Genomic DNA, 125835 nt, shown 5'->3' with positions numbered 1-125835 from the left:
CTTCATAAGTTTGCCATTAGGTGAGTTCTTCTGAAATTTGATCAGGCCCCTAGGAGCAAATTAACAAGGAGAATGATATTTGAGGTGAATATAATACATTTAGGACTGTGGCTAGTATTTTAACAAAAGGTTGAGTTCTAATGAATTTATTCAGAATTTTGCAGATGGATAATATCTTCTAATCACTCTCAAATTATTCAGATTCCTATTTTTCTAGTTCAGAGAATCATAGTATTTTTTTTCACTTAGCTTATTGAGTATAATGTAGGGAGATAGGATTCATGGCTTTTTGTCTAGATGTGTGGTGGGTCTTTTTGGCCTTATTTTGTTAAGAATGTCATGTCCACCGTTGTTCACTAATTCCCTCAGTAGCATGAGTATACATTTAAGTGCTCCTTTTAATTGGGCATAATTCCTTATGATTTTAGTTTTTGAGCATTATATGGATGGGAGATTTATGTCAGCAATGTTAGTGGCTACTAAGTATTCCAAATGTGGCTTGTTGATTTAGGGGAACAATGTCTTAGTTTTATTAAATTCTAAATTGTAAAGCAACCTATGGCTATTGGATCTCCTTACAATGAAGAGAATAACATTTTTTTTTTAAAAAAAAGCATGTAGTCTCATCCAGTGATTTTCATCTTTACTTTTTCCCATAAACTTTTAAAGATACAATTTATTAGGCAATTACAAATACTAGTGCAATTTTGTGGACAGAATTTTTTGATTTTTTTAAACTGGTTTTGGAAAAAGAAATAAATTGCTTTATAATTAAATAATAGCTTGAGATATCTGTTGTCCTTAAGTGTTAGGCCACTGTTGGTTATAAGTAATATTTGATTTTTAGCATTATCACATGAAGGTTTTAGGGTGAATGTGCCGTACTTAAAACCTTCCTGCCGTATTCTGAGAGAATAGGCATCTTGAGCAACGGTAGAGCCACAGGTAGCAGACACCATGAAAATAAGCAGTGGGCTCCCATGTTTTGGACTTGTGTCGGGACCCTCTTCAGTTGAGAGGCTTCTGAAGACCGGCCTGTATTCGCAGACCTAGAAGTGGTGTAAGAGTTTTATTCTGTTCCAGTATACACGCCATATACTGCCAGAGCAAATGTAGGTTGCAGGTTTGGGGGAAACAGAAAACAAAGAGCACAATGAGTGTTATTCGCACAGCCCATTTAAAATGATGAGGTGTTAACCACATTTGTATAAATAACAGTTTCTCTAACCCCTGACTCATTATCCTGCATTTTTAATGCAATCGCTTCATAAACATCAAAGTGAGAACACCAAATGTGTATGGGGTCAGGACCAACTGGGCTGGGAGTCGAGAGACAACTAAGAGCTGTGTCCGAGGACGTGGGTGGCCACACAGCTGGTGATCACCCTCTGCTCCTAGACAGTTGCCTTCTGTGCCTGCAGAGCCAGACTTCAGTTTAAGGTAAAAATGAATCTCCCTGATCCATGGATAGGATGTAAACAATGGGGTGACACCAGGTCTAAAAACAAAAGGAATCTGACAGTTACCCTGAAATTCAAAGTAGAAAGAAGCATAATAACATCAGAGCCAGTTGCCTTTGTACAGTAACACTGAGTTCTCTTAAATCTACTATAAATATAAAAGCTCATAGTGCAAAAGCTTCAGTCTGATCCTAGCCTTCACTACCAATGGTGATAATGCTAGGAATAACTAGATGGCATGAAGCATGGCATCCGTATCATGCCCCTTAGCAGGACATTTGTTCAACCACTAATGTTACGTATACATTGGATATTTTAAGAGAACTCAGCATTCCTTATTAGATGACAGCATAATTTCGGAATCAGAACTGAACTAAGACAGTTTAGACTCTTTCCATTATAAAATACCTTTTTTGTCAGTCACAGGGCTTGATCTCTGGGCCTGGACACTGTCCCTGAACTCTTCAGCTCAAGGCTACCACTCTACCACTTGAGCCAGAGTGCCACTTCCAGTTTTCTGGTGGTTAATTGGGGATAAGAGTCTCACAGACTTTCTTGCTCAGGCTGGGCCTGAACCTCCATCCTCAGATCTCACCCTCCTGAGGAGCTACCGGTGCTCAGCTATAAAATACCTTAAACTTTGTGAAACTATTGGGAATCACAATCTCTGGTTTTCATTGTATGAATTAGAATGTGCACATGTCTTGACCTGCAGCCGGGTCTCAAAATGTTCTCTGTTCAGCATTTAGAGGATTCTGTGCTGGGCCTATAGATTTGCCATTCACTTTAGATCACAATTGAACATGCTTCTCTTTTAATTAGTGTTTCCTACACAAAATTACAGTTTTATGACAGATAGTAGTCACTTACTGAGGTCAACTATTTCTATGTCTGGAAGCCCTCTGTAACACAAGGTTTTGACTACAGATCATATACCTTGAGCCTAATTATGACATTTTTATTACTTAGAAATTCTAAGCAGGCTACACATTCAGTGATCTGAGGAGGATCCCTATATCATCCATGAAACTTAGGTTTTTCTACTGCTTTTTAGGGTGGTCTCTAACAACGGATGCAAACTCACATGTTCACTGAAATGTGGGGAATAAGAACAACTATTTGAAATACCAGAATACATTAGATAAAATATCATATAATTTTTGATAGTGTAGAAACTCAAGTGTCACACTGAGAAGTAATCCTGACATTTAGTGAGATACCAGGAGAGGTTAAGTATATACTAGGTGCTATGTTCTAGACCCCATATTAAATCTTTAGTAGAACTCTTTAGGGCTTCAGAGAGAGATCAGCTGGGTAACTGAACAGAGTCCTGCATACTAGACCCCTACTTTGTCCTTTAAATTTTATGAAATACTATGAGCATTAAGAAGTTTCACTCTTCCCCTTTCATGTATCTGTTTTCACATGCTTCTTGATCAATAAAAGTGACAGTCTCCTTTCTTATTATCTTATTCATCCTGATCTGTCTGCAGTGTTTGTCTTCTGCAGTTTCAGTTACCCATGGTCAACCATGGTCTGAAAATATTAAATGGAAATTTTCAGAAGTAAGTCATGCTTTTAAGTTGTTGCATGCTGTTTCAAGTAGTGTCCTTGGGGCATGAGTCATTCTTTTGTCCACTGTATTTGCCCATACATATGCACACACACACACACACACACACACACACACACGCACGCACGCACTACACACACTACCCCTTAGTAGCCCTCTTGGCTATCACACGAGCTGTGTGGTATTGCAGTGCATATATTCAAATAACCCAACTTTTATTTAATATATGCTTCCAAGTACAAGAAGATTAATGCTGGCTATTTCTGCAAGAGAAACCATAAAGTGCTTCTTTAAAAAGATGAAAATTTTTGACTTAATAAGAAAAGGAAGAAAATCCCCACTGAGGTTGCTATGATCTATAATTATAAAATAATTTTAGATTATATTCAGGCAACAGTGTGTTCAGGTTTATTCAAAGTTGCTGATTCCATGCTGTATCTATTTTGCAAATTAAATGTTAATTGTAGGTATGCATGTATAAATATGGGCAAAATAACACAAAGTTTGGTACTCCACTTTCAGACATCCCCTATGGAGTGTTAAAACACCCCTTGTAGATTAGGGCACTGCTGTGTTTTAAATACTGTTTTCCTCCCATCTTCCATAATGTGACTCACTCAAGTTAAAGAACAGAACAAGTAAAAGCAGCAACCATTCATATATGTATCAAATCATTTATCAGATGTCAGACAGTGAAGGGTTTGATAATGCTCTTAACTTGTAGCCTTCTCTATAGCCGAGTAGCTAGGCAGACAGACAGTGTAATAGCTTGCCTGAGGTCACACAACTAGTGTGGACGCATCTAGGCTGGAGTTACAGTGCTGATGATACACAGCACTGATTCCCTTACTTCGAGCAGCCCAAATGTCTTGCAGCAAACCAGCCCTTAAACATTGAACTCTTGTCCTAGAAAAATGAAGTGCTTATTCAGTTTTTGGTCTCAGTTATATAAGGCAGTGGAAGGGAAAGGATACTAAGTAACAAAGTGAAGGTGTTCCAGGTGGTGCAAGTTTAGAATTCCATCACCTAAGAGTTTTGATTGGATGCTAGGTTTTGATTGGAGCTTTGGTGGATACCGTCACTTTATTATGCAGTGTGTTGCTGGGGAATTTATTATAGCTCTCGTCTGAAATTTTAAGCTACATTTTAATCATCTGGATGCTGTAATAATGGAACTACAGGTGTACTAAATATCCGATAGTTTGGTTGATTGGAATTTTATTTTTCTGTGGATCCTTTTAGTACTGTGGAAATGTATTGTGTTTTGTTAATGACATGAGATAACTCAAAGGTGTGAGTGACTTTTTAAAATTAAATGAACTGTGACGAAAATACCCAATAATAGTGTATAATTTGGGGTTCCCAAAATATAGTTGTAATTCATACCACTCCTCTCCTCTAGATGGCATAATTTAGGCTGTCATTGAATAAACTGATACAGTTACTATTTTACCACAAATGAGTGACTAGTTTCTAAATAATCATTGAGATAGCATTGATCAAGTTTAATTGTTATGACTGGGTTCTAATGAACCTATTAACTTAAAATCGTAAGACAAAGACCTCTTAATGAAGTACCAATAACATGTTATCTGTAACTCCCCAGGAGTAAAAATCATTTTTGTGTATTACTGAGTTGTAAGGGTCACAGTAACATACCCATCTTTTGATCTGTTCCTTTAGTTTTTGGTCAGTTGTTACTGTTTCCATAGAACTGTGAAAATGCAGATGTGTTCACCAGGACATATGTAGAGATCCCTTAAATCTAGAGAAATAAAACATTGTAGGGATTGTGATCCCCCAAACAGTTTTAGTAGAAAGAGTTCTTTCAGTGTGTGGCTTTTCAGGTGCTATGTTTTTTGAAGTAGTTGCTTTTTCGGGATGATTAGAAATGAGCCATTAGCCCTGTCTTCTCTTCTGTACTGGCACAAAAATGGGGAAGGGGCAGAACTTTTCCTCACTTTCAAGATTCTGCATTTTTTTTGTTTATTTTCCAAAATCTAAAAAGGTAATTTTCCAAATTTTGTACACAGTACATTAAATGCTTGTTAATTCTTAATGATTATTATATTCAGTATTCTTTCTGCATGAGAGATTGGCTTTTGTATCACCAGAGTCATAACAGGAATATTTCTTCCAGTGCTTCATTTTTGAGGTTGAGGCAGGTTTCTTTCAATGCTAAGATTGTGGAAGGATTTTTAAAATGTATCTGTGGTAGGACTTTTAGAACATAAAGGAAAAAGCCTGGAAATCATAAAATACAAAATCATTCAAACTAAAAAAGAAATGGAAAGCTGATATATTGTAACAGATTAATGAATATAAAACAGCTTCATTTAAATAGTGGACTGTCTGAGAGAATCTTGTTTTGTCTTAATATTTTTATGAGTTGCTTTCTCTCTTCTTCCAGAAGTGCTTGAGTCTGTGTATCATATGATGTATTACATGGTCACCCTCGTTATAAGAACTAAACTTGTGAATTTTTGAAGTTTGTTTTCTAAGACTTGAAATAATTGTCATTGTGGTCAAGAGTCTCAAGTTTTATGAATCAAAACCATCTCTAATGCTGTGCTTTCAAAAATACTTAACATATACTTTGCTTAACGTATTTACAAGTTTTTCCATCAGTCATAAAAACCACATGCATTTTTTTAATGCGGTTAGTATTGCCCCCCCCCCTTTTTTTGTTTAGCTTCTTTCTTAATTGCAGACTAATTGTTGCAGCAGAAAAGCAAGTTGCTTAAAATAAGAGCTGGTAACTTTGCTGTCATCATCCAAGATGGTGACATATAAATAAATTCATCTAAAGATCATGCATCTTAAAAATACTTCCATTTCATTGAACTTATTTATGAGAACATAATCACCTTTTCTCTATCATTTGCTTCCTCTTTTCATTTTTTTATATTTTTATTTTTACTTAGCCAAAATATTCCACTTTCAACCCCTCCTCCTTTGCAACCCCAATCTTGCTTTACATAGTATCTGAACTACAGGGTGGGCAGGTGCAGCTGAAGGAGACTGTGGGGGAAGAATCAAACACTGCCCAGAGAGGAAGGAAACTTGTTAGCATCAGCATTTAAGTATACACTCGTGTCATTGTGTCTATAGCAACTGTCCCCATATGCTTGTTTATTTATATCAACTATTAAGTGCTATTTTAGTGCATTTCACCAGGGGCAAGAAACCAGAAGCTGTCACTAATTTTGGAAAATCCTGGGGGTGACAAAGCCCAGCCCTTTGAAAATCTGCCTTCCAAAGAAAGATACCTTATTGGTCTTAAAGAGTGAGACCTAAAAATATAAATATGAATGGCCCAAAAGCCACTAGGAAGAATCGGCCAGTGAGTCTTAATTCCAAAGGGTAGAATACTATGTCCACTATGTCCACTAAAGGTTATGAGTATGAGAGGGATTTATCTCTGTCTTCCCCCAAACCTGATACAACCTGAGTCTTCTAGCCTTTATCACTTGAGTTTATCACTATATCTTTTACTGCCTCTTTTCAAGTTCTTCTTTCTTTTTTCCTCTGTGTGTTTGGTTCTTTCCTATTTCTTTCTCACTTCTTAACCAATAGATGCAAAATGGAAATAGTAATTGATTGCTTTTCATGAGGAAATCACTAAACTTTCCATTTCATTACAAGGCAAATTTCTGTGTTATGAATTTTGTAGTTATTGCATGTCATTGCATACTTGTTTATAGGACTGTATATAAGGTTTGAGATCAAGGCCAGACACTGGTGGCTCATACCTGTAATCCTACCTATTCAGGATCCTAAGATCTGAGGATTGAGGTTCAAGGCCAACTTGAGCAGGAAGATCCCTAAGATTCTTATTTCTAATAAACTATCAAAAAATCTGGAAGAAGAGCTGGCTAGGGCCTTGTTCATGTTAGGCAAGTTTGTATTGAAGAGCTACAGGTCCTAAATATTAGTTTGGAATTATGAAATCAAAATATAGTTATCAATAAAATATAAATGGCTTAGTGTATGTGTGTATATGTATTGTAGCATAATATTTTGCTGTAGAATCATGTATTTCTCTTTCTCAGTCTTTGGTTTTTAATATTGGAAGCCATTATGAAAATCTCAAAGTTATTGATCTAGATGAGAGGAAGGAAATATTAGATGCTGTTGCTGTTACACAAAGGGTAAAACTCCAGGTTAGGGTTAGTAGTTTGATTTAGCCTCTTAGGAATTCCTACATGACTGGAGTGAATAGACTCGCCCCTTAATGGAGATGAGCTACTGGCTGGAGGCACTGCACCTTCAACCTCCCTGACCTGGAAACCTACCAGTTCCATTTTAGGGTGGTAAATAATAGACTTTAATGTTGGAGTCTTCACTCTATTTAAATAGTCATTTAGTATTCTTTCCCCAAAAGTATGTTTTCTTGTCCAGTTCAGTCACCGATTATTGAGGGCAAAATGCTAAAATGTTTAAAATAAGGAATACTTGTCTACAGAAATTGTTAGGTGACATAACTGTGAAATATAGTTTCTTTTCCTTTATTTATTTTTTGGCTTGCTTTTTTTTTTTTTTTCGTTTGTCAGATAGGGTTCCTGAACTGGTAATCTTTTTGACTTTTGGGATGTGCCAAAACGTTCATATAATGAACCACGGGGGTTTTCCCTGGCTTTATATTCTATTTCTGTGTAGTCGAGTCAACTATGGTTTGTTTCAGATTTGTGTGATTTAATCCTGACTGTGATCTTAGGTGGTTGGTCATGGATAAATGTTCCTGTTGTACAGATGAAGAAACTAACAGTGTCTGATCACAAAGGCAGGAAGTGGCAGGCATATGAGCCTGCCTTCTAACTACTGTACATTTTTTTTTTTTTTTGGTGGATCATGGGGCTTGAACTCAGCCTGGACGTTGGCCCTGAGCTCTTCAGCTCAAGGCTACCACACTACCCTCGAGCCAAGCCCCACTTCTAGTTTTCTAGAGGTTAGTTGGAGATGAGCCTCAGGTCCTTCTGTGCCTGGGCTGGCTTTGAACTTGATCCTCAAATATCAGCCTTCTGAGTAGCTAGGATTATAGGCATGAGCCACTGCTCCCGGCTAACTACTGTACTCTTATGAAGTGGTCAGTCCAGTGTATATTGCTCATTTTCCCTTCTCCATATACTCTGTGTAACAGAGTCCCTAACAGTTACGATTTCAATAAGTGACAGTTTTGCATCTTCAATATGGCCATTATAAGGCCTTATGAAAGATAGTCAATGGAAGACCACATTCACTCATGTCAGCCACTTGGACTGTTCTTGTATTCTCACCTGTTCTAGTCTGAAAGAACTCACCCACCAGCTAGAAGGCCTTTCCTCTCCTGCTGAACTCAGGTCACTTTGTGCCCTTATCAGATTTCACCAATCCCTTTCTCTCTTCTCCCTCCTTTTTGGCCCTAGGGAAAGTAAAGTTATCTCTGATGATGGTCAAGGGCTTTAAGTCTAAAGTGTGTTGTATAGACAGTAAGTGTTCAACAAGCTATTGTGAACAAAAGTGTGGTTGGGGGTTGAGGAGATTCACTGTCAGCTTTTAGAGCTTAAGATACGATCCTAGATATGATAGGGGTGGACTTTCATTGCTAATGGGAACCCTTGTAAGAAGCCTAAGGTGCATGCGTGTCTTTATCATCACTATTGTCTATACTGCTCAATGTGAGATGCTTACTTTTTTGAGGGGAAGCTTTTCATGGAATGGTCAGCCGAATATTCTGGCAGCTCACTCAAGAAAACCAGCCATGTTCTAAAGCAACATCAGCACTCAGTAGCTCTCATTTGTAGTTTTTGTTCTGTCCTGTAATTGCCTTAGACTTAGGGATATAACATCTTTTCTCTCTCTGTAGTGCTAGATTAGAAGTGTGTAGAACTCACAGGGATGACTTGATACAATGACTAGCCAGACAGTAGCTTTTGATAGATTATGTTTTTCTGAGGCTCTTGGGATGGTTGTCTTCACTGAATTGCTTCAGTGTGAAGATGACTTCCAGAAAGAAGGGTTCTGATTTGCACATCATTTTTAGCATCATTTAGAAGCAAGTTAGATTAGTTTATCCCAAAGATTTACCATGGGAGTTTACTGGGGTGTAAAAGCCTGTGCTTAAGAAAGTTCAGAAAATATAGAAGAGTTAAAAGCTTCCTTCAGGGTTTGCAGAGCCGCGAAAGTGGTTATGGGAATTGTGGTCTGTAAGTCAGTAGAGTCCCCTAGCATCTCCCTGTTTATCTGTGTTGGAGACCAATTTTTCTTACAAGTACTTGGGGACACAGGCAGTGCGTGCTGAGTACACAGTACAGGTCTCCTGCCTCCTGCAGTCTGAACAACACTGCCAGCTCTGCCTCAGTGCCCTTGTCTGTGAATTAATAATATAGCTCAAGTGTTTTATATATTAATTTTTATTCAGCCCTATTTATGAATATGGTATATAGGCTTCCTGTACATTGAGAGTGTCAATTCCAAAAGTCTTGACTTTTCACAAAGAATTTGTAGAACTAGGAGAATATCAGAAGTAGGGAATAATATAGAGGTCTAGAATTGGGGGAAAAACTCAAACACATTTTCCAGTTTAAATCATCTGTCTAGTCAGTATGGCCACAGAGTCATGCTAAAATTAAAATGTTGACTTTGACTAAAGGTAAAGTCAAAGAAAGGGGGAAAACTGAACAGTGGCAAGAGTTATTCTTGTATTCCTCTAATTTGGACTAGATTGAAGTAGAAAATGTCAAGTTATGAGTGGTGTATAACAGACATCAAGCACTGAGAATTCCAGTTTCCTGGATGTATGCTGTGGAAAGAATGAAGTTGGTTGATAATGTCTGGTCTAGGAAGGTGGTGAAGAGAAAGCCAAACAAAAAAGTGGTGTAGGCAGCAAATTCAAACCAAAACAGTACAACAGACATAACTTACTCTTTAGGTTAAAAAAAAAAATTAAGGATGTTTATACCCCAGCTACAAGCCAATTGGAGGGCTAGTAAAAATAGATTTCAAGGTGGTAGTAGCCTGGCGTGGAATCCCAGAAAATTGGGGGTGGGGGGGTAGATTAGGAATCTTAAATTGAGGATCTCAAGGCTGGCCTCTCCCTGAGTCCCCTGGTGCTCCCTCCAATAGGGATGTGAGTGTGTGTGTGTGTGTGTGTGTGTGTGTGTGTGTGTGTCCGCATTCCAGAGCCAGCAATTCCATGTGCAAGGCTGTGAATGAGCCACACTAAGCAAAAACAAAAAAACAAAAACAAAAAAAACGGTAGGCCTGACAGCTTGTCTTTCAGCAGCCGGGTCGAAAATAAATGCCTATAGACAGTAAATCCAGTGGTTCCCCCTCTCCCCCCCGCCGCCCGCCCTCCCCTGGCTTCCCTCCCTTCCCCTCCCCTGCTGCCCGGGTGAGCTCGTGGAGTCCGTAACCAGAGGACTTCTGACTGTAATCCTAGCACGTCACTTTGTTGAAGGCAAACACGTGGTTCCCCGAGAACTTATAAATCTCTCCTCCCGGCAGCAGCATCGTGATGTTATCTGCTGGCAGCAGAAGGTTCGCCCTGAGCGGAGCTCCCGACCAGAGAGAAAGCCAGCGAGAGAGCCCGAGAGCCAGGGCCGAGCTGGGGGCGCCGGGGCTGGCTGCGGAGGGCTGGGGAACCTCGCATAACGGTCTAGGGGGCCACTGTGGAACAAATGGAGGGGCTGCAGTGAGGAGGAGGAGGAGAAAGAGGAAGAGAGGGTCTGTTCCAGGGTAGCAAGTGCCTACCTCCCCTAAGCGAGAAAAGTCCAAGTGGCTGGACGCCAGGCGAGGGTGGGGGTCCGAGGGAGCCCGACGCAGCCCCGAACCGCCACTGCGCGCAGCCTGGTCGCCCTTTCGGAGCTAAAGGAGGAGGGCGCAGAAGGAGGGAGCTGGCGGCGGGACAGCATCGCCGGCGGTGACGGCGGTGGTGGAGTAGCCGAGCTGATCTGGGCGCGCGCGCGCGCGCGCTGGCCCGGGTGTTGGTGGCAACTCCCGGGCTCCTCGGGAGCAGGATTCTCGCCGACCCTAAGGCTCCGACAGCACGGGGACCCGGTCCCCGGAGCCCGGCCCAGCCAAGCGCACCCGCCTCCCCAGGGCTCGCCGGCCTCACTCCCCAGGCGCGCGCACACGCGAGCGAGCGAGCGAGCGAGTGCGCGCGCGCGCTCTCTCCTCCACACACGTGTGCGCTCCTGGGCTCCTGCTCTCGGCGCCGCCAGTGGAAGGCAGGGCCGAATCGCTCCACTCCTTCAAATATATAAATTGCAGCCTGGGTCTACATCAGCGTCCCCTCCTGTCATTTCGCCAGCTGCCAGCCCCGGAGACCTTTTCATCTCTTTTGCTTTTGGCTGGAGGAGCCGAGTTCAGATCCGCCACTCCGCATCGGAGCCTGACACGCTGAACTCCAGTTCTTCCTCTGAAATTTATTTCTGCCTAATAGTCGCTACTCGCCTGGGTTTTTTTTTTCTCCTTTTTTTTTGTTCTTTTCCTCCCGCATCTCATTGCTCCCGGGCGGGGAGGGGGGCAATTCCTCACCCCCTACAGTCAGGCTGTCCCCCTTGCCCATCCCACATCTTAACATTTTTCACTTTTGGAACGACCTGCGTGTTTGGTGTTTTGCTTTTTTTTTTTTTAAGGAATTCAAAGATACGTTTTTTTCCCCTATTGACTCTTGATTGTTTCAAACGTTTCATATTAAAAAAAACCCAACTCTACCTGATCAGTCGTTCTCTCTCCTAAAACATGCATTACGGTGGTGTGCTGAGCGCGTTTCTGCTGCTGCATCTGGTCACGGCGGCGCTCAGCCTGTCTACCTGCAGCACGCTCGATATGGACCAATTCATGCGCAAGAGGATCGAGGCGATCCGCGGGCAGATCCTGAGCAAGCTGAAGCTCACCAGCCCCCCGGAAGACTACCCTGAGCCCGAGGAAGTCCCCCCGGAGGTGATTTCCATCTACAACAGCACCAGGGACTTGCTCCAGGAGAAGGCCAGCCGCAGGGCGGCCGCCTGCGAGCGGGAGAGGAGCGACGAGGAGTACTACGCCAAGGAGGTTTACAAGATAGACATGCCATCACCTTACTTCCCCTCGGAAAGTAAGTACTGTTTATCACTACCATCCCTGGGGTGGGGGTGGGGGGCTAGCCTGTGCCTGGGAACTCTCAGAACCGCAGCAGCTCGCGCGCAGGGGGCGGGGGTGATCCCCTTCGCTTTCCGGATCTGGTTCACCCCTTTCCCGAGTTTGTCCTCCCCATCCACCTCTTTTCCAGTCATGTAGTGGAGACCCCCCCCCCAGTCTTTCAAAGGCTGGCTTTCGGCTTTATCCCCCCCCCCCCCCCCGCCAAATTCTCTTTCCCCAACCCCCAATCTTTTGAAAGATATCTTTTTTTCCTTCTTTATTTACTCTTCCCTGAGGTTCTTTTGCAACTTGGAGTCAGCCCTCCTCTATGAAAACCCAAGACACTTTCCCAGGGTAGGAAATTTTACATCCCTGGGATTTTTGTTGTTGTTGGTTTTTTTTTTTTTTTTTTTTGCCTCTTTCTCCTGGGTTGCATTGAACTGGTACATAAAGAGTTAAAAAAGTAACTCCAAGCCAGTCTCTCCAAAAGGCCCCCTTTTTTCTTGCAGACCTATCAGCTGCATTCTCCCAAACCTTCCCTACTGTCTCTCACTCTCCTAAAAGCATCAGCCTTGCAGCCCTGTTAGCCTGGTTACAGTCCCCTGAAGGCAAGCTCCTATAACCACTCTAACCGCGTTCCTCTAGAGCTACAGCCTCCATTCTGACCAAGTTTAAGACTTCACTTCAAATTACATTTTTCAGAATCCACCTAAAGCTGCCTTCTTAAAATTGATTTTCCCCCCTCCTTTCCGGTATATTGTTCATCTTTTTCAATGCCGAGTTTTGCACTTCTGTTCCTTCATTAACTTTCTATAAGGTCCTCAGTACCTTCTTAAATGTGGAAGAGGAAAGGCAGCTAATTTTTAAATTATGATTATTGTCGTCCTTGTTGTTTCTGGCTCCTGAGCAAGGTGTCCTCAAAAACCAGCTGGCCTTACAGTAGCCATGGGAGTGAAATGATTTATTGGTGGAGTTCTTTTAGAGAAGGGGGGGGGGTGGTCAGGAGAAGAGAAAGGGACAGTATAGAATTATTTCAGAGTTCTTAAGGAAAAAAAGAATCTGCAGCAGCATCCAGTGATACCTGAGAGGGTTAAATACCAGGAAGAACTAAAAGAAAAAATAAAATCCACTTCAACAGTTGTGTATTCCAAGTCCTAAGTCTTAAACTTTTCATTGGCTGGCTGTTTCTCTCCTCCCCTTCCCATGCCCTATATACTTGCTGGCTGCTTTTGTGAAGTCTCTGTGACTTGCCTAAATAGATAATACAGCCATCTTGGTAATTTTAGCCTAGAAGTTTTAATTGCAGGGTGGTGCTTTTCTTTTTTAATATTTATTTTTAGTTTGACAAGTCGTAGCTATGTGACTTGCCATGTCTTGTGCTTGATGGCCGAGGAATGTGGGCCTGTGTGCCTAACCCCAGTCTTTCTGGCCACCTTTCTTTTGTTGTATTGTCTCTTTCTTTTTGTTTAGTGGCACCATGGATGTACAAAATCCTGGCCAGAAGGATGATTTTTATCACTGTAATTATGGTACTATTCAGAATAGTCCTTGGTAAATGCACTACAGCTTAGTTATTCCCCCACCACACTTCTAGAAGTTAAGCTTTCTATGTGGAACAGAGCCAAGGAAATATTAGGAAAGACAGTTCATTGTAATTAGGCCAAAACCATTGAGGCTGAGCAAGAAAAGTTGAATCACTTGGCGTTCTCTAGCATATGCATGGGTTCTGTTGATATTTGGACAGACAGGCAGGTATGTTATATAGGACCTGAATAGCATCCTTTAAATGCTTGCGTGCAGAAGATCAAATAGGTTTCCAGGGTGTTTGTCTGATCTCATTATTGTATAGGTGTGGAAGGAGAAAGTCACTCTCAAGGCCATTCCTTCTTCCTGCTCTCCAGCACAACTCATTTTAAAAGAGGAAGATGAGCTGAGACCCAGCATCAGGATTATGAACAAATTGAAAACCATCAGCATATTATTAGTACGATTCCAAAGATAATGGCATCTGAAATCAGATGTGAATTCTCCTTTCCTTTCTGCTCCCAGCCTCCAAGTAAAGTAAAACCTCTGATAAGCCTAGGGGGGAAATATATATATATACATATATATATATATACTCTCAGCTTTTCATACAAAGAATATGCACTCTAAGAAGCATGTGTTTAATATGGAAGCTTGGGAAAAAAGCTTTATTAATAGTAGATTTGATACAACAATGTAAAGACTGTACAGAATTTTATAGAAACTAGGCTAGCTGATTTTCTGCCATTTTCTAAGTGTACTAGAATTTAGTGAACTCTTCCAAAAGAAGGGGAGTGGGGGGGAGGGAAATCACCCCACCATATTTTTGAAAGCAAATTGAAAACGCAACATTGATTTCTTTTGCAGTTAACCTCTATGGGGGACTTTTCTGCCTAACTTTGAACTCAGCACTTACTGATTGGGTATAGGGAAGGAACATGTATGCCTGTCATTTCTTACAATGAATCAGGGTCATAAGCTCCAGAGATGAAGGCATGGGAAAGATCAGTGGTTCATTTTTTTTAAACCACCAACTTATTAGTGTTCAGGGAGTGGCTTCAGCTCAAGTATTACAAATATGCTCTAATTATACTCAGCGAGCTATATATCATTACCAATTGCTGATAGCCTTTTGTGGGGACATTTTATAAAGTTCAGACTAAATACTTTTAGCAATGTAGAGATTCAAAAGTAAAAATATAAGAGATATTGTATATGCCCTCAGGCATATTTTATCTTAAATATTATCCTTGGCCAAGTGTGCTATATAAATATTGTAAATATGAATAGAACTGGCCAGGCTCCAAGCTCCTAGTATGAATTTTAGTAAAGAATGTATTTACGGGATATAAATAATACTGTGTCAACATTTTAAGACGAGATCTGATTAGTTCTGAATTTATTCATATTGATCTTTTCATATGCTGTTAGTTTAAGGCTCAAAGTGGAGTTCTGAGGACATTTCCCAATAGTTTACCCAGTGGGGAACTAGTGGACTTTGAATAGTTGAAATTCAAGACACATTGACTTAAACTTCACAAGGTCTTAGAAATTCAGAGAGAGCAAATTTATAGGAAGTATCCAATTGACATTTAAAACCCACAAAGCTGAGGACAGTTAAAAAGAAAAAATCAAGAAAAAGAACCAAGGAGAAGATGTGTTTTCCTTCTCCTTTTCAGTGCTGGGGGTTGAACCCAGACACTGGCCTATTCAAGGCGAGCAATGCTAACACTGGTTCTTAATCTTGATCTTGATTTTTTTTTTTTTAAGACAGGATCTTTTTCATTGTGTTTAGACTGGCCTCGAACTGTTGATTCATTTGCCTCCATTTCCTGAGAACTGTGATTACAGGTGTATTCTACCACACCTGTGTTCCTTGCCTCTTTTCTCTACAACATCATTGGCTTGTAGTGTAGTTCTAGTTGCAGTGATTCTGTACCATACTTTTCTCCATTTTACTCCACCCCATCAGATCCACTGGGACAGCTGGCATGGTCTGGAAACAGACTATGACTAGAAGGGGAGTGATTCTACTGTCCGTCTCTGAGCAGAAGCCAGGAATGTTTCTATCTATTCTATGTGTGTTTAGAACAGCCCTTCTCCTTCCCGCGTACCAATTTTACCAAAGAATTATCCAACCCCAAATGTCAGGAATGCCCCTTGTGAGAAGGGCTGGTATCCTGGTGTTTATCTTGGGTAGCTGAGATCTGTTAGCGTAGCATTTTTAAGAGCAATAACAAAAATGGTCAAACTACATTAAAATGAAGATGTTTGGAGAATAATCAGAGAATTGTTCTTTAAATGTAGTATGGATGATTTAGTGTGGTCTATATAGACTATTCTCAGTTAAAGAGATCTGAATTTCTCACTCATTTAGCTTCAGTTAATGATGTTGGGCCATCCATTAGTGGCTTCAGTCAGCAGCAGTGATATTATTCAGCATATAGAAAAAGGAAATGAAGAATTATCCTGGCTTTTCTTTCCAAGTAAAATAAAATAAGCAATGTACATTGCTTACATTAATGAAGCGTATAATCTTTAATCTAGGCAAGCAAAGATAGTGAATAGTCATGTTGGCTTATTCTATCATATCGAATGACACAGATTAAAATATAGTCTGGAAAAATAACCATGAAGTTTTCCTTATAACTTTCACATGGATGCGAACATTTAATACAATGCAGTGATAATACCACTGCAATCTCCTTTTCTGTTTCCTCTATGATTTTCCAAGTGAAACTGTAGGATTTCAAACGAATAGCAGTGGCACTATGGTTTGGGAAATGTGACTTAGCATTCTATTCATGAATATATCTTTCTCTATACAAATTGCTGATCTATTGGACCAATTCCCAACAAAAAGAAATATTAGTAGGACATAAGTGTTGTGCTTTATGTACAATTTTTAGTTTGTGGCTTACAAAAGTAGATCATCTATATGTCTTTGTGAGCAATAGAGAGGGGATAGACAGAAACAGAAAAGGTGGAAAAGAGATATCAAAGACAGATCTGGTTGACTGGTAGAATGATTGAGTTATATATAACAGGCCATTCTCTGTCCTAACTCCAGTGCCTAATTGTGGTCACATTTACTGAGCCCACATTCTCCCCCTTCAGGATCTGCCTTTTTATTTTTTTATTTTTCGTATTAGAAAAGAACCTTCCACAGAAATATCTATCTTTAAACTGACGCGGTTAGTGTTTGCTCCCAAGTGAAGTCCATCAGCGTCCTCTCTCTCCCAAGGAGACCCACCTGAAAGAAACTGCAGCCCTGTGTCTCCACAATGACCCAGTGCTGCACGCAAGTGCCATGCTTCCCGAATGGTGACTTCTTGCTGGTGCAGCCCTGCTGATGTCACCTCCTGCATCATCTTCCATATAAAGATATGAAAGGATGACAGATCCCTTTTCCTAGAGGAAACAAAGATGAGAATAAAGAATTCATGACTCACTGTTGAACCCACATCAAATCTGGGTTAGAATCAAGGAGGTCACAGACTCCTAGGCCCTTACCCAGAGATTACAACACACTTTGGGCTGCAGCATTAGAAGGCTCTGGAAAGTAGAATGATGGAGCCTAGCCCTGGGAGAGAAGTATCATGACCCTGGCTAGGGTTGAACTCCTTCCCCACTTGCCACTGCTAAGGGTAGAGATGAATAGCAAAGCATGCCACTCTGAAAGTAGCCCTTTCAGCTGTTTTGTAGCATTTCCGGTCCTGGAGGGATCCTGGAGAGAGAATTTCAATATACCAGATGTGCCTGCTCTGCTTAGGCAGTTCTTCTGCTTAAGGGTGTATTCTACTTTGCAGATTCCCAGCAGCCTGATGAAATGTGGCTCTGCCTGAGATAAACAAATGTTTCCATTGTCATTTTCGAAACATATGGTACACTTAAGAAAAAAGATTGTTTTAAACAAAGATCGTTTTTTTTAACTTTGGAATTCAGTGTTCTGCAGGTATTTTATTTTAATAACATGTTAAGGATTCTTTGATGGGTTTGTTTAGACTGAAAGGTTTGCTTCTGCCATTTGTTTAGAAGAGATTTGCATCCTGCTATAATCATAAGCTGCTTTGGGTGGGTGGTTGTTTGGTTTCTTTTTTAGCCTCTCATAGCCAGAAGTGAGTGTTTGACTCCACAGCCCCTTGCCTCTACGTTGCTATTTGCATTGGCTGGATGGCCTTGACCTTGTATGAAAACACCTTTAGTCTTCCTCACAATCCATGGTTGTCTTCTGGCCTTTCACCTTGGCCCAATGGCCACCTTTTCTTAGGGAAAATACTTAAGCATGTCCCTGTTGGTTACACTGTTACATTTCTGTGAGATGGCAGGCTGTTAGTATAGAGGGCTACAGTTTCTTTCCTGGGCCACCTGCTTCCTTGGATTTTAAAGGATCCATGCCAGTACAAAGAATCACTGGGTGCAGCTTCTTTGGTACCTAGTGGACCTTTGCATGGCAAACACCATTTACTTTAAGATGCACTGTTATTTTATGGACCACTAAAGAAGCACTATCACTCCAGTTGACTCCCACGTCCCACTGGTTATAAGAGAGGATCTAGGGTTTATAGTCATTGAAACATTATCGGAAGTGATGCCCTGGGGGCCATTCCCAGGAGCCCAGGATGTCTTGGGATCTCATTCTTTACTTTGCACATTCTACTCAATGAGTTTGCTTCCCTTGCTTCAGATTTTCTAGGTGGCTTTTTGCCCTGCATGGGCAGGGCACGGAGAATGACAAAGCTGGAAACTTTCCATGTAAGAATGCCTTGAGAATTTAGTAGTCTGAGGTTGAGATTTCTGAGATAACATCAGAAACTTTTCAAAGTCTGAGTCTTCTCTCTTATTAAATTCCTACCTGAAAGCCATATTCTTGCCACTTTGTCTTGGCCTTCAGCCAATGGGACAGAGGCTAAGCCTCTGTTTCTTCAGTTTCTTTCAATAGGTGATAATCTTTTGACATCCTTTACCATTTTTCTAGACTTAGAATGAAACCACCTCCTTGAGAGACCCCATCTTCCCTTCCTGCTTGCTTGCTTGCTTCCTTCCTTCCTTTTTTCCTTCTTTCCTTTCTTTTTTTTTTTTGTCAGTTGTGGGGCTTGAACTCAGGGTCTGGGTGCTGTGCTTGAGCCTCTTTGTGTTTAAGGCTAGTGCTCTATCACTTGAGCCACAGTGCCAAGCCAGACTTTTAGTGAAGACCTCAATTTTCCTAGTCACATTTAATTGAATTTTCCTCTCAATTCTTAGTATCTTGATGTGTATCTTGACCTCTTTCTTTTGCTGTTGTATTCTGGGCTGCCTTCTTTGATGTAGGACAAGAATCAGTCTGACTTCTCTGTAGTTCTACAAAACCTCACATGTTGTCTTTGCTCTGTCCATGTTTGGCAAGTAAATGAGCATTCTCTACAGAATAGGAATGAATCACCCAAAGGCTTTGCGAGTTCTAATGTCTGCAGAGGAGACCCAGGGTTGCTTTGCTCCTTGTAACGTCAGGGGAAGTGCACCTGATAAGTACTATGGAGGTTCTGCCCAAAGCTTGAGTTTTCTTTCTTGACCCCATCTATCTGTGCTTGATATAAAAATTGAGATTTATCCAGACTCCAGTTATGGTTTTTGTTTGCAATAGCAAATATAAGACTCAGGATTTTGTTCATGCTGGGTAAACAGTCTAACACTTGAGCTATACCCATAGTCCTTTGGTTTGTGTTTTTGTTTTTGAGATAGTCTTATTAACTTTGTGTGGGCTAGCCTTGAACCCTAGTCGTTTTTACCTCCACCTCCTGAGTAGCTGGGATTACAAGAGTGGACCAGCATCTGTGTTTTGGTTTTGGTATTTTCCTTCCCTCTAGTTTTTTTTGTTTGTTTCATTTTGGCTTTTTTTTTCTCTTTCCTTCTTCACAAACGTTCATGAAAAGCATTTCTCTTATCCTTTTCAGAGTTATTTGGGAAGGCAGAATGGTGTTGTGTAATGAACAAGGACTTGGGAAATCATACAAAGCCCAACAAGAAAGGCAATGACACCTCAAATATCGCAGGCTGGAAAGGAAATGATAGAATGGATGACAGGAAGTCCTTCTGCTGGCCGTTGGTATCAGTTAAGAAGTAATTAGGTTTGGTTAGCAGCGTGGCTCTCCATGCAAGTTACCAGAACTGTCCTACTGATACCAGATCCTGGCTTTGCTGTTATTGACTTTGGCATCAGGGTGGAGGCCCCTTCACATGTCAGTTTCTTCATTTGTAAAGCAAACTAAGAAGCATTCTAGCTGATGCTCCAGACATTTGTGGGCCTGTTCCCAGCCTTCTTCCTGGCTCTCCTCTCTCCCTCTCCTTCCAGGGGAGTCTCTGTTTTGGTTTGTTTGTTTTTGTCATTTTTTTTTTCCTTTGGTGGGGTTTGACCTCAGGGCCTGAGCACTATCCCTGAAGTCTTTTTTGTTCAAGGCTAGCCCTCCATCATTTTGAGCCACAGCTCTACTTCTGAGTTTTGAGCAGTCAATTGGAAATAGGAATCTCCCAGGGACTTTTCTGCCCAGGCTGGCTTCCAGCTGATCCTCAGCTCCCTGCCTCTTGACTAGCTAGGATTAAACACATGAGCCACCAGTGTCCAACTTAGAGTCTCTGTTTTAAAGGAATTAGGATATTTGAATCCAAGGACGAGCCCTGCCTGGAAGCTATGTTAGACTCTGGTTAACTTCATTTCTAGTGCAGTGAGCTGTTAGGCTTTACTTGTTAAATATTAGGGAGAAGTCTCAAAGAAGAAGTTCTAGGAGAGGAAGAGCCAGACTGTTTGAGAAACACAGTAAAGGATTTGAGGAGGGGAAAAGAAAACCTAAGTGGTGATAGCAGAGAGAAGCAGCCAACCTTAAGGTCATGGGTCACCATTAGCAGTGGAAGGTATTCTCTCAGTGAGTTATTAGCACCTGGGCTTTCTTGATACAACCTAGGGATATTTCACAGCTTTATTCTAAGAGATATTTGCCCTTTAGAGGAAGGGAAAGTTTTGTGGTACTGAGAAAGCCATCCTGTGTGAACTGGGACCATCCTTCCATTCTCTAAAATGAGCACTTGCATTTGTTATGCCTGATAAGTTGGAAATGTTTGGCTGAGATGTTCCTTTAACCACAGTGACTGGAGAAACTGAAGGCAGATGGAAAATGCTTTCTGGATGTTGTGAAGCCCAAACCTTCTGAAAATAGTTTGAATGCATTGCCAACCCTCCACAGGCAGCTGTTTTCTCTCACACTAGCCTGTTCCACACATCTCGGTTCCCAGGGCGAGTGTTCCTGTTGCCCCAGGCCTTCCTGGCCCTTTCTGGGTTGGTAACTAAGAGGCAGGTTATTCCTGGAGAAGAGACATGGCATTTTTTTGAAAGAAAAGTCATAGAGCAGCTATTTGAGAATAGGAGTACCCTTGTGGAGTTGTTTGTTTCAGAAAATTCTGTAGCATCTTTCCAGGCTCATGAAAGGAAAAGGAAAGTGTTGTGATTTAGATCTTGGCTCTGTTCTTCTGGCTTCCTCTCTAACCCACAGCACACTGACAAATACCACATCTCTCCTGACAAGCTAGTTTACAGATAACCATTCATTCATAACTTTAGGCTGTTGTAAGAATCCTTATTTGTTACTTCATCTTCTGAACAAGAACGCAGTTTAGTTCTCAGAAAGATACAAGTCAAGTACTCTGAAAATCTTTTTACCTGAAAAAAAATTAGCGTGGAATTTTAAGAATAATATAATATTTATTATTGTCAAAACAAAATGGAAGGAATGTTCTGGGAAATATCATTTAATGTTTAAGTTTGATATTTATTCCAGTATATTTGGTACTCATGCATTTATGCTTCATAGATCAAGATTATAACATATTCTTCTGTCTAGATTCCTTCAGTGTGGTAGGGTGAGGGCTCTTTTGTTTATATGACCATTCATTTCTTTGTCCATTGACTTGACTTTTTTCCACTTCTCTGCATTGGAGCAACACTACTAGAATAATTTCTCTTCTTTTATAATGAATTCTTGTTGTTAAGCTGCTGGCTCAGAAAGACAAAAAATGACTAATTATTCTGATTTCTGCTTTAGAAGAGAAATGAACTCATCACAGACAGAGGATGTTTCTCTGCTCTTAGGATTTTCTGACTCTTCACCACTAGACCACCAGGGAGCTAGACAAAAGGCTTTCAGTTGGACAGTCATTCAGGCACATCTCAGCATTCAGACTCTGCAGTTTAAAGATGGGGACAGAGAAAGGAAAGAGCTTGTGTGATACTCTTACCTGGAAGTAGGCTATACAGAGCCAAACTTGAATTATAGCCACTGCCTGAGGTGCTATATGGTCTCACCTTTAGAGATGTCTTTTAAATTGCACAGTACTAGTTTGCTGCCATTTGTTTCTACCTGAGACATCTTGAATCATTTTTTAAAAGTTGCACTGATTTGATTAGTCCTTCAGTCACTCATTTGTAGCTCTTTGTAGTATTAAGTCATCATACAGTGTTCAATGACTTAAGTCATTGGTTAGATCCATGAATTGCCACTCTTTCTCAAAAAATTTTATTAACACTGATTTTTACATCATATTTCAAATGTCATGTTTAACACGTATTCAAGAAGGGGAATCTCTATATGCAATCACTGGCACATAGATTTTAGAACATAAATAAAATTAAACTGAGGGTTTGTATGTCATAGATACATATCAATCTATATAACACTATGTCTGTAGAGTATATATCCCATCATAGATTTTTATGTCTATGTGGTTATGTTTATATCTCTAAGACCATGTCTATAACCGAATATTGAGTCATCACTCTTGTACTGTTTGGATCTAATATCCACATATAAAGGAGACCATGTGCCTTTTGTTCCTTGAATCTTGACATATCTCACTCAATATGATTCATTCTAGATTCATCTACTTCTTGCAAATGCCATTATTTTATCTTGTCTGTTGGCTATGTAGAATTCCATTGTATAGATATATCACATTTTTTGTATCCATTCATCTACAGTAGGGCATCTGGATTGTTTCTATCATTTGGCTATTGTAAATAGTGCAGAGATGAACATGGCTGAGCAGGTGTCCTTATCATATCCTGGGTTATGATTCTCAGGATAGATGCCTAGAAGTGGTATGGCTGGATCATAGGGAAGGTCTATTTTCAGTTTTATAAGAAACCTCCAAACTGCCTTCCAGAATGGCTGTACTAGTTTACATTCCCACCAGCAGTGCAATAGGGTTCCTCATTCTCCCCAACCCTGCCAGCATTTGTCATTGTCTGAGTCCAGAATATTGGCCAATCTAATTGGGGTAAGGTGGTATCTTAACGTTTTTATTTGCATTTCCTTTATGACCATGGATAATGAACATTTTCTCATATGTGGGTTTTTTTTTTTGTTGCCATTTTAACCTCTTCTTTTGATAAGTCTCTTTTTAGTTCACTAGTGATTGGTTTGTTGGGTTTGGTGAGGGGAAGGAGAATTGCCACTTTTTATTCCTATGAAACTTGTACTTTTCTTCTCTGTGGATTGAGGTGATATATGATTCAAAAGAATTTCAATGTCAGAAAAGTATCACCATCAGTAATGAATAGTATGCATAAAATGATGTCTAGTTTCATGAATTCTTTGTCCAAGTACTCAGATTCTAGAAAGAAGACCTTAACAATGCTGGGAGTTTGGCCTAGTGGTAGAGTACTTGCCTAGCATGCATGAAGACCCAGGTTTCATTCCTTGGTACCACATTTTTGAAAAGCCAGAACTGGCACTGTGGCTCAAGTGGTTGAGCACTAACCTTGAGGAAAGCCCGAGGACAGTACTGAGTTCAGTCCCCAAGACTGACAAAAAAAAAAAAAAACCTTAAGGCAAGCCCACTCTAGATTATTATATATTTGGACCTGTTTTTCTTCTCAGCAACAGTTATGGCAATTGTCTAAAAAGAGTAGAAATTCATTATAATTTCCCATCAGGAGGAAATGACAGTATCCACTTATAGAACTATAGTCACAGAGCACTAAATTACATGTTTGTGTAAAGAAGTAGGGAAGATTGGGTTAGGAGCTAATTTGACCCAAACCTTGTTGAGAATTTTTAATGACAGTAAACATCATTCATTTTTTCTAGAGTGTGCTTCTAAACCACCTGTGTGAGGATCATATGACATTCTTGGTTAGATGCAAGGTTTCTAGAGCCCATCTTAAAAGACTAATCTATATAGTGGAGGAAACAAAGGCTTGGATATCTGTATTTATAATAGCTTGCACAAAAATGCTTTTGTATAATAAAGGTTGAGAACCATTAATACAGGTGTTTGTGACTTATAGTTTATATAAACTTTCTTTTTTTCTGTCTTTTTTTTTTTTTCAGTGATGGTTCTAGGACTTGAGCTTTTATTCTTAATCGTACTACTCTACTACTTGAGCCACAGTCCCTTTTCCGGCATTGTGGTGGTTAGTTGGAAATAAGAGTCTCATGGACCTTCCTATTTGGACTTTCCTGCCCAGACTGGCTTCAAACCACAATCATTAGATCTCAGCCTCCTGGATAGCTAAAATTACAGGTGTGAACTGCAGGTGCTTGGATCATAAACCATTTTATACAAAATCTCATTTGACCTAAAGCAATTCATCAAGAAGAATAACCTCATTGGTTGTAATTGATTTATTTTATAGCTTAGTCATTATAGGTTAAAAAAAATAAAACATAGTACTTTAAAGGTTCATATTATAATTGCTTAATTATATTAGAAGTCACTTCATTGTTCAAAATGAAATGTACCTGACATATAACTGTAACTATTCTGTATATCATGTTTATAATAATTTTGAAAAACTGAAAAAAGAAGAACAAGAAAAAAGAACTGATTTATGCATAATTCCAAAGCTTTATTGATCTGAAAAAAGGATATCCATACCACAGTGCAAATTTGATCAGATGGATAATTGAAACTGATTATTTAAAATTAGAGGCTGCTTTCTGTAGTCTGAGTGGTTATTATTTATATCCTTATATCTCCACTCAACTTATTATATTCACCTGTAAGGTTTGGTTCTGCTTAAAAATAAAAAATAAATCAAAATAAATGAAAGAAAGAAAAAGAAAAAAGCAGGAAGGGAGGAAACAGAAGGAAAGGCAGGGCAATGTAAGGCAAGGTTTTAACACTGAAATTTTTATAGCAGAGTCAGAGCAAACCAATGTTGCCTATTTAAGGACTGAATACTGGAAATTAAAAATGATAACAGTTCCCTCACCTTGTTCCCACACAGACTATAATGACCTAGGTCACAATGGGCAATCTCAGGGACCTGAATTCCATGGACAGAAAATGTCTCCCTTCTGTCTTTTCTACATTTTAAAATTATCTTTAAGTAGTTGCACAGAGCACTTTCCATTTAACAAAGCAGTTTAAGAATACAGTGCATTTTGATCACCCCTTTCAAAATTCTTATGCATCCTCTTCTACCCATCCCTTCCATCGCTCTTAATTTTGTAGGAATTCTTGACTGTATTTTCCCTTTTCATTTATCCTTCCCTTTCCCTTTGACCCATCCCATTCTTTTCAAGTACCCACTTCTGGGTATTTATTTTCTTGAACCTAGACTTTGCCTTTCTAAAGGATTACAGTGATTTTTCCCTTGAATCTACCATATTTTTGCTAACACATTTGTGTATACTTCATTCTACCCAATGGAAATTTATAATCTAAATCTAGCTTTCACACATAGGGGAAAACATGGATCCTTTGTCTCTCTGAGTATGATTTGCTTCATTTAACATAATTTTTCTCAAGGCTTTCTATTTACAAATAGTACAATATTTTTCTAATGGATGAGTAAAATGCTATTGTGTATAAATCGTACATCTTCTTGATACATTCATCCACTGAGGGGTATCTGGGATGATTCCATACCTTGGCTATGGTGAATAGTGCTTCAATGAACATGGTTGTGCTGGTGGCTTTACTATAAACAGGTTTGTAATCTTTTGAATAAATACTAGCAGTGACATTGCTGGAGCATAGGATAGTATACTACAACATACACTGGCCTGAAGAAGGTTCTTAAATCCACTGTCTCCTCACCCCATACTTTCACCCCCATCAGGTTATAGTTGAGAGAAACAGCATTGTAAACCAAGCAACTCATTCTGTATTCTCTGTTTCTTCAGGATAAATTTCAGCATCTCTTTTTAAAGGTCAGATATTACTGAAAAGACTGTTTGACTTACGAATCTTGTGATAAACAGCTTACACCCAGTGTAGCTTTCTGTCTTTTAAGAGATGGAGTTTTCTCTTGATCATACTGTAGTGAAGCTCTAAAAATAAACAGTATGTATGCTTATTGGTGGCAACATATGGGAGCTGGAATCAACATATGGAGACAAGCTGACAGTCGTCCTGCTGATGTGAACCCTGGTACTGGGCCTCTGGCTTCCATGCCACATTGGCTGTACAGTGCCATCTCAACTTTTAAAAAAGTTCCAGCCAGTGACAGTGGTCAGATCTATAGTCCAATCTACTCAAGATGCTGATATCTGAGGGTCTCAATTCAAAGCCAGCCTGTGCAGGAAAGTCACTGAAATTCATCTCCAATTAACTGCCAAAGGCCAGATATAAAACTATAAAAGCTAAGGGAAAGCACCCAGGCTCTGATTCAAGCTCCAGTACTGGCAGGAAAATTCTGTCTAGAAAGTATACTGTGTTCTTCTTTCTAGAAGGTGTAATCCACACATATGCAGGACTATATTATTGAGATCTTGTTAGTGGGATGAATGTTGGAGGCGGTAAGTTACAGGAAATGGGGAAAGTTGTCATTATCCATTTTAAAATTGGTGGTAAGAGGCAAAAGCCTGGCAAAAAAAATAATAATTGAGAGTGGGATCTACGAGACTTTTGTCTTCTGTCAAAAGAAGGCTCAGGGTTCATTCAAGTCTGAATGGTAGCAGTGTTACTCCTGGGTAAATAGAAGTTGTACATAGATTTGAAATGTATTCAAGGAGTTAAGACAAAATTTTATCATGCCAGGCTAGGGTTGAGTCCCCGAGCTCATTTGATCACCACTGTCAGATAACAAATACTTCTTAGCCACCTTTTAAATATCGTAGTTTCATTACAGATAAACTGTATTTCATCTTGTAGATACAGAGGTTTGTGTAAATTTAGATTCCAAAATTCAAGAAAGATCAATGATTGAATGTCCACATCTATGAAAATCCTTCCGAAGACAGGAAGGCCTTTAAGTACTCAGAAAGCCCTTAGACTCTTTTCCTTCTGAGGTTAATTTATTTGTTTGTTTTATTTGTGCTGTTAGTGGGGCTTGAACTCACCCCTCAAGTTTTCATTTGGCGTTTCTTTTTGATCAGCCTGGTGTTTTACCACTTGAGTCATTTCTCTGTTTCTGGCTTTTTGCTGGTTAAATAGAGATGAGTCTCATGGATTTTTTTTTCTCAGTTTTCAGATCTCAGCATCAGTGTCCTGAGTAACTGAATGCCTGGCCCAGGTTATATTTTTTAGTATGTTTTCTTCTCTTAAGAGTAAGCTAGGCAATGCCAAAATGTAGTTGCTGTTACTTTAAAGAAAGTGAAATCCAAGATTTCTGGATGGCCTTACTCTTGGGCAGAAGAAATATTTAATGAGTGGATTTCAGAGAACTGAAGCTTTTGAAACTGTAGCGAAGCAGTTCCAAACCAATAGAGTTTGTGTTTTTGATTCCTTCAAGAGAGAGCTTTCATAATGCAGTTTACAAATGCTGACAGGTAATTTCAAGAACTGAAATCTGGGCCAGCCAAGTGAGAACTCAATATTTTTTTTTCCTTAACCAATAGCCTATCTTGTCAAAGGATGGAGGAGGTGGAGGCCTTTCTGATTCATCTTTAATACATTCTGGGATATTTATTTCCCCATTTCAGTATGTCAGTTGTACACTATCACTTTAGTGACCAAGCATGTTGAAGGAGAGGCAATTTAGGAGAGTGATGGTCAGCAGATGTGGGGTCATACTCTGCATGGATCCTGAGTGTTGAGCCACTGACAAGGGGAGTAGGGATTTTATGTTCCTGGGGGAGGGGGCGGGTTGTAAGGACACTCATGAGTCTCTCTTCAACTTTGAATCTTGTATAGTTCTGTGCCAGGCCTCTCTTCAGTCAAATAGCTAATGACTGTGCTTTTTAAAACTCCTAGCTATCTGCCCAGTTGTTACAACACCCTCTGGCTCTGTGGGCAGCTTGTGCACCAGACAGTCCCAGGTGCTCTGTGGGTACCTTGGTGAGTACACTCATCCACTTTATTCCTCCTTTGACATGGTGCTATTGAGTCCTTCTTTATTATCTGTCTCCAGGGGAGAGAATTTCATCAGAGGCAAGATAGGATTAGGAAGTGCAGCCTGATGGCTCAGTTATCATGAATGTTCTAGAAATTTTCAGATCAGATTTTGATGAGGGAAAAACATTTTTTTTCTGAGTGCTTTGGAGGTAATGTCATGACTTGAAAGCAAAATGACTAGTGGGTATAACACAGGTGTTCCATTGTCACAGAGGTTTTGTTTGTTTATTTGTTTGTTTTGGTCAGTCATGGGGCTTGAACTCTGGGCCTAAGCGCTGTCCCTGAGCTCTTCAGCTCAAGGTTAGTGCTCTACCACTTGAACCACAGTGCCACTTCCATTTTTTCTGGTGGTTAGAGATAAGACTTTTGTACCTGAGTTGGCTTTGAACTGTGATCTTCAGATCTCAGCCTCCTGAGAAGCGAGGATTACAGGCGTGAGCCACAGTGCCCAGCCCAGTCACAGAGATTTTTTAAGCACTGAACTTCTGACCACCATGGCAGGTAATATTGTGGAATGTCCAAGAGTATTGCTTAAATGTGAAAGGAAGGTCTGTTTTCATATCTTCTTTGTATCTGTGTGACTATTCCTGGTACATAGTTGTTACATAATGTTTTATCCTTGTATGTATATTTAATTTATTTTTTAACATCTTTAAGTAGTTATACAAAGGGGTTTCAAATTCCACATGTCAGTTTACAAGATCAATATCATTTCTTTTGTCATTCTTCCCCATTTCCTTCAACTCCACTTAGCACCTCAACTTTCCTAGTTCCATTGAATTAATGTTTCTTGTACTGAACTAGTTTTAAAAAAAAATGATTTTCTCCTTTGAGTTCCAGAGGGAGGTCTGTGAGCAAGTCATGCTGAAGCCAGTATTTGTGAACTTCACATTAGCATGTCTGTATTACATGATAAAATGGATTGTCATAGGTTAAGCCTTCAGCTAACTAGGCCCGGGAGCTTACCACTTGCTCAAACCACCTTCCTTTGAACCCCCAAATTCAGTAGATGCTCCTCAAAGACAAGGCTATGTGTTAGACTAAGCAATGCTGAAGACAGAGTTTTCTTCTTCTTTTTGCATTGGACCATGAATCAATTCCACCTGCATATACTGAGTGCCGACTGAGTGCAGGGCAGTGGGCCCACAGCACAAAAGAGGCCTTGAGTGATCTTAGCAGCTAAGTTGTCCCTAAGTCATGCCTGGAAAGAAAAGGAACACATGTAGTCTTAGAATTGGCATGGATTTTGAGGTCCTTGATGAGTGAGGCTTAGCTTACGTACTGGATAGGGACAAGGGAAATGTTTTACTGTCCCAGGAGAAGCCTGCTTCTCTGGATATGCTTATTCTGTAAACCCTCCATGCCCAAGCTCCCTTCTTAGGAATCAGTAGAGTTTTTTGACAGTGGCCAACACTGGAGTCTTTCCCACAGAAGATTTTTTTAAATCAACCAACCAGTATCAATGTATTAATTTTAGTATAGAAGCCCTCCAAGTGGCTAGAAACTGAGGCATAAATGAATGAAAGATTCAATCCAAGCTTTTAGAGCTCTGCTTATGTTTTCAAGCTCTGAATTTTTATCTTATTTCACGCCTTTTCCCAAGGGTTAAATGTCTGTTTTCTCATGGACTGACTTTTTGGAAAGGAAGAGGGGAGGGGAAGACAGCAGGGAAATGTTTGTTGAACCCTAGCCAAGTCCCTGGCACCTACGACTCATATCCTGCTCCTGCACCTACTGGTTGCTCAAGAAAAGACCATCCCTAAGCACTAGTGCTTCCCTCCTGTAGTCACAGACACACAGGAGGCTGAGATCTGAGAATCAAGGTTTAAAGCTTGAAGCCACCCAGCCAGGACAACAACAACAACAACAACAAAATGTCTGTGAGACACCTACCTTCAGTTAATCACCCAAACACACATAGATACATAGATAAATAAATACTATAATGTCACTCTCCTTTTAGTGTTCCCCATCCTATCATGGAGACCCCAAACTTGCTTGCCCTTGCTTTACTTTCCAGCCCCTTTCCCTTTGAACTTCCATGCCTATAATTTGGCTCATAATTTTTATGCTTTCTTTCCTCCCATAGTATGGTTAAGAGGCCTTTCCTCCTTTTTTTTCTCAGACACTCCCTTTTGCCTTAGGGTTGTTTTCCATCCCTTAGTTCCTGCAAACTTCTCTTTTCCTTTGGCAGATTGGGAACCCAGAAACCCATCCCACTCCATCATGTGTCTGAGAAAATCAGGAGCATCTCGGAGAGTATGGGATAGAGCTCAGGCGCATGCTCCATGTGGGTTCCCTTGCACCTGGGGGCTTTTCCATCCCTACTTCAGCTGATAGGACTGTGGGAAATGTCTGCAGACCCCTCTCTGACCTTCCATGCAAGACAAGATGACTGAGCAATGGGGCTCCGTGGCCTTTTTTTTTTTTTTTTGTCTCTGTTCTTAGAATCGTAATTGAATAAAAATGTAAGTGAGCAAATGCCAGGGGGCAAGCGTCCAGGTCAGGGTGAATTTCTCCATGCTGATTGTGAATACTCGTTATAACAGTGGAGTCAGTCAGGCCAGGCAGCTCTCGGGGGGCCATCCATGTCACCTCGTGTTGAACCATTTTCCATTCCAAGGAGGTGCAGGCAGTGGTTGGAGGCAGGTAGGGGCCTCATGCACCTCTCATTCTCTAACCTGAGTGTTGATGACAATAGTGTGTGTTCTGACACAGATTGAGGGACTGGACACTCAGATACTCCAATAGCTTTAAATAAAATACCCTGGGAAACCCAAGTCCACATTCCTTATAGACATGTGGCTACAACATCTTTTCTTTTTTAAACATTAATTATCTCATAAAATTACCATAGCATCAACAGTAATAATGGTAAATGAGGTTAACCTGCCTGATACATGATTCAAAATTCCAGAGGGGTGTGCTTCAAGTGGTAGAGCAACTGCCTAGCAAGTGCAGGGCCCTGAGTTCTATCCCCAGTACTGCCAAGAAAAATAAAAAGTGTAGGAAGGAAGGGAGGGAGAGAAGAAAGAATTCAAAGCAATAGAGACAACTTGTATGAATGAGTAGAAGAACAGTCCCAAGGACAAATCCAGTGTTTAAAGCCCTTACTGAGCAGGAGGCTTTTAAGTAGGCCAACTGCAATTTAACGATAGCATTTCAAGCATGGCCAACATATTTGCATTCCCTGGACATGTACATCTTTTTTTGGGGGGTTGGGGCTTGAACTCTGGGTCTGGGTGCTATCCCTGAGCTCTTCAGCTCAAGGCTACTGCCCTACCCCTTGAGCCACAGCACCACTTCCAGTTTTCTGGTGATCAATTGGAGAAAAGATTCTAATGGACTTTCTTTCCTGGGCTGGTTTTGAACCATGATCCTCAGATCGCAGCCTTCTGAGTAGCTGGGATTAAAGGCGTGAGCCATGGCATCCAGCTGACATCTACATCTTTAAGGAGATTTCCAGGCCCTGTCTTCAGCCTGCTGAGTGGGCACAGCTGGGTATGAGGAGCTGGGGAGTTGGCACTATCTCAATAGACCATGCTGATGTTCCTAACCTCACCCAGGTGTGCAGCTGTTAGAGGAAGCAGCTGCTTTGATTACCCAGATCTGTTGATTCCCAGATGGTCCATTTGTACAGATTGAAGAGAGTCAGATCCAGTGGGGCCTCTTTTTGATCAGCTGATGCTTCAAGCGTAGGATCCTGAATCCACAGCCTTGGTTGAGTCTTTGCCCTGCGTGTCCTACTTTTCTGTATATGTGAGCATGGTGTGGACCTGTTCCAGTGTCACACAAATCCCCTTACTCACTTTCCACCACGGAGGAGGGGCATGAGTGTTCAAGGAATTAAATTACTTATAAGGACCATGTGTTAAGTGCCCATCTTGGAATCATGTACACGTATGAGTTCCTTCACTCACGTGCCTTCACAAAGCAACTATGGTGTATGACAGGGGATGGTTTGTTGTTGATACTATGGATTGTATGAATGTATATATGGATGGATGGATTTTTTTCTTTTTTATGCTAATAACTAGAATTTGAACCAAGAACTTCAAGTTACTTGACTTGGTTTCTTGCTCTACCATCTGGGCCACAACTCCAACACAGGTTTTTGCTGTTCTTTTAGAAATGGAGTCTCCTGACTTTTCTTCCCAGACTTGCTTCAAATATTTCTTTTCCAAGTTCCAGCCTTCTGAGTAGCTAGGATTATAGGAGTGAGGCACTGGCATTTGGCTCTTGGCCTGGTTTTGAGAAAATGTCTGGCCTGAAACCCTTGATTCTCCTTCCTCTGCATCCTAAGTACTTAGGGATACAGCCAGGCACTACCACACAGAGAAGGGGAGTTTTAAAGCTGTTGTTCAATGCATATGTGACACTTATTATTTAATGTATAAGTTAGTATATATTTCCTCCAAAGTAGTATTTAGTCAAAAGCACCGCCATCTTCTTTATGGCCTGAATCCTGTTCTGATATATTCCATGGGTTTAAGACCTAGCCAACAATGGAATGTAAACTCTACCATCTCAGCCAAACTCAGCTTTCCTTTTTTCCAAATGATGTTTTGCACAAGCAATTATTAGCAGGTGGGACTCTAAATTACTGAATTACTTGATATTTAATTTGTGCCACTCTATAACTTCTGGTAATCTGATGTGATTTCCGATCCACCAGCACTTTGAATCCAACCAAATGGTAATGAATGTTCTGTTACTACTTTAGTTTTTTGGGGAGACAACCAACCTAGTATATCCTACTATATCCCATTCCCCTGTCTGTTAACATCACTAACTAACATAGCTAATTGAAGTATGAGAAGAACAATCAAGTTCACTTCCCATCAAAGCTTCAAACATCTCTACATCATGTAATTCTAAAATAAATGCTGAATGTGTATAAAACTCAAGAAAAGAGCAAACATTCATTTATTCAACAGTGTTTATTGAATGTCTGGTTTCATCAGGCACTGATCTAGTCACAGTTGTTACCCCCCAATGAATATAAAAGCAAAGATCTCTGTTTTGGAGGGGTTTACTTCCTGTTGGAGGAAGATAGACAACGAAAAACAAAAATCAATAACGGTTATAGGAATGAGCTGAGGTGATGGGATGGGTAAGTCAAGATCTTAAAAATGCAGCATGTGTGATGGGTTTCTTTAAGGAGATGAGATCAGAATGGGTGATTGGAAAGGACATTTCTGGCAATAGAAATTGCTAGGCTGTTCTTGACATGTTCTAGGATTATTAAAAGTGTCCTTGGAAATGAGATTAGAAAGATAATAGTAGTATAGGCCTGTAATCCTTCTACCCTGGAGGCAGAGGCAAAAAAGTCACATGTTTGAGGCCAACTTGGGGAGCAATAGCAAAACCCTGGACCAGCTACCTCAGTTCCCCTTGCCCCATAAATATAATGAGGGCTGGTTCCTGTGGGTATTGTGGGTCATCTAAGATCTGTGGCTTTTCCTGTGAATACAATTGGAAGACTAGTGATTTTTCACCAAATGTCTACTGTGGTTGAGAATGAAACATAGAATATCCAAAGGAGGAGTGAAGAGATCTTTGTAATGCCTGGGAATGGAATCTTACAACTGGCATTTCTGTGTAATGCTGCCGTATAAAAAAAGATCTCAAGCAATCTTGCCATAGGTGGATTTCTTTTCAAGAAGTAGTGTGATAGGTTCTTTATATCATTTTATTGTTGCTGTTTGTTTGGCTACTTTTATATAGTTATTGGCAACTCACCTTCTTCCACTGTAGAAGGGAGTTAGCTCTGTAGTCTTCTCTGCTTGAAAATAACCCTCTAGATCGCTCATCTTGTGCTGATAAATGTGCAGTGACAGCTAGTGACATTTGCCTTTGCTGTACTGACTAGTAATCATCCTCCTGACCTCTGCGACCAGGAACACAGAGCATTAGAATCATAGGTGACCACACACTTGGGTCTACAGGAATGATAGACTACCTTTCTCCGTGGGAAGCAGAAAGTCTGAGTTTAATTTGGATCTGTCCAGCTGGGCCTTGTGCATGAAATGGAAGTGCTTTTCTTGCAATGAAGTCATAGGCCAAGGAATTTGTGAAACTATGTCTCTTATCAGTCAAAGAAATTTCTATTGGACCAGAGTTTGCTTTCTAATTCTTGAAGTTTTGAACAATAAGACTTCATACCAGAATGTTGATTTTGCTCTTTCATCCAACTGTATAAGAAGTTTCAACTGACTGTACTGGGTGTCAGGTGATAGATGCAGGATTTTAGCCGGGACCTCCGTGTGGGAGGGAGGCCACCCTTGGATGAGGAAGTCAGGCAGACTAAAACCAATCAAACAAAAACAAAATGTCAACACTGTGTGCTTGATTATAAGTAAAGACATCTAAGAAGCCAAAAGAATTGCTTAACTTGGCCCGTAGAGGTGAAGGAAGTCCTCTTAGGAGAGATGATATTTTCTTCTTCAAAGATGACCTTTGAGATTTTAGTTTCTTCACCAAGCAGCAATAGGAAGCTAGCTATTTTATGTTTTCTGGAAGGAGATTTGTCCTTTCATGTTGTGATCTCCTATGACTGCCATCTTTATGAATCATGGAACAGCAAGGGGGGAAGATGTGTTTATATAAAAGAAATACATTTTTAAAATACATGTGTGTCAGTATTAGGCCTTGAACTCAGGTCCTGGATGGAGTCTCTTAGTTGGCACTCTACCACTTGAGCCATGGCTCTACTTCCATCTTTCTGGTGGTTTAATTAGAGTTAAAAATCTCATGGACTTCCATTTTCCAGGCTGGTATCAAATCACAGTCAATAGATCTCAGCCTCTTGAATAGCTAGGATTACAGGTACAAACAACTGCAACCCAGCCAAGAGAGCTCTTTTCAAAGACTCAGAATGGAGAGAAGGACCTGTGATGTGCTGTGGCATATCAGAAGTTTGAAATATAGCATTCATCTTGGTAGACCTTGTGCGTTGACTGTGCTCTGTGAGATTTCCTTTCTGGAATCCAGGCCAAGGAAACATCCTCTAATTTGGTCATGGTGATCCATGGTAGAACAAGCAAGTCATATGGCCAAACCTGATTTTAACATAGTCAGAAGGCAGCACAGAGGAAAGGTTGTGTGGGGATTGGTCCAGGAATGAAGGCTAGTCAATTTTGAGAAAATAGTTCAGTGTACTACAAACTAGGTAGAAGAGTTAGGAAAAAGGGTAGAATTTCACTCATGTTTAGAACGCTGGTTGATCACTGATGGTTCATACCTTTTATCCTGACTACTCAGGGAGCTGAGATCTGAGAATTTCAGATCTCAAAGCTACCCCAGGCAGGAAAGTCTGTGAGACACATATCTCCAATTTTAACCATTAAAAATCTAAAAGTAGAGCTATGGCTTAAGTGGTAAAACACCATCCTGAGCAAAAACAGTTATGAGACAGTAACCAGACATTGAGTTCAAGGCTGAGTACTAGCACCACCACATAAACAAAAATCCTTTTGATGTTTTGGTTGTGACATGCTTAGATTCACACTGTTGGTGTATCTGTAGAATTATAGGACACTTTATAATGGAAATTTGCTAAAGACTTGGGGAGTTGGTTTGCTAGTATAGCCACACAAATTATATCTCTCCAGATGAGGAAATGACATGCCCTCCTAATCCAGACCAATTCATCTGATATCAAAGGCCCAATTGGAAGTACCAGGCTTCTGAATCAAGACTTCATGTATTATATGATATTTGCGTCTGACATTGTTATGTGATGTATGTATGTCAGAGAAAGACTGAAATGTAGGCTTACTCTCAAAACATGCATCGACATTTCTTAGTCTCTAGGCCCTAGACTTCCATCTCGGCTCTAACAGGCCCAGCAGTATTTGGTAGATGTCCACAGTAAGGATTCAGGCTAAGTTTCTGTGAGAGTGTCCCTTGGTGCTATTTCCTAGAGTATGGTTTTGTTGCTCTTTCTCATTTGAGTTCTATGCCAACTTCAGCGTTATGTACTATGTCATTTCCTTGCATTTGCTCTAACCTGAACCTTGGTTCTGATAGCAACTCATCAAGGAGACCATTTAGTTACCCTCTTACCTGTTGGATCCAGTGGGCAAAGTAGAAAGAACCTTTGCCTGACACAGATGTATCTGCTGTCTGACCCTCAACTCAGCAACAGCTGTCTGCTCTGACAGCCCCTAAGCCTGCAAGGTAGCACTCTGCTTGCAAGTTCATAAATAATCATCTCCATAGCCTATTCTTAGTAGCAACAGATGCTAAGCTTCTTCAGCCTGCTCTTGGGGTCAGTAGTGGGAAAGAGAAGACAAAAATGAAAGCATTGTTTTGCACATGGCTGGACATCTGTATTTCTGAATTGCCCTGTTGTGTGCATGATGCAATTGCTGGAACTGTTTTGCTGAATGTGAACTTTGTCCACCAACTGGAGTCTAAATTGGTTTTGGATCCTTCTGAAATCTAAATGGTCAGACCATATTTTTCTAATATTCAGTTGGATTGTATCATTGCTCCAAAGGGGAACTGACTGAGTGTGCGTTCACATCAGCAGCAGAAGTTGTTTCTCTGTTTTCCTAGTCTATGTTGCTGTTTTCCCAAGTTCGTTACGTACTTCTTGCCTTGTCCATGTTTGGCATGAGGACACCAGGAAAGTAGCTCCCTGAAGACGGACAACCACTATGCCTTCAAAGATTGTTAACCCCAGTGTGATTTTCAGGGAGAGAACAGGTTGTCAGAAACCAAGCAGGTGAATCACTAACAGCAGTTAACCTACCAAATGTTTGCTGGTTCCATGGCCTATTTGGACTTAAGCTTCAGAGGTCAAAGCACTTGGGTCCTGAGCTGGGAGCCTTGCCCACTCCCAAGGCTGTGGTTTCTGTTTGATAGCTCTAATATGCAGAGAATTATGCTGGAAGGCTTCAATGCATTGCTTATGCTACAGATGTTAGTCTACCTGCAGGAATTTTGGTCTGGAGATTTGGTATCTTTAGTTTTCTAAAGCTGACTTCATGATTTTAATGTATAACCAGGTGTGGGATTCTTGGTTTGAGGGTTAGTCATAACTTTTGATAAAATTACGGTACTGTCTTAACTGTGTTATATTTTGAGTGAGTTTCTGAATATAGAAAATGTATCCACTTGGACTGAGTTTTGACAGATATCTTTAATAATAACAAGGAAGACTGCTGAACAGCAGTTACTAATGGTTCCATGTGGTCCTGAGCTAACCTCCACATGAGCATAAGCACTACAAGTATTCTCAGCTTTATAGATAAGGATACTGAGTCTTACAGATACCACATGTAATTTCCAGAGGCTCGTAGAGTGGAGAAGGATTAGAGCCAGACTTGAACTTGGTCTGTAAGACGCCAAAGGTCATCCTACTAATAGCTCTGTAAGAGGAAAAACTTAAATTTAAATGAAAATAGATTTAAAAGAATGAGGTGTTCAAAAAAGAAAATGTATTAAGGGAAAACCTTAGTTATTTGCATATATTAGCAAAGGAAAAAGATAAGTTTGAATGTTTCTTTTTTCTTTTAAATATAGCATTCTCCTCCTGAAAAACCTATGTAAAGTGAGGACATATAGAAAAGCCCATGAGTAGGAATGCTGGTATTAGAACTAAATCAAGGGCGAAAGCATGTTATTTTGTATTCCCATTGAGAAAATGGAAATTGTTTTTTCAAGTACATCTTTATATACAGGTTGAATGCATCCATGCGTTTATTGTCTTTCCTGGGCTGGATAGTAAATATAGTATGTAATATGAAAGCCTGATGCTTTTCATTCTGTTCTATAATCTGAATACTGTTTTTGGTTTGATTTGGTTTGCAGGCTGGTAAACTACTAGCTCAAATGACATACTTGATTTCCATTTCCTTTTCCTTTTCTCCCCCTCTTGTTGTTATTTGTTATTTTTGATTTTTGAGATAAGGTCCCATTCTATAGTTTAGGCTGGTTCTTGAACTCACTATATAGGCCAGGCTGGGCTCAAACTCATGATCCTTCTGCCTCCACTTTTTGGAAGGGCTGTAATTACAGACAGGCATCACTTCACACAGCTAACTGCATGCAGTAAGAGTAGTACCAGTGCCTATCAATGGCCCAGGACCCTAGAAATTCCTTAGGTGGTTCCTGTGGGCTGCCAATCCTTATACATAGGAAGGAATGTTACGTATTTAGGCAGCCAACATATTTAAAATGAGGGAAGGAATAAAGTTTATACAGGTGAGCCATCATTGAAATACCACCCTGTATGTGCAAAGGCACAACCTTGATGCAAGAATACAAACTTTTTCTTGCCATTAAGTAGTATTTTTCATCTTATATGTTAGAAAAAGTTCAGCATCTCCAGGGCATTTAAGGAGTAGGAGAGAGATCACTTGCCAGCTCCTGTGACAAATGGGAAGGCCAACCTCAAGGCTTTATTATCCCCTGCCACAGGGACACCTGGATGAGACCCTGCTCCCTCTGTGAGTTCAAACTGCTGTCACTGGAGCCATAAAGGGACATTTAGGCCAGTGCTTTTGGATCTGTAGCCAGACAGCACAAATATTTTTAGAGTTCTTCTTGTCTCAAGTTGATTTGTACTTGAAGTTTTAATACATGAAGGCTGCATGGAAACAACTTTTAAACTACTCTCTGGGTAGTGTGCATGTGAGTCTGTGGGGGGGGATGGGTTAGTACAGCAGCCTTTAAACGGGTTTTTCCCCCCCTTTCTTTTTTATTGCTAAATATCCAACAGACTGAATGGAGGAAATTCAAGTCTAACCCTGGAGGGACCCCTGTTTAGTCATCTGTCTAGACAGAGGAGTTCATATAATAGGGCTCTCTGTTTCTTTGGCTTTTGTGTAACAGACGGTGGTCCCTTTCTTTCAACTTCGTGAAGATGTCAACCTTTGGTTTCTCGATCCCAACTTACTGTTGATAAGCCAAAAAAAGTGACTCACCCCTGAGCCAGCAAGACTCTTGCAGTCACAATTAGATTGTGATCTACTAGAAAGAAAATACAGGTCTCCCATACAAAAGACAGGGCAAAATCCTGATGGCATAATATTGAGATCAGATACCTTTTTCTATTTTTTTCTTTTTTTATTTCCCCCTTGTATCTCATTTTTGGCCTTTCCTTTCTTCCCTCCTTTCCTTCCCTCTCTCCTTTCCTTCCCTCCCTCCCTTCATTCCTTCCTCCCCACCTTCTTTCTTCTTTTGCAAACATTAGGGTTTGAACTTAGGGCCTTAAATTTGTTCACCTGGCTCTCTACCATTTGAGCTATGCCTCCAGACTTGTGTTTTAGTTTAGAGAGATAATTTTGTAGACTTTTCTTCTTGAAGTTGGCTTCAAACCACGACCTTCTAGATCTCATCTTCCTGAGAAGCTAAGGTTATAGTCCTGAACCACTCACATCCCTTACCTTTTGAACTTCATTTCTCTTTTCTCTAAGTGTGGATTAGTTACAAAGACAGCATTTCTTTCTTTAAAACAGCATGTCTTTAAACAAAGAAATGATCTAACTTATAAAGGTATCTTACATATGTTAGCTGGTGAATAGATCGTCATTAACTCATTCATACATTTATTTCTAGTTCATTACTAAATTCCTTGCTTTTTCTGTTCTGAGAATCTATTGAGAAGCTAGAAATTCCAGCTTAAATAAAAACAAAAACTCAATTTGGCATACCTTGAGAATATCAAGTGAAATTGTTTTCAAAGTCTAGAAAAAAATGAAAAAGTAAGATCAGAATTGTTTCCGGTTTTGATCTGTGGCTGCTACCCTCCAGTGTAGCTACCTTCACAGCCAGCTGAGCCAGGCTGGGAGTCAGCCAGAAGAGTCCATTTGTCACCCATGTCCCTGAAGCATGACCTTCCACCACCCCCAGAGAACAGCTGGTTTCAGGGCTACCTTGCAATGTAAAAGTAGACTGGAGAAATGTGAACTACTTTCTTTAAACGTATGAGGACTTTCCCTCCCTCACCTTCCTTCCTTCCTTCCTTCCTTCTTTCCTTCCCTCCTTTCCTCCTTCCTTCCTTCCCTTTGTTCCTAATATTCCATATACAGTGTCACTGATTATTCTTCAAGTTTGCCACTTAGGAAGAGTCTTACTTAAGTGTTTGGAGGGGAACATGAGACCTGTTGAAAATGGTCTCTGCTTTTAATTTGTACTTTCCTAAAAACTTCAGTGTATCCTGGTTTCTGAATCTGGAAAGGCCAAAGTTGAAATTGAATGGATGCTCTGTAATCATATTTTACACTTGCCTCCACATGCTTTTAGATGTACAGTCAGTGGGGTCTAGAAATATCCAATTAAATTTTACTCCTTTTGCTTACAGGATCTCTTTGGTTATGTACAGCTCTCCTGCTCCTTTTATCCACATTTGGTATACAGCCAATCACAGCAACAATAATAACGACCATATTTATGTAGTATTTTGGGAGCTCAACGTACTTACTTATGCAATTCATAGACTTTGACATATTTGATCCTGACAGTAATGGGACTATTATTTTCTCCATTACACATAGGAGCCAAACAAGATGATGAGAGATTAAAAGATTTGCTCATGCTAGGTGTAGTGGCTCATGCCTATAATCCCAGCTGTTCAGGAGGTAAAGATCTGGAGGATCATCTTGTGAAACCAAAGCAAGAGAAAAGCTTCAACTCAATTAGTCCATTTGTGGTGGCCCAGGCTGTGGTTCCAGCAGGCATAGATAGGAGGATTAGTGTCCTGGCAAGCCCTGGACAAAAATTTAAAACCCTTTCTAAAAAATAACTAAAGCAAAAAGGCTTAGGGATGTGACTCAAGTAGTTGTGAGGCCTGAGTCTAAACCGCACTGCTGTGCCTATAATGGTTAAAATCATGATTGTTCCATCGAATTGGGAAATTCATAGGAGGTAAGCAAAGCACACACATGTGTGAGTCTGTGAGGAATTTGCAGAGATGACTAGATTACAAGGGCATTGTTCTAATAATCCTAAAGGATTAATGCTTTAATCCCCTGATGAATTCAGCATTTCAAAAGACCCCTTGGTAGGTTGTAAACTGAACAAACCGGGACCTTGTTATAGAAAGTAGGTTACTGGGAGTGTTGCCTTAAGGACTATATCTTGCTCTGGCCACTTCCTGTTAACTGCTCCACTCTACTTCCTGTCTGGCACTTCCTGCTACTGCTCTAAGCTGCTGCATCCTGTCTGATTGGGGGGGAGTCACTCTTCCACACACTCCCTACCACGATGGACTTCAGCCCCTGAAACCTTGAGCAAAATAAACCTTTCCTTCTTTGCTCAGGTCAGGCATTCTGTCATGGTAGGTCCAAGTCACCCACCCACCAATGCTACCATTATCACCATTAGATGGGAATTCAGCTCCTTTTCCAACCTTATGAACCAGAGTAACTATATGTGGTAAATAGTGTAGGGCACAAACTCGGAAATGAAAATGGCCTAGGCCTTGACAATTGAGGAAACATTTTCCACCTGGTCTAAAATATCAAAATGACTGTACTCTTGTGTCGTTAGAAACCTGTGTGTTGTACACACAGGCTAAGTTCCTTAGATTCTGAAGTTAGGAAGAGTAATCAGCATGCCAAGTTCTTTTTAGATCATTTTTTTAAATAAAAAGCTAACCCTTCTGATTAGCAAACAGTACAAATGTTTGTAAAGTTGGAAGATATTTTTTTAATATCTTTATTTGAATTGCACAAAGCAGCCAAATGTAGTTTGGCCCTAGGCTGCAGAGTCTATGTGTCTTGGTGCCAAGAAGCAACTGCACTCCGCCTGACATGCCAGGCGTTCCAGACCTGTTACCTTGTAAGTGTAATATTTACCAGATTTGTACTTCATCTGGAAAGGAAGAGCAGAGCTGAATAGGGTGGGGTGAGTAGGGCCTCTGGGAAGTGCGCTCAGTGTTAAGAGGCCCTTGAAGGAGTAGGTAGCTTGGGAAGGTGACCATAGTCCCTTTGCTGCCAACTTGGCATCTATGAAGAAAGAATAGCATGGGGTCCCTGCTATGTGCCAGGCTAAGAGATAGATGTTTCCTTTCGCAATTCTATTTTATTTTCAAAATGGTATGAGATAGACTCCATTGGTATCCCCATTTATACACAGGGCAATTGTCCCTAATAGAGTGAAGCAGACTACTCAAGTTGAGGCCTGTGCTGTTCTAAGGTCACTCTGGAATTTGACTTTAGTCAAGCTGATAGAGTAAGGAATGATAATGCATCCAGCAGGGCCCACAGGAGTCAAGGCGCCCACCCCTCTCTCCTCTTGGTTTTTATTCTCTACCCTTCCCAACAGCCCTATAAGCTGAATGCTATTAACATTTCCACGCATGGAATCTGACGCTCAAAGATTAAAGATATTTGACAAGGGTCACATGTTAGAGCCAGGATCAGGGTGTGGGCCAACCCCATATCTCATTCTTCAATTGCTTTATGTTAATTCACCATTCCAGCACCACCTTCTTTTGGCACCAGTGAGAAACTGACAAACTAGATGGGACCTTAGAACTCTGGACTGACTTAGCAATCTGGATGTTTCTAAAGGAGAATTGGCTTGAGGCAGAACTCCAGACAGCCTGTTCTGAACTCTGAGTGTCAATAAATAGAGCTAGTAAATGAGATCTTGTTGATTGTATGTGAGTGTGTGTGTGTGTGTGTGTGTGTGTGTGTGTGTGTGTGTGTGGTGTACACTCATGCTTGTGTGCTCATTTGTGGGCTAGAATTGTTTTGATGTGGAAGGAACTACTTACCAGTCTCTACTTTACTTTTATCACTTCATCTAATGGGTAAAGATTGAAGATATCTCTGCAGATCAGCAAAACAAAACAAAACAAAACAAAAAACAAACAAAAACAAGACCCCAAAACCCCAAGGCCCCAAAATGCTTCCTGCTCTTCCCTGTCTTTGTTAAATGAGGGCTTCTCTCAGTGTCTTGAATCCATGAAAATTTTTTTCTCTTTCGAAGTGTTTGTATAAAAATTAAGCCCAAGTGTTGGAAGTGAGCCTCCCACTCCTTCCTCCACCCCCTGGGGTGTGCAAGGCTGTCTTCCAAGGAGGATGGAAAGACAAACAGTGGGGCCTCCTTACCCCAAGCCCCTTGCAAAGACCCTCATTCAGCTACTGGTTCCCCAAATTGCAGTATTTTTAGTTGAAAGTGGAAAATTATACAAGCAAATGTGGAAAGTGTTGTCTGGGGAAGAGCAGTCGCCTCCTCCACCCCTCCAGACCCCCCTGAGAAAGGTATACTGAAAGACACACATTTGGAATGACCCGGACTACTAGTCCCTGGGGCTCACCTGTAGATGAAATGGCTGAGTTTCAGTGATAGGTTATGTTCCTTAGCAAAGTATGGCATCACGGTTTTTCCTGTGTTGAAAAATCAGATTTTTTTTTCTACTGACTTCTCAACACCAATGTGTCTCATTGGACATCAGGGCACAGGAACTGAGCCTCAAGGATGAGTTCCTAAAGATTGATTTTTCCATCATTTGAAATCTGAAGTAGAAGAGAGATGGAGGAACTTGTATGAACCAGTTACTCTTTGGGTAGAGGGGTCAGGTTTGGGGAAGTGTGTTGAGTATGCTAAGATCATCTTCAGAAATCACCTCTGTTTGCCTTAGGTGCTCTAATCTTCCCTGAGCTTACCTTTTCAATCACTCCAAATGTGTACATGTATGAGAGTACAGAATGTTCTTGGCATATTCTTGAACATTTTCTCAAACATAATTCATTTTTTTAAATATATGTGCCAGTCCTGGAGGTTTGAACTCAAGACCTGGGCACTTTCCCTGAGCTTTTTCTCTCAAGGCTAGTGTTGTACTTATTGAGCCACAGCTCCACTTCTAGTCTTTCCATCTTTCCACATCACATTTCTAAAAATTCTGTGGCTCTTATAAACACTCTGTAAAAAAAATGACATAGAAGAAGTATAAAATTCATTTAAATAACAAAAATAATACAGAAGTTCATACTATAGCATTTGTATCTTTTAATACCCCATGCTCAGTATTGTTTTTTCATTTTCTGTTGCTTCAGAAAAGGTCTAGCAAAAGGATTGTGATGATATTTTAGGACTGTAGAATTAGATAAGCTCCTGTATGTTATCTTTGAATGACCTCTGCTGGGATGGGGTTGTACATTCAATTCAATAATGATACCGTCCATATGCTCAACGCTTGGTGTTTTACAAGCATCCTTTCACATGCACAGCCATGTGTGGATCTGGCTGGAGCATTGTGAAGCATCCCAGTTCACATGCACTGGAACATATACATCATCTCCAATTGAGAATTCTTAATTAGAAGTGGTAGTCTTTGCTAGAAACTTTTTATCTCCATGCCCATGGGGTTTGGGAATTTGAGAGATGTCTACTGAAGGGTTTGATATGACCAAATAAACTATTATTTCTTTCCTGAGCTGCAACAGTCAGCCTTGAGTCAGGATCCAAAAAAAAGTCATACACCGTGTGTGATCTTGGCTGGTAGAGGAAGGTGAAGCAGCATCCTCAAAATCACCATTGGCGTTGCATAAACCCAGCTTCCTGGCTTTTCCTTTTTTTTTTTTGCCAGTCCTGGGCCTTGAACTCAGGCCTGGGCACTGTCCTTGGGCTTTTTCATGTCTAGAGCTCACTTGAGCATCATTTCTGGTTTTTTTCTATGTATGCTGTACCGAGGAATCGAACCCGGGTCTTTGTGCATGCTAGGCACAAAGTGGTAGCATTCTACCACTAGACTAAACTCATGGCCTGCTCTTGCTTTTCTTTTGTTGTGGAAAAAAATTGAAGATTCAAACAATTATGACTCAACACAGAGTCACAGATTATCCAGACCTTGAATCTTGTCATATACGGCCCAGGGTTGACTCTAGCTCCTTCTGTGTGTAGCTCTATTAGAAGGCGCTTTCTGATCCTTGAAATACTATAGAACAAACATTTATCAGGAAAAGGGACGTGACGCAGTGGAAGGGACACGAAGTGTGGCCTTCCGATCAGATAGATTTTATTTTCAACTTCCAGCTACTTTTCCCTTTCAGCTCCATGCTGTTGTGGTGACTTTCTGCTGGGACTAGGTCTTTCCCTACAGTGGAAGATTATCTAGTACTGTTAATAGATGACATTTATATGGGACAGATGTCATTAAAATGATGCTTGGGGCCTGGAACGTAGTAGCCTAGTGGTAGAGTGCTCGCCTAGCATGCATGAAGCCCTAGGTTCAATTCCTCAGTACCACATATTCAGAAACAGCCAGAAGTGGTGCCATAGCTCAAGTGGCAGAGCACTAGCCTTGAGCAAAAGTGCCCAAGGACAGTGCCCAGGCCCTGAGTTCAAGCCCAGGACTGGCAAAAAAAATGATGCCCGAGAAGTACTTTATACAATGTTCTCAAATTTGTGGATACTTCTGTGGCAGTGTCACTGTGTGACACATGTGATTTATCAATGGATCCCATGACTCAAAAAGTCTTCTGATTCCCAGAGTAGTTTTCTGAGATATATCCTACTGAATCATGCGCATGTCTGCCCACAAGCTCCTGTGGCTAACATTACAAGATGAGGAGCAGAGCAGACCTGATGGCCATGTGAGACAATGAAAGAGATGACTCTCATCCATGTGGTTTCTGCTATTGCTACTGTCTTGAGATTGGTAACTTCCGCTACGTTCCTTTTCGGGACAGTCTTGATGACAGTCTCTGCAAGTAAGTACAACCCTTTTCACTTTGCTCCTTCCATTTTGTTAATAGTATACACGCTTACATTGAGTACTTAGCACATGCATAGTCATCACTCATTAAATCCTTACTAGATTGTCTGTGTCTTTTCTTCTCTCTTTTGTTTACTGTCTCCATTCCTCCCTCCCTCCTTTCTTTTCCTTCTCTTTTCTTTCCTTTCCTTCCCTTCCCTTCTTTTTCCTTCCTGTCCTGTCCCTTTCCTTTCCATTTCTTTTCCTTCCCTTCTCATTCCTTCCCTTTCCTTTCTTCTTTTATTTTATCTTGAGAAGGGCCCCATTTTATAGATCAGGTTGGCCTCAAACTCTTGATCCTCCTGCCTCCTAAATATGGGGATTATAAGCATGTACCCTTCCATCTAGCCCTTGCAGTAATTGCCAATTGATCACTGTTTAAAGCTACAGAAATGGGTATGAATCTCTGTTTCTTAGCTTCTCATACCTATCAACATAGGAACTATAATAGACAATATGATAGATATCGTCAAGACACCAAGGAGGGAGAAACTGAATCTGCTGTGGAACAACAACTGGAGATACTTTCCAGTGAAGCTGTCTATAGGGCAGACTCATGGAAGAGGGTTTGTTGGTGAAGGATCAGAGGGCTGGGGGACAGATCAGCAGTGCCTGGCAAGTCTGCAGATTGAAAGTGTTTCCATGTACTCAGGTATGGAGCGGAGCAGTTGGGGGTTGGGGGAGAGGGGGATAGGATATATCAGAGCGTTCGTGCATGTGATCTGTTACTATGAAGCCACATGAGTACTGTGACAGACATGTCCTGTAGTTATTTGACTAGAGTACTAAAAATTTGTCAAGATTTTTTATGTGCTGGTGGTTAAGAGAGAGGAAGGGTTGAGGCTACAAGTCAAGAACAGAAGTGGGCATGGTAAGGGCCCTGATGTCTCTACCACCAGAAAAGGTACAGTAGGCTACAGGACTGTGCCTCCTAGCTTTGAATCCCAGTAACTTCAGAGGCAGACAGTGGCATTGCAACCAGCTGTGGGTGGAAGAATCTTATTCAAACCCAACATGATTTTAGACATGAGGGAACTAAGGTGTGGGGGGGGGGGAGTGGGGGTGTGGGTGTGGGTGTGGAAAAGGGACTATCTTGATGCCCATGATGGAGTCTGTAGGGAAGGCAGACCACCAATCTTTCCTCTAAACCTTCCCCTCTGAAAAGTCTCCTGTACTGTGAACTTCATATCCCTTCTCAGCCCAGTCCACATCATACAAGACCCATTTTCACTGGCCCTTTGCCTTTCCCTTTACTCACACCGGCCTTACAAGCAAGGGTAGTCTTACAAAATACCTGTAGGGTTCCAGGATCAATCCTTCTCTGAGATATTTTAAATGCCCAACATACACAACTCACTGTGGCATTCTGGGAAGTTCTTTTCACTTTCACTATGACATACTGATAAAACATTGGTCTTATTGCAAGGATTTTTCTCTAAAAAGGACTAAATAAATGTTTGAACACATAGGAGAGCCATTGGCTTGGAATTCAATAAAGGCAATTGTGCTGTTTCTACCAACTGCCTGAGAGAGCTTTAGAAACCCACTGAGTTTTCACCCTTGTCACAAAGCTTTCTTCAAGGCCTTCTTCAAAGTTCCTAAAGAAAACAGAAAGCAGAGAGCTGTAGTATAGATGTTAAACTTTCCCCTGAAGAAAACACTTATTCTTTCTTAAGAGTTCTCCTTCCATTCTTGGAATCATAGTTTGTTCCAACTCTTCTGAGGCCTCAAATAAATTGGAACTGATTGGATTTAGTTTTTGGATGCTCTGGCTGTTATTTTCAGTCACTCTTCTCTCCCAGTGTCCCTCCAGCTCCTTCAGAGCAGATTAAAATATGGACAATTTATAGGCTCTCCAGACAAAAATAATGAGATGGAAACTCAACTGTAGAGCTCACTTTCAGCTAGTTCAATTAAATGAAAATATCACATACTTAAACATTTTATAAGGCGTCACCATGGTTTAGTTCTGCAGTGGAGATTCCTAAAGCCTGTTCTACCTCCTCTCACCAATGGTGGACCAGACTTGAAGGACAGAAAAGTGCTTAGTGGCCAAATGAACATGATTTCTTCACACAAGTATAACACCCCTGGCTTGATTCCAGAACTCATTCATGCCACAGTACATCTGGATTCCTATGATTCCTGTATGTTCCCATATCTTAATTGCCCATAGCTGCATTGCTAGTACAAACAGGATGAGGGTGAGTGCACACCCTTAATGAATACAGCCGGCGACCCTCAGAAAGCTCCGTATTTTGAACCTCCAATGTTCTACAGGAACTAACAGGCTTCCGATGGAAATACTAATATAGGCATCCGGTAACTAAAAATTTATTCTAAGCATGTCTTGCTCTTTGCCATCCTTCTGTTGCAGATAGAGAGAGAGAGAGAGCTGTCATTTGTTAGACTCACTTAGACTCTCCTTTCAGCCTTTGATGGATGCATCTTGAGAAGCAAATATTCTGATTAGTAGAGCATGGACATTCTGTGGTGAGGTGTACTCTAGAATTTTTCACTGGCTATTTTCACACTGGCTATGTTCAGGACGATTCAGCTTTCCTGCTAATGCATCTTAAAGATGTGCCACTGAGCAAACCAAAGTCCTTATCATGGTGACAATGTGTGACTACATCAAGAATCCCTTTCTTGCAGGCATGGCTGCCTCTCCTAGAGATGAGAAGCACACTGTGCAGGTCCTGGAGAAGTGAACGCACACACACTGGAGGATCTCTGGTGTGGATTTAGTTTATATCCACTTGTGTCAATACTGGGCCTTGAATGCATGATGACATCATGCTCATTTTTTACTTTTTTTACTCAAGACAGGTGCTCTACCACTTGAGCCATGCCTGTATTTTCTGCTGGTTTATTGGCAATAAGAGTCTCATGGAATTTCTTTGCCTGAGTTAACTTTGAACCAGAGTTCTCAGATCTCAGCCTCCTGGATGGTTGTGAGCCTCTGGTTGGTGCCCATCTTAAGTGAGCTCTAGACACTTTGTCCCTTACCTGTGAATTCAGGGAAGGAGAAGAGAGGGTTAATGTACTAGACAACAGTCCCTTCTGATTTTATGTACCTGTCTCCTGAAAAATATTTAATAAGTTCACAGGTCTACCATATTATACTTTAAATTCTTCTCAGCATTTGTTCAGTAAGGAATCAAATCCAGTAAATTGAATTATACATCAAGTAGCAGTATATTGTGAATTTTGCGCAACAATAGCCCTACAGCCAAAGTGTAAGATGGCAGTGTCCTAAAATGGTTTGTGTAGGGAAAATACCCCAAACTTATTAAAAATAACAAGTAAAGAAAGAGATGCATTAATAAACTTTAAGTTCTACAACATGACAGATGATATAGTTCTACTCTATCCTATTTGATAATTATGTTCTAAGATGTAAGGGTCTAATTTAAGATTGCGGGAGAGAATAACCATAAAAGATGAAAAGCTTTCATGAAAACATGGAAAGGAAACAGAGGCTGTTTGTTCAGAAAAGACTAGTCAGAGAAGAGCCAGGAACTGCTGGTTCCCTAGAACTGTCCTCCAAGATACTCAGGGGGCTGAGATCTGAGGATTTCAGGTCAAACCAGCCTGGGCAGAAAAGTCTATGAGACTTGCATCTCTAGTTAATCAGCAGAAATTCAAAATGAAGATGTGGCTTAAGTAGTAAAATGCCAGCTTTGAGAAAACAAAATGTGAGAGTGCATTCTGTCTCTGAGTTCAATCTCTAGGACCAGCACAGACAGACATGGAAAGAGAAAGAAAATAAAAAGGAAGGAAGGAAGGAAAAGAAAGTAAGAGATGAAGACATTACACTGGCTGCAAAATGTCCAGGGAAAGGATCACCTTGTGTCGTAGAATGCCTATAAATAAGCAACGTTCAGTCCATGAGAGGGAAGAAATTATATGCAGCTGCACCTACCAAAGGCTGGAGTGGGTCACCTATGTGAGTTCTGAGTTTATATGACTGACAGTTTTCTGAGTGAAAATTGTCTTGTTTCATTATAGATAAAACTGCAATAAAAGTAGTTAACCTTGAGAGCACATCTAATTGGCAGCAGGCACTCCCTTTCTGTGTCTTCATTTCTGCTACCCCGAAGTGCTGCAGAGAAAGTGAATGTCACTTCTTTGCTTTCCTTTTCTGTCCAACTGGATAATCCAGACCATCTATTCCTCTTCGTGTTTGCTCACTTCCAAACCATGAATTTAATACTCTAGTTATAACAGTTCATTTCTCTTGGTTAAGTTGGTAAACAGTTTGCAACTCTAGCAGGGTGTACCCTGCCTCTTATTAACTTAAGCAGAGCAACAAATCAGACAGTGCTCCTAAGCAGTTGCCGTAACCTCCCTCCCCCACACAAAGAAATTAGGCCACAAGGGAGAAGCTTACAAAAGACACATAGGAAAACTCACAGTAGACACAGGGATTGGCCATCAGTTCACCATTGCTACAATTTTATAAAATATCAGGGAAGGATTTTCAGACTAACAAGAAGCCACTACACACACGAAGCATGTCAAAAGTCCACACGAATCATTGCAGTGCTGCAGGGAAAGTAAATTCCTTTCTGGAAAAGGGAATGCCAGAGTTTATTTGTTTGGGTTATTTGTAGGGCTGAGGAAGATGGTCCAACATTGAGTAAGAATGTCAATTTAATTGACATTGTAGTTTAATCTGTTCTTTGCCAATGTTTGATGTAATCCTGGAAAGATTTTACTCCTCCATTTCTCAATCTATAAAAACATGGAAGGAAAATAAAGTGTGGTTCTTATTAAGGGGTTAAGCATGATATCTTCTCTTTTTTCCCTCCCTCCTAAGTTACAGTCACTGAAGGAATCAACATATGTTGCTTTCCTGCTATTGTGCTGTGTGGAGCCATTAGTTGGAAATTCTGCAATAGTTGTAATGACTGTGGGGTCATGGAATATTTTAATGTCATTGGTGGACCAAAAAAGTGACTGTTTTGTCCCCTGGATATCTGTAAATGAAGGCACAGATTGAAGGAAGGTAAGAAAGAGAGGAAAAAGAGAGAAAATGGAACAAAGAAAGGAGAGAGTAAGAAGGAAGAGAGATAAAGGCAAAAAAGAGAATTTATACTCTCTAAAAGATAAAATCATAGCATAGAAAAGCTGTTGCAATAGTCTATTCTGTCTCTGGATATTGTGACACTCATTTGTAACCAACCACAGCACGAAGGACTTAGTGACATAAGATGATTGGGAGTTCGAGGCCTGTCTGCTGTATATACCAAATTTGAGCCTGGGCCAGGCCATAACAAAGAGACCCTGTCTCAAAAAGAAAATAAAACAATCCCTAAGACAGACAAACACATCAATCATGGCCAAATTCCTTGGGAAGGATTTGTCATACTCACTGTCCACCTGCAAAGATATGTGGGCTCAGTTATGTTTGCTTCATGCTTCTTTGTCTCTGAATCTCCCCTAGCTTACTCACTAGGCTGTCATCAGCCTCAGTCAGCAGCCTTTCAGCACCCACAGCTTTTATTCAAAAGCCCCAATGGACCCTACAAAAACCCTGAGCTTGATGGGAAATCTGGAGCAACTGTAGGTGCCATAGCTATCTCCAAGTAGGTGGGAATTTATGGGGAAGATGGAAACCCCGTGTCTGCAGCAGTTCAAGAAAACCAAACACTATGCCCAGCACCACTGTTATTTTACTTTGTTTGCACTGTGTAGGAAGGGGCTTAAACACTCTTGCTGACAGAATGCCTGGTCTCCAATATCAGCACGATGAAGGCCAAGTCACATAAGCTGATGCTGACACAATTAGGGTCCCCACAGCCAGCAGCATGTCAAGGCTGACACCATCTCCCCTCCCTGCTCCGAGACTCCCACTTTAAATTGCAGATGCTTTTGGTACTGGGTTACATTTAATAGGTGGGATGGCCGGAGAGAAAAATCAGAAACCACGGTCGATGTGCTGTTTATTTCTCAGTCATTTTGTGTTAAATTGCTGTGACTTGAATGTTAGCAGTGTTGGGGATGTGGCGGTGAAATAAAATCCATATCCAGTGTGCCAAGACAAATTTCAGAAAAACCCCAAAACACAATTGTCTTGGTTTCTTGCTGGCCGTGTCTGTGTACATACAAATAGTAGCAAATTTATTGCCCTCCAACTATTTGGTGGGTTACTTATCTTGCTGCACTCTGAGGGCTATGTAATGCCCCCCTCAAACTACTTCCCTCAAAGCTGGGGGTGTCAGCAGTGAGGGGTCACTACACTTCTCAAGCATGTCACGAGTCTACGTCCATCACTGCTGAAGGGACTCTAGGGCAGTTACCACTGCCGAGGAGATGTGGAAGGTCATTCTGTTCATTCCAGGCACACTTGACTTTAGCTAAAGGTTATTTTACTTGCCTTATACTTAATTAAATCCTATTCTGAAGATGAAGAAAATTAAGCCTTATATTTTATTTTCTTCATCTTCAGAATAGGATTTAAAAGATCTTCTTTACAGAGATGAGGGCTAGAACTATCACAGAATGGAAAGGGCCTCTTGGAGTAGGATTCCTTTTATGCTGGAGATGGTCAAATAAACATTTTTTTTTTCCCTATCCCTAGTTACTTCATGATAGGGAGAAGCTGCAAGGGAAGACTGGCCAACACTTGTTTTTCAAACCAGTAAACAGTAAACTTCTGAGCAGAAGTTATTTGAAAACAAAAACAACAACAAAACTACCTGATCGTGCTAGGTGTGGTGGCATACACATGGAATTCTAGTTACTTGGGAAGCAGAGGTTAGGAGGATCACTAAGGTTCTGGGGAAAACAAACCAGAAATGAAACAATTGGAAACCTGATTCAAGTGGCAGAGTGTTTGCTTAGCTAGTATGAAGCCCTGAATTCAACATCAGTACTGAGCATGAGGAAGGAATCCCCTGATATTCACTGGGTAGTTCTGATATTAATAAGCAACTAGGTGTTTATGATGCAAATGAAAATTACCCAACAGTGGGACTCAAAGAAGAAAAATATGACTTTTGGAGAACATCAGATGAATATGATTTAATGGCAGAGCTAGGAGCGAGCTGCAAGGCCCCTAGTTCACATTACCATCAAATCTAGGAAATCCTTCTGCCTTCTTGCTAGTGCCTGAACTCTTCCACTGAGGAAGGAGCTTACCACCTTGGAAGAGAGATGAGGTCATTGATTTATTTTTTTAAAAAACTTACTCTAAGTTACTAGAAATGTCCTTCTGTATTGAGCTCCAATAGGCCTCTGAACTGTTACAGATGGTAACAGCTTTCCAAATGCAAGCTGATAAAGTTTTGAATCTCCCAGGGATTTGATGTGTCTAAGTCCTCTCTTATCCAAGCTCAGCATTACCTGTGCCTTTCGCTGAAGGGAGTAGAAACACCAGAGGAACATTACAATAGTCCATTATAGTCCAGCGAGCCATGCTATGAAACATTCTTCCGTCTGGCTTTTTGTTTTGTTTTGAATGGATTACACCTGATCCAAAACCTTAGCTTCACTTTTGTCTTGCTGGGGTTTTGGTGGCTTTCTTTTCTCTTTTATTCTGTATTCTATTCAACAGTTCTCTTCATCTTGAATACCTAGACTTTCCCCAGAAGTTGGCTGAATACTCAACAAGTCCCTGTCATTGTTCTTTAAGACCACTCATATAAGGGCCCACATGTTGCTCAAGCCTCTCTCACAAGAAGACTAACTTGGATCTGAAATTCAAGTTGATGGTGGCTATCTCAGCCAGGATGCAGTCTTTTCTCAGGCTCCTGAAAACCCTTGAACACCCATGCCTGCGTTTCACTTTGGCCTGTTGACCTTTCTGTGTTTTTGTCAACAGCCACAAGAATACTGAGACCAGTAACAGGTTGCCTTTGATGGAATCTGGTCAGTGCTGATTCCAAGAAAACGACTGTCACACACTAAAATTCCTTTCTTCTTATCCCTTGTCTCTGCCAGTCTGTTTGTTATCATTAACTCACACTGGTTCACCAGCGAGGTGTCAGCAAGCATCTTGTATCTCAGTGGTTCTCAGGGCAGATGTATGTCACACTACCTGTGTGATTCACTTCTCACAGGTCCCCAGCTGAGGCCAATGCCGGGATTCCAAAACTTTAAGAACCACTGCTTTAACCAACGCACCAGATACCAGTAGATCATAGATCCAAACACTGCAAAGTGAGCACACGTTCTTCCTTTCTTTCCCTGCCAATTTTACAGTGCAGACAACCCAATAGAGCATGCAATCGATACATGACTGACACCTAGTCCTGCCTAGGGGCTGGGGGCTGGGAATCCTGGGGATATTGTTTCCATGGGTGGCACATGTCAAGGTTGTTAAATGACCTTCCTTCCATTTAGGGTTTTGGTTTTGAACATTTTTTATTTAAAAGATGTGTTACCATGAGTGCTGCAGGGGGAGGTGGAATGGCTTCATGGGTGGGGGGTAGGATTGGTAATTATTTGGGAAGATAGAATTGTCTTGCCTTTCTGATGGTCAGCATTTTCTGATGTTCAGTGGGAGGTGAAGGCCAAGCCTGCAAGGGCTTAGGGTGACTAATGCTTTTCCATGCAGCAGGGAGGAACTGGAGTATACAGCTTTTCATTCACCGCCCCAGGACACTCAGCTGCTTCTGTTCATTCTCTGCTCCTCTAATTAAGTGTGTCAGGCAGCAGGAGCACTTTCTCTCCCTGGGGCCCTCAATGAAGGCCCAGTGGCCACTTGGCAGCTTTTCTTCACCATGGGAATGGCGACAGAGAGGAACTCAAGTGGAAATTTGTGCTTGGTCCAGGGCTCTGGCTTTTCCCTCTGCTTCTTCATGCAGTCCTCACAGCATACTTGACTGTGTGTTTACCTCATGGTATAGATGAAGAAAAAACAATCCTTGGGAGGCACAGAACGTCCTTGCTGTCACTTGACTATGCTGTGGCTGATTTCTGTTTAGAACAGAGATGGTTTTAAAGGTCTTTTGTTGCATGCACTGAGATCTGTGTGACATTGTCATGTGACAAGGTTCCATATAGGATTCATAGCCATTTTTCTTCCAAGTGAAAATGATAGAAAAGACTCTTGTTCGAAACTCAATAAAATAGAGCTGTTGAAGAGTCTGGAATATATATATATATATATATATATATATATATATATATATATATATATACATAAAACTTTTTGCTTGTTTGCATGTCTTTCTTCTGTCTCTCCTCCCCCCTCCATATCTGGTGCGTGCAATTATAGTGTGTATGCATGCATGAGTAAAACGATGGGCTATTCATGATGGTTTTCCTTTGGGTACAAGGATACTCCCAGACTGAAAGAGACCCTGAGAGACATCTAAGGCCCCTGTTACAACTTAGAACGTATAGCCCACCAGCTGCTGGGGTCCCCTGGACACCAGCCAGTAGAGCGACACCTTCTGGAGCCAGGCATTTCTCTTCTTGTGGAGCTACTTCTCCAACCCAAATAAGTGTAAACTCTGCAATAAGATGCACTTGATACTTAGATTATTAGAAGTCCCTATTGAGTTATCCCCACTGAGTACACTGGGTCATTGCCTGCTTTGGGGTGAAACAGCTAGCTGCCAACATGTCCTGCCGTGAAATGTCACAAATTGTTTGTGTACCCCTACTTCTTGAGGATGGCGGTGGTCACAGGGTGCAGGCACCAGGAAAGGCTGGATAAGGTGAGGAACACTCAAGGATAAGAGATAGGATGCAAAGACTTATGGGGAGCTGGGTTAGTACAGAGTTGAGTTTTCAACCCCCTCCCCCAATCTGGTAGACCTTTACTTAGGAAGCATGAATTCAAAGAGAAAATTACTAAGAATTTCAAGATGGTGATCACAGACTATTATAAAATTTAAATATGAGGCTTTGATGAATGTGGGGACTCTTCTTTGCACCTGCTCTACTCATATGACCATTGAGCCAGCCTTGTACTACAAGAGACCTAAAGAACAGCCAGTAAAGTTCTCTGAGATAAAGGGGCCTACAAGCGGAACAGAAAATATATGTGATTCAATTATTTGGAACAGATTCGAATCCACATACAATGTTAAAAAAAGTTATTTATGATTAAGTACTATATTTAGGTTCTCTGTACACCGTTACTTTGGAAATTAGTAAGTAGTTAGTTTTCCCTTCTCCTCATTTCTCCAAATTGGAATCAGTAGGGGTATGGGGCCAGAAATTGAGATGTGGAGGACGCCACTCACTTGCTGACACATGGAATCTCTATGTGTAAGATTTTCCCTGAGAGGAAGGTGCATGGGAAAGCACAGGGCCAGAGCAGAGCTGGCCAGCTGGTTGAGAAAGGTGAAAGGAAAATCGATTTGATTGAACTAAAAAAAGTGGGTTAGAAATCGAGAGGAAGGAGAGGGCCAGCATGCGACTGTGGGTAACTTGGCAAAGGGCAGGCACAAGTACCTGACCACCTGGCAATGGAATAGGAACTGAGATTGGAATTACAGAAAACTTCAGAGAAAACTCCCATTCCAGATGGGAGGGGGGTGGAATGAGTTCTTGGAGGAAGCAGAGGAAAAAGCTCAATCCTTCCAAGACTAAGTGGGTGGATCAGAGCTGTGCAAGCCATCAAACACCTACTCTGCTCCTCTGGTGCCCAGAGCTGAGGGAGTGAGCCTATAGCCCGTCCTGACTGCTTGCGGATGGATCTTCTCAGCTCCTTGCACCATGCCTCCCAAAGCACTTACGGGCGACAGACAGGGCCAGAGCAGTTCACATTTTTCCCCTCCCAATTGAGAAGACATTTGGCAAGTTGTTCAAGTCCATCATTCAGGTGGGGTGGCAGGAGGGGGGTGGGACTTGTGACCCACAGCAGATGACAGCTGGGACTGGTCCTTGAAAATAATAGTTGTTCAGTCAGCAGTTTCTGTTGGGCTTTGTATGTGGTGCTTTCTCCAGGCTTGGTCACTTCATGGAGGTTATGCACCAACTGAGTCAGCAGTCAGGCTGCTGGGCTATGCTGTCACCTTGCATGCTATACTGCTTCTATTTATAAAGAACCTAAGACATCCAAACAGATTTGTTTTTATCAGACAGTTGAAATAATAACCTCCTAAACAGTACTGTAGAGACATAGTACTGTTTGGCCATGTAGAGGAATCGAGCAGAACAATGACTTAACTATCAAGTCACTCTTGTAAATATTTGCACATGCCCCTTCAGAGCTCAAAAGCCTGTGACAGGATCATTGGACCATTTGCTTAGAAGAAGAAGAAACAAAATTGACCCAGTGCCCTAAGGCAGCTGTAAAAAGGAAGAGTGTATGGGCAGAAAAACAAGAGAGGCAAAAGAAAATTGTTCATGGTTTAATAAACACCACAGAGAATAAAAATAAATCTCAAGAGCATTTATTTACAAACTTGATGGAAGGATACAACTGAGGCAGGTGAGTGTGAAAGAGGGGTGTTTGTGGAAGCAGCACATACGATGGGAATTCCATTTGAGGAAAAGGGCATGTGTGAATGAGTTGTGTGCTGTTATTAACGACAGGAAACACACTAAAGCAGCCCTGCTTTTCCTGGGAACCCCCCCCCCGCCACCAAAGGATATTTGAAGCTTCTACTGCCTAATGAGGAAGATAAGTAAAGATGAATGTAGCCACTTGGCCTGTGGAAAGTGCTAGCTAAAAAAGGACCACAAGCCAGAGAACCTGGATCTAGCTCTGCCCAGCCCACTGTGTCTGGGCACCTGGCCTGATTTTAGCTACACAAGGTTAGGGTGGGACCAGCTCTCCTAATCATATAGTCAAAAAGAATAAAAGATGCATCCTCTCAAACTGCTGTGCTAAGGGACTTCGTAAACCTTCCTGCTGGTACCAATGTTTTAAGGCCTGGCAGCTTCTCGCCGACGTTTCCCAGAGTTCAGAGGTATTGGGCATCATGGGGTTATCACTGGATGGGCATGAATGCATGAATGCTTTTCTTTTTCTCCAGTGGGTTGAGGAGGGGGCTTGTTGTTTATTGGTTGGTTTCTGAGACTTAATCACCATCTACAAAGCCATCCACTAGCATAGTTGTTTTATGAAATGAGCCTTGGGCAGAGCATGAGTTGGAATTCACAGCTTTTTATGAGCCTGGATTTGGAGTCTCAAGTCTATGAGAAAGGGATGGAAGAAGTCTACACAAAGGGAAAAAAAATGCAGAGCTCTTCAGATGAAGAAATGTCCATAAGATCCTGGCTGCCTCCTCCCCCTCTTCCTACTCCTCATTTTTTTTTTCCTTAGTGTAATTGTCAGGCCATGAGTTTCCTAAGAAATCATGAAAGATATTTATGTTTAGTTTAAGAACAATGAGAAAGCTTGTTTATTTAATAAGTTGGCATTGCCCATAGTCAGATACCTGAATCTTTCAAGACTCCCATTGATGACCAACTATGCAAACAGTATATATTTGGCAAACTCCTTGTGTGTAGAGTCCAGTCCTAAATATGTGTGTGTGTGTGTGTGTGTGTGTGTGTGTGTGTGTGTGTGTGTGTGTGTGTGTGTGTGTGTTGATGGCTGGGTGGGGGATCAGGGAGAATTAGAAAGTAGTCTCAAGATGCTTAAAATTTCACAGGAGAGAACACAATAAAGAAACAGAGCATGGGAACAATGAAAACATTTGTAGAGAAACAAACAACTGTGAAAGATTATGTGTAATGAAGCTACATAATGGGACAAAAGGTAGAAAGCGATGGAGCCACCAGATTAGATGGAACTCTGTGGAATGGGGAAGGTAAATTTGCAAGAGATGTGGAAAAAGATTGTACAAGCATATTTGTAACAGAAGGTCTGTCCAGGATTGGCTCACAATAAGTGGATATTAGATATAAAAGCAGGGGTATAGGACTAATCTGTTTTTTGTCTTGGGTTGGACTTTGGATATCCCTCACTTGAATATTCAAAGGTAATTGTGGATTGCTAGAAAATAATTGCAAAAATCTAAGCAGCCGATGAACTCAAAGTTGTCTTCAACTCTGTCTTAGACATCATTAGGAACTGAAGGAATTTGTATTGACTCTTTATTGGTTAGAATCCCCTCCCCCACTGGTAGACATTACCTCGAATAACACATGTGTAGCCAAGTGCCCTGGCTTTGCCTATAATCCTAGCTACTCAAGATGTTGAGATATATGGATCAAGGTTCAAAGCCAACCTGGGAAGGAAAATCCATGATTCTTATTTTCTATTAACCAGCAAAAAGCTGGATATGGAGTTGTGGCTCAAGTGGTAGAGCTTAAGCCTTGAGCAAAAGGTAAGGGGTGGTGCCCAAGTCTTGATTACAAGTTCCAGTACTTGCATGAAGGGGGAAGAGAGAGAGTTAGAGAGAAAGAGAGAGAGAGAGAGAGAGAGAGAGAGAGAGAGAGAGAGAGAGAGAGAGAGAGAGAGAGAGACCGAAGGGTTTAACACTGCATCTAATGTAGCCAGTTTATTCAAAATTTCCTAATTCTAATTTGGTCATATGTATTGTATTGTGTATGAAAAACCCAATTTACTGAAGCCAAAAAAGATACAAAAAGTGCCCAAATAAAAGTAGAATATTTAGATACTGAACTTTCGGGGGTTGGGGGGAATACATGGCTAACTGCTTGTCATTAGTTGCTATTTTCTTGGCACATTTGATTAAAGTGTATGCAAGCATGACAGCTTTCTCCAGGCATCAACTGTCATGAACTTGTTCCAATTTCTAACCATCTAGGATTTTCTACCCACTCTGTCAACCTTCAAAAGACAGGGCTGTTTGCCCTCAAATGTAGTTACAAGTGGTGTGTTAATCTCTGTTAATCTGCTATTTCTGTAACCAGATGCACATGTTTGTGCATTTTTTTTCCTCTGGTTAAATTGTTAATAGTATTAAATTGACCACTGGAAAGGAAATTATTCTGTAGATATTTCTCTTCTGGGTTTTCAGGACGATCTCCTACTGACTTTTTATTTTATTTGATAGAGTATGTTGTGGATTTTTATCCTTTTCAACCATTTCCCTGACCTTTTTCAGATGCCATTCCGCCTACTTTCTACAGACCCTACTTCAGAATTGTCCGTTTTGATGTCTCAACAATGGAGAAAAACGCTTCCAATTTGGTGAAGGCGGAGTTCAGAGTTTTTCGTTTGCAGAATCCCAAAGCCAGAGTGCCTGAGCAACGCATCGAACTGTATCAGGTAACTTCGGCTGGGGTTATTCTGAAAGGTCATTGATTTGAGGTCTTCAGGTAGACAACCTTATGGTGTCATAGATGTTCTTAGCTGATATAAATGGTCGCATACATCCGTGGTGATATCTCAGGAAGGGAGAACTCAGCAAAATATTGAAGCTGTTTGTAGAATATACAGTGCTTCCCTAGCATGCATGAAGACCCAGGTTCGATTCCTCAGTACCACATACATAGAAAAAAGCCAGAAATGGTGCTGTGGCTCAAGTGGTAGAGCTCTAGCCTTGACAAAGCCCAAGGACAGTGCCCAGGCCCTGAGTTCAAGGCCCAGGACTGGTAAAATAAATAAATAAATAAAATGGTCAAAAGATCAAAGGCGATGACATCTCATATGCAGATGAGATAAGTTGCAAAAATACAAAATAGTGGCTAAATGCTAAGTCATTTATAGTCATGCATTCATTTATTTATTTAATTTATGTAAAACTTTATATTATTCTGTCTTCTGAGTTGAGGGTAAAAGAGTGAATTTTTGTTTCTGGAGCCAAATAAGTAAACAATAATTTTGAAAAATGGATCAACCACTCCTTTATAGGCATTCTGTGTGTCACATCTGGGAAAGACTCTGAAATGGATATCCTAAGTCATTTTGGTGCAGGTTTAATGTCAGTGGCCTAGCCCTGCTTTCTCAGAGATCCAAGTATCTTAAGACTAAAAGGTGAGGGCCTTATCATTGCAGGAAACAAGACATTGGTGGAATTAATAAAAAGTGACTCCTCGGGCCGGGAGTTTGGCCTAGTGGTTAAAGTGCTTGCCTAGCATGCATGAAGACCCCGGTTCAATTCCTCGGTACCACATACATAGAAAAAAGCCGGAAGTGGTGCTGAGGCTCAAGTGGTAGAGCTCTGGCCTTGAGAAAGCCCAAGGACAGTGCTCAGGCCCTGAGCTCAAGCCCAGGACTGGCAAAAAAAAAAAAAAAGTGACTCCTCTTTCACCCCCCCTCTCTACTTCTCTCTCTCCCACTCCCTCCCTCCCTCCTTCTTTTCCTCCCTCCCTTCCCTCTTCACCCTCCCCCCCATATTACACACAGTTCAGCTTTCATTTCTTCTATTGCCCAAGGGGATGTAAAATAAAAAGAGGTCAGCCAAAAATGCTGTCTGTTAAATTAGACTTGCAAAAAGTGTGCTACTGGATTAAAAAAATGAAGAAGTTATACTGTGCTCTGATTGAAAATAATTTTGCAACATACGGTCCCTTTCATACTGACCCCAGCCTGGTGTATTGGTAGAGTCATACCTATCACAGCAACCAGTAATCGTGTCACAAAAACATCTATGAGCTATGAGAAACACTTGGTTTGCAAAGGATGTTGATATCTGTGGGTTTTTTCCCCCCAAATGATCAAGTAGCACACTTGCCTCCTAAGGAAATTGGGTTGTTTTCCTTCACATTAAATTGTGATATTACCCAGAGTCTATTAATGTGAGCAGAGGAGCCTTCAAAAATAGTATAAAGTTGCTATAGTTAAAGAAAGAGTAATGATCATGTAATCATAATTAATGCTAGCTGATAACTGCTGCTGAAAAATACAGTGCCTACTGTGTACCAGGAACTGTGGTCAGTGCTGTCTTTACCTATATGAATTGTTGCTTAATCTTTACTATGCAGTGGCTGCTACTTTTACCTTATTTTACAAATGAGTACACTGGGGCCTTGTAAAATTCAATAACTTACCAAGACCACGCAGCTAGGGAAGAGCAGAGCCAATACTCCAAGCCAGGCAGTAAGCTCCTCCACCTTCCCTACGCTCTACCCCAGGAGTGTTCTTGGCTACTTTGCCACTGAGTTGGATCTATGTAGGTTCAAATTTTTGCTTTAGCCCCTTCTCAGAGTCTGAGGGCCTCCACGTAACTGAAGTGATTTGCACATCAGTAGAATGCAGATAGAAGCACCTTCTTAGCACAGATATTATAAGGCATAAAGTAGTGCCTGCACACTCCTTGCCCAGAATCTGCCCCCTCAGTGGTTACCTTGTTATCCTTTCACTTTCCGAGGCATTGAACTTGAACTCTTGTAAGAATGAGGCTATTCAATTTACAAGTTGGCTCAAAATCTATGATCATAAAAGCTCTCCCTTGGCCCTACTGTCCCAGGGTCTGGGGTCTTGGTTACTCTTCCAGGAGTTTATTATGGGGCCTCCTGAAGGCATTTCCACCCTCTGTGTGGAGATCTCAGTTTCTGGCCAGCATCTCAAAGGAGAAACTTTGCAGACACTCAGCCCTCAGTTTGCTTTCTGTCTTTTACTTCCTAGCTTTCCACCCTAAAACTCATGGCTTGGCTGAACCCAAATTTTGTCCTGTAAAGTGGAGATGACAGTTTTGCTCAGTTAGTTTTCCTCCATAAAACACATATGTAAAGTTCCTCTAAGAATACACATAATTCAAATGTGGCATGTTGGTTGCAGAAGGAGTGTGGGTGGCTGGCAGGATTTTTCTTGTCATCAGGAATGAGCTTTGTACTTCCCCTCAAGTGATTCCATGGCTGCACGTAGAGGTGTCCATTATGTCTTGTTAGAAGAGGCCTGATCCCTTTCCTGTTGGCAGGGGAGCAGAGTCCAGTTGTGGGCCACAGCCATCATCTCATTGCTCTATTTGCTTTTCCCAGTCTTCCATGAAGAAGGGTGGCAGGTTAGGCCCCTCCCACCATAGTGCCTTCTCTTTTGGAAGAATCAGTGCAGTGATTTACCCCAATAGGAATATCTGTACTTCCCCTGACCCATCACCATTCTGCCATATTCTACCACAGATGTGATGGTTTATATCCTGGAAGGGTTTTTAGTAAAATCTCATTCTCGTGTTGCCAGTTTTCCATATGGGCTTCTTCCATAACCTTCACGAGGGTAAAATCTGTTCCCTGGTTTCTGGGGGAGAGTGCATGTTTTTTTGGAGGGGTGGGAAGGAGAATATGTGTTGTTTTTATATAACTGATACTCAGACACTGTTCTAAAACTGAGTTCAGAGGAGAGTTCTTAGGTGACAAAACCTGAATCTTCAAAACGTGGTATTGATTTGTTTTGGAAAATTGCCAAAGTGCTAATCAAGTATTCAGATAAATCAAGCTGATATTCTCAGTTTCATTAGCTATAGATCTGAAATGGGCCACTTCCTACCTCTTTGCTCTTCTTCCCATGCTCAGGCAGTTCTTATTCCTTCCCTAGGCTATGGTGTGGCCACCTATGGGTCTCTCTGTTTCCTTCAGATGCTTATATCACAGAAGACAGAGCAGCCCCTTGTAAAATATTGATCAGATCAAAATGCCCTGCTCATCTACTATGCAAATAGAGCACCAGAACTGGTTCCTGCCCTCTAGGTTTAACTTTGTATCATTCACCAGCTTCTCTTCTTCTCTTCCCTTCTCCCTTCTTCAGCCTCTACCCTCCATTCTCATGAAATCAATGGCTTTATATATTTTTAAGTAGCTGGAAGACAAGACTTTCAATATTCTTATCACAAACAATTGATAAATGAATATACCCTTTGGATTACTACACAATGAACACAACATGAAAACATCACATTGTAGCTAATCGATAGACATTCTTTAAAATAACATAAGACTTTAAAAAGTCTGTCTTCGGGCCGGTAGTTTGGCCTAGTGGTTGAGTACTTGCCTAGCATGCACGAAGACCCGGGTTCGATTCCTCGGTACCACATACATAGAAAAAAGCCAGAAGTGATGCTGAGGCTCAAGTGGTAGAGTTCTAGCCTTGAGAAAGTCCAAGGACAGGGCTCAGGCCCTGAGCTCAAGGCCAGGACTGGCAAAAAAAAAAAGTCCGTCTTCGAAGCTCTACAGTAACCTCTTATCTCAAAGGCTCAGAGGCCATCCTTACTGTGAGTGATGAACTTATCTCTAACCTGCATCTTGAGCTCAGGGCTCACATTCTACCACATGAGCCACAGCACTTCTTCCAGCCTTTTCTGAAGTTTATTGGAGATACGAGTTTCACAGACTTTCCTTGTCAGGATGGCTTTAAACCATGATCCTTAGATCTCAGCCTTCTGAGTAGCTAGTATTACAGGCACGCACTACCTGTGCCCAGCTGAACCCCTCTTCTTACTCAGAGGAGTCCTTCATCCCTTAGACCTGCAGGAATGATGAAGTTACTTGTTCATGCACATATGCAGTCAGCACAAAGGCTCATCTGTAAAGAACGAAGCAGAGATGGAGTAACAATAGAGAATTATAAGGTATCAGAGAGGAAAGCCTTGGGGCTGTGTGTGTGTGTGTGTGTGTGTGTGTGTGTGTGTGTGTGTGTGTTGAAGGAATATCTGCTGTCATTTCCATAAAGGTCATAAAAGTTCTCTGCATTCCCTACTCTGTCTTTACTCATGAATGTGTGTTATACAGGGGCTTATCCATGTGAATGTCTTTGGACTGTAAGGAGAAAGAGTTAACACAGGAGCACAGTAATGTAGCTAGCTGAGACTGCATTTTCCCTTGCTGCTTTCTTCTGAAGCTCATGTGTGTTCCATGGGAGCTGACTGCACAGGCTTTTAGAAGTACCTACTACTTAGGACCTCTCAGAAACAAGCAATTACATGATCTGCCATGGCAATTACAGGACACAATGATGGCAGATGATAGATAAATATGGGGATCTGCTGAGCCACCTTGGGATAACCAAGCAGTGTGTTAATGTGTTAGGCACCCCCCAAAGTGATCCATTGTGATCAAGGAAGTGAGAGCTGAGCAAGAAAGAGAGAAAGCTACCTACAGCTGTGCCTTTGCAGGGAAAAAAGGTTACCTTACCTAGTTCTGAGTTTCTAGAAAGACCCACTTTTTACTGACAGTTCTCTTGCTTTTTCTCCCTGGTTTACATTCTCATGATAAAATGAATAGGAAGGGTAGCATGCAGTATAAAAAAATGCCGTCACTGAAGATTTGGAAGGCTGGTGCTGATGGCTCATGCCTGTAATAGTAATTTGGGAGGCTGAGAACAGAAGGATTGCAACTGGATACCCATCCAGACAAAAAAAAAGTTTGTAAGATCTTTTAGGGTGCACTCCTGTCATCCTGAGCTCCGCTGGAGGCTGAAATTGTGAGGATTGCACTTTCAAGTGAGCTTGGGCAGAAGTCTGTGAGATTCCATTTCCACAGAATAAAGTACGAATGGCAACAGAAGAAGCTAGGATGGTGGCACACACTGGCGATTCTAGCTACAAATGGGGAGCCTAAAATAGGCAGATTATGGTCCAAACACATGCCCAGGCAGGAAACAAGAGCCTTACTTAAAAATAACCAGCAAAAAGCATAGCTGGAGTATGATTCAGCAGTAGAGTACCTGCCTAGTGAGAGGCAGTGCTAGGATGCCAGTAACCCTAGCAAGCAATTGCTCTATGTGTTCAGATCTACAGTTTAGATAGGGCAAGAGGACATGGAAGAGAAAAGGGACCTGTGTACTTGCTCTTCTTTCTGATGAGTCAGCACCTCCCTGCCGGCACAGCTCTATCACTTATGCTGTGCTGAGTGTCCTCTATCATCAGTTTCCTCACATATTAATGGTTATCCTCTCACCCTCTGGGTTCTCTGTGGAACTTTATCCTCACTGGACTAGCGTAAATGCCCTGTCCCTGCCTCCTCATTTGTGCCTTCTAATCTTTGTTGAGACATTGCTATCTCCTGACTGTACAAGGAACTCATGGAAAAACAGGAACCATCTCACTAGGTCCACAGGTGGTACTTCCTATCTGTTGGACTAAACTGGAGGGGATGCAGTATAAAATGCATGGAAATATACATAAAACAAGACTCAGAAGCACGCTGGAGTATTAGCAGTTACATGGTGAAGGTATGAAATAATCTCTACTTCTAGTTAGCAGAAATTTGTTTTGGCATGGAGAGCAAAAGGCTTGTCTATAGTCCATGAAAGCTTTCTGAAGGGCGAATGTTGGAGTGGTGTGTCGAGGAAGGAGTTGTTGTTCTCAAGGAGAACCACAGAATACTTCAGGAGCAGTTATGTGTGTGTGTGTGTGTGTGTGTTTGTATGTGTGTGTGTGTATGTGTGTGTGTGTGCTCATTCGAGTGACTGAAAAGAGGAGTGATGGCAGCATTTCAACCCAGAGAGACAAATTCCTCTGAGATTAAATCAATGAATATGAATATGTATTCCTGATGCCTGTGTATCTGCTAGCTCCAATAAAGCTAGACTACAAGGGTTTGTGATGAGTTTAAGGTTTTTTGTCCCTCTGTCTTTTGGGAGGAAATGGACAGTTACCCCATTCCATAGTCATCCTTAAAGCCCTTGTGTACATGGGGCCAGGTTCCTAGCATAACCAAGAACCATACAAGGCATGCAGAAAAAGCAATCTAACTTTACAGGGAAAGTGAGCATTTCATTGAAAAGCTATACTTCCAGGTTTAAACGTGAAGAACAGAGAAGGTCCCTTGTCCTTTAATTTCAGGACTGTTTTGTTTTTAGTGTAGAAACAGGAAAGGGGGCTGGGAGTTTGGCCTAGTGATAGAGTGCTTGCTTTGCATACATGAAGACCCAGGTTTGATTCCTCAGTACCACATACATAGAAAGAGCCAGAAGTTCAAGTGGTAGAGCTGTAGCCTTGACAAAAGCCCAAGCATAGTGCTTAGGCCCTGAGCTCAAGACCTAGGAATGGCAAAACAACAACAACAACAACAAAAACAAAAACAACAACAATAAAAGGGAGAATGGGGTGGAAAAACCTGGGAGAGAGTGAGGGAAGGGGTCTCATGGTCCAAAGTGAATGCACATTTTACCTTCTTTATATAACTGTAATCCCTCTGTACATGGCCTTCATGATAACAAGTTTTACAAGGCCAAAAGAGAGGGAGAGAAGGAAGAAAGGCCTTTTGATGTGTTTATTAAAGTCAAAAGTTTAGAGTCAGATGATGGTAGATGCCAAACTTCTCAGGAGGCTGAGATCCAGAAGGTGAAGATTTGAAGCCAGCCCAAGCAGAAATATCCATGAGATTCCATTTCCAAATAATCAGTAAATACTCAGACTGGAGATGTGCTAGAGTGCTAGAGTGAGTGAGTGAGCAAACTGGATGAGCACAAGACCCTGAGTTTGAACCCTAGTACCAGCAAAGGAAGACTAGGATTTGGAGTAGTTAGGGAATTTGTTGTAGAGATACTATCTAGCTTAGGTTTCCCAAGATAGAAGGTGAATCTAGGATGACAGGTTATGTGTTATATCCTAAACCAAGGAATTCCCAATCTACTACAAATCTCTAGAAAATGGTTTTTTTGGCCAAGTAAGAAGTGTAATTATAACATTAGTTCACCATGGTTGAATAGCAAACACTGATTGCAGCTGGGCTTCCTTATGACATTCAATGCATCCAACCAATGTGCAAGGTAGTCTTGAAAATGGTGGTTCCAGTAAGGAGCCTCTAACTGTATTCTAGGATACTTAGCACAGTCCCATGGATACTTAGATTACCCTGGAGACCACTGAGGAAGGGGAAATGGTTGGCAGTGGGCCTAGGTGAATAGGACTCCTGACTTCTCAGCTGAATGAATCCATCACACTTGCCACAATACCAGTAGGAGAAACAGCCAACCAGGAAGGAAGCCATTGAAGATCTAGAGCCTGGTTTAGGATGGGTGATGTTTAATATGGTCACTGACTAGAGGAAGCCGATGGATGTTCAGTTTCTGGTACCATGTGGTAGAAAGACTAACTTATATATGCGTATTTGGTTATTTGAAATTGGATAGGGAAGGGGGAAAACAAGATGAGGGGTGGGGGTGGAGGGAGGGAAATGGGGACCAAGACATGAGAAAGGGTATTAATGTAAGTGAAGTAATTCACCTTCTATCTGGTGAATACAATGTAACCCTTCTATTAATTACAATAAAATTATATGAAAAAAAAGACTTATATGTTGAAGAATAAGATTCAGAGGCGGCAATTTGTATGTGTGGGGGAGGACCTGGATCAAAAAATAGAATTCAAAATTAACGAAGACATGTAAATCATTTGCATTTGTGTTCACAGAGTGGTTTTTATCAGCGTATACTATATTCATAGTGTCAAAAGTGTTTCTTTAGCTAGCAGTTTCTGTATCATGTGAGAAGATGTCAGAAATGCAAATTCTGGGGTTGTTCCAACTTCTCACAGTGAACCAGAAACTCTGGAGGCTGGGCCCAGCAAGCTGTGTTAGGAACCTTCAAAATGTCTCTGAAGCAAGCTGAACTTAGAGAACAAGCTTTCCTCCCTCCTCACCTTTCTTTATTTCTTCCTATTCATTCCGCATCATTCCAGAAAAGAATGGCAATGGAAAATCAGAATTAAAGACACTGTGCAAAAAAACCAAAGATTTTATTTTACAAAAAAGAAAAATATTGCTACAACTCAATGGTGTGATGTAACGCCGGGGACAAATACATGAGAAGGAGTATCAATGTGTGCGAAATAATGCACCTCTACCTGGCGAATATAACTGTAACCCCTTTATACATTAAAAAAAAGTAGTGAGCAGCCGAGTGTGGTGGTACACACATGCCATCCCAGTTATGGGAGAGGCTGAGGGCAGGAGACCATGTCCAAGCCAGCCTGGGCCCAAAGAGCTCATGAAACCTCATCTCAGTAAAAGAAGTTGGGTGTAGTGGCATACTCCTGTCATCCTACCCATAATACAAAGGAGGATTATGGTCCAGGCAGGGGATTGGGCAAAGATGGGCTGGAGGCAGGATTCAGTACTAGAGCCTGCCTAGCAAAGGTGTAGCCCTCTGTTCAAACCCCAAGTCTGTAAAGAAAAACATGTAGTGACCAGAACAAAGGAGGCAAAGCTCTTCCTAGCATGCTCATTCTCCCTATTCTGGTAAACCTGATGTGGAATTTTTAGAGGAAGTAATTTTGAGAAGGGAGAGGCTTGACAAGGATACTGGAGTACTGTGGAGGTTTCCTGAAGGGAGATGCTTAAAGTAAACCGCATCTTGTGGTGGGGACTGCCAGGGATAGGAAAGGATTTCACCAGTGACACAACACGATGTTGGAAAACCTCCCTCCCTGAGTCCTGCCTCTTCTAGCAGGGCTTTGGTGGTGAGAAATCGCACGTCAGCCTTGTCTTTTTGCTCTAGAAGGTAGAACATGAGGCCATGATGTCTACCTCACAGAGAAAACAAAAATGTTTATTTGAAAAGCTAAAAAGATTATACAAACGTGTGACAAAGATAACTATTATTAGCAGGGATGGCTTGATGGAAATTTTAAGTGTAAGATAAAGAAGAATCTGAACAAAATGGATTGGCCAAAAGTGACCTAAGTGAACTTTTTTTGTAACGTCATGAGTTCATTTGTCACAAGCAGTCTTTGAACAAAGAGATAGAAGAGAATGAGTTGGCTGGACTGGAGCAGATAGCCTTGGAAATGGCTTCTCACTGCCAATGCTTTGAGATACTAAAAGGAATAACTTGGGGTTATGTTCAGAAATGAGCTAGCAGAGGGGCGTTCACATCACCACTTGCTCATGGTGCTGTTTAAGTCACTACAAACATGAAAAACATTGGAAGACATTTAAACATTAAATACACCAAGTACAAGTTAGACATCAGTATCCTAGATAGTCTTGTAATTCTAGCTAATTCAAGAAGATGAGATCCAGTCGATCATAGTTCCAGGCCATCCTGGGCAGTAAAGTTCAAGAGAGCACATCTTTAAAAAACAGAACTGGCGGGATGGCTCAAGTGGTAGAGCACCTCATGAGGAAGTAAGCCAAGAGAGTGAGAGACCCTAAATTTAAACCCCAGTACTACTAAAAACAAACAAACAAAAAACAAAAAATGGAAGGGAAAAACCCACAAATATAAAAACAACAAAAGAATACTATGAAGTGTATTTCAAATCAAGATAGACCAACACTTGTTAGCCTGGATTTTTTTCCCCATCTACCTCCTTATTATAAAATTCTCTTTTCATTAGAAGTCTTATTAAATTGGTCCCTTGATTCTCTGACATTGCCATTCCTATCTGAAGGTGGAAAGTGACATGGAACTCCCGTGCTTTCTTCCACTGCTGCTCTGTCTTATAGGAGTATAAAACATGTTTCCCCCCACCCCCTTGGGGTTAAGCCAAATCCTGAGTTGATTTACAGCATTATTGCTTTTAAACCTAAGATTTTTCTCTGGCTATAGCTTTCTGCAGGTAGACTGTACTTCTTTTTTCATAATCCCCAAAGTCCTGGGTAAAATGAATCAGCTTTACTTCTATCTTCTCCCTGGCTGGCTGTGTTCCAGTGAGGGAAATGAATGAATCCTCTTTTGCAGGGGTTTTGTAGGTCAGCAAGAAGCTTAATGCTTTGCTGGGGCATGATGTGTTACATTATAACGCATCTATTGGTGCCAGGTAATGAAGGAAGAGGGCATTGCGTATCTCTTTGGGGTGGATCAGCCACAGATAGTTTATTGTCACTTTTTGTTTTTTCAGGCCCCAATCTTGGGACTAGAACTGTGGACCTGGATGCTGTCCCTGAGTTTCGGTATACAAGGCTAGCCACAGAGCCACTTCCAGCTTTTGGGGGGATTAATAGGAGATAAGAGTCTCACAGGGTTTTTTTCTGCCCTGACTGGCTTCGAACTATGATCCTCAGATCTCAGCTTCCTGTAGCTAGGATTACAGGCCTGAGTTACCTGATCCCAGTGACTATTGCTTTTAGAGCATTAGAAATCCTGTTTTGTAATTCAGCCAGGAGCTATCGTTCCTCAACTAAAGAAAGAAAAAAATAAGTTAAAGTAGAGGTTCTTAAAAACATGAGAAATGAATCTATGGGAACACAGGTACACAAATGGAGATTTATGTATGTGTATAGGTGGCACTATACACATACTCAAAGTCCTTAGGCTTTCTAGGCAGGCTCTGTACCTTCTGATTTGTTACTTCGCTTTTATTTTATTTGGAAGGTATGTTCTCACTTTTGGTTAGGACTGGCATCAAACTGCAGTCTTCCTTACCTGAGCCTCATTCATACCTGAGACTACTATGAATGTGAACCACTCTATGCCTGGCTTATTTGTTGAGGTTATGCTAACTAACGTAATGTCTGGACTGACCTCAAACTGTGACCTTAGGGAATGTCACTGCGATTGCAGACATGAGCTGTTAGTCCCAGCAAGTTTTCTGTTTATTTGCTAGATTTGCTTTATTTATTTATTTATTTATTTATTGAATGGTTAGGTGCTCAAAACCTGGTTTCTGCTTAGGTAAGCATTCACCACTTGTGCCATGACTCCAGCTGAGATAGTTAATGAGAGGCCAAGCCTTTTCTTTGACACAATTGTGCCAATTGCCTATTTATGTAGTGTGTTTTCCATAATCCACATCCACTGTGTACTGTATATGACCTTCCATTTGCCTTTAAAAATGTTTTTGATGTGAAGAAATTTAAGAATTTCTAATCAATCTGAAATCAGCTCTCTTCTAGACCTTTAGCATCTTCTTATTTTTTTTTTTGTTATTTATTTGATAGTGGCCTCTCCTACATGTAACTTTGTGAAAAAATGAATTGTGGCAAAAATACATGCAGAACCAAAATTACCTTGATTTTCTTCTTTATGTAACCCAGTGGCAGCCCATGTGTTCATTGTTACACAGCCACCCAGTGTCTATTTCCAGTGTTTTACAGAAACCTTGTAGCCTTTCACTGACTATGCCACATTACCGTCTTCTCCTGGCACCTGGTAAGCTTCATTCTGCTGTCAGCCTGTGAATTCATCTGTTCCGGGCGCAGATACAAATGCATTTGTCCTCTAGTGTCCTCTTGTGTCTGTCTCTTTTTTAAACTTAACATAATGTCTTCAAATACATCCATTTCCTTTTTATAGCTGAGTAATATTCCACTTTGTGTAGTACTACTCTTTGCTTATCCATACCTTTGTTGAAGCCTGCTTCCTTTCCTCATCTTCTGGTTTTTGTGACACTACTGGGATTTGCTGTGCAAACGTGGAGGCCCAGCTTTGAGTTCCTTGGAGAGTAGAATTGTTGGATCATACAAGTAATTTGATTTACTTTTTTTGTGGAACTGCCAAACTATCCCCCTCCTCCACAAAACATTTTTCCCTCAAAACGACTAATCTTTGCAAAGATTTTCCAAGACATTTAGCTGTTCACAAAAAGTAACAGCTCTCTTTACTTTTGCTCCTGTAATTTCATCAGTTGCTATTTAAGTTTACTTGCGCAATTGCAATAAGAAGTCTCCAGTGCCGTGAGCAGCATACAAACATCTACAGCTGGCGTCTGCTAAGCCTCCCACTCCATGGCAAGACCAGAGAGAGTCTTGGAATCTCTCTTCCCAGCCAGGGGCTCCAGTATGCTGTGGACTCACTGAGCACTGAGACCAGGACACCAAGCTAGAGAACAAGGCTGGTTGGTCAAGGAGAGGCCAGAAAAGAGTTTCTATCAATTGACCAAATTATCTTTGTTTTGTTAAGTTGTAGATAGACATGCAGAATCAAAGGGGAAAAACTTGTTATTGTTCAATACTATTTGGAGAAAGGTAGACCGCAAAGGCTATAAGACACAATGGGAAGCCACTTGGTCTAATGGTATTTTTCTCACTCCCTCTTGTCCACTCTCTCCTTCCTTCCTTCCTTCCTTCCTTCCTTCCTTCCTTCCTTCCTTCCTTCCTTCCTTCCTTCCTTCCCACTCCTTCTTCCTCTTCCTCTCTCTCCCTCTCTCTCTCCCTCTCTCCTCTCTCTCTCCCTCTCTCTCTCTGTCTCTGTCTCTCTGTCTCTGTCTCTCTGTCTCTCTCTCCCTCTCCCTCTCCCTCTCCTCTCCCTCTCCCTCTCCCTCTTTCCTTTTCTTACTTTTTTCTATGCTGGTATTGTAGCTTGAACACAGGGCTTAGGCACTGTTCTCTAGGTTTTGTGCTTAGCCTTTTCCCTCAAGGCGAACATTCTACCATTTGAACCTTAGTTCCACTTTTAGCTTTTTGATAGTTACTTAGAAATAAGAATCTCATGGATTTTCCTGCCAGGGTTGGTTTACTGATCTCAGCCTCCTTGAATGGCAAGGATTACAGGCGTGAGGCACTGGTGCTCAGCTGATATCTTTATTCTACAACCTGTTGAATGTAAGAAAGGAGCAGGGATCTGTGGCAACAGGCCTGTATTCCTCCATGTCTTCCCATTTCATGTGGCCAGGGTGGTGCACTGGAGATAAACCTGTGTACAGGATGCAGGAGATTGCATCTGCTCTCAGGGGGAGGGAAGCTCTCATGTTAATATTCTCGGTTGAGAGGTGATGAGAGTATTTTTATTCACTTTTTACATCACATTTATTTTAAGGATGTTTCAGGCCAACATGTCAGTTTATGAGTACAGTGCACACAGTGTGTTTCGTCTACAGCACCCCTTTCATTGTTCTTCCAGCCCTCCCATCTCTTTGATTTCCCAGCTTCATGGGCTGTGCATTGAATAGTATGACTCCTATAATGGGAAGGTTTACTAGGCAGTTCTAAAGTGAAGTCACATAGCTGAAGGAGGAATACTTTTATCTCCCAGCAGCTTTCCTTGTGGTTAAACGTTTGGGGAAGTGGTCCTGGGAATAAGGTCCAAAGGTATGGGGTTTGTTTGAAAATGCAAGCATGGTGAACAGGACTTATTAATAGTCTCTAAGATTGTGAGGGACACTCTTTGAGTGAGGGAAAGCAGCTGTCTCCTCTCTCCCCAAAAAGCTGGACAAGAAGAACAGAGTTCAATTGCAATAAGTGGGTTTAAGAACTCTGTCCATAAAGTTCAAGACAATAAACCCACAAGACAAAAGTCACTTCTCTGTGTCACAATTGTGTAGCTTACTATCATTTTTCTAGTTGTTTATGCATGGGCTATCCTGAATCTTGAACAAGTTTGTTGTTGTTGTTGTTGTTGTTTTTAAGAAACTGTCACCATCTGAAAGTATAAGGTGTCCTTCCTGTTAGCCTTCTAATGCTCCATATGGGAGAATGCCTTGCTCTTAAGTCTTTCCTAATATTGAACTGGAAAACTTGGGGTCTCCTTGTTCATTTCTGCTTTCTTTTTCTCTAAGAGGTAAAGCATTCTTATAGTGTTGATAATATATATCTTTCTGTCTATTTGGTCAATGTAGTCATGAGTGTGTGTGAGTGTGTGTGTGTGTGTGTGTGTGTGTGTGTGTGTTGGTCCTGGGGCTTGAACTCAGGGCCTAAGTGCTGCCTTTAGCTTTTTTGCTCAAGGCTGGTTTTTCATTATTTGAAATGAGCTTTGTTTCAAGTTTTTTTTATGGTTAATTGGAGATAAGAATCTCAGGGAAACTGCAGCCTATGTGTCTTTGGGTATTGCGTTCTTAGTATAATCGTTTTTCCAAGTCTTTCCATTTCCTTACTAATGGGGAAATGTCATTCTTTCATGGTTTCCCTCATTTGTAATAATTAGAATGTGCCTATAAAGCCACAAGTAAACCCAACGGATTAAACCTGGACATGATTAATTAAATAACAGTCTAAACATTCTGAACTCAAAGAAATGGAAACAAGAGGTTTGTGTGTGGTGTGTGTGTGTGTGTGTGTGTGTGTGTGTGTGCGTGTGTGTGTGTGTGTGTGTGTGTGTTTTAATTGTTCTGTTTCCAGGTATTTCTATTTTTCTTTTCTGCCAGTCCTGGGCTTGCGCTCAGGGCCTGAGCACTGTCCTTGGACTTTCTCAAGGCTAGAGCTCTACCACTTGAGCCTCAGCATCACTTCCGGCGGCTTTTTTTTTTCTATGTATGTGGTACCGAGGAATCGAACCCGGGTCTTCATGCATGCTAGGCAAGCACTTTAACCACTAAGCCAAGCTCCCGGCCCCCAGGCATTTCTTTTTTCTTTCTTTTTCTCCTTTGGTTTATTCCCTGTTGTCACAGTTTTGGGTTTCTGTACCCTTTATCTTGTATAGAAATTTATCTGATTTGGGGAAAGAAAGGGGAGTCAGACAAGTGGTGGGCCAAACAGTGAACCAATTCAACAATAATACTCATTCCACGCTATGTTGGAAGTGACAGCTGGGAAGAGAGGGGAAAGTGGGAAAAAATGAAGGAGAAGGTAGCAATGTTCAAGGAGAAATGTATTCGTTACCATGCTCAAGTAATACATCACTTTTACAATAAAAAATTACACTCTAAAAAAAGAACAATAATAACACAAACCTTGAACACACACTTAACAACTCTGCAGCTTGTTCCACATTTGTCATGGTATCCTTACACAAGATTGAATCTCCTTGACTCCAACAAAAAGATTAAAATATTCTGATTAAAAAGAAAAGATTCTCAGGAACTGTCTTGATGGGTTGACTTCAAACCACAATCCTTACATCTCAGCCTCCTGAGTAGCTAGGATTACAGAACTGAACTATTGGCACCTGCTGTGGTCATAATTTCTTTTTTTAGATCTGCCTTCAGTGAGGCTGGATACTATGTAGGATGCATATTGTAGTCACTGATATAGCATGCATATTTAATTTGAATACATTATGAAATTGTATATAAGTCAACACAGAAAATGTTTTAAAATAATAGTATGTTAATTATAAAGAAGAATACAATAAATGCTATATGAATTAGGAGCATATCCAATCTGCAATGCTTTACGTAATAATGCCTTATGATTGGGGGGGTCAGGTAGTAGAAAAATTTAAAAATGAGAAAAAAAGGAGTTGTGGGTACCTTATTAACTTGTAGCCTGTCAGGCAGATGGAAAGGTCCATAAATTTCTTCTCTACCATTGTTCTTGTCATTTCTACTCCCTATTAGGTTAATTACACCCATTTATTTTGAATCAGTAAGTGGTGTCTTATTTGCCCAACTGGGGATTATTTTCAGGGCAAGCTTTGGTTCTCAGAGGTTTGACTGACATTAAACTGAGTCTTTTTTTTAAGCTAAGACTATAAATTGCAGCTCTGTCAGTGCTAACTGAATGCATTCTGCTGTGTTCATTTTCATCTTGTACTGATGAAGATTGTTGCTATGTGGCCGAGTGCTTTCTTGATGTCTGTCAGGGGGTCGGGGTGAATCATGATTCAGCTCTGACTCTCATAATGTTTTTAGTCTTCAAAAATCCAGCACTGGAGTGGGAAAATGACTTGGGGTGGCTTCAAATCCTCTCTGCATTTCCATTTCCTTTATCTACCTTATAGGAATGTTAAAAGGATTAAATGAAGCAAAATAAGGTACATCAAGTCCAGAGTCCATTGCACCTAGCCCTTGAGTCATGCAACTCAGCTTTAGCTCACAGAGGAAACTCTTGCTTATCAGATAATATGATTAGCTTCTCGTCACTTAGTGGAATTCATTCAGGTTACAGGCAGAGGGGCTTGTATAAAGTTAAGAAGGACACCAAGGATCCAATTCTATGGCTACTTTTTCTATAGTTAAAAGAAAATGTTTGGCTGGGGGACAGTGGCTCACAGAGTCTAAGATCTGAAGACCCAGATTTGAAGCTAGTTGGGCAGAAAAATCCTTAAGACTCATATCTCCAATCAACCGGAAAAAAGCAGAAGTAGAAGTGTTGCTTAATGGAAGAGTACTAGCCTTGGGGCGAGAGAGCCAAGCATGCGTGCAGTACATTGAATTCAAGCCCTAGTATTAGCATCAGACTAAGAAGTATTGGAAGCAAGGTTCAAGGGGAAGAACAGCAGCTATGAACTAGCAAGTGAATGTGATACCTTGAATTCAAATCTCAATGTCAGAAAATCAAAGGGTCAAGAAGGGCAATGTAAAATGCCAGGGCTTGAGCTCCTGGATATTGAAGAAAAAGCAGGCCTTGGGGTTTGGAAATGGATTTACTGTGGATCCAGAAGCTTTAGGATCACAATCTGTCTCAGAAAATGCTATTGTTAGTGGCCCTGTGGCTCAAGGGATAGAGCCTTGAACTGAAGAGCTCAGTATCAGAAAATGCTGTTGGGCAGGGAGCATGGCGTAGTGGTAGAGTGCTTGCCCAGCATGAATGAAGCCCTGGATTTGATTCCTCAGTACCACATACACAGAAAAGGCCAGAAATGGTGCTGTGGCTTTAGTGGTAGAATGCTAGCCTTAAGAAAGCCCAAGGACAGTGCTAGGCCCTGATTTCAAGCCCCAAGACTGACAAAAACAAAGAAAGAAAAAGAAAATTAAAAAGAAAAAAGAAAAGAAAAAGCAAACACTATCGTTCCAAGATAGAATTATTATAATCTACTTCATATATTCCCTCCTTAAAAACATTCTACAGTTTTCTTTATTTGCCTGAGCTAGAGGTATCTTTCCAAAGTCTCAGTGTCAGTGCTCAGGCTGATTTGCTTTTACTCTGATCTGCACGCTGTGCCAGACTTCTCCTTCCCAAAGTCATGCTTAGGCTACAGGATGTGGAATATCTTTATAAATCACAGCAAGTCATTTTGAGAGTAAAACTCCCACTTAGAGGTTTACCTCAAAAGCAGAGGTAGGGCACATATTTTAATGCTAGGAGATTTAGGAAACACAATTGGGACCTTTTACTCTCTTTATTAGAGGGAGATTTACAATTCAAACACTTTAAGAGAGTGAGCATGGATCCTCTCCCTTTGCCTGCCCCCTGTACTCCAGTCCCCCAAATTAAAGAAATAGAAAATCAGGGCAAGGCCATTAACTTAATAGCCAAGAATTTATGGCTGTTATCCTACAAGGCTTATGTGAGCAAAGTCAAATAATTACTGTCTCTTTCTTTATGGTTCCTGTCACCTTTCTCATAACACTCAGTTGATTTAGTGGCTCGTTGTTACATGTCCAATGACCTAGGTTCATGATATAATGTATGTGACCACACATAATACTATGTAGATACATTAGGTGGCTAATTTTAGATAATGAACTGGATTAAAGTCACGAGTTTGGGTTTAGTCACGGTGTTGCCAACTGAACTTTTTGTCCTTGCTCTTTCCTGCTCTAGATTCTCAAATCCAAGGACTTAACATCACCGACCCAGCGCTACATTGACAGCAAAGTTGTAAAGACAAGAGGAGAGGGAGAATGGCTCTCCTTCGACGTAACCGATGCTGTCCACGAATGGCTTCACCATAAAGGTTGCAAACCATCTTCTCTTCCTCTCCCTGGTCATGTGATCAGCAGCCCAAATTTATTTAAATCAATTACAGATTTCAGGGTGTGAACGCATGTACAATGGTCTCTTTGACTTACTGTTTTTCAGACAGGAACCTGGGATTTAAAATCAGTTTACACTGTCCATGCTGTACGTTTGTACCTTCTAATAATTATATCATCCCAAATAAAAGTGAAGAGCTAGAAGCAAGATTTGCAGGTAATTGAAATTTGGTCATATGAAAAGGTGTGTGAGGGGAGGGGTATTCTCAGCCAGCATGTCTTGTTGGATAAAGTTAATTTGCATGTTAAAATAGGATTGGTTGGTGAGCTATAGGGGTTGTCATTCATTGGTTGATCATATGCTTGGAGGAAGAAAGGATTAGAGAAAGATGAGTTTCCAGTTTTCAGTGCTCAATAACCCATGATGACTGGGTCAATACTAAATGGCTCAGTAATCCTATCAAATATCAAATAATCAGTTAAGCCCTTTCCTGTCTATTCAGATACTCTAGAAGTAGACAGCATGTGTTCAAGAAATCCCATCGCCCATCCCTCAACCCAGATCTCAGCATCTGAAAAATAGATTTCATTGAAGAAAAAGAGTAGTCTTCTCATTCCTTACGTCCTGTAACTCACCTTTCATAGGTCAGATTACCCCCACCTTTTCATAGTCTACACTTAAACGTAGTTTAAGTGGCTTTCTTACTAGACTTTCATAATAGCTTATGAACAATGTCCAACAAAGCTTCAGTTTTCCCCATGCTTCCCTTTAAATGAATTAGCCAAAATGCAGGGAAAATGAGGCAAGGCAAAGGGCTCCAGTCACTTGCTGTGTCCAGTGGTGGCAGGATAGGGGAGGTGAGCAGGAAGTCTTCTCTTTTCCCCGTGTGCCCAGTGTAACACCAACCCATGCTGTCAGATCAGGCCCCAGGTTTCTATTCCCCCACTTCCATTGCTCATGACCTCCTCATACTTTAGGAGGGTTACCGTGGCCCTTAGTCGTGGAAAAATACTCCCAGAGGCCGAGAGATTTATTTCAGTCTCCAACCGAGCCACAATTCTCCCGAGTGGGGAGATTAAATGCTTAAACTGGCAGTCTCTTGAGCATGCTTTGGGGAGCTCTAGTTTCTAAATCTCAGATGGAATCAGGGAAAGTGTTGGGGTTGCCATAATATAAATGAAAAAGCCCTTTCTTCTTAGCTTTCCCAAAATAACATGAGGTAAGGGTGACTTCTGTTTGACTTGAACCTAATTCACTACCGTTTAACTGAGTCTCAGTATGTGTTTCTTCGGAAAGTCTTCTGTGTTTAGCAGTCCTGGGGAGAGAGTGAACCAGCGGTCACAAGGCATGGTCTATGGCTGGGTTTTGGTGTCCAGGGTTTGAACACAGACTACGCTGAGGACTGATGAAAATAAACTGCCTAAGTTGCTCTTGGACCCTGGGTCAAAGTCTTCTATAGATTTTACAGAAGACCTCTGACCCTGCCATGGACCCTTAAGTGCCTGCCAACAAGAACCCCATTTAAAAGTGTTCACTGCCACCTTCAGGGGTCCTATTGTGCTATATCCATTGCCATGGGGGGGGGGTGATGCTAGCCAGCCACTGTTACCACGGCCATCACTGCTATTTGTGACAAATGGACAATAGAGGAAAATAAAATATATAGCTGATGATATATGATGAAGGTAAAAGCTAAATGTTTATTACCCAAATGCATTTTTTCAAGGTATTGATGGTGCCTCCACATATACCAGTGGTGATCAGAAAACTATAAAGTCCACTAGGAAAAAAAACAGTGGGAAGACCCCACATCTCCTGCTAATGTTGTTACCCTCCTACAGACTTGAGTCACAACAATCCAGCCGGCGGAAGAAGCGTGCTTTGGATGCGGCCTATTGCTTTAGGTAAAGAAATGAAAATACAACCACATAATTACATTGCTTCACCCTTGTTCTGCCTTGGCATTCTTCTCCTATTCATTGTCCTGGATGGTACTCAGTGTTCAAGACCTGGCATGGGACAGCAAAGGTCTTGCGTCTTATAATATCACCATCCAGGCAAAGACTAAGAATAGTTTGTCCCCCCCCCCCCCCGCTGTCATATTCCTCAGCGCTCTAGTATTGAATCTAATGTGAGAAGAGAGAAAACTAGACCTCTCAAAGGTAATTCCTTGAAAGCACTTTGGTACTGATAAGGAAAATGAGTTCCCTGTATCCTTGTGCCTACCAAAGTCAATGTTCATTGATATCTATAGCAGTGATATGGGATTACAGGAAGGTGCAGCATGGGAGACTTTGCCCCTCTTTAGAGGGTCTGTGCGCTGATCTTCATAGTAAGAGCAATGAGACAGCAGAAGCATCCTGTCAGCCATGCCATAGGCTAGAGGATCTGACAGAAGTGGGGGAATAGAGGACAGATTTCTTTCCCCTTCCCACATGACTTTATGGAGGGAGAAAATTCTTTCTTATTAAACTTGGTGAGAAGAAGGATCTTTACTCTGAGAGTCCTGGGCAGTATAGTATAGGGTCTTCTCTGCTCAGTATGTAACAGGCCATAAGGAACATGGCATTGCGCATGTGTGTGTGTGTGTGTGTGTGTGTGTGTGTGTGTGTGTACTAGCACTAGGGCTTGAACTCAGAGCCTTCGTTGTCCTTTTTCACTCAAGGTTGATGCTCTATCACTTGAGCCACAGCTCCAATTCTGGCTTTTTGGTGGTTAATTGACGTTAAGAGTCTCTTGGACTTTCCTGTCTGGGCTACCTTTGTGCTGTGATCCTCAGATCTCAGCCTCCTGAATAGCTAGGATTACACGTGTGAGCCACCAGCATCGCACTAAGAGAATGACATTGTTGGTTTCCAGAGGCCATGGTTATAGCTGCAAGACTCCATACATACATACATACATACATACATACATACATACATACATGTATATATATATATATATAATTTTTTTAACCTTTGATGTTGGGATTCTTAGATGAATTAGCAGATGGTGGAATACAGGATACATTCTCAAAGGAAAATGCCATCAAGTGAAAATAGCTGTTGAATTTCTTAAATGTAAAATATAAAGGAAGATAATGTTGCTCTGATAACACTTAGTTTCTCTCTACCACCTTCTTCTTTATGTCTAATTATTTGAGGGTGAGGTTGACTTTTTCTCTCACAGCCAATGTAATCAGGGTCTAGAACTTATAAAAGAACGTAGTCCAATGAATCTCCACAATGTTCTACCAGAAAGGTCACAAAGACTATCAACTTGTGGCCCATAATATTGGCTTATCACATACAATGAGTAAATGAATAGCTTTTGTTTATTTGGTTGGTTTTGGATTTGGTGTGAGGTAGGGGTGAGGTAGATGGGAAATCAACTTTAAAAGTCTGCCTTGCTTTTTCTTTTAACAGAAATGTGCAGGATAATTGCTGCCTGCGTCCACTTTACATTGATTTCAAGAGGGATCTTGGGTGGAAATGGATACACGAACCCAAAGGGTACAATGCCAACTTCTGTGCTGGTGCATGTCCATACTTATGGAGCTCAGACACTCAGCATAGCAGGGTAAGTGTTTGGCTAACTTAGCTTTTCCATTCTTAGGTTTCCAGGTTTACCTGCTGAATTCTACCTAGGTATACCTAACTGAATTACAATTGAAATGGTGTCTTCCTACCACATCGCCTGTATGGCTGCTAGACACACTTTTTATGGATGAAGAGAAGGATGAATGTAGGCTATAAGAAAACCCAAAAAGTAACACAGTCGTCAGTTTAAAGCTGTAGGTCATAGGCTTGAACTCTGGGCCTGGGCACTGTCCCAGAGCTTCTTTTGCTCAAGCCTAGCACTCTACCACTTGAGCCACAGCACCATTTGCAGCTTTTGAAAGTAAGAGTCACTCGGACTTTTTTGCCCTGTCTGGCTTTGAGCTGTGATTTTATATTCTTCATAGCTAAAAGCACAGATAGGGAAGAACTTTAAAAAACACCCCTTTTTGAATCACGATAATCAGTCTAGTTGTATGTATAGTGGAGGTTTGAAGGGACTCAGATCTCCAGATTAAAAAAAGGCTGTGTTATACTTAGGAACTGTCATGTTAGAAAGAATACTGGAAACTTCATCTGACTCTTTGTCATACTGTTTTGTTAGTGTATCACAATTAGGAAATCATTTAATCTTTCTGAAGCTCTCTGGCTAAAGGAATATCTATACTAAAAATGATCCTTGAAATAATAAGGCCACACTTAAAACTTGTTGTGGGATACAAAAATATCTGGTATATATGAAATTGCCTTGGAATATTGGTGTTTTGTCATGTTTAATATAACTCAAAGCAAATAAGAATTTGAGTATTTTATCAGGGTGCTTCAGTGAGGATAAGGCCAGAAGGCTGAATTCAGAAGGCATGTTCAAGGTTGTGCCTACAGTTCCCAGCTCAGATTGGCAAAGTAATGATGATATTTGCCTATATACTTTCTCTTGCTGGCTAATGATTTAAGATCTTAGCCATGGAAAAGACTTCACACACTTTCTTCTTCAAGCCTTTCATTTAAAATGGAAACAAAGTAAAATTTTTGTGTGCAGATGATATGGATGACTTACCAAAGATAAAAGAAGAAAATTAGTGACAAACCAGGGCTCACATGTCTTCTTTTATAGGCAGATGCGGGTTTACTCGACCTTCCTGAGTTTAATTCCTAAAATGTGGCTGCATGTGAGGTTTCTAGTTTGTACGTTATGCCTCTGTAAATCTCTCGATTAAAGAGGCATTAAAAAAATTGCCGTCACTGCAGGGTAGGAAAAAGAAACTCTGCCAAAAAGACTGCATAATGCACTCAGCTGGATTCAAGAGTTTTTTTGGGGGGGGGGGCTATTATCAATTATTTTGGACAATCTGAGTTCTAAAAAAATCACTCTCTGGTTCTGAAAAAATCACGGGTTAGTAGAATATGAAGTCTATTTATTTAGAAATGGCTGTAGAGGCTGGAGTTAATTGACAATACGTCTCCCTTTTCTGTAGTCCTTCTCCCAGATCCATTCGCCCAGACCCCCCAGCCCCCACCCCCTGTAGGATTTAGCACTCTGGAGTACCATGTGCTTGGCCATGTGAGGAACACTTACACATGCCCACCCTTTTGTGTTCACCTCTGGGCAGGCTGCTTCTCTGGGCTACTGCAGCAGTAGCTGTAATGCAGGCAAAGCCCAGTTGCCAAGAAGAAACCCAATTCTCCTCTGCGATACACAGAGGGAGTGTGTGGAAGCTGAGACCATGCTTGTTTTTCAAGGGGAGAGGAAGAATAACTATGATGGTCACAAATATGTGGTTTGGACAGTTACCCAAGAAGCCAGGGGGAGCTTTATAATGTAGTCAGTGTTGCTGCACTGAACAGATCTTCTGTCTTAAGCTGAAAATGTGGCAATGAATCTCGAGGAAAAGGTCACTTGTTGTTTGACTAACACATTAATGGCATCCTTGGAAATGTTCTGTGCCACCAATGGGGACCCTCCGTATTTCTATTTTTTTGGGGGGGGCTGCTTGAACTTAGAGCCTGGACATTGCCCTCGAGCTCTTTTGCTCAAGGCTAGTGCTCTACCACTTTGAGCCACAACTCAACTTCTGGCTTTTGGGTGGTTAATTGGAGCTAAGAGTCTCATGGTTTTTCCTGCTCAGGATGGCTTAGAATCGTGCTCCTCACATCTCAGCCTCCTGAGTAGCTGGGATTACAGGTGAGAGCCATCAGTGCCTGGCTCTATACCTCTATTAGTCGAAGTCATAAATCCTTCTGGGACAGATGGAGAAAAAAAGGTACAAGATTAATGATAGAATGATAGCATCCGTCTAACCACTATCATTTACCCTATGGAAAGATGTAAGAAAGTAAACAATTCAGAATGTGCACTGCTTTTTATGTCATTCTTTGTATCCGTGTAATTATGAAGCAATGGCTAAATGATCAATGATTATTTGAGGGAGGGGACAATCTTGAGGGTTAAATTTTCTTGGGACCTTGTGTTTGCTAGGCAGGAACTTTACCACTTATGTTCCCAGTTCCTTCCGATAGAGAGATTCTTTTTTTTTTTTTTCCCCTGTCAGTCATGGGGCTTGAACTCTGTACCTGAGCTCTTCAGTTCAAGGCTACCTCCCTACCCCTGGAGCCACAGTGCCACTTCTGCTTTTCTAGTAGTTATTTGGAAGTAAGAGTCTCATTAACTTTAGTGCCTGGCCTGGCTTTGAACCTCAACCCTCAGATCTCAGCCTCCTGAGTAGCTAGGATTACAGTACCACAGTGCCTATCTTTTTAATGATTGAGATAGGTTCTTGCAATTTTTTTGTCCTTGAATGGCAGTCCTTCTTAACTCAGTCTGGATTACATGGTATGAGCTCTTTCCTTCCTTCTTTATTCCCTTGCCTTCTTTTATTGCCTGCCTGCCTGACTCCTTTCCTTCCTTCCTTCCTTCCTTCCTTCCTTCCTTCCTTCCTTCCTTCCTTCCTTCCTCCCTCCCTCCCTCCCTCCCACCCTCCCTCCCTTCCTTTCTCCATTCCTCCCTTTTCCTTTCCCTCCCTTCCTCCCTCACTCTTTCTTCCTTCCTTTCTCTCTCTCTTTCTTTCTTTCTTATGTAAATTTAGGTGCCATCATATTGACCACTGAAAATACTTAACACAAGAAAACTTGATTTTTGCAAACAGGTGTCTTTTTCTGTATCCAGGGGTAAACTTCTAATGAGACTTGAATACATCATCCTATTTTTCTACTTTTCCATGCATTTTTTTAACTTGGCATCTCATATTTGTTGGATTGTTTTTTAAATTGTATTTTATTATTGGGATAATGTATAAAGGGGTTACAGTTATATTCGTCAGGTTATGGGTGCATTACTTCTTGAACCTTGATAACTCTTCTCATGTTGGGTTGTTTTATGCTGGAAGACTTACTATGACTACAGAGTACAAAGACTATAGAGTCCCTGCTCTCAAAAAAGCTGTTCATATATGTGACCATTTAAAATGAGTTGTCATGAATCATCTTCAGTTACACATTTGTATAGAAACAAGGCAAAACACTAAGAGTCTTGGAATGTGTGCAAAGCAAAGCTGTAATCAGAGCAGACTTACTAAGGACAGAAAAGAAGAAAATCATGGAATCAGGAAGTTTGTCTAAGATGACTCTTACAGAATTATTTTTTAATATATACCAAAGAGAGCAAGTGAGACAGACAGACAGACAGAGTCAGAGAGAGAGAGAGAGAGAGAGAAAGAGAGAGAGAGACAGAGAAAGAGATAGAGAAAGAAAAAAGGAAGAAACATAGAGGGATGTAGGATGGAGGGAGTAAGGGAGAGAGAGGAAGAGAAGGAGGGAAGGAGGGAGGAAGGGAAAAGAAGAAAGAAAAGCAGGCAAGCATGCTATGGGGGAATGACTCAATTTGGTGATTGTGTAAAACACATACCAGTCTGACCAGAGAATTAAAAAAACATTTAAGGCCAAATAATTAAAATTACCTGTTCAGTGCTGTGAATGATTTACAAAACTATCTGAAATGGTTCTTTAAAAGCATTGTTTTTTATTTTTGTTTGGTCTGTTGTTATATCATGTCTTCTCTGCACTGTCCATTCAGGTCCTCAGCCTGTATAACACCATCAATCCAGAAGCTTCTGCTTCTCCCTGTTGTGTATCCCAAGATTTGGAACCTCTAACAATTCTCTACTACATTGGCAAAACCCCCAAGATCGAGCAGCTTTCCAATATGATTGTCAAGTCTTGCAAATGTAGCTAAGATTCCGGGCCAAGTGACCAGACAAAATTCACAGTGAAGATGATGATGATGATGATGATGATGATGATGATGATGAAGAATGACAACAATGATGATGTCAACAATGTTCACCACAAGAAAACACAAGAGAGCCTCGGTTTATCAGTATAAAAAAACAAAAAGTTTTGAAAAAGCGGTACCAGGTCGTGTTCTGTTTGTTAAAACTGGCATTGAAAGAAACAAACAAAATTTAAAAAAGGAAGGCTTTATTCTGAATTTCACCTCCTTTTTAAGCGAGAGACAGACACAAGAAGCAAAATCTTTTTTTTAAAGAAAAAAATAAACACTGGAAGAATTTGTGTTAATTATGTGAAAGAAAACAAAAAATAAATAAAACAAAAACAAAACATAAAAAGCCCTGTCTTTCCTATCCCACACCTCACTTGATTTTTCTGTATTGCTGAGACATGTGCAGCCATCCTTCCCAGCCTTCGAGTTAATCATGAGTTATTTATTGTGTGTTACTATATAATGAACGTTTCATTGCCCTTGGAAAATAAAACAGGTGTATAAAGTGGAGACCAGAAATGTATGGCTGGCTGAAGGAATTTGAACTCAAATGAGCCAGAAAGAAATAAAAAGAAAAAAGAAAGCAAGAAAAAAAAGAAAAGAAGAAAAAAAGAGGTCATGTGATTGGCAGGAGCACACAAGTGACTTATTAGATGGCCTGAGCTGGTCTGTAGTGAGATGGAAATACTCGGAGTACCTGCCTTGTACCGACTGCAGAAGGAAACTTGGTGTAAGGTTCAAATACTACCATGCCTATGTTAATAAAGAAAACTTTCTGTCAGAATAAGTCTGTTAGATTTTTTCTTCCTTTTAATTGTAAATGGTTCTTTTGCAGTTTAGTAAACCAATGAAATATGGAGATACATGTGTTGGTCAAACTTTGAACCTTAAAAGTAGAGCTATGTTACAGGTTTTTGTTTTTCTTCATTTGTTTGGGGGTGTATATAGCCTTACCTGTATTATTAAGATAGTTGGTTATAAAAGGCAGCGTAATTGAAAAAAACATCTGCAGATCTCACTGTTGGAAACTATTAGATCAAAATATTAACTACTTTACATGTAATGTGTAAATTCTTACTTTATTTTTTATACTCTAATAATGATAAGGTCAAGTATGATTTAGATTAGACTTAAAATTTGAACTCTTTTAAAATAATTATTCACAATTATAAAATGTTTCTTTTTGCCTGGCCAGTCCTATGAGTAAAATCCTGAGATTTTTGACTTGAACTACAAATCCATTTTTCATAGTATTTTCTCTCGTGCTTTATGTAGTATCTGTTCTTATGACAAGCTACGTGGGTCCACTTTTCTTTTTCTTTCTTTCTTTTATAAAAAGAGGTTGATTTGATTTGAGAACTCTTCCCTTATTTTCTAAACATTGCTCTTAAGTCAAGTCAGATTTTAAAAATCCTCTGCGGGAAACGGGGGACACTGTGGAGACATAGACAAGTAAGCAAAATGTAGTCTAGAAAAGGCTTAGGATTGATTTGAACTCAGGCTATGATAGGTTTGTCTAACTTGATTTAATTAATATGTCACAGAATTTGATTGTCATTTAAAAGCAGAGTGCAAAGGAAACTGTGTGTGTGTGTGTGTGTGTGTGTGTGTGTGTGTGTGTGTGTGTGTGTGTGTGTGTGTGTGTGTGTGTACGGTTTGAAATCAGGGCCGAGGCACCGTCCCTTAGCTTTTTCATTCAAGCCTAATGCCCTACCACTTGAGCCACAGCTCCATTTCCAGCTTGATGGTAATTCATTGTATATAAGTCTCATGAACTTTCCTGCCCAGGTTGGTTTCAAAGCATGATCCTCAGATCTCAGCTTCTTGAATAGGTAGGGTTACAGGCATGTGCACTGATACCAGACTCTAAAACATCTTTTTACTTTCTTCTTTTTAATGTTGGGGAGGATTGAAAGGTACCCATTTTAGATGATCTTCCCCCCCCCCCGAAAGGGAAAAATTTCAGATGAACACAAATTACTTCATTTATCTTCTTGGAATTAAAGTTTGCACAGACATTCTTTGATGGTTGAAATGGCACAAGCCAAATTCTCCCAGGAGCCAAGTAGTCTTTGTTTCATTGGAGTGTATTTTAGATCTGTGGCTAAGCACTTACTTGCTTTGGAAATAATCTGACACATCACTGTAAAGGAGATTCTGTGTCTCCAGGTTTGATAGGATTATAATTGTCACTTATTAAAATACAAAAGAATAGATAAAAAATAGAATATTTGCAGTTTTACCTAAAGGACCGCCTAGTAAGGCATCCAAAGAGAAACTGCTTGATATGGAATATTTTCTTATTTTTTTAAAAAAATTCCTGGTCATTAATAAAAATGGGGAATTTGATTGGCTAGTCTGAAAACCAGAATAAACAGAGATAAGTTATCAAAATCATGAATAACCCTTCGCCGGATGTAACCCAAAGCCAGATTTGAGTTATGTTGAAGTCTTAAAATTCTGTCAATTTTAAAAAGAAAATCAATTCTGTGTAGGTCACTTTGATTTCTGCAGGTATTTTGCTCTTGGATAAAATGACATTTTTGTTTTGTATTTTATCTTTCTTCATGAATGCACTGATCATATTTTAAATGCTCTAAGATCTTGTAAGTCTTTTCTTTTTTGAGGGTTCTATAAGATCTTTATTTCCCACAAGTAAAATTTGAACACTGCTGCAAGAGGGGCGGGGGGAAGGGAGAAGTGATAGACTGTGCATGGGATAGCAGTCTGCAGCAGTAAAATTTTGTGGTTGGCATGGTTTTAAAAAATGGAACATAAGAATAGCTGTTTTGTATTTTGATGACCAATTATGCTGTATTTTAACACAATGTATGTTTGTTTTTTTGTGGTGCTCTAGTGGTAAATAAATTATTTCAATTATGTGTGTTGTGTTCTTCCTGACATATTACTATCTTGGAGGATTAAAAGCAAAAACCAGAAAACACCCATGGAGAGATATTAGCATTTTTGACAGGAAAAGCAGGGCATCAAAACCTGCCCTTTGCTACCTTCTGAAATGTCATGCTTAAGCTTCAGAACCAAAACATGTCTATCAAGAACTGAAGAAAGCCTCTAGCAGTACTTATTATTATTGTTATTAATAATATTATTATCTTCTTGTGATTTGGTAATTGTTTGAAATTCAGTTTTCATCCAGTTTGACTGTCTACCAGAAAGAAAAACAAAATGCAGAGAGATATTTGTACCATGATTTGGCTTTCAGGTTCTATGTGCTGCCAACCCCAAAGCCAAGAGAACTGGTCTAGACAGTATCCCCTGAAGCCCCATAACTCCGATAGTTGCTGAGCCAGCCAGATGTAACAAGAGCCACGTACTCTTGTTGCTTGGAAGCAGCCACTCGGCTCTCTGTTACCCTGGTGCCATTATGCACACACACATACACATGCACACACATGCATGTGTGCACACAATACTTTGTCCCCACGCATTTCCTTGGCTCTTACCTTGAAGAGCAGATTTCTCACATGAGTTTCCAGTCTCTTAATAAATAGAACTAATAGAAAAAAAACCAGTAGCTGTGACTGTTTTTTTTTCCCTTTCTTTTCCTTAGTGTAATGAAAGAACTAGTTGGAGCCTGCTGGTTCATCGAAACATCACAAAGAAAGAAGGCATCCATGGAGGGTTGAAGTCCCATAGAAAATGGCTCCCTTTTCTAAGTCTTGCCTTTGATCTTTTGTATTCAGCACAGAGGCAGAGGAAGGGATCCACAATAAATGTAGTCCGTGTGTGTGTGTGTGTGTGTGTGTGTGTGTGTGTGTGTGTGTGTAGCAAATATAGCAGGCCTCAATACAGCCCACATCATGAAGACACCGAAGGAACTTTATGGAGATAAGAGCCATCAATAGTGCTCCCTCCAACTTTGGAAAATCCTTCAGACAGTCCATTTCCATCTTTTGCTGTCACTGGGGATGGTGGGGATCAAATCCTGGGCTTCCTGCTTTGCTTGTTAACCATGCTCTATACCATCAAGCTGTACTCTTCACCAGTTCTTTTTCTGCTCTGTAGGATTCTCCCTGCTTGGTTTTGCACCCCTGTTGCTTAGTGAATGAATCTAGGAAAAGCACATGGCTCAGTGTTTGCTCTGGAATTGCTCATTGGTAAATGGTAGTCTTCTCAGTACTTCCCTGCTTCTTCTGGCTTTGGTTTCTACACAGTATGATATGTGTGCATGCAGTCTGGGCCTCTTCGCCATCTTGACATGCATGTGTGTTAAGATCTCCAGAATTTTATCACAGAATGCCATCAAGCCATCAGTACTTGGGAGAACATTCTGAAGCTATGTTAACCTTTCAGCTACATGAGGAGCCAAAAATGGTTTGAAAAGAGGGAATGTTCATTTTGAAGTTTTGCTTAGGTCTTCCAACAGAAAAATTCAGAGGGGTTGAAAATGTGGCTTAGTGGGAGAGTGCTTGTATGAAGCCCTGGGTTTGATTCCTTGGTAAATCACATAAACAAACAAAACAATAGAGGAAGAAAGAAAGAAAAGAAAGAAAGAAAGAAAAAAGAAAGGAAGGAAGGAAGAGAAAGAAAGAAGGAAGGGAAAGTAGGTTAAAATGGAAAGAAAAAACCCATTAAATTAAAAGTTTAATTATGCAAAGTGGCTAGTAAATGACCTTCTCCCTAATACAGTGATATCTAACTGGGAACTTCACCTATGAGCATGGTTCTCTGGCTGACTTAATCTCACCCTTAACCCTATGATATAAGTGATTTTTAATTAACTCCACTGTACAGGAAAGTGAGTGGAATCACAATGGTTAAATTACTTCTCCCAAGCCATGTGGTTTGTAATATAAATTGAGATGTGCTAGGTGTGTAGAATATCCACAAGATATTGAAAACTGGGTGCAAAATATGTGAAGCATAAAACATTTCAGTAATCATTCTTCTATAATTACCTCACTAAATGGTATATATGGGATATGAATGATGGGATTACAGGAAGTATATTATTATAAAGTAATTTCCACATTTCTTTAAATGTATTCCACGGGCTCTGAGAAGTTTTAAAATTACATATGTGGCTTGGTTTATGCCTTGGCTTCGGATCTTTTAGCTCAGGTATAGTTGTCATTGTTTTGTTTTTTTAGGCAAGGCCTCATTGTGCAGTCTGTCCATGGTAGGGTGGAACTTACCATGAAGCCTAGGCTGGCCTCTGACCTGTAACCCTCCTATCTCAGACTCCTGAGTGCTGAGATTATATGGAAGAAAAATTGTAATATATCACCAGGCCTGGCCCTGGTGTGAAATCTGCAAGCAGCTCTGTTACAGAAATAATGGCTAAACTGCAATTCCCAAAAGCTGCATAACCAGTCTTTGTTTTGTAATTAACATATGGTTAAACAACCTTAGGTCATTTCCCATGAAAGGCTGTTTTAGAGGGTCAACATTTGCTGAATTTGGGTGGTACCATAAAGCTCAAGCTACCAGTTGGGCTGATAGAGGTGGTCAAGAGATGCAGGTATTTTACAAACCTCTTTGGCAAAGCCCAGATAAAATTGATGATTACCTAGAAGTGATGTCCTGCTAAGACGGACAGTGTAATTTATGCTGAAGCAAGCTGCCTTAGCATATCAAATGTTTGCAGCCCAGAAAAGTCTTCACTAGTGTACTTAGGGCATTTTTAAGAAATCTGCTTCAGGGAATTTTTTTTTAATCTGAAAACTAAACTGTGCTTGTGAGTCACAGATCTTGAAATGACATTGATTTTTCTCTTCAGAAATATGCTGGACTAAATGTCTCTTACTAACAGACCTTAGGAGGGGACAGACCCAGACCTTTATTCTTGAAACTAATACAAAGAGGCAATAATCCCCCTCTCTCAAAAAATATTTCAAATGCAAAATTATACTTAGAGTCTTAGATGGGGCTTATGCAAACGAAAATCCAGGGCATGTAAGCTTTAAGAGCCTCCTGGCAAACTACCCTCTTGGCTTTAGCAACAAATTCCTTTGTACCCATCAAAGACCTACTTACTACCTTGTAACTCTCATAAAATCCACATCTCATCACTTTTTAAAAAATCTGATCACTCTGTTCACAAACCCTTTCTGTGTCCCTGCAATTCCAACCTATGTACTCAGCAAGAAAAACATAAACCCCTAATATTGCCAACATTTTCAGATCTGAGGCCATACAGGCTATTTTTATACCTATTATGGGACAAAAGTACCAGATCTTATGGAAGTGAAGAAATCACAAATTTAAATATGAAACTATAAATAATATTATATATTAATACATTGAACTAAGAGAAGGCTTTTTTTTTAAATTGCAAAGGTTGCTTTAGTTTTTTTCCCCTGATTCTTTCTTTCCCTGAAAATATGATGTAGGTTGTTTCATTATTTTTTATTCTTTCTTTTTAAAATCCATTCATTTTTAGTTGGTTTCTTTATTTCAGCAAGTAATGGCTGTTTGGAGAAGGATGAGTGTGTTCCTGTAATTGGGCAGAGACTTACTAAAAGGAACAGAATGTACTAAGGGAGACTGTGCTGTGGGATCAAAATGAGGAAAATCGTTCACCCTAAGAGAACAGGCATAATTAAACAGAAAAGAAAAAAAAAATAGTAGTAAAGAAAAAAAGTCCAATAGAATATCTCATGCTTTCCCTGCTAAATCAGGATTTTTCTCTGCTGTAAATGCCAACTCAACTGAAAGAATACAGATGTGTTCCTCAGGTGATATCACCGGGTTCCTAGCCAGCCCTGGATATGGAAACCCTCAGTCTAGGCCCAAATCTCCATTCTGAATTATATAGAAAAAAAATCTAGAATCTCAGGATGTTGGGAGCAAACAAGCTAAGAAGTTATGTAATCTAATACTGCTCGAATGGCAACGTGAAGTCATGCAGCTTGGCTCATCCTCAAGCATGGGTGTAACGCTAATTTCTTCATTTGAAACAAAATTAGCAGTACAGAAAAACGGAACAGTCTTTAAATCAAATAGCGATGGTTCCTTTAGTGAGGGATCGAATTTCACATCACCATGTATACATATTGGTTGTTTGCTCCTAGCCTGGTGTTAGAAAAAATAATACAGAATGCATGCTTTCAGATTCCTATAAAGAGACCATGTGGGTTTAAGCTACCGAAGAGGACCCTGGGAGGTTCAGTAGTGAGTGTCCTATATAAGGTTTTCCTCTTACAGGCTCTGGTAGCCAACCACAAAGACGTATTTGTGTAGGGCTTTTACCCAAGGAGATATAAATATGTGGGGGGGGGCAGTAACTTTAAATAGCCCAACTCAAAGTTACTGGCGTTGATTCTGATTTATTAACTCCCCATCAGGGTCTTGGAATAATTGAGACCAAAGAAGACACTAAGCACTGAATTTATGTGCCATTGCACCTTTTAGAACAAACTAGTCAGTTGGGTTCAGCTTCTGAACAAGATTTGGATGAGTGTCACTGTGCTACTCTCTCTCAGGAGGGATTTGTGAAGGCTGAAGTATTAGTGCATAAATGGTGTGAGGAGCCTCAGACTCCTGCCCTGTCTCTGCCCTGCTGTGTGCTTGCTGGGCTGGATTTTGGGGATGCTCACATCCTCTTTTCCCAACCTGGGCCTCCTATTCTGCATATATGTGTTTCTAGCATCTAATACATAGTTCAATTCATATAATTCAAAGAAAAAGTGGTAAGCCAAGGAAAGGCATAGATAGGATTGTAGCTCCAACTCTGCAACTAGTGAGCGAGGGGGACCCGATGGAATCATCTGACGTTCTTGGTTACCTCTTCAATCAAACAAGGAGCACTAGATTAGGTGACCTAAGGAGTCCTTGTTTCCTTTCTCTTATTAACTTTTCAGCAAATGATTTCTGAACGTATCCTGAGGCATTAAGGAAAGAGAAGCTCTCCAACTCCAAGATAGTTATGAGGACTTGGTGCCACCTTAGCAACGAAGAACCCTAAGCCATTTGCCTCCAGTATCCTTATTCCTCCTCACCTGTTTTACTCTTTCCTCATTTTCAGGTCAGAAACAGTTCTCAGAGAGATGTGCCTGAGGGATTTCACCTGTGCCTTGTCCACATTCAGATATATTTTAGATGTGAGGATTCTGCTCTTCGAGTCTATGGTATAAGACATCAGAGGACTAGAAAGAGAGGCTGTTTGTGGTATTTTAAGAGGACAATGAAATAATGTAGTCATAGGAAAGTCACTGGAAAACTCAACTTTCCAGCGATGGCTTCTATAATCTATACAACCTTGTAAGCCCATCCGACATTTTAAAGTTGACGCTCCCCCATATTATGTATTGTCTGTTTCTCTTTACATCTGGCAGAACTTGAGATTACAATGGAGCAGATACTCCAAGATATTTAAAGTTAGGTAATAAAAAAGCATTATCTAGCTACAGTCTGGTTCACTCATGTTCATGCCTGTAATCCTAGCTGCTCAGGAGGCTAAGATCTGAGGATTTCAGTTTGAAACTACCCTAGCAAGAAAGTTCATGAGACTCTTACCTCTAATTAACCACCAAAAAGCCAGAAGTATTGCTGTGGCATAAGTGATAAGAGCACTATCCTTCAACATAGAAGAGGGGAAAAAAAACCTCAGGGACAGCAACCAGGCCCTGAGTTGAAATTGCAGGACTGGCACATGCATACATACAAAGATTATCTAGCTTTTGTCTGTTCCTTGAGATGCTCAATCATGGAAGTCAGCTGTTGAGGGGACAAGGAAGCCCAAGCTCCAGGCACCAAACACACTGAAGTGTCTTCCAATCACCATCCCCAGCTACCGTCCCACCTGACAATACTCTTTAATTCCCCAACCAATAAACAAGAAAGCATTTGGAAGGCTCCACATTCACCAACTTCCTGAAACTGTTGGGAAGACTTCAGGCATGAGTTATTTCCTTGAGCTGAGCCTACTCAATTCTAAGAGCCACACGAAGCACTACTACTACTAAATTATTTGAAGCTGCATTTAGGGTGAGAGTTCGCATAGCAACACTAATTGCTATTTTACCTGTGTAAACATTAAGAAGTTAGCTGCAAGATGGAACTTCCATAATGCTCCCTTTTAACTAGAAAATAATTTTTTTGAACGAACACAGCTACTCAGTAAGACTTTATTTTAAAAAAAAATTTTTGTGACTTAACATTTTCTTAGGTAACATGCCATTTGATATGTGCATTACTTAGCTTTACTTTTTTCTCTTTTCTTTTTGTGCAGGTATTCAGGTTTATACTTGGAGTCTCAGTGCTGTTCCCTCATATATATATTTATATTATTATTATTATTATTATTATTATTATTATTATTATTTGCTTAAAAGCTGGAGCTCTACCACCTTTGGCTCTACTTGAGCCATAGCTTCACTTCTGAATTTTTAAAAATAAATTGACAGAAATTAATAGAAAGGTTACATTATATTCACCAGATAGAAGGTGCATTACTTCACAAACATTGCTATCCTTTCTCATGTTTTTATCCCCATTGCCCTCCCCTCACTCCCTCCCCTCATCTTGTTTTCCCCCCTTCCCTATCCTATTTCTTTTTTAAAATATATTTTTATTGTAATTAGTAGAAGGGTTACATTATATTCCCCAGATAGAAGATACATTTCTTAACAATCATTGCTACCCCTTCTCATGTTTTTGTCCCCATTTCCCTCCCCCACCCCTAACCTCATCTTCTTTCCCCCCTTCCCTATCCTATTTCAAATAAACAAATTAACATATATACAATATGTCAAATAACAAAGTAAGATACTGTAACAATATGAGATAACCAAGGGACAACAAAAGAGACGAGAACTAACATAGTACATTAAGAACAACAAGTACATTAAGAACAACAATCACACATTATATGGCTTTTGTTTCTATATCCTGAAGGTCCTTTCATTTAGCCTCATCCTATATGGCCTTATGTATCTAGGTTTTGCCCTATTGTAAACCTCTGCTAGGAGTGTCCAATGTTTATACTAATTATGACAAATGAGAGAAAACATTTGAGTCTGGCTTACTTCACTTAATATGATTTTTTCTAAGTCTTTCCATTTCCTTAAAAATGGGGTGATGTGGTTCTTTCTGATGTCAACATAGAATTCCATTGTGTATAAATACCACATCTTGTTGATCCAATGATCAACTGAGGGGCATCTGGGTTGGTTCCATATCTTTGCTATGGTAAATAGTTCAGCAAGACTTTATCATAGGAGTAATGACAGTAGTTGTTGAAAACTCTGAAATATAATACTCACAGTCTGTTCCTTTGGATTTCATAGTCCTGTAAAAAAGTTAAGGGTAGAAAAAAACCAGAATATATTCTGATGATCAAAATAATTCATCTATTGGCTCTTTAGTGAGTACTTATAATATGATAGAGATTTCCAGGTGTTGAGAATTAGTGGCGTTGGGAAGACATACAGAAATTATACAAATAAGCTGTATACATTGGAATACATTGGGATTGTTAATCACAAATAAGAGAAAATGACTGGCTAAATTACTAGATTGGACTATATGAAAAATGTTTATATAGGCCCCCAAATATAGAATAAATAAAAAGGTCACAGAATGAGCAAGATGCAGGTAAAAAGTACTTGAGAATTAACACTATGAAAGAAACTCTGCAACAGGAGTGGCGACCCAATTAATTATTGCAAGATCAGCTGTGTGTTGACCCATTTGGGCATCTAAGACAGCAGCACTTCAACTGGGAAGCATTTTCAACTTCTACACAATAGAAATGCATTTCTTACCATACTAAAGGTTAAGCAAAAATCCAACTTCTAGCACGTTCAGGGTATGGTGAGGTCCCACTTTCTGGTGATGACCCTTCCGTCATGGATCTATCTCATGTCTTTCATAATGGTTCTTGTTTCATTCATGAAGGCTTCCTTCCAAGGGCCTTGCCATTCATGAAGTCTTCCCTGCCCCCTCTTTTCTCCCCCTTTCTCCCTATATAACCACCTTCCAAAGGCCTTATCTCCTAATTCCTTAGGAAAGGCCCCAATCCGCTCTTTTTTAAGGACATGGGTTGTATTTGAGTAAACCCTACTCTAAGGCCTCATTTTAACTTAACTGCCTGAAGAAATGGCTTACATCCAAATAATAAGTCTACATTCCTAGGCACTAGGTGTTGGGATTCTAACACATCATTTTTTTAAAAGCAAAGAACACTGTTTGAACTATGTTAATTTAATTCAAAGCAACCATCTTTTTCCAATGTCAGGAATAGATTCCTATATTGGGAATGGGTTAAAAAAAAAAGAGGGCTTTACTAATGTTCTAATGAACAATAATGGGTAAAGACTTGGGCCAATTAGGCCAAACTGTTACCCAGTCTTTGTAAACTATTTGGGGGAAAAAAATCTACAATGGGGAGGGGTTTGGCCTAGTTGTAGAGTGCTTGCCTAGCATGCACGAAGACCCGGGTTCAATTCCTCGGTACCACACACATAGAAAAAAAGCCAGAAATGGTGCTGAGGCTTAAGTGGTAGAGCTCTAACCTTGAGAAGTCCAAGGACAGTGCTCAGGCCCTGAGCTCAAGCCCATGACTGGCAAAAAAACCCCCAAACAAACCCTCCACAATTGTGCAATGAAGCAAAATTCTCTTATTCCTCCATATCCAGGTGTTCCTACCTGAGCTCACTGACTCCACACCAAGGTCCAGGGCAGTCATTTGAACACATTAACATGAAAAATTCCTAGGTCTACCCAAGCCTACTGAGTCAGGTCATTTGAGTAAACAGAAAGGAAATTGTTTTTTAATAGTTAAAAAGTATTTTCCATGTAAATCTGATGTTGTCTCATGCCAGCTTTTGTTAACTGTGGTTTAAGCAAGGAGGACATGGATTTGTGAGAAAATGTTAACAAATATGGGACCATCTTGATGGAAGTTGGTTGGTGACATGGATATTTAAGAGACTCACTCAGAAAAATTGCTTGTAACATCATGTGAGAACAGACTCATACTAACTTCTGTGGGAACTCCCAGGCCTTTGGCTCCATTCTTCGATTAGTGATGCTTGTGTATCAGATGAGCTCTCTCGAAGCAATGTTGCCTTTATCACCATTGCCTTGCATGGTAAAGGTTTTGGTTAGATTTCTTGGGAACATGTCAACTCTCAATCATGAGAAGTTTTGAAAGATCCCAGTGTGTTATTTTTTTTCCCAGAAAAAGATGTACCCTAGGGCAAAAAGAACTATTTCTTTTGCATAATAGTGCCTGAACGAGGTTGTAATGGAAGTTTGGAAAGCAGTGCTCTCTGTGATCCATCATCTCAACTAGACTTTTCCTGTGAGCTGAGTTTTTCTCTGGGAACTTTCTTGAATGTTTCTCTTGAGGAGACGCCTTCTTTCCCTAGGGGCAGCTTTTGATTGTCTCTCCCCAAACTGAGGAAGAGGTCTGGCTTTGTAATTAGCCTAGGAACTCAATCTCATGGTATAAAATACAATTGGATCCTACATTTCCCCCTAAACTTAAACTATTTGTATGATTAGCCCAAGGTAGCTAAGATAATATTTTAATAAAAAATTGAGCATTGTTGGTACATTAAAGCCAGGCTACCATTAACTTATTTCTAAAGGAAGAGACTATACATGAAAATGTGAGTGCTGGCCCTATAGATTCCAAGATAAATGTGTAGAAATGTCCATTCATAAACCCTGGGACCTAAGAGGCGCACAGTAAATACCAGTGTCTTCGCTCTCCCCCATTCCATTCTATCCATCTCTCGTAGCATCTTTCATAGCAGCACATCTCCCTAAGGACAGCTTCCATGTTTTCTCTAGCAAGGAGGCTTGCTTGACAGTCATTGCCTGATCTTCAGGCAACACCGGTGTAAGGAGTTCACCCATCAGGGGGTGCACGCCCAAGTGTGCCCAGGTCCCTTGTATGTCCTCAACTCACCAGTTATCCATGTTTTCTGGAAAGCTTCCTTGGCTACAACTGTGTCAGAGTAGCCAGAGGGCAAATGGCCATTGCTCAATGTCCTTGGAGGAAAGAGACAACCTATTTTTCTAGGGCTAGAGGGAGCCTGGCAGTGCAACACCTGCGAAAACCTGAGCATCCAGAAAATGTATTCAGTTGGTTCTGTAGAGGTTGTCAGCCCCATACCATACAGAACACAACTGTTTCTAGGGAATGTCTGGCTAAAACACTTTTATCCCTCTGAAACACTATGTTATATGTGACAACATTCTAGTTGTGGGGCTGACTTCTGCCAACCCACACAGGCAATTAGAGCTGACATATTCCATGGGCTATTGGTCAAGTCCTCGACTAACCAAAAAGAAAACCCACAAAGGAAAACTCTACCAAGGAAGGGAACCAATTGGAGACATGCATGGAGCTTTAGCAAGGAAGCTGCCTTCTCAACAGTTCTTGCTGACTCTTCTCTCACCTATTTCTCTTCCTAGTCCCCTTGAGTCCTGGTGGGGGTGCATGGTAATGTAAAGTGCTACCGCATATAGCTCAATTTGGCTAATTGTGGTGTGGCAATACTAGGACGTGGCCCAGCTGGAGCTGAACTTGCCATGCTCAGTGACTGCTTCTGAAACATAGCGTGGTACAAACCTTCAGATTACAGTCACACATCATAGTGTTATAGCAGAAAGGCTCATGAGTTTGAAGCTAATCAGGGCTATCTAGTGAGAGCACATATTGTTGGTTTTAAAAGAAGACACAGCCAGGCTCCATTGGCTCACATGTGTAACCCTAGGTACTCAGGAGGCTGAGATCTGAGGATCATAGTTTGAAGCCAGTGTAGGCAGGAAAGTCTATGAAACATCTCCATTTAACCACCAAAAAGCTGAAAGTAGAGGTATGGTTCAAAGAGGAGAATACTAGGCTTGAGTAAAAAAAAGTGTAATGATATTTCACAGTATAACCATATAAGGTAGTATTTTATAGTGCTTGAAATCACTTATTAAAGACTAAGGTATCACAGAGCTAAGATTTGGTTGATGGCTGCACAACTGAATAAAGACACTGAAGTATAAAAATTACCCAGCTGTTGTTTATAGCAGATGAAAATTATGATAAACAAATTATATGTCTCAATCAAACTTCATAGTCTTTACAACAACCTATGAGAGAGGTTCTATGTTTAAGAGGAATGGAGAGGACAAATGGCTAGCTAGATCAGTCAAGGTCACTAAGGTTTTAAAGGAGAAGCTAAGAATATAAACACAGGCAATGATGTCCAGAATTCGTACCTTACCCAAATACGAAATTCAGCACAGACATATACCAAAAGGTTACTAGACCTTGTCTCCATATAAGACAAGCCTGGTGCTTATCTCTCTGTTATTTTGTGGCTTAAATTTTTCTACATAGTAAGTAATTTTAGGTGGAGAGGAAGAGGCCTGAAAGGGATATGTGTGGAGATTCCTTAGGCATGTGGCCAGTGTGGCAGCTTGGCCATGGTTGCAGCCAAACTCCACTTGAAAGTCCAGTATACTTGGGATAAGTTTCAGTGGTTTCAAATCCCTTTGCATTGAGTACCCTTTGGTCTGTTGCTGCTTATCTGAAAAGGATCTTCTTATTCTGCAAATGTTTTTTTCATCCTATTTAGCTCCTGATCTTTCCCTCCTCACCCCTCAAAAAGTGGATCTGTGACCTGCATATTTCTGGCTCTCTTCCTCTTCTCCCATTAGTCCTCCAACCAAGATACCAGTGAGTGAGTGAGTGCATTTTGTGAGGTCAGGGCAGCAAGAGTGACCTTGTGTGTCTTTCCTGGCCATAGCACATGGGATCACCCAACAGACCTGCAGAAAGCCAGGGGAGGAGCTTCTGAGAGTCACAGCAGGGTGTCCAGCTTTACACATACTTGTGGGATGACTCACTACCAAATGCTTCCTAAAAGAGACTCCTTAAGTTACGGTAACATTTTAGAATGGTATTTATAGTGCCAATAGAAAATAGGAGGGGCCAGTTATTTTGAGCGTTGCCTTTCTCTGAGCAGCCCTGTTTCTCTGCCAGCACGCTCTCTCTCTCTCTTTCTCTCTGTCTCTCTTCCAATTTCTAAGTCTTCTTTGTCCCTGACTGAAGACAGAAACTGCAAGAGCCAACCTTCTGTTACACAATGGAGGCTTGCGATGGAGGCCCTCTCACTGACAATAAACAGCCTCTCCAGGGTTCTCCTCAGAGCTCATTGTGCCCCGCTCCCCACAAGCCTGAACTTCAGCTTCCAATCTGTTATGCTTCTTCACCATAGTTCTGGTTTCTGTTTATCAACAATTCAGATGTACAGTCCTGAAATGAGTGGAAATGCCAGAGGCTATTTCCTCTGGTTTCTGTCCACTGTGTATGCTCCATTTTGGTGGCTGTCCATTGGTTACCTTAGATATGGCAGGAGGAGGCAATGGATTGGCTGGAAGCTTGGATGGATTCCCTAAAGAGGCCATGGAACAGGGTTTGGTGGTCAGCGGGATGCTCTAATTGAGTGGCTGGATCTGCCACTCACTGACCCCTTCTGGACTGAGTTCACAGTGTCCTCTCCAGGCCTCCAAGAAGTCTGTATACATACCCTGATTTTGGCTTTTCCCCAACTGGTTACATGAAGTGGTTTTTGTTTCGTTTTGTCTTAACTTTGTCTACCACTAGGCTATGGAATCTCCTAAAGCAATGATCATATGTAGGTCAACATTAAAGGCAGTACAGTTCAGAGCACACAAATGATACGTCATATGTATAGGTTAAATACATGCTTATATGAGTTCTTGGTTTGGTTTTGTTTTTTTTTGGGGGGGGAAGGGGGTTAAAGAAAGCTAATTTTTTGTTTCCATTCAATAATTTGTATGGAAAATAAACTGTTTATTAGTCACTTATTATGTCAAGACCCTCTTAGATATTTTAACTTCTTTATAATCATAAGGGTACGGATAAAGTGCTTATTATCTTCACCAATCCACATCCGAAACAGCCCAGTTCATGGATATTAAGTAAATTTGGCTGAAAATCTCTTAGTCAGTAAATGATAAAACCACATTGTTTATGTTGTTCTTTGATGCCCCAGCCTGAGTTGTTAGCTGCTCTCTGTACCCTTTAGTAGTGGGAATTGAAATGGGAAAATGTGCATTCTATGAAAGAGCACAGGAAAAGAGTTAATTCTGGGAATAAGCAAATGGCTACCTAACCATTTTTGAAGTTCATTATTTTAGAAAATTTCAAACATACATAAAAATAGCACAGAAGTCCTCTATAGCCCTTGCTAGGTTACAGCTATTTGATCTACCTTTCTACTCACTTTCCTCTTCCAGTAGATTGTTTTGAAAGAAACCCCAATTATTCTTATTAATTCATTAAAATTTTAAGAATTAACATAACATGCATTGATCTGGCACATAAACATGCTTAGACAATTTTGATAAAACCAGCTAAAGAAAACAATTCCCTTGAGTGCCAGAGCTGTCTGCTTCTGTCCTTTTTAGAGGAATGGCAGTCGGGCGAGAAGGGGGAGGCGGGGTTGGCTGATAGTTCCTGTTATCTTCAGATCCTATTCCAATCTTTAAGGGGTAATATACTCTAGATTAGTGAAAATCAAGAGGTCCGTGAAACTCTACTCCACATTTGTTTTGATTCACAGCTTGGGAATAAGCATGTAATTCTTGCATGTCCTGAGTGAATTCAACTTTCAAATGTTGCTGGTTGCTTTTCCATTGCAGATTTTATATGCAATATGATGTAAGGGAATTTCTTTTTCCATTCTTTTCAATGGCCTCTCTGTCCCTTTTTGCAGAGATCGGTTGTTGATTGTAATGACAGAAATGTTCACAGCCACAGAATTGCCCCATTACACCCTCAAAGTTCAAGACATGCTGGAAAAAAACAGCCAGCATTTCAATGTGTGTAGAAAAAGAAATACCCCAAACAAACTTCACAATCACCTAGCAGTTTTAGAGACATGTAAAGATGCCTTATCAAACAAACATAGAAATACAACCTTTTCTCTGAGAAAAACTTTTGCTCTTAATTATGATATTAAAGAAACTGTAGTAGAATTGAAAGGACCTCCAGGATATTGAAACAAAAGCCATATAACGAATGATTGTTGTCCTTAATGTACTATGTTGTCTCTCATCTCCTTTGCTGTCCCTTGGTTATCTCATATTGTTACAGTATCTCACTTTGTTATCTGATATATTGAATTTATTTGTATTTGGTTATTTGAAATTTGATAGGGAAGGGGGGAAAACCAAGACGGGTGGGGGGTGTGGGGGGGGAGGGAAATGGGTACCAAGACACGTGAAAGGGTATCAATGTATGTGAATTAATGCACCTTCTATCTGGCAAATATCATGTAACCCTTTTACTAATTACAATAAAAAAATAAATAAATAAAAATAAACTAGTCTGAAGAAGTTAAAAAAAATAAACTGTAGCAGTAGGATTTTATGAAGAGGTCAGGTGTTTGTGTAGTCACAAACTCCTCCATTTTCCTAATGAATGGTGTAGAGTAGAGTGCAAAGGAGACAGAAAGAACATACCCATCAGAATGAGAACCATTTTGGCATCTGTTGCCTTATATACTTCAGAATCTCAGGTCTAAAAATAATTCATTTGGAACTGTGTTGTTTATCTGTATCCTGGGTTTTCCCATTCTTAAAAATGCTTTTAAATACATATAAGACTGTGTTCCAAAAGTTAATGCTCCTTAATCCTGGAGGGAGTGGTGAGTAAATTCTTTATATATCAATCTAAGAATAGGTCTTGGAATATGCCATAATGCAAGTGGTCTCTCTCTGTCTCTGCCTCTCTGCCTCTCCCTCTATCTCTGTCTCTTTAAGTCATGCCATATTGAGAAGAATAAAAGGAAAAAGTGAATAAAAAAATCTAGGCAAGGAAGAATTGAAGACTTAATTATTCTTAACCTTTGTTAGTAGCTTAAAAGAACTCTTACACATAAATGGTTTTATCTTGAGAAGGGAAGGAAGATATTGTGTGGGAATATTTTTTTCCCTTGTAGTATTTCCAACTGAAGTCTAAACGGAAACTGAAAATCAGAGGAAAGTGAGGACTGTTTTTTTTTTTTTTTGATTGTTTTTGTTTTTAAGCTTCTTTGTACTTTGGGATTTTTATTTTTTTAGGACTCAATATTTTGATTCTTTCCCTTCTGCATGTAAGAGTAACAGGCACTGGTACTAACTAGCCTGCTCTCTCAGCACAGCTAAAATCCCCTTTTCTTTTTTGTTTCTCAGAGAATTGTCTGGCAGCCTCACTTTCTGAATCCATATTGTTGCTGAGCTGTTGCCCTCATTGTCTAGTAGCCTCAGCAAAGAGCAAAATCAAAAGGATGGAAGCAACTCATAAAGGCTGTTGAAGGCTTCAAATAGATCCAATTTGCTCTCTGAATTGATTGCCCTCCTCCAGTCCTCTTAGTGTCACCCATACTCCGCAAACTGAAGGAAGCTGACTGACATCTCACCATGTTTTCTCATAATGGCACCTGTTGGTTTGATGAGTTAAAAACAAATGAAAAATTGTAACTTTGTAAAGGTCAACTAGGGTGTTATTTTTTTCTTTTGAGTTTTTGTTTTGTTGCTAAAGAATGCCTTTTGGCATGACTCATTGGGCCTCCTCACTTCCTCTTAGAATGGTTATGAGATGAATCTGGGACACAATGAGAGGGAAGGGGACTTTTCTTCCTGGGCTGTAGATGGGGTACTGCAGTGTTAGGGATTCTGCCACTGGCTCTTTTCTTGCTCCTCACTCCAGAATCCCAAGAAAAATCAGGCACTTTCTGAAGATAACCATTTCCTCTCCTAAGTTGACTTATCCATTGCGCATTCTGGGAAAATAGTGGTTACTGGTGATGATTAGGACTCAGCTCCTGTGCAACCCTATTGGAAAAAAAAATTCTGGGAAAGGATTATATAAGGGATTGTGAAAGCACTGTTTATGGTGATTGTTATTTTGAAATGTGCTGTGTAATAATATCAGGTTAGGCTTCCAGTTTTGAGGCAAACTCATCTACAATAAGGGATGAACTCTGACTTCAAGGATTCTATGTTCTGGTAGCATGGCTATATTAATTTATTTAGTCCTGTAGGTCAAATTTGGATGTCTTCTGAGATAATAATGTGTTGACTATGACTAGCCCTTTCCCTTTATTTGTGATATTTTCAAAGAGGAACTTATTTTTTAATCCTCAATTTTGAATAAAAATAGAAGCATGTAAAGCAATTTGGAGACATCAGCCTAAATGCAAAAACTCAATATTTAATCTACATATATGTGCTTTGGTGTATGGGCCCCTGGGTTCTCCTAGATTCTTCCCTACTCAACCTTTGATATTGTCTATTCATTTGCTGTGCTACTCAGAAGAGAGGTTAGGAAACAGGATTCAGTGACTCATCCATAGGGATCAACTGAACAATTTATGTAGATGATTGCCCACAATAACCCAGAGGTTCCCAGTGGGTAGTTTTGTTCCCAGTGGATATATGATAATATCTGATGAGAATTTTGGTTGTCAAAACTTGTTGGGAAGGCGCTGATGGCAAGTTGGGCAGGGGCCAGAGATACTAGGAGACACATCCTACAATGTATGCAGAAGGCCCCTATCACAAGACATTATGTGATTCACAATGTCAATAATGCCTACATGAGAAATCCTATCCTAAGCTGATGGTATTTATAAAGGTTTTCTCCTAAATCTCCTTTCTTTCCTTCTTTCCTTCTTTCCTTCCTTCCTTCCTTCCTTCCTTCCTTCCTTCCTTCCTTCCTCCCTCCCTCCTTCCCTCCCTCCCCCCTTCTCCCTTCCTCCCTCCCTTCCTCCCTCTCTCCCTCCTTTCCTCTCTCCTCACTCCTTTCTTCCTTCCTTTCTTCCTTCCTTCCTTTCTTTCTTTCTTTCTTTCTTTCTTTCTTTCTTTCTTTCTTTCTTTCTTTCTTTTGTTCTTTCTTTCTTCTTTTCTCTTCTTTTTTTTTGCCAGTCCTGAGGCTTGACTCAGAGCCTGGGCACTGTCCTTTCTCAAGGCTAGCTCTACCACTGGAGCCACAGCACCACTTCTGGCTTTTTCTGTGTATGTGGTACCAAGAAATTGAACTCAGGGCTTCATGCATTCTAGGCAAGCACTTGACACCTAGGCCACTCTCCTGGCCCCTTTCTTTCTTCTTTTTGCCAGTCCTGGGGCTTGAACTGCGAGCATGGTCGCTGTACCTGAGCTTCTTTTTGCTCAAGGCTAGTGCTCTTTTCTGAACCACAAGTCCACCTCTAGCTTTTTGATTTTTTATTGGACATAATAGTCACTTGGGCTGACTTTAAATCACAGTACAGTATAAGCATGAGCCTCTAGCGCCTGGCTTCATTAAATTTTCTTGGTTCATACCAAACCTCTCACTTTTGAACTCTCCTATGTGTCTGTCAGCCATGTCCTGTGTGGTATTGCTTTTGAAACTTATGTATGTACAGCTTGTCCTCTCTTAAAATGTATCCAAAGTTTTCCAACAGGAGGGCTTATCTACTCTTCCTTTGTACCTAACCCAATTTTCTGACCTTATCATATATTCAACACATTCTAGATGAATGATCAGTAAATAATTCAGTCAAGTTTGAAGATTGGTGGTGTTGACAAAGCTTTTCAGGAAATTTGGGTAAAGTTAGGCTAAGAAACCATGCACTAAGGGCATAAAGATATAATGAAATCAAAGAAACATATAATGAGGTTAACAATAACTTTAATCCCTTAAAATAAATCCTTTGGCATAGGTAAGAATAGAATTGATAGTCCAGTTTTATCCTTAAGGGATAAAACTAGATGAATCTGAGATAGAGATATCAATATTGTGTTGTTTCCTATGAGAGAATGAGGATTATATTGATCGTATCCTCACTCAGACAATAAAATCTTCAACATATTTCCCTTCCTTTTGTTTTAATTTCATGTCAACCAAGCGACATTCACCCTTCCAGCTGGGTAGATGAGAACATTTCTGTCCATACATAGAAAGGGATGTCCTAGAGAAGAGAGGCAAGTACTTGGGATATGGAATATAGATTCTCCCCATAATAAAGCACACAGAACTTTGAGTTTGCACATTAAAATTCCTGTGAATTTAATACTTGTAGGTGCCTCCCTAGACTTCTTACTATATCTGGTATGATTGATAAGGTTCATTTACTGAACTGAAAATCATCTGGTAGGATTCTGGTTTCAGTGATTCATTCACTAAAGTAGTAGCATGCTGGAAACCACTTGACCAAGGCTAAATTTTCTTATTCCCTTCTCCAAACCAATCTTTCCAGCTTCAGCATAGCTTAACATTATGAAATTTCAGATCCCAGAATGATCACTTTTTTAACTACCAAAGATTTCAAAAATCCCATTCATACTTTATTTAGAAATACCTTGATTGGAGAAAGTCAAGCAAAACACACCTCTTCTTTTTCATAGAAGCAAGAAAGTGGAAAGGTCAAATTGCTTTCAGAATTTTTAGATGCCTGGAAGCACTAGTGAGACCACATCATTAAGGAAAGTATGACAAGTTACTGAAACCATTTACTGATGGCTTCTCCAGGACTGACCAAAAAGAGCAAAAGATTGTTTCTGGCCATACCTTTAATTCTGGCCACTAAGGAGGCTGAGATCTGATGATCAAACACCACCTTCACAGGAAAGTCTGTTAGACTGTTATTAACCTTCAAAAAGCCAGAAGTAGAGGTGTGTCTCAAGTGATAGAGTGGTTTGAGTGAAAACACTAAGTAATGGACAGCAACCAAGGGGCCCTGAGTTCCAGGACCGACGGGGGGGGGAGAGAGAGAGAGACAGACAGACAGACAGACACAGAGGGAGGGAGGGAGGAAGAGAGGAGGGGGAGAGAGAGAGAGAGAGAGAGAGAGAGAGAGAGAGAGAGAGAGAGAGAGACAGACAGACAGACAGACAGACAGACAGAGACAGAGAGAGGAGAGACAGACAGAGACAGAGAGGAGAGACAGACAGAGACAGAGAGGAGAGACAGACAGAGACAGAGAGAGAGACAAACAGAGAGAGAGAGAGAGAGAGAGAGAGAGAGAGAGAGAGAGAGAGAGAGAGAGAGAGAGAGAGAGAGAGAGAGTGGCGCGCACACACACACAGAAGGAGGGTGGGAGAGAGAGAGAGAAAGAGATCTTCTCCCAAGAACATCATGGACTAATTAGAAATAAATTACAGCTTGTGCTAGTTACATTTGAGCATTGGTTAATCAATGCAAAACAAGATAGATTTCAACTTGGTTCCTCACTTCTCTTTCCATCTTCTGCTTACCATGCTCTCCATTTATTTTCAAGGCTTTCTAGTTTAATGTCATTAATTAACAGATGTTGGGATGAAAATATCTTGAGTGCTCCACCTAATTATAATCCCAGTCATGAATGTTGAAGAAAACGTGGCTTCTTAGGAAAAAGAAAACAGTCTAGAACAATATTATGCAGTTTATAAATTCCACTGAACCACTGTTCAAATAAACAATGCTACTGAATCACACAACAAATCATCTCACAATTAGGCCACACAAGACCAGCTGCTTTACAAAAGAGCCTGTGAGCCAAAGAGGAGAACTTTGAAGATAAATATTGCCATATGTGAAAAGGGGGAAAAATCCCAACCAACCTTAATTGCACAAAGCTCCATTTTCAAATACTATTTGCTGTGGGAATAAATGCTCTGGTGTTGTGACCCATGACTATTGTAAGCATCCTCCACAGTGTGGTAGATAAAATTACACATGTGATTAGAGGCAATGAAGGCCTGGGTACATGTGAAATAGGCTCCTTCTTTGCTTCATCCTCTCCCTCTTCTCTCATTCCACTGGTGTTTCTCAATATGAATAGCACTATGATCACTGTTCCATTGATCTACGTGGATTTCCCACTTGGTACTGTAACTGAAGAAAAATGTTATCAGGTGCTGATGGCTTATATTTGTAATCCTGGCTAATCAGGGGGCTGAGATCTGAAGATCATGGTTTGAGGCTAGCTTGGACAGAAAAGTCTGTGGGATTAATTATCTCCAATTAATCAGCAAAATGCTGGAAGTGAAGGTGTTTGTCAAGTCGTAGACTAACAACCTAGATTAACATCAGAAAAAGCAAGTGGGAGTCAGGCCCTGTGTTGGCACAAAAAGAAAAAAAACTAAAGAGAAGAATAAAAAAGAAAAAACATATGAAATGCATGTTCACCTCCCAGAATTGAGTTTCTAGTCCTCATGGCACAGATCTATTTTAGTGGTTTCTTTTTTTGCGTTTTAGTTCAATAAGTCAAGTTTCTATATTTGCTAATCCATCCCAAGGCTTAAGTATTAATGCTTTTTGGCTTCACTGACTCGGAATAGGACCAGCATCACAGGAAGAACTAGAAAAATCCTCAAGGTGTCACAATTCTAGGTAGTGGTAGCAGGATCTTGCTGACTGCCCTTAGCACTGGGTAACTCAGGGAGGAAAAGTCACTTGAAAGACTGAAAACAGACTCTAGGGGACCTGCCACCTCTCTTAATACATTAACTATTGCAAATCCAACAGATGGAGAGATTATTAGAAAGAAATTAGTCTTTATTTGTATTATATCGAGAAATGTTGACAGGCCTAGCCTCTTCAGCCACAGACGGATTACCCTTGAGCTAACAGAAGTGTTTCTTGGGTCCTTGTGTTTGCTATAGTGACAGCAACATCAAAAATGATGCAGGTCCTCTGCCACATTTGCAGTGCTTCCTATGGTAAGTTATTTATAAAAGAAATTCTTTCTCCTCTTATCTTCTCTCTCTTAATAAATTCAGGAATCAACTGTGCCTGAATCAAATTAGATCCTCCCAAAGGAAGAAAAAAAATCCAAGTGTATTGGGTAGCTATGATTTATAACATCTGTCAAAATATGATGCAGAAAGTTTTGAGGCTTGATGGTGGAATAAATCTTTTATATAGTCACCCTCATTCGTATCATATTTATTTTTGAAATTTTGAGACTAGAGTGAGTCAGCAAGAGACTGACTTGTTTTGTTCTTTTACAGTGAGAAAACATCATGAAACAGAAAACAATTGTCAAACACCTATTTATTCAGATTATATATAATTCAAGTTGCTTATAATTTGGAAGATCTTTTCTCCTGTAGTTATCCATAATAGGCTATTATCTCTAAGAGTATATATCAAGTGTCATCCTTTGTGATCTTCTTAGGAGTTGCTTGGTTCACAGCCCCTCTGCTAACTCTACTTTGATGTGAAATTGGGGGTGCTGGTGACCACATTAAGTGTTGGAGTTATACTATAATGAATCATGGTTAAACAATCATGGTTTCTTTCTTTATCAAATATGAAGACTCCTGTGTGTTATAAACTCTATCAGCAAAGCATCACAAATAGTTAAGATCTTGGGTTATAGAGACACACATCTTTGGGTTACAAAAGTGTGCCTGCCTAGACAGACTCCTGTATGAAATGGAATTACTAGCAATGGGATCAGGTAGCGGTTCCTCTGAGGCAAAAGAAAATTGCATATGGAAAGACACCAATGCACAGGCTACATCCTACTACATTGCTTCTTTCCTTTAAACGCAACAGAATGGCCTCATGGAGAAGGAAAGGAACTTCGTGTTATCGGAAAGGTAATTCTTTATGATATTATAGCTTTACCCAGAATAGAAAAACCCTAAGATAGCAGTAAGGATGTGCCTCCCTGGACCAAACTCTGGGCCGTGCCCTTAGCGTTTCATTTTATCGTGGAAGGACAGACAGTGGGAGGTATAGGCTGGGATAGTTCATAGGCTTTAGCTTTTGATATATCTAGTTGGTCAGGGACTTAGAAGGAGTTTTATTGAAAAATTAATGACAAAGAGGTTTTGGCAAGAGCTTTGGGCACCAAGGAGTAACTTACACGAGGGAGTTTGTAAAAGCAAGAGAAGTAGTCATAGTATGTTAACTGATCTACACTGGCAAATTGGTATCATACCCATGCTTTTTTCCAATTGAACTTCCACTCACTGATGAAGTTCAAACCTTCATCTAGCTCTATGTGTAATCTTAGGCAAACATTTCTAAAGCCTACGTTCATTTTCTTCTTATTTCCCTCTTCCCTTTTTTCTCATTTCTTTCCTCATCCTTTCATTTTCCTTTCTCTTACCTTGCTCCCCTTTTCTTCTTTATTTTTGGATACAAGATTTTCCTTATCTACGTTGGCCTCCAATCCACAGTCCTCAGCTTGTCACTAAGATTTTAGGTATGTGTTACCATTCTTGCTTGTTTAATCATTTATACGACAGGGACAATATTAATTTCCTTAAGATTGCTATAAGGATCATAATGCTAACCCCTGATTACTCTGAATGGCATATAAAAGGCACTTAGAAAATGATTGCTAATAAAAGCCTGAAAAAGGAAATTAAAGCAGAACTAAGGAAATGGAAAGACCTCCCATGCTCCTGGATTGGAAGAATCAACATCGTGAAAATGACAATCTTGCCAAGAGCTATCTACAAATTCAACGCAATACCCATTGATATCCCAATGTCATTCTTTAAAGAAATAGAAGAGGCAATCCAAAATTTCATATGGAATAATAAAAGACCCCGTATAGTAAAAACACTTCTTAGCAGAAAGAACAGAACAGAAGGAATTTCAATACCAAACTTTAGACTCTATTACAGAGCTATAATTATCAAAACAGCTTGGTACTGGCACAAGAACAGGCCTGAAGACCAATGGAATAGAACTGAAGACCCAGATATTAAACCACAGACGTATGGCCACCTAATCTTTGACAAGGGAGCCAAAAAAAAAATAGAATGGAAGAAAGATAGCCTCTTCAACAAGTGGTGCTGGCAGAACTGGTTAAGCACCTGCAGAAAACTAAACTTGGATCCTTCTTTGTCACCCTGCACTAGAATTAACTCCAAATGGATCAAAGACCTGGAGGTAAAAGCTGACACTCTGAAAACTTTACAAGAAGAAATAGGAGATACACTAGACCTCCTTGGCACAGGTCGAAACTTTCTTAAGAAGGACTAAGAATCACAACAAGTCAGAGAAAGGCTGGATAAGTGGGACTGCATTAAACTGCAGAGCTTTTGTATGGCAAAGGACATAGCTAGTAAATTAATTAGAAAGCCTACAGAGTGGGAGAAGATATTCACCAACCATACAAGAGACAAAGGCCTCATATCTAAAATATATCAACAACTCAAAAAATTGAGTCAATCCAAAACTAATCTCCAAAGTAACAACCATCCCATTAAAAGATGGGCCAAAGACTTAGAGTTTTCTCTGAAGAAGAAACAAATGGCCTATAGACACATGAAGAAATCCTCAACACCTCTGGTCATAAAAGAAATGCAAATAAAAACAACTCTAAGATTCCACCTCACTCCAGTTAGAATGGCCATGATCAAGAAATCTAATAACAACAGATGCTGGAGGGGATGTGGCCAGGAGGGATCACTACTACACTGTTGGTGGGAGTGCAAACTCATTCATCCACTATGGAAAGCAGCATGGCAGTTCCTCAAAAGACTAAACATAAAGCTCCCCTATGACCCAGCAATTCCACTACTTGGCATTTACCCAACCATCCAGAAACAAGGACATACTAAATCCACCAGCACAACAATGTTCATTGCAGCACTATTTACCATAGCAAAGATATGAAACCAACCTAGATGTCCCTCAGTTGATGAGTGGATCAACAAGATGTGGTATTTGTACACAATGGAATTCTATGCTGCTGTCAGAAAGAATGACATTGCCCCATTTGTTAGGAAATGGAAAGACTTAGAAAAAAATCATATTAAGTGAAGTAAGCCAGACTCAAAGGAACTTAGGCTCAATGGTTTTCCTCATTTGTCATAATCAGTAGAAACCTTGGTCTCTCCTAGCAGAGATTTGCACTAGAGCAAAACCTTGATACAAAAGGCCATATAGTAGGACGCTAAATGGAAGGATCTCTAGGATATAGAAATATAAGCCATATAATGAATGATTGTTATCCTTAAGGTACTATGTTATCTCTCATCTTTTTTGCAGTCCCTTGGTTATTTCATATTGTTACAGTATCTCACTTTGTTACCTGATATATCAGATATATTTGTATTTGGTTATTTGAAATTGGATAGGGAAGGGAGAAAAACAAGATGAGGGGTAGGGGTGAGGGGGAGGGTAATGGGGACCAAGACATGTGAAAGGGTATCAATGTATGTGAATTAATGCACCATCTATCTGCCAAATATCATGTAACCCTTCTATTAATTACAATAAAAAATACATGAAAGAAAAGAATGATTGCTAATATCCAAAATGAGTTTGATTCCAACTGATTTTGCACAGTATATGGTAGAGACTTAAAACGTCATCTAAAACAATAACTTGCTCTAAAAATTCTAAGACTTCCCAAGTTTCTCAATGGTCAATCCTTTTTAGTGTAATATTATACTTAGTGTTATTCACAAGATACATGAAAAAGAGGAATCCATTACACCCTTATTTCTGCTGAGAAAAGGGCTTTTTAAACAAACATTGTGTTTTCAATTGAAGTGAATGTTATTTGTCAAGGCAATCCTTCTGACTTTCCTTTTATAAATGAGAAAAGTTGGAAAAGTTTATTTCCAAAGTCCTTAAATTCTAAATTCTATCAAGACGACAACCAAAAGGATGTTCAATTAACTAGTGAAGATTGCTTTTCTTCAAAAGTCATTTTGTAGGATGTTTAGGCTTGAACATTGTCTTCAGAATTTGTTTACTAATTCTGAGGCTCATCCAGAAAAAAAATCTTGTTACATTATAGCTACATCTTGCTTGTGACTCAGAATAAATTTGTGATTGACTACCAAAGAATTATGGTTACTCTTAAAGTCCAAATGACTGGGAGGGGGTGAGAGAGGGCAAATGAGAAGTAATGCACCGACTACCTGGCGAATATGAATATAACTGTAACCTCTCTATACATTACAATAAAAAAGGTAAAGATGTGAGTCAGGGGTGTGGCCTAGTGGTACTGTGCTTGCCTAGCATGCATGAAACCCTAGGTTTGATTCCTCAGTACTACATACCCAAAAAAGGCTGGAAGTGGTGCTGTGGCTCAAGTGGTACAGCACCAACCTCAACAAAGGTCAATAACAGTGCCAGGTCCTGAGTTCAAACACCAAGACTGGCAAAAAGAAAAAAAAAATCGATAAAGATGTACCAATATTGAAGACACTCTGATGACATTATGCAGAATAGGATTCAAAATGCTCTCCAGGACCATAAATATTACCTAGAGATAGCATTAGAATTTAATTTCCTATTTTTCTTAGAAAATCAGGGGAAGTAGAGACGTGGTATATGCGCTAAATATGTTGAAGAGTTACTTGAAATCTGGATCCAGGTTCGTAGTTGTGTTCTGTCAGGAAGCCACTTCAGTTATGCAGGGTTTTGTGACTTCAATATTGATGTGGGAATACTGCATCTCATGGAGTTATCTGGGGATACAAATGAGATAGATACTAGATGTGAAAATACTTGGCTTCTGTGAAGGTTGGCTAACTACAGCTCATAGTTCAAATCTAGGCTGAGATCTCCTTTCGTAGAGCCAGTAAGCTATGAATAATACGGATGAGCATTTGCATTAGTTTGCTTACAGGGAACATTGGCTTTAAATCAAGCTGATAAATGTCACAATTTTTTGAGGTTGCACAAAAGAAGTCCTTTTGCCAGGTAGCCATTTCCTCATGCCTATATGCTAGCTGCTTTGGAAGCTGAGAGCTGGAGGAATTGGGAAATTCAAAGCCAGCCTAGGTATAGAAGTCCATTATATACTATCTCTACTAGAATCCACAAAAGGCTAAGTTGGAAGTGTGGCTCAAGTAGTAGAAGGCCGTCACATTGAACAAGCACACGATCATGTGTTCAGTAATGGAAAAAGAATTCTTATCAGCAGATCTGTATTATAAAAACTTGTACTCAATTATGTTTTATATTTTATGAATAGCAATTATATGCAAATTTATCTTCCCTTTTCTATAAATTCCTACATTATATGCGATCTATTGCCTTTTGTCACACAAAACCTAAAACATCTGACTTCACTGAAAAAAAATCAATAGATTGCTATAATGTACTACACAAAGAAATTTGTGTTCTTAGAAATAAATGTAGTCATTGTTCAGAAGCAGTTTTCTGTAAACAATTTGCTTTTCCTCCTAGTAATAGAAAAATCTTCGTTCTGCTCATGCTCTGAATTTGTATAATGTAACACCCTTAGTTATAAAATAGGATTATGTAAATTTTACAGTGTGGATTCATTTTTATAGTATAAACTAAGAAATTTCCACTTCGTGAAATTTTAAAGTAAAAGAAAATGATAAAAACAAAGAAAGTTTCTATAGAACTGACCGAAGAGGCTTAGAGGTTGGCTGGCTCGTGTTCTGTGAGATCCCGTGAGAGCTTTGAGGTTGGGGGCTCCTGGGAGCCCTCATGCTGCAAGATGGTGGATAGATGAGGGCCTGCCCACGTCTGGTGTAAATGTCCAAGTTTCCTCTGTTGAAAAGTGGGACAGTGCATCTTATAGCACTAGTGACACCTTTCTGGGGAGAAAAATCTGGAAGTGACGAAACTGGTTTTGAATAAGAATGATTTCAGACATGATGTCCTTTTTGGAACAAAAAATACCAAAGTAATCTTCAGGGGGCACTTGCTAATACCTTTATGTAAGAAAAGTAAAGGAAGGGAAGAGAGAAAAAAGAGGGAAGGTCTAAAAAAGGGCAAACAGTTTTTATGTGCATGCCCATTTCAAATATCTGTCCTATGCTTTGAATGAAATGCCTTTGTCAGAGAGCTTGATTATAAAAATGTGATGTTATAGATGGGAGGACCCAGTATTGCAAAGGTGCCATTTCTCTTCCTGGTGGGGAGAGGAGGGGGGGGTTGCAGGGAGGGATGGGGAGAGAGACAGAGAGAGAGACAGAAACAGAGACAGAGAAGGAGAGAGAGAGACTTTTGCTTCATAATTTTCCTTCTCCTCTTTGTGTAAGCCACATTAGTCTCTCAGTAAAGGTACTTGGAGAAATTTGCTAAAATTTTCCCTCATGCTTGAAATGTACTTACCCTGGGTAACAGGAAACGTGGTCTTGTGATGTAGATTGTTACACCAGATGGTAGTCTTAGCACATGCTGTTTATGTAGATCAGCCTTGAGTGAGTCATCCTTTCAAGGCTGAGCTCAGCCACTGTGGAATATTATTTATTATTAAGAAGGAATAGCAATGATGCTGATGATGCATCATTTTGATACATGTTTAATGAGACCATTGCTATTAAACCATAATAAATCCACAATTCGTTGCTTTGTTAAAAAAAAATAGTCCTTTCTTAACACTGGGCTGTATTGTTATATTGCTGTTCTTTCTTGGCAAGTGCAGTACAAAGTTTAGCATAGGTAGATAACTAAGGTATCTTAACATTGGAGATATTATTAATTATTGAGTATTCTAACTGCTTTGTTCTTAAAGTCCTGTGGTTTGCTGTCTTACTGATGAATATGAATTTGAAAGGAAGGATGATCCATACTTACACTAATCGTGGTTCACGAAAGAAGATAACCACTAGACTTTATCCAGTCACAGGAGGAAATGTATTTAATAGAGTGCATGAATAGAGGCTGAGTGGCCCCAAAATGGCCAACTTCAGACTGGAGAGACAGGACGACCAATGGCTGCACAGAATGAGAGCTGAAAACTCAGCATGAGAGAAAGGCCAAGGATACTGCTCAGGTGTCTGAAGGAAAGGCCTGAAAGTTCGGTGGAAGCCACTGGTGAAAGTCCACATTGAAAGACTGACCACCAACAGCAATGACACAGACAGAATGCATCCCTTATGAAAGGAGCTCCCAGGAGAAAGCTTGTTGACCTCTTCTACAGTCTCATACCCTTTAGGTTCCCATGCTATTGACTGGGGCCTCCCACATTGAGGGCTAGTATAAACCCCCTCCCCCCCAAGACAATCTTTCCTGGAAACATTCTGAGTTACACACCCAGAAGTGTGCTTTATCAGCGTTCCTGGTATCTTTCCAGTCAATCATACTGATAACTGAATTAATCATCACAACAGTCTTCTATCTTCTCTCCCACTTATTGCTGACTCATCTCGTCATGGGTAACAGTTGCATACTTACCTGAACTTTGGTTATCTGGTAGTTTGCAATAAATAGGAAGATCTAGGTAGTTAATTAAGCTGCCTAGAGATAAATGCTCCAAAGCCAGAAAATATATTTTCATTAGTTCTACCATCCTGTCTTCCCATTCTCCTCTTCTCTTTCCTGCTTTCTTTTCTTGAATTTCCTCTCTACTAGTGCCTATAAGTGTGCTTTTCCTGGTATGGACAGTTTTGGGTTTTTGCCAGTCCTGAGGCGTGAACTCAGAGCCTGGGAACTGTCTCTGAGCTTCTTTTGCTTAAGGCTCACACTCTACCTCTTTGAACCACAGTGCCATGAACAGAGTTTTCCAAGTGGTATGTAAGTGGAGATAAGTCACTGACTTTCCTTCCAGGGGTGGCTTTGAACCTCAATCCTTAGAGCTCAGCCTCCTGAGAGCTGGGACTACAGATGTGAGCCACTGGCACCCAGCTTACGATAGGTTTTTTTTTCTTTTTTATTTGTTTGTTTGTTTTTGGTGTTTGGTTTCTTCTTTTGGCAGACGTTTGGCAGTGACACTGTTCTCTCATGCATGTAGGATGTCCCTTTCCAGAACATTCATCTTCCCCTCACATTTCCTAGCACAGGAACAATGTGTTTTTTCTTTCTTTCCCTTCCTTCCCAGCTGTGGTTGGCTGCCACATATAGTCTACACAGGGTCTTGGAGAGAGTGTAAGGTTGAGATTCATGGCTCTCTGACATTCCTTCAACTCTTGCTGTTCTTTGGCTCTTCTAGTCACATTGCATATTTTTTCCCTCCAACTTCCTTCTGAGAAGACTCAGTCCTTGCCTCCTTTTCTTTCTCCTTCTGCCTTTTCAGAGCTTGTTCCAGCAAAAAGCATTGGGCCTACAGAGCAGAGGGTCAGTCCACCTTTCAAAAATATTCTCTGTTTAGGATAGACATGCCATTGTCGTTTTCTTTCTTGGTTTTTCTTATATGACATGACATTTCAGATCCACCATCATGAGGATTTAAACTTCCTGGTCTTTTGATAAGAGTGCATTCACATTTTTTTTCCCCTTCTTGGCCTCTGGATATGCTTAAATTCCTCGTTTTTGGCTTAATTGGGATCAGGATACAAAGATAGCAAGCCCATATGGAATTTTAAATTGTACAAAGTTCCAGTGGAGCAAATAATGAAGAAGAATAGGAAAGAAACAAGTTTCAATGATCAATATAAAGACTCAGTTTGCTTATTTCTAATGAGACTTGAGTAGAGACCCCTAACTGAAACTTTGCTGCCAATAATACTTAGGTGTTTTTCCTTTTTTTGGGTAGCCATATAGAATGGATGTACAGCTTGATACCTGTAATAACTTTCACAGCAAGGTCCTTTTTTATCAGGGGCTTTGGAAGCAGAGATTTTTTTTAAGCACTTACAGTCATAAGAGCACACTGAACTCTGTCTCAGCTGTTCAGTCTCTCTCTCTCTCTCTGTCTCTCTCTGTCTCTTTGTCTCTGTCTCTCTCTGTCTTTCTGTCTCTGTGTCTCTCTGTCTCTCTGTCTCTCTCCCTCTCCTGCTCTGTCGGAAGGCAGTCTTCTTTCAGAGAAAACAACTATTTTGTATTTTACGAAGGTTAAAACAAGCCTCAATGGAGATAGCCTTGGCTTCCTCTGGGAGATTCAGTCTCTCCAAAGTCAACACCTCACATTAGTCAGGAGACCAGGCTTTGATATCAGACTAGTGTGGCACTGAGATCCAGCCTCAAGGACATGAACCTTTGATATGTTGCAAAGCCTCTTCTGGCTTTGGATTCATTCTCTGTAAAGTGGGAATAATGTAGCACCCATCTCATAAATTGCCTTCAAACATTCCATGAGAGAATCATAAAAAGTACCTGGCACCAGCGTGTGGCAGCTATTTTGGTCTGTGATCCACTAGGTAGAACATTTCTGTGCTTTCCCCTGTCTGAAATGGAGATGCTTTGACGTCATCTTTCATTGCTGCTCTTAATTGCTGAGGTCCCTTAACATTTAAGTTACCATTATTAGCTTTCTGTTGAGCCAAATCCCTACAGCATGATAGGAGTGGCAGTGATACGTAAGTGTTGAGTGGAAAATTGGAATCCTAAAATATTGTTCTAGATCTTTACGTATCAAAACCATTGGAAAGCACAATTGTTACCAATGGATTACCACCTCCCTTTTCTAACCTTCCCCAGAAATCATGAGACTCTTATAGTCCTATAGCTTCCAATGTAGCAACAGACAGATGGAGTTTAAGAGGTTAGAACTGAGATCAGGCCAGGTTTAGGAAATAAATTATCCTGCTCTCCTATTCTGTGATCCATGATTGTAAACTCTGAAGCCAGACTATAAACTCTATGAAAGATTTGTTGATTTCTGGAAGGAGAAAGCTAGGGTCAGAATTTATCATAATCTGCTGGGTTTTGTGATTTTTATCTGTACTCAGCTACTCAGAGATCTTGTTATAAGAGGATCATGGACCTGAGGTCAGCCAAGGCAAAAGTATGAGACCCTGTCTGAAAACAACCTAAAAGCATAAAGATTGGGTACATGGCTCAAATGGTAAAGGGCTTGCCTAGAAAGTGAAGGGCCCCAGATCCCATCCCCAGCACTACACAGATACACACACAAAAGAACTTATAGTCTTCTCAAATAGGATTTGCTTGAATATTCCATTTCTCTTTAAAAAGTAAGCCAATCTCTGAAAATACTCAAAATTATAAGTGTGCCTTTTAGGCACCAAGCATTTACCTAGCCATTAGTGGATTCTTCTTGTGTCGAGTTCATACTTCCCAAAGGCCTTTTCTATACATTTCAAGATGATTATGATCATCTACTTGAGACAATTCAATGTTGAAATATATAGAGCATTTATTCTAAAGAGTTTATGAACACAGACTGTTTTTGTTCCCTTCAGTTTTTCTTTCCATACGGAGCTGAGTTGTTTTGTTCTTTTCTGAAACATTTTTAAGCTGCACCCACAACCCAAGAATTAGAAAACAATAATTAAAATCCCTCCTTAAAGCATACTAAGTGGATAATTTAAGAATATATATCTATATTTATATATCAATGTATGTCACCATGATGATGGAGCAACATGACAATCTTGTTAGAAAGCACCACAATTCCACAAACACTTTTAGGATGAATCACTGCCATTTAGTTTCTTCCATAAATGGTCTTAACCTAAGAAGGAGTCTTAAAACAACAGTGGTGTAGTTCCTAGAAAGGCATTTGCATTTAACAGTGAAGACCTTGATTATTTTGCTATTTCGATGAGCAGTTCCCTAGCTCATAGAATGGAAGTTGCAGTCTGAAGAGGACTTAACCAGTAAGCTCCTCTAAGTTATTATAATCATCTTATCTCTGTCACTACATCAGCTAAAATACATGAGCTAGTGCAATACATGTATGCAATTTTGAATCATCTGGTAGTTCCATAAAGTAAAACAAAACAGTTGAAATTAATTTTAGTGTTATCTTTATTTAACTCAATATATCCAAACTGTTGTCATGTGAGTATGTATTCATTATAAGGTTAACAAAATCTTTTCTATTCTTCTTTATTTCTTTAATTAGAATTTTAAAACTAAAAGCCATATGTTACAATTTAAGGATATCTTGATTTGAACAAGTCCCATTTCAGAGACTCCTATCCACATGTAATTATTGGCTATTGTATCTGATGACACAGTTCTATAAAGTCAAAAGGTATAAGACACCCATACCATTTGACATTCTTTAACCAGTGTTAGCTGTCAGGAAGTTTTGCCCTCTATTCTTACCTATAGTCTATTCTGCCTTCAGTGTCTTAATTTACTACCACTGAAATTCACATTGGCTTTTGCTTTGAAATAATTCTGGTGACTCTTAAGTGTGCTCTTGTGAGTAAAAATTAACTATCAATCTTAATGATTACACAAATTAGTAACTTTGGCTTGCTATTACTACATATCTTTAGATTGTATTTAGATTATACCCCTCTTCCTATTTATCCTCTCTTGCCTTCCCACCTTCCCTTCCCTGTCCCTGAACCTTTCTTCCATAATTGTCTTCTCTTTTCTAATTGTCTTCTACTTTCCTAATTTCTTCTACCTTTCTCAATGTCCTCTTCTTGTGTCACTTTTCTCCAATCTCTATTTTAGAAGTTGGATTCTTTCTCTAGTTAGCTCTGGAATGTTCTATTAGAGGTATGGCAGTTAGCCTACTTGGTTCTCAAGTAGCTAACCAGACACGCTCTGTTACTTGGTTGTTTCCTGTAAATGCATCTAGGTGACCCTCAGCACCCTCTTTATCTTGAGTCTGAAGCAGAGGGTTTCCTGGCCTTGGCTTACTGTGAGAAGAGTCTTCCTCCTAGGTTCAGTACCCTCAGAAGTCACCCCACTTAAGTCACTGTCATCCAACCCCTCCCAATCACCCGTCAACATATCCACACCCTTCAACATTTCCCTCCCTCCCTCCTTCCCTCCCTCCCTCCCTCCCTCCCTTCCTTCCTTCCTTCTTTCTTTCTTTCTTTGTTCTTTCATTTTTTCTTTTGTCATCAGTCATGGGGTTGGAACTCTGGGCCTGGGCACTGTCCCTGAGCTCTTCAGCTCAAGGTTACTACTCTACCCCTGAGTCACAGCACCACTTCCAGTTTTCTAGTGCTTAATTGGAGATAATAGTCTCATGAACTTTAGTGCCTGGGCTGGCTTTGAACTGAGATCCTCAGATCTCTGCCTCCTGAGTAGCTAGAATTACAGGCGTGAGTCACTGCACCTGGCTCCACCCCACATTTCTTCACAGGACAACATGACTTATTCTTGCCAACTGTCCTTTCCAGAGAGTCAATGTTCTCAGCTGTCAGAGTAGGAAATAAAGCAAAGATTTCTTGCTTAATTCAGCGATTCCATTGTGGCTTTGGTCCAGAATCACATTTTTTCTTTCTCATGTTTCTGTCACCTTTCATGTTCTTTAAAATAGATGATAATGGTTCATGGTTCTCATCTTCCAAGAGAAAACAAATAGCTGATCTTCAAACTATATTCAGCAATAAAATTTTTTTCTATTAATACTTATTTCATTCTATTTGTATGGAATTATTTTCAGATCCTCTGACATAGGTTATATGACAGTTGTTTTTAAAATAGTTTTTGATTAGCTTAAACAAATATGTTTCAATATGTATGTGGGGAGGAGAGAGCAGGAGAGAAGTTTCCTCTTAGAATTTTTTTTTTTTTGCCAGTCCTGGGCTTGGGCTCAGGGCTTGAGCACTGTCCCTGGATTTTCTCAAAGCTAGGGTTTTACCACTTGAGCCACAGCACCACTTCTGGCTTTTTGCTACATATGTGATACGGAGGAATCGAACCCGGGTCTTCATGCATGCTAGGCAAGCACTCTACCACTAGGCCAAACTCCCGGCCTCCTCTTAGAAATTTTTGAAGACTTGTAGTCAATAAGACTTACAATTGGAAGGATGGGAACATATTTACTTTCTGGCTAAGAGTGTAAGCAAATTTATTTCTCTCTCTCTGTGCATACATAAGTTTGTTTTAGGAAGCATGATTTCTGAGGGTCTCCTGATAATCATTTTTTCTTTCTTTTACCTTATTCTCCCCTATTGATTCACTTTCTGTTGGAGCAATGTTTTTTCTATTATTCTTTTACTATTATTCCAATTCACTGATTTTAAACTAACGGGGTAAACCATTTTATTTTTCAGTAACAACATTGTGAATGGCCAGAAAATCTGTTCTGTTCTGTTCTGTTCCAAAAATGCAAGCCAAACCTACTGAAAGTATCTATATTTCTCCAACTCCTTCTTATTTATGGTCTAAAGATGGGTTTATTTATGGTCTAGAGATGGGTTATGTTGTCATCTCATCAATGATTTCAATATTCTGATTTGGTGTCTCATCTGTTGTTCTACTTTCTTCTGTCAAGGGCTTATTGATCTTTGTATTTTCAATACCTCATGTTTAATACACACTGCACAAAGGCTGTGACATCAGTAGGTAATCTAATGAGCTAATCACTTCCTAGTGCAAAATGCTGGCTATTTGCTAGTAAACCACATCTCTGTTGGATAGCTCTTGTGATAGTAGGCTTTTCTTTTGTACTAACCAGCATTCTATCCTTAGAACTTTTCCTATAGAAACCATCTTTTCTCTCCCATGTATTGATTCTAAGTATTAAACGGCAAGCTTCAGGTCTGATGAAGGCAGCAATTTTGTTTTCAACAGGAAGTCCTGTGCTTATTCCTTTGCTTGTTCAACCATCTTCATTCCAGTGGCATTCCAGTGGCAAGCTTCTGGCATGCCAACCACACAGGTCATTTAGGGAGAAATCCAAATTCCATTTAGACACATTTTCAACTGCTCTAAATATTGTACTTTCTCAGGCTTCCAGAGAGCCAGTGTTTATCACTAGATGAGTACAGTTACAGATAGATCAAGGCCTTAAGTTTATTCTGGGTCACATTCATTAGAATGGCCTAATGTAAGCCAAGCAGTTCTTGTGTTCTAAGCTGCTTTCCTCCTAGGTCTTACACTTAAAATTAATGTTGCATTATTCTGTTTCCTGGAATCAATACATGTGCATAGCCTGGGATTGCTCCTTTTTTTTATTCCAGATACACAGGACTGTGGTGCAGAGTTTTTAGTCTCTCCTGCGCTCCTGGCCAAGCAATACAGTATATAGACCCATACATTTGGCCCAGAACTATGTTGTGAATCACTTGCCAGAGGAGAACATTCAACCTTATGTCACACATAAAGAGTGATGACACCAATGCTTTGAAGTGTCTTTAAACACAAAATGTCAACTCACTGACCCCCCCCCGTCCTTCTCCTTTTTTTTTCTTCCTTTCATTGTTTACAAGCCATACCATCTTTGTTCATGAGCTATGATTATATGCTAAAGATAGATCAATAGTGTCTACACCAAAAAAGTACTGCAAGGAATATGGAACCACAATTGTGCCAGCTTTGATCACACTGATTCCACTAATTAAAAATTCCACAGAGGAAAGAGTGCTGGCTAATCACATAAACCCTGTGAATTACCTAATAATGGTAGAAATATTCAAGGCATTTGTGATTAATGAACAGATGTGAAGAGGCATTGCAAGCTTATGGGAAACCATTTCTAAGGGTGATGTCAGCAAGGAACAATTTGCAGACATAATTACTAAAAAATTATCAGAGACTTCCTTGTCAAATATTTTGTATGTTTATAAAGCTGTTAGTGACTCATTTTAGAAGTCTGGGAGACTTATTTGATTTGGAATCAGGATTTTATTATAGCTTAGCTGTTATGTAATAGTTTACTCAGACTGATGAGGAGATATTCTTCTGTGTCAACAGAACTTGTATGTGTGCAGTGAGATTTCCTTGTCATTATTTTAGCCATTTATATCAGAATGGTTCCCTCTATTTTCATGTCGGCAGTATATACTTGTTTGTAAAATATAACATAAGAGGGGGTGTGGAATAAAAGTATTCAAGAGATTATCATGAACCCCTGATAATTTACTGCACTGGAAAAATAGCCATGGTCATGAAGTCGATATATGAGTTTTTGTTACTACTCTGTAGGTTTTTCAGAACAGTAAGTCAGGATTATCCGTGTTTTTACTGGGGTCAATACAGCAATCACTCAAGCTTCCCCAGCATACTCTACATTCCAATGGTTGGGTACAAAGTTATTGGGATACGTCTTATTTCTATGTTGGCTGGGGAATTATTGTTTGATCAACACCTCTAGTTGCTAACCAGAATTATTTCATCTGGAGTTTCCAAAACATTAATAGCAATCACACAGACATATATTTCATCCTTTCTTCACATTTTAATGAGGCTGTTGTCTTTAGAATAACTCCCCAAAACATGTAACCTGAGAAATGTGGTACTTTCCAAGGAAGGTTGGATTTTTATTTTGGTTTTGTATGTGTATATACAAATTTGAATGCATATATGTGTGTGTGTGTGTGTGTGTGTGTGTGTGTGTGTGTGTGTGTGTGTGTGTGTTGGTACTGAGGCTTGAACTTAGGATCCGGATGATGCCTTTAGCTTTTGCAATCAAGGTCTATGCAATACAACTTGAACCACATCTCCACTTCCAGCTTTTTGCTGATTAATTGGAGTTTCATGGACTTTCCTGCCCCTGATTGTCTTCAAACCATAATCCTCAGATCTCAGCCTCCTGAGTAGGTAAAATTACAGGTGTGAGCTGTGAGCATCTGGCTTTAACTTGAATGTTTTATGCTCTGCGGGTCGTGATGTGGAGAGATGAGTAAGCAGGATAAGTAGGGCAGGCTCTCCTGTTCCCTTCCTGGCTCTCAGTCACTTCTTAGCTCTTCAGCTGCCTCTCTGCTTCTGTACTATTGGTAGGCTTCATTGGAGAGAAGGTATCAGGGTCTTTCTATAAATGTTTTGTTATCTCCTGTCTCAGGAAGCAGAAGTTAACCATAAGCCTTCACAATTTGTCTAAATATTTGTCTACACGGATTTATATGCAGATATGGGGATCTCATTTAAACACTTCAGCGGATTTATTCTGTTACTTGATATCCAAGTTGCTAATCCTTCCTGTCTATTCAATATGTATCAACATGAAGAGGAACAAGAGGAGACAAAGAGAATAATGGAGTATGGATTTTGAATCATGGACTTGTTCTTTTGGGTACATGGAGGTTAATAAAATATTTTGAATAATAGTTATATAATTTTTTCAGCTCCAATAACAGAAATGCCTCTGTTGTGTAGGAATGAATAATACAGGATATTTTATGATCCAGCAAAGTCACAGTACAAAGACACTACTTCCTTTTGGCTGATGCTTTTAGTTTACAATAAACAAAGCTTCTATTTTAATTCATGAAGTACACATTGTCACGCAAGATGGTCCCCAGAGTAAGGAATTTGATTTCCTTTTGGCACCTTTGGGGAAATTCTATAAAGCAGGATGCAATCCAAACACTTTATGGTGAACATCCATAAATACCTGTAATACCTTGGGGACAAAGCCAAGTCCTCTTGGACAAAACAAGCATCCAAGAATCTCCAAGCAGTGTTATGT

The 125835-nt window shown here is 40.3% G+C and overlaps 1 protein-coding gene across 3 annotated transcripts; it reads left to right on the top strand.

The window, feature by feature from the left end:
• Window positions 1–11504: 11504 nt before the first annotated feature.
• On the top strand, window positions 11505–87202 carry LOC150038946 (transforming growth factor beta-2 proprotein). Of its 3 annotated transcripts, none has more exons than XM_090328193.1 (8): window positions 11505–12109; window positions 27826–27909; window positions 59668–59831; window positions 77744–77876; window positions 78002–78112; window positions 79738–79800; window positions 81304–81457; window positions 85505–85667. In XM_090328193.1, exons 1-8 carry the CDS (start codon window positions 11758–11760, stop codon window positions 85581–85583), a joined length of 1140 nt encoding a protein of 379 aa, XP_090184319.1. In that variant the 5' UTR covers window positions 11505–11757; the 3' UTR covers window positions 85584–85667. The 3 variants fall into 3 exon arrangements, with proteins under 3 accessions (XP_090184319.1, XP_090184317.1, XP_090184318.1); XM_090328191.1 differs by having other exon boundaries at window positions 11513–12109; window positions 79623–79800; window positions 85505–87202; XM_090328192.1 differs by lacking the exon at window positions 27826–27909 and having other exon boundaries at window positions 11651–12109; window positions 79623–79800; window positions 85505–87202.
• The last annotated feature ends 38633 nt before the right edge of the window (window positions 87203–125835 follow it).

The sequence above is a fragment of the Megascapheus bottae genome, unplaced genomic scaffold (genome assembly GCF_031878675.1).
Source record: "Megascapheus bottae isolate mThoBot1 unplaced genomic scaffold, mThoBot2.hap1 H_2, whole genome shotgun sequence".
NCBI classification, from domain to species: domain Eukaryota; kingdom Metazoa; phylum Chordata; class Mammalia; order Rodentia; family Geomyidae; genus Megascapheus; species Megascapheus bottae.
The sequence above is the reverse complement of the archived record's forward strand: the minus strand, read 5'-3'. Positions and strand labels throughout refer to the sequence as shown.

Excerpts from the sequence above, each read along its gene's own strand:
- LOC150038946 (XM_090328191.1), top strand. The coding sequence starts at position 11,758 with ATGCATTACGGTGGTGTGCTGAGCGCGTTTCTGCTGCTGCATCTGGTC. Across the intron at positions 77,877-78,001 it reads CGAATGGCTTCACCATAAAG|ACAGGAACCTGGGATTTAAA; the intron begins GTTGCAAACCAT and ends ACTGTTTTTCAG. Across the intron at positions 81,458-85,504 it reads CAGACACTCAGCATAGCAGG|GTCCTCAGCCTGTATAACAC; the intron begins GTAAGTGTTTGG and ends CTGTCCATTCAG.